The 114,876-nt window shown below is 49.7% G+C and overlaps 4 protein-coding genes across 8 annotated transcripts; 2 read left to right on the top strand and 2 right to left on the bottom strand.

Annotated features, from left to right (window-relative positions):
• Window positions 1–6,794: 6,794 nt before the first annotated feature.
• Window positions 6,795–67,415, bottom strand: ACAP3 (ArfGAP with coiled-coil, ankyrin repeat and PH domains 3). 4 transcript variants are annotated; one of them, XM_038159850.1, is made up of 24 exons: window positions 66,676–67,415; window positions 38,973–39,030; window positions 37,291–37,410; window positions 35,639–35,692; window positions 34,659–34,717; window positions 32,024–32,207; window positions 30,982–31,026; window positions 29,357–29,452; window positions 28,426–28,500; window positions 27,309–27,320; window positions 25,715–25,827; window positions 23,757–23,808; window positions 22,591–22,691; window positions 21,433–21,544; window positions 19,744–19,952; window positions 18,891–18,960; window positions 18,686–18,780; window positions 16,074–16,291; window positions 14,758–14,862; window positions 13,222–13,314; window positions 11,436–11,662; window positions 9,932–10,041; window positions 8,534–8,644; window positions 6,795–7,524 (listed from the first exon to the last, which is right to left on the bottom strand). In XM_038159850.1, exons 1-24 carry the CDS (start codon window positions 66,720–66,722, stop codon window positions 7,377–7,379), a joined length of 2,514 nt encoding a protein of 837 aa, XP_038015778.1. In that variant the 5' UTR covers window positions 66,723–67,415; the 3' UTR covers window positions 6,795–7,376. The 4 variants fall into 4 exon arrangements, with proteins under 4 accessions (XP_038015778.1, XP_038015777.1, XP_038015776.1 ...); XM_038159849.1 differs by having other exon boundaries at window positions 11,436–11,665; XM_038159848.1 differs by having other exon boundaries at window positions 13,222–13,323.
• Window positions 67,416–70,348: 2,933 nt separating this feature from the next.
• Window positions 70,349–88,601, top strand: PUSL1 (pseudouridine synthase like 1). The gene is made up of 8 exons (XM_038159852.1): window positions 70,349–70,434; window positions 72,322–72,379; window positions 79,830–80,017; window positions 83,557–83,706; window positions 85,242–85,409; window positions 86,099–86,153; window positions 87,727–87,889; window positions 88,484–88,601. The coding sequence occupies exons 1-8, from the start codon at window positions 70,376–70,378 to the stop codon at window positions 88,534–88,536; spliced, it is 894 nt and encodes a 297-aa protein (XP_038015780.1). The 5' UTR covers window positions 70,349–70,375; the 3' UTR covers window positions 88,537–88,601.
• A 418-nt stretch (window positions 88,602–89,019) lies between these two features.
• On the bottom strand, window positions 89,020–109,411 carry INTS11 (integrator complex subunit 11). Its single transcript, XM_038159994.1, has 18 exons — window positions 109,342–109,411; window positions 108,975–109,158; window positions 107,761–107,858; window positions 106,621–106,694; window positions 106,022–106,250; window positions 105,342–105,440; window positions 103,396–103,430; window positions 102,587–102,725; window positions 101,690–101,754; window positions 100,143–100,332; window positions 98,341–98,424; window positions 96,533–96,622; window positions 95,451–95,613; window positions 94,171–94,278; window positions 93,216–93,277; window positions 91,678–91,820; window positions 90,480–90,609; window positions 89,020–89,230 (listed from the first exon to the last, which is right to left on the bottom strand). The coding sequence occupies exons 2-18, from the start codon at window positions 109,000–109,002 to the stop codon at window positions 89,165–89,167; spliced, it is 1,803 nt and encodes a 600-aa protein (XP_038015922.1). The 5' UTR covers window positions 109,003–109,158; window positions 109,342–109,411; the 3' UTR covers window positions 89,020–89,164.
• A 10-nt stretch (window positions 109,412–109,421) lies between these two features.
• LOC119710650 (ceramide-1-phosphate transfer protein) lies at window positions 109,422–112,533 on the top strand. 2 transcript variants are annotated; one of them, XM_038159995.1, is made up of 3 exons: window positions 109,422–109,681; window positions 110,205–110,319; window positions 111,087–112,533. In XM_038159995.1, exons 1-3 carry the CDS (start codon window positions 109,557–109,559, stop codon window positions 111,468–111,470), a joined length of 624 nt encoding a protein of 207 aa, XP_038015923.1. In that variant the 5' UTR covers window positions 109,422–109,556; the 3' UTR covers window positions 111,471–112,533. The 2 variants fall into 2 exon arrangements, with proteins under 2 accessions (XP_038015923.1, XP_038015924.1); XM_038159996.1 differs by lacking the exon at window positions 110,205–110,319 and having other exon boundaries at window positions 110,972–112,533.
• Window positions 112,534–114,876: the final 2,343 nt, after the last annotated feature.

A 114,876-nucleotide genomic window follows, 5' to 3' on the forward strand; every position in this document is an offset into this window, starting at 1 on the left:
AGGTGGTTACAGAGAGGAAACCTGAACTGCCACAGGGGAGGGAAGGGTTAAAAAATCCAGAGAGCAGGGAGGGAGGAGAGCCGGGCTGGGAGTTTGGTTTTATTTACAGCCAGGGCAGAGCCTCGGGCTGGCCAAAAACCCCTCTGAGGTGGCCAAAACCCCTCTGAGATGGAAAAAAACCCTCTGAGATGGCCAAAAACCCTCTGAGGTGGCCAAAAACCCTCTGAGATGGCCAAAACCCCTCTGAGGTGGGAAAAAAACCCTCTGAGATGGCCAAAAACCCTCTGAGATGGCCAAAAACCCTCTGAGGGGGGCAAAAACCCTCTGAGGTGGCCAAAAACCCTCTGAGGTGGCCAAAAACCCTCTGAGGTGGCCAAAAACCCCCTCTGAGATGGCCAAAAACCCCTCTGAGGTGGCCAAAACCCCTCTGAGGTGGCCAAAAACCCTCTGAGGTGGCCAGAAACCCTCTGAGGTGGCCAAAAACGTCTCAGCTGGTCAAAATATCTCTGAGATAACCAAAAAAGGGCTTCTGGCCTGGCCAAAAAACCTCTGAGGTAGGCAGAAACCCTCTGAGGTGGCCAAAAAAATCTCTGAGCTGGCCAAAAGAGGCTTCTGGCCTGGCCAAAAAACTTCTGAGATGGCCAAGAAACCCCTGAGGTGGCCAAAAAGGATCTCCGGCCTGGCCAAAGGATCTGCCCCTGTCCCCGCGGTGGCCCCAGGCCCTGTCCCCACCCTGTCCCCGCCGCTGGCACACAGAGCCGTGGCAGCCCTGGCTGCTCCCAGCCCGGCGTCCCCAGGTGCCACCTCTGGGGACAGCAGCCTCTGCAGCCAAACTGCGCCGTGCTGGCACCCAGGCCCCCCCCGGTGTCCCCTCCCGGTGTCCCCTCCCTGCCCCCCAGCCGCATTCCCAGCGGGAATTCCGGGCACAGCCCAGCCCTGGAGGTTGGAGGAGCCCGTTCCCCTGGGAACAGGGGACATCCCGCCCGTCCCGGCACCTCCAAAATCCCGTTGTCCCCTCAGCCCCTCCGTCCCCAGCTCTGTCACCAGGGCTCGGGGTCACCTCCCGGCCCCTTCTGGCTCTGAGAGGGACACGGGGACAGGGACAGCAGCAGAACTGTTGAGGAACCCAAAATTCCAGCCAGGAACTGCTGAGGAACCCCAAAATTCCAGCCAGGAATTGCTGAGGAACTCCAAAACTCCAAACTCCAAACCAGGAACTGCTGAGGAACTCCAAAAATTCCAACCAGGAATTGCTGAGGAACCCAAAAATTCCAGCCAGGAACTGCTGAGGAACTCCAAAACCCAAACCAGGAATTGGTGAAGAACTCAAAAATTCCAGCCAGGAATTGCTGAGGAACTCCAAAACTCCAAAAATTCCAACCAGGAACTGCTGAGGAACCCAAAAATTCCAACCAGGAATTGCTGAGGAACCCAAAAATTCCAACCAGGAATTGGTGAAGAACCCAAAAATTCCAACCAGGAATTGGTGAAGAACTCCAAAACTCCAAACTCCAAACCAGGAACTGCTGAGGAACCCAAAAATTCCACCCAGGAACTGCTAAAAAAACTCCAAAACTCCACCCAGGAACTGCTAAAAAAACTCCAAAGCTCCAAAACTCCACCCAGGAATGATTAAAAAGCTCCAAGATTCCGTTTCCCAGCCAGGGCAGGAATTCTGGGCGTTCCTCGGCTTTCTCTCGCACAAATCCCAATTTTTTTTTTGCTGCTCCTGCTCCTGATTTTGATTTTTCCTGATGTTTCGGACGGTCCTGACCCTCTCGATCCCCAAATCCTCCCTCCGGTTCTCTCCTGGAAGCTGCAGGATTATTAATTGATGCTGATTAACGAGTTAATGGGATGATCTCAGAGGTGTTTTCCAATTAATAACTCCCTTGGCTGCCTGGCCCAGCTCAGCTTCTCTGGATTTTTTTGGTTAAAGGCGTCAAATCTTCCAATTAATTTTTTTTAATTTTTTTTTTCCTTTAAAATAATCCAAGAAAATCCCAGCTCTGAGGCAGCAAGGCCGAAATACCCTGAAAAAAAACCTGGAAAATCGAAAATCCCAGCGGGAATCAAACCCAGACCGGAGCCAAGTCCAGGCACTTGGGTCAAATAAAGAGAGAAAAATTCCCCAGATCCCAAAAAATTCCAAGGACGGAGGGTCCTGGTGGCTGAGGGGACTCTGCTTCGGAATTCCTCCTGTGGAATGGGGTTGAATCCAAGAGGAGGCACTCGCACCCCGTGGAAAAATAAATGGGAGAATGGAAAAAAGGAAAAAAAAATAATTTAGGGCGTCAGATCTTCCCACCAGGATTGAACAACACAAATCCAGCCGCGCTCCAGGCAGGAAAAAAAGGAAATTTTCTTTTTTCATCTCCCTCGGAGCCTGGAAATGCTAAAATTTCAATTTGAAATTGAATTTTCTGCGTTCCAGGCAGGAAAAAACCCAAAATGTTCCTTTTTTTCATCTCCCTAAAATTGAAATTGAAAATTGAAATTGAATTTTCTGCGTTCCAGGCATGAAAAACAACAAAATTTTCTTTATTTCACCTCCCTTGGAGCCTGGAAATGCTCCAATTTCAATTTGAAATTTGAATTTTCTGTATTTCAGGCAGGAAAAACAACAAAATGTTCTTTTTTTCACCTCCCTCAGGGCCTGGACATGCTCCGATTTCAATTTGAAAACTGAAATTGAATTTTCTGCATTTCAGGCAGGAAAAACAACACATTTTTCTTATTTTCATCTCCCTCAGAGCCTGGACATGCTCCAATTTCAAATTTAAATCGAATTTTCTGCATTCCAGGCAGGAAAAAACCCCAAATTTTCCTTTTTTCACCTCCCTCAGGGCCTGGACATGCTCCGATTTCCATTTGAAAACTGAAATTGAATTTTCTGCACGCCTTCCCCGCTCTCCCCTCCGAAATTTGGAGCCCAAACCCCCCCAGAATCCCCCCCAAGGAGAAATAAAAATCCAAGGAACGGGAATAGGGGGAAGCGCATCCTTCCCGTGGTTTTTCCTGGAGGAATTTTTGGTTTGGGGACTGCAGGGTGATCTCAAATCCCAGATTTGAGGCGTTGAGCGCGTGACGGAAACACAAAGGGGAAAAGGGGGGAAGGAAGGGAAATCAGGATGGGGAAAAAAAAAAAGGCAGTTTTGGAAAAATATTCCCTAAAAACGCTACGGGGAAAAAAAAATTAAAAATCCTGCCATTAAATACAGACCAACTGTATTGAATAAAAATTGCACTAGTCCTCTGGGCACATCCATAATGAGAATAAATTAAATACTTAACAATTCCACGGATTCAAAAAAAAAAAGACAGCACAAAACCCATGACAAAAGAACATCAAAACCCCCACCCCAAAACCCCCCCGAAATACTGTCAGGTAGGAAAAGTGCACCGAGTTGCTTTTTATACCTTGATTCTAAATATTCCAAGTACCAATACGTGTTCAAGAAATCCACTGTCTCATGAGATGCTGCTCTTTTTGCATCGATATTTACATTTTTTTTGTTCTTTTTTCCCAACTTCACGTACTCCAGCGGCGAGTCTGAGCTTCCAGGGTGAGGCCTGGCCGGGATTTCGTGGCCGGAATTCCCAAAAAAAAAATGAAATCAAACGACCCCCCCAAAAAAATGGAAGCTGCGGTTCTGCTCGGGTCTCCAAAGGATAGGGTTTGGGGCTCCTCCTAAAAAAAGCTGGGAAAAGCAGGGCCGGGGGTTGAAATCAGTCTGGAGTTGCTGTACAGGTTAAAAAATTCAAATTATGGCCACGCTGAAATCCGCGAGCGGAGCAGAGCGAGGAATGTGAAATGTCCGGGTGAGGATCCAAGAGTGGCGCGGAAATGGCGGAAATTCGCCGGCGCTCTCGAGAGTGAAGAAAATCTTCTCTATTCTCAAATGGGGAAAATTCTCCACTGGCAAATGGGGAAAATTCCCTGCTTTCAAATGGGAAAATTCTCAACTCTCAAATGGGGAAAATTCTTCTCCTTCGCTCTCAACTGTGAAAATTCTCAACTCTCAAATGAAGTCACTGAAATGGTGAAAGTTCTCCACTTTCAAATGTGAAAATTCTTCTCCTTTGCTCTCAACTGTGAAAATTCTTCTTCACTCTCAAATGGTGAAAATTCTCAACTCTCAAATGCGGAAAATTCTTCTCCTTCGCTCTCAAATGCGAAAATTCTTCTTTGCTGTCAAATGGGGAAAATTCTTCACTCTCAAATGGTGAAAATTCTCCACTTTCAAATGTGAAAATTCTCAACTCTCAAATGGGGAAAATTCTCCACTTTCAAACGGGAAAATTCTCAACTCTCAAATGGGGAAAATTCTTCTCCTTTGCTCTCAAATGTGAAAATTCTCAACTTTTAAATGGTGAAAATTCTCCTTCACTCTCAAATGTGAAAATTCTCCTCCGCTCTGCAGAGCTTTGAAGGACCCTGATAAGATCTGCACGGCTCGAGGGGGAACCAGCACCAGAAATCAGCCCCCAGGGCTGGGGACGGCACCAACAGAGGGAATCCAGCCGGGACGGGCCAGAGCCAGCCTGGATCCGAGCGGGATTTGGGCTCCTGGAGAGCTCCAGGGCTGGCCGGGGGCTCCGCAGGGATCTGGGGTGTCCTGCTGCAGGCAGGCTGGGGCTGAGGGTGGCTTGGGAGCAGGATCAGATCTGACCCCATCCTAACAGTGCCAGGGCTGCAGGACTGGGATTGAGGGTGGATTTGGGAGCAGGATCAGCACCTAACCCCATCCTAACTGTGCCAGGAGCAGCAGGACTGGGATTGAGGGTGGGTTTGGGAGCAGGATCAGATCTGACCCCATCCTAACAGTGCCAGGGCTGCAGGACTGGGATTGAGGGTGGGTTTGGGAGCAGGATCAGATCTGACCCCATCCCAGCTGGGCCAGGAGCAGCAGGACTGGGACTGAGGGTGGATTTGGGAGCAGGATCAGCACCACAGCTCCCAATCCCATCCCAGCTGGGCCAGGGCAGCAGGACTGGGACTGAGGGTGGGTTTGGGAGCAGGATCAGACCTAACCCCATTCTAACTGTGCCAGGAGCAGCCAGGACTGGGATTGAGGGTGGATTTGGGAGCAGGATCAGACCTAACCCCATCCTAACTGTGCCAGGAACAGCCAGGACTGGGATTGAGGGTAGGTTTGGGAGCAGGATCAGCACCACAGCTCCCAGTCCCATCCCAGCTGGGCCAGGAGCAGCAGGACTGGGATTGAGGGTGGATTTGGGAGCAGGACAGATCTGACCCCATCCTAACTGTGCCAGGGCAGCAGGACTGGGATTGAGGGTGGGTTTGGGAGCAGGATCAGGTCTGACCCCATCCCAGCTGGGCCAGGGCAGCAGGACTGGGAGTGAGGGTGGGTTTGGGAGCAGGATCAGCATCACAGCTCCCAACCCCATCCCAGCTGGGATGGAAAGGGCTCCTACCTCCAGCCAGGATTCCAGAGGTGCCAGAGCTCCCCGAGCCCTCCCAAAACGGGATGAGCCAGCAGCCAAGTGCTCCAGGGAGAACCACAGCCCTCACTGCAGCCGAGAAGGGAAAAAAAGAGGAGAAAACCACAAAACTCTGCTGCTGCTCGGAGCTGGGGAGCTCCAGAACCGCCGAGAGGCTCCAGCTCGCGGGGGAGGCACGGAAGGGACTCCTGCAGGGGGAATTCCCTTCCATGGAGACCTGCGGGGAGCGCCGGGAAGGGAAATCCACCACCCCTGGGTGGGATCAGAAGAAGATTGGACGTGGTGCCGTGGCTTGGCTGGGGTGTTGGGGCGTGGGGTGGACTCGATGGCCTTGGGGGTGACTTCCAGCCTCGGGATGCTGGGATAATGGGATTTGGGATCGTGGGATTCTGGGATAATGGGATCTGGGATAATGGGATTTGGGATCGTGGGATTCTGGGATAATGAGATTTGGGATCATGGGATCTGTGGATCATGGGATCTGTGATCATGGGATTCTGGAATAATGGGATCTGGGATTCTGGGATCATGGGATCTGTGATTCTGGGATTACGGGATTTGGGATTCTGGGACCATGGGATTCTCTGAAATTGCACCGAGCAGCTGGAGCTGGTTCCCCTCCCTGCCCCGAGCCCATCGCCAGCGACAGGGATCAGCGCTGCTGCTTCCGGGAATTCCAGTGGGACTGGAACTCTTCCAGGAATTCCAGAGGGACTGGAACCCTTCCAGGAATTCCAGTGGGATGGGAACTCTTCCAGGAATCCTGCAGGATGGGAACTCTTCCGGGAATCCAGCAGGATGGGAATCCTTCTGGGAATTCCAGTGGGATGGGAACTCTTCCAAGAATCCAGCAGGATGGGAATCCTTTTGGGAATCCAGCAGGATGGGAACCCTTCTGGGAATTCCAGTGGGATGGGAACTCTTCCAAGAATCCAGCAGGATGGGAACCCTTCTGGGAATTCCTGCAGGATGGGAATCCTTCTGGGAATTCCAGCGGGATGGGAACCCTTCTGGGAATCCTGAAGGATGGGAACCCTTCTGGGAATTCCTGCAGGATGGGAATCCTTCTGGGAATTCCTGCAGGATGGGAATCCTTCTGGGAATTCCTGCAGGATGGGAACCCTTCTGGGAATCCTGCAGGATGGGAATCCTTCTGGGAATTCCTGCAGGATGGGAATCGTTCCAGGACTCCGGGGGGTGGAAGCAGGGCAGCGATGGCTTCGAGCAGCCCGGCAGCCAGGGCAGCAGTCCCGGGGAGCGTGGCTGTTTGGGGCTGTTTAGTCCTGAGAGCAGCGACAGGCGAGGAGCCGGAGATCCCGATCCCGATCCCGATCCCGATCCCGATCCTGCTGGGCCTGCAGAGCATCCCTGCCCCAAAACCAGCCTGGAGGGCACCTTGGAATCCTCCCAGCAGGCTCCAGGCCACAGTCCCTGCCAGAATTCCAAGCCAGCTCTTCAGGGACAGCTTTGTCATCTCCTGCTGTTGGTGGCTCTCTCCTGGTCACAGAAGGTTTTTCCTTTTCTTCTCTTTTTGAATTTTTTTCCTTTTTTTCCCTTTTTTTTTTTTTTGTTTTGTGTGTGTGTGTGTGTGTGTTGTTTTTTTAACCTCTGAGCTCTTCTCCCACACTTCCCACACACTCCACCCCACGGGCCACAATCCGTGGTCACACCCGGGGAGGCTCCTACTCAAAAAAAAAAAGAAAAAAAAAGAGAAAAAACCTCCCCCCCAAAAAAAAAAAAATTACAAACCAACCATCCAGTAGTCAAGCATGAGAACTCAAACCCCACAAGGAAAAACCCCCTGAGGGCAGCTCAGCCCTGGGGGTGCAGGCATCACAACCGGACCAACCAGCAGGGAAAACACCGAACATCCGCGGCCGGGGCTGCGCAGGGAGCAGTCGGGGCTGTCCCTAACACTCGTCGATGTTGAGGCTGATGAACTCCTGGATGCATTTCCTGTACTGCAGCTCCGTGGGGCTGTTGCTGGGGTACTGCCCGGGCTGCCCCAGCGGCCCCTCTGCCTCCCGCATCTCCTCGTTCATCCGCGCCAGGCGCAGCCTAAGGGCCAGGGCTGGGTCACTCCTGCCCCTGCTGGGGGTGCTTCCCGCTGTCCCCCTGTCCCCCGGCAGCGTTTCCCGGTGTTCCCAGTATTTCCCAGCCTTTCCCAGTATTTCCCAGTGTTTCCCAGTCCCCATGCAGTGTTTCCCAGTGTTTCCCAGTCTTCCCCAGTGTTTCCCCGTATTTCCCCGTGTTTCCCAGCGTTTCCCAGCGTTTCCCAGAATTCCCCAGAATTTCCCAGTCTTTCCCAGTATTTCCCAGTCTTTCCCAGTATTCCCCAGTGTTTCCCAGTCCCCATGCAGTTTCCCAGTGTTTCCCAGTGTTTCCCAGTCTTCCCCAGAGTTTCCCAGTGTTTCCCAGTATTCCCCAGCGTTTCCCAGTCCCCAGGCGGTGTTTCCCAGTCTCCCCCAGTGTTTCCCAGCCTCCCCCGGTGTTTCCCAGTCTCTCCCGGTGTTTCCCAGTCCCCAGGCAGTGTTCCCCAGTCTCTCCCGGTGTTCCCCAGTCTCTCCCGGTGTTCCCCAGTCTCTCCCGGTGTTCCCCAGTCTCCCCCAGTGTTCCCCAGTCTCTCCCGGTGTTTCCCAGTCTCTCCCAGTGTTTCCCAGCCTCCCCCGGTGTTTCCCAGTCTCTCCCGGTGTTTCCCAGTCCCCAGGCAGTGTTCCCCAGTCTCTCCCGGTGTTCCCCAGTCTCTCCCGGTGTTCCCCAGTCTCCCCCGGTGTTCCCCAGTCTCCCCCGGTGTTCCCCAGTCTCTCCCGGTGTTTCCCAGCCTCTCCCGGTGTTCCCCAGTCTCTCCCGGTGTTCCCCAGTCTCTCCCGGTGTTCCCCAGTCTCCCCCGGTGTTCCCCAGTCTCTCCCGGTGTTTCCCAGTCCCCAGGCGGTGTTCCCCAGTCTCTCCCGGTGTTCCCCAGTCTCTCCCGGTGTTCCCCAGTCTCTCCCGGTGTTTCCCAGCCTCTCCCGGTGTTCCCCAGTCTCTCCCGGTGTTTCCCAGCCCTGCCAGCCCCGGTGGCACTCACAGGGTGACGATGTCGGCGTTGGCCGCGCTCACCGCGATGCTCAGCGGGTCCTGCCCGTCCCCGTCCGGGGTGTGCTGGGTGGCCCCACGCTTCAGGAACAGGCACACCTGCCTGGGGAGGGAATCACACCACTCCTGAATTCCCAAAAATCCCCAAATCCCAGCCCCACGCTTCAGGAACAGGCACACCTGCCTGGGGAGGGAATCACACCGCTCCTGAATTCCCAAAAATCCCCAAATCCCAGCCCCACGCTTCAGGAACAGGCACACCTGCCTGGGGAGGGAATCACACCGTTCCTGAATTCCCAAAAATCCCCAAATCCCAGCCCCACGCTCCAGGAACAGGCACACCTGCCTGGGGAGGGAATCACACCGCTCCTGAATTCCCAAAAATCCCCAAATCCCAGCCCCACGCTTCAGGAACAGGCACACCTGCCTGGGGAGGGAATCACACCGCTCCTGAATTCCCAAAAATCCCCAAATCCCAGCCCCACGCTTCAGGAACAGGCACACCTGCCTGGGGAGGGAATCACACCGCTCCTGAATTCCCAAAAATCCCCAAATCCCAGCCCCACGCTCCAGGAACAGGCACACCTGCCTGGGGAGGGAATCACACCGCTCCTGAATTCCCAAAAATCCCCAAATCCCAGCCCCACGCTTCAGGAACAGGCACACCTGCCTGGGGAGGGAATCACACCATTCCTGAATTCCCAAATCCCCAAATTCCCTGGGAATTCCATCCCAGCCCCTCCCCAGCCCCAAATTCTTGGGAATTCCATCCCAGCCCCTCCCCAGCCCCAAATTCTTGGGAATTCCATCCTAGCCACCAATTGCCTGGGAATTCTGTCCCAGCCCCTCCCCGGGCACCCAGGGACAGATCCCACCCCAATGTCCCACCTCACACCGCCCCAAAATCCGCATTTTCCAGACGGATTGCCCCAAATCCTGAGTGTTTGTGGTGTCCGGCCGGGAATGCCGGCGCAGGGAGCAGGGGTGGCACTCACCCGGTGTGCCCCAGGTAGGGGACAGGGAGGGTGGCACTCACTCACCCGGTGTGCCCCAGGTAGGTGACAGGGGACAGGGAGGGTGGCACTCACCCGGTGTGCCCCAGGTAGGGGACACAGGACAGGGAGCAGGGGTGGCACTCACCCGGTGTGGCCCAGGTAGGTGGCAGGGAGCAGGGGACAGGGGACAGGGAGGGTGGCACTCACTCACCCAGTGTGGCCCAGGTAGGTGGCAGGGGACAGGGGACAGGGGGGGTGGCACTCACTCACCCGGTGTGGCCCAGGTAGGTGGCAGGGCACAGGGGACAGGGGACAGGGAGGGTGGCACTCACTCACCCGGTGTGGCCCAGGTAGGTGGCAGGGGACAGGGGACAGGGAGGGTGGCACTCACTCACCCGGTGTGGCCCAGGTAGGTGGCGTGGTGCAGCGGCGCCCGGCCCCGCGCGTCCCGCTGGTTGACATCGGCGCCGTTCTGCAGCAGGAACTCACAGGCGATCAGGGAGCCCTGGAAACGGCGGGGGAAATGGGAAAAAAATGGGAATTTCCACTCAGTTCAGCCAGACTGGTCAATTCCCAAAGGGAATTCCCACTCCATTTCACCCAGACCCAACTCCCAAAGGGAATTTCCACACCAGACCCAATTCCCAAAGGGTATTCCCACACCAGACCCAATTCCCAAAGGGAATGCCCACACTAGACCCATTTCCCAAAGGGAATTCCCACACCAGACCCAATTCCCAAAGGGTATTCCCACACCAGACCCAATTCCCAAAGGGAATTCCCCTTCCATTTCACCCAGACCCAATTCCCAAAGGGTATTCCCACACCAGACCCAATTCCCAAAGGGTATTCCCACACCAGACCCAACTCCCAAAGGGAATTCCCCTTCCATTTCACCCAGACCAAATTCCCAAAGGGAATTCCGACACTAGACCCAATTCCCAAAGGGAATTCCGACACTAGACCCATTTCCCAATGGGAATTCCCACACCAGACCCATTTCCCAAAGGGAATTCCCACTCCATTTCACCCAGACCCAATTCCCAAAGGGAATTCCCACTCCAGACCCAATTCCCAAAGGGAACTCCCACACCAGACCAGACAATTCCCAAAGGGCATCCCCCCTCCATTTCACCCAGACCCAACTCCCCAAGGGAATTCCCCCTCCATTTCACCCAGACCCAATTCCCAAAGGGAATTCCCCCTCCATTTCACCCAGACCCAACTCCCAAAGGGAATTCCCACTCCATTTCACCCAGACCCACTTCCCAAAGGGAATGCCCACTCCAGACCCATTTCCCCAAGGGAATTCCCCCTCCATTTCACCCAGACCCATTTCCCAAAGGGAATTCCCACTCCATTTCACCCAGACCCATTTCCCAAAGGGAATTCCCACTCCAGACCCAACTCCCACAGGGAATGCCCACTCCAGACCCAATTCCCAAAGGGAACTCCCACACCAGACCAGACAATTCCCAAAGGGCATCCCCCCTCCATTTCACCCAGACCCAACTCCCCAAGGGAATTCCCCCTCCATTTCACCCAGACCCAACTCCCAAAGGGAATTCCCACTCCATTTCACCCAGACCCATTTCCCAAAGGGAATGCCCACTCCATTTCACCCAGACCCATTTCCCGAAGGGAATGCCCACACTAGACCCATTTCCCAAAGGGAATTCCCACTCCAGACCCATTTCCCAAAGGGAATGCCCACTCCAGACCCATTTCCCAAAGGGAATTCCCACTCCATTTCACCCAGACCCATTTCCCAAAGGGAATTCCCACTCCATTTCACCCAGACCCATTTCCCAAAGGGAATGCCCCCTCCAGCCCCATTTCCCGAAGGGAATCCCCCCTCGTTCCCCTCCCCGGTGCCCCGGCCCGCCCGCGGCCGCTCACCCCGCTGACCGCCTGCATCAGCGCCGTTTTGCCCTCGTCCTCCTCGCTGGCCCAGTTGACGTCGGCGCCGTGGGCCAGCGCCGCGGCCAGCAGCGGCACGTTCCGGCTCCGCGCCGCCCGCGACAGCAGCAGCGCCGGCGGCAGCTCCCGCGGCTCCTCCTGGTCCTGGTCCGACACCTCCTGCTCCAGCTCCGCCTCCCCGCTGGACGCGTCCGACACCTCGCACTCTGCTGGGATGGGCAGGGGAAAAGGGGGGAAAAGAGGGGAAAGGGGGAAAGGAGAAAAAAGGGGGAATGGGGGGAAATAAAAGGGGGAATGGGGGGAAATAAAAGGGGGAATGGGGGGAAATAAAAGGGGGAATGGGGGGGAAAGGGGGGGAAATGGGGGAAGAAACGAAGGGGAAATGGGGGTAAAGAAAGGGGGAAATGGAGGGGAAAGAAAGGGGAAATAGGGGAAAATAAAAGGGGGAATGGGGGGGGAAAAGGGGGGAAATGGGGGAAAAACAAAGGAGAAATGGGGGAAAAGAAAGGGGGAATGGGGGGGGAATAAAGGGGGAAATGGAGGGGAAATAGGGGGAAATAAAAGGGGGAATGGGGGGGGAAAAGGTGGGGAAATGGGGGAGAAACAAAGGGGAAATGGGGGAAAAACAAAGGGGAAATGGGGGGGAAAGAAAGGAGAAATAGGGGGGAAAAAGAAAGGGGAAATGGTGGGAAAAAGAAAGGGGAAATGGTGGGAAAAGAAAGGGGGAAATGGAGGGGAAAGAAAGGGGAAAATAGGGGAAAATAAAGGGGGAAATGGAGGGGAAAGAAAGGGGAAAATAGGGGAAAATAAAGGGGGAAATGGAGGGGAAAGAAAGGAGAAATAGGGGAAAAACAATGGGGAAATGGGGGAAAATAAAAGGGGGAATGAGGGAAAAAAGGGGGAAAATGGGGGAAAAATAAAGGGGAAATAGGGGAAAAAAGAAAGGGGAAATGGAAAAGAAAGGGGGAAAAGGGGGGAAAGGGGGAAAAGGGGGGAAAGGGGGAATGGGGGGGAAAAGGGGGGGAATAGGGGAAGAAACAAAGGGGAAACGGGGGAAAAACAATGGGGAAATGGGGGAAAAACAAAAGGGAAATGGGGGGAAAAGGGGAAATAGGGGAAAAAAGAAAGGGGAAATGGGGGAAAAGAGGGGGAAAAGAGGGAAAAAAGGGGGGAAATGGGGAAATAGGGGAAAAAAGGGGGGAAAAGGGGGGAAAAGGGGGGACGAGAAGAGAGGAAAGGGGAAAGGAGAGGAAAGGGGAAAAGGGAGAGGAAAAAGTAAAAAATCAGCCCAAAGCGTCTCACTGCATTTTGGATGGTCCCCATGCCATCCTGGTCACGCCTGCTGCCTAAAGGAAGCTGGGCCTGGCATTGTTTGTGGAGTTCTGCCTTTATTTGGGGGAAATTCCAGGAGGAAACTGAGAATCCTGCACTGGGTTGGCTTGGAAGGGTTCCCAAAACTCCTCGTATTATCCCAGGGGGCTGCAACCTGCCCTTGGGCACCTCCAGGGATGGGGCAGCTTCTCTGGGAAACCCACCCCACCCCTTCCCTCACTTCCCAAAATCCCGAATTCTTTCCCAAAATCCCGAACTCCTTCCCAAACTCCCATCTAACCCTGCCCTCCGGCAGGACTCAGGCTCTTGATTTGATCGCAAAGTTCTGTTTTCCCAAATGAACTCCTCAAAACCCCTCAGCCCCGACTCTGTGGAGATCTCCAGCCAAGAAGGTCCCGGACAAATCCCTGAGCCCTTCCCAAGTGTCACCCACCTTCCTCGGTGACGCTGTCCACCACGGAGCCGAACACCAGCACGTCGCTGCTGCCGTCGGTGCTCCCGCCCAGGCCGCTGTCGCTGCTCAGACCTGCGGGGCCAACAGGACACAGACCACGGCCACCTGAACACCCAGCCCAAAGCCAGGCCTGCCCCGGCTGCTTCTGCTCCGGGAGCAAGAGTCACAGAACCCACGGGAATCGCAGAGTTATCCACAGGAGCACAAAATTCACAGAATATACAGAAATCGCAGAATTATCCACAGGAGCACAGAACTCACAGAACCCACGGGAATCGCAGAATTATCCACAGAATCACAGAATTATCCACAGGAGCACAGAACTCACAGAATGTACAGAATCTCAGAATTATCCACAGAAGCACAGAATCCACATAGCTCACAGAATCCACAGAGCTCACAGAATTATCCACAGAATCACAGAATTATCCACAGAATCACAGAATTATCCACAGGATCCACAGAATACACGGAATTATCCACAGAATCACAGAACTCACAGAATATACAGACTCTCAGAATTATCCACAGAAGCACAGAATTACCCACAGAATCACAGAATCCACAGAGCTCACAGAATTATCCACAGAATCACAGAATCACAGAATTATCCACAGAATCACAGAATTATCCACAGAATCACAGAATTATCCACAGGATCCACAGAATCCACGGAATTATCCACAGAATCCACAGAATTATCCACAGAATCCACAGAATTATCCACAGAACTCGCAGAGCTCACAGAACCCACAGAATCCCCAGGGTGGGAGAGACCTTCAAGACCATGGAGTCCAACCCAGCCCCAACCCCTCAGCTCAACCCTGGCACCCAGTGTCACACCCAGGGATGGTGACTCCAGCACCTCCCCGGTTCCTGGGAATTCCCAAAATCCCGCCAGATTCACAGAATTCCCCCAAGTTCTCAGAACCACCAGGTTGGAAGAGACCTTCAAGACCAAGGAGTCCAACCCAGCCCCAACCCCTCAGCTCAACCCTGGCACCCAGTGCCACATCCAGGCTTTGTTAAACACACCCAGGGATGGGGACTCCAGCACCTCCCCGGTTCCTGGGAATTCCCAAAATCCCGCCAGATTCACAGAATTCCCCCAAGTTCTCAGAACCACCAGGTTGGAAGAGACCTTCAAGACCAAGGAGTCCAACCCAGCCCCAACCCCTCAGCTCAACCCTGGCACCCAGTGCCACATCCAGGCTTTGTTAAACACACCCAGGGATGGGGACTCCAGCACCTCCCAGGCAGCCATTCCAGAACTTTATCACCCTTTCCGTGAAAAATTTTATCACCTTTCCTAAGAACCCAAAAATGTCATAAAATTCTGACCAATGTCCTCCCAGAGCGGCCAGAACCTTCCCAAGAACCCCAAATCTCACAGCTTTTTAACCAAAGCCACCTCTGAGCAGCCAGAGCCCTTCCTAGGCACAGCCTCTCTTGCAGAGGTAAAACCAAAATCTATTAAAAATAAAAATTGATTTAAATTTATTTTAAAGCACTTACTGCGAGGGCCGGAGCCGGCGCCGGTGTCGAAGTAGGAGAAGAGGGAGTCCAGCTCGTCGGGGCAGAACAGAGAATCCCGGCGGAATTTCCTCTCCAGGGTGGCTGCTGCTTCCCACGGGAAATTCAGAATTAGTGGCCAGCAAAGGAGAGGATTGCCCAGCTGGGGCTGCACACCCGGAGCCATGGCTGCGGTCACACGGCCCCAAATGGAACAAATCTGTGGCCAGAGTCATCCCAGAGCAGGCAGAACCTTCCCAAGAACCCAAAATGGCACAAATTTCTGACCAAAGTAATCCCAGAGCAGCCAGAACTTTCCTAAGATCCCAAAATGGCACAAATTTCTGACCAAAGTCATCCCAGAGCAGCAGAACCCTCCCAAGATCCCAAAATGGCACAAATTTCTGATCAAAGTCATCCCAAAGCACTGGAAACAGCCAGAACAACCAAAATATCAGAAATTTCTGACCAAAGTCATCCCAGAGCAGCCAGAACCTTCCTAAGAACCCAAAATGGAACAAATTTCTGACCAAAGTCATCCCAGAACAGCCAGAACCTTTCAAAGAAACCAAAATATCAGAAATTTCTGACCAAAGTCATCCCAGAGTGGCCAGAACCCTCCCAAGAACACAAAATGGCACAAATTTCTGACCAAAGTCATCCCAGGACAGCCAGAACCTTCCCAAGAACCCAAAATGGCACAAATTTCTGACCAAAGTCATCCCAGAGCAGGCAAAACCCTCCCAAGAACCCAAAATGGCACAAATTTCTGTGAATATATATTTTTTCAAATATGAATATATATGTATACATATGTATGTGTATGTATGTGTATATATATGTGTATAAACATATATGTATATACATATATGTATGTATATATAGATATATATATGTATATACATATACACGTGTATATATATGTGTATATGTGTATATATATGTGTATATATTTTTTTGTGTGTATATGTATGTATATACATATATATGTATCTATATATACATATTTTTAATATATATGTATGTATATATAAATATTAGAGATTATAGATATATCTAGAAATTAGATAAATTATATCTAATCTAATTAGATTATATCTAATCTAATTATATATAAATTATATATATCTATATATATATATATCTATATATCTACCCCTATATATCTATATCTAATCTAATTATATATAAATTATATCTATAAATTATATCTCTAAAAATTAGAGATATCCAGGCCTCACTTCCCCTCATTTCCCCTCAGCCCTCCATTCCCCCTATCCCCCATGGCCGGTCTGCAGTTCCCCGCATGGCGCACCCACCTGAGGCCAGCATGGCGGGGCAGGCGCCGCCCGCCACGTCCTGCCGGTATTTCCTGCGCGCCGCGGGCGCCCGCGAGCCGCTGTTGTGCCTCTGGCACTTCTTGACGCACCAGCGGCGCGGCTTGCGCTCGCCCTCGGCCAGCGCCTCCCCGCCCGGCAGCTTCTTCAGGAACTTCTTCTCCACGTACTTCACCTTGATCCAGGCCTCCTTGTCCTGCCTGAGGGAGGGCAGCGCACAAAGAGCAATTCAGCGCCTTTGGCCAAAGCTCTTTTGTCCACCCGAGGCCTAAAATTTCTAGTTCTCAAACTTAAAATGAGGCATTTTGGGGTCTCTGGACCTGCCTTTCCAGAAGGAACTGGGTTGGCCCAAAGCAGCCATGAGGGGATGGAGCTGCTCCTCTGGGGGGTTTGTCCACCTGAGGCCTAAAATTCCCGTTTCTCAGACTTAAAATGAGGGATTTGAAGCCCTCTGTGGGAACTGAGTTTGCCCAAAGCAGCCGTGAGGGGATGGAGCTGTTCCTCTGGGGCGTTTTGTCCACCTGAGGCCTAAAATTCCTGTTTCTCAGACTTAAAATGAGGCATTTTGAGGTCTCTGGACCTGCCTTTCCAGAAGGAACTGGCTTTGCCAAAAGCCGCCACGAGAAAATGGAGCTGCTGCTCTGGGGCTGTTTGTCCACCTGAAGCCTAAAACTTATACTTCTCACCCTCTAAAATGAGGCATTTGTAACCCTCTGTGGGAACTGGGTTTGCCCAAAGCAGCCGTGAGGGGATGGAGCTGCTGCTCTGGGGGGTTTGTCCACCTGAGGCCTAAAATTCCCGTTTCTCAAACTCAAAAATGAGTTTGGCGTTTGAAGCTCAGCAGCTTCTTCAGGAACTTCTTCTCCACGTACTTCACCTTGATCCAGGCCTCCTTGTCCTGCCTGAGGGAGGGCAGCGCACAAAGAGCAATTCAGCGCCTTTGGCCAAAGCTCTTTTGTCCACCCGAGGCCTAAAATTTCTAGTTCTCAAACTTAAAATGAGGCATTTTGGGGTCTCTGGACCTGCCTTTCCAGAAGGAACTGGGTTGGCCCAAAGCAGCCATGAGGGGATGGAGCTGCTGCTCTGGGGGGTTTGTCCACCTGAGGCCTAAAATTCCTGTTTCTCAGACTTAAAATGAGGGATTTGAAGCCCTCTGTGGGAACTGGGTTTGCCCAAAGCAGCCATGAGGTGATGGAGCTGTTCCTCTGGGGCGTTTTGTCCACCTGAGGCCTAAAACTTATACTTCTCACCCTCTAAAATGAGGCATTTGTAACCCTCTGTGGGAACTGGGTTTGCCCAAAGCAGCCGTGAGGGGATGGAGCTGCTGCTCTGGGGCATTTTGTCCACCTGAGGCCTAAAATTCCCGTTTCTCAAACTCAAAAATGAGTTTGGCGTTTGAAGCTCAGCAGCTTCTTCAGGAACTTCTTCTCCACGTACTTCACCTTGATCCAGGCCTCCTTGTCCTGCCTGAGGGAGGGCAGTGCACAAATGGCAATTCAGGGCCTTTGGCCAAAGCTGTTTTGTCCACCTGAGGCCTAAAATTTATATTTCTCAGATTTAAAATGAGGCATTTGAAGCCCTCTGTGGGAACTGGGTTTGCCCAAAGCAGCCATGAGGCGATGGAGCTGTTCCTCTGGGGCGTTTTGTCCACCTGAGGCCTAAAATTCCTGTTTCTCAGACTTAAAATGAGGGATTTTGAGGTCTCTGGACCTGCCTTTCCAGAAGGAACTGGCTTTGCCAAAAGCCGCCACGAGAAAATGGAGCTGCTGCTCTGGGGGGTTTGTCCACCTGAGGCCTAAAATTCCTAATTCTCACCCTCTAAAATGAGGCATTTGTAACCCTCTGTGGGAACTGGGTTTGCCCAAAGCCGCCATGAGAAAATGGAGCTGTTCCTCTGGGGCATTTTGTCCACCTGAGGCCTAAAATTCCTGTTTCTCAAACTTAAAATGAGGCATTTTGGGGTCTCTGGACCTGCCTTTCCAGAAGGAACTGGGTTTGCCCAAAGCAGCCATGAGAAAATGGAGCTGCTGCTCTGGGGCTGTTTGTCCACCTGAAGCCTAAAATTTGTATTTCTCACCCTCTAAAATGAGGCATTTGAAGCCCTCTGTGGGAACTGGGTTTGCCCAAAGCAGCCATGAGGGGATGGAGCTGCTGCTCTGGGGTGTTTTATCCACGTGAGGCCTAAAATTCCTGTTTCTCCAACTTAAAAATTCTCCTGTTTCAAAGCACAACCAAAAGGTGCAGGGGGGGCTGAGAGTGGAATGAGCCCCAGGCGCTTCAGGTTTTTGGGAGGTCTCGAATTGGGGGTAAATCCTGCAATTCCTGGTAAATCCTGCAATTCCAGGTTCCCAGCCCCATTCCAAGGCCCCACTGACCCCCACGGGAGACCAGCTCAGGTGGGTGGGATGGGATGGGATGGGATGGGATGGGATGGGATGGGATGGGATGGGATGGGATGGGATGGGATGGGATGGGATGGGATGGGATGGGATGGGATGACCAGGGGAATTTGGAGCCCCCTGAACCGGTTCTCCATGGATTTGGGGTTGCTGTGGGGGTCCCTGAACCTGCTTTCCCACGGATTTTGGGCTCACCTGGAGCTCCCTGCTGTTGGTTTCTTCAGCCCCAGCTCCTCACACTGCGCCTCGTAAATCTGGTTCATGGTGCTGTTGCCCAGCTCACACATCAGCTGGAAGTGAAATTCAGGGAGGGAATTAAAGGCTCAGGGGAGGAATTCCCCCTTTCCCAGGGAATCCCTGGATTCCCAGCATTTCTCCCTCAGGAAAATCCAGCACTCACTTTCAGCAGCTCTGGCTCCCAGGAATCCAGCGTGAGGGATCGGACCTTGGAGCAGTGAACACCCAGGCTCCTGTTCAGCCAAGAGGGAGAAAATCCAGAAATTATTGCAATTCCACAAGCCCACAATTTCCCTAACGAGGTTACGCCAGCTCTTCATTATCTCTCTGTGCAGATGGAGCTGAACCAGGGGGTGTTGTGCAAATAAAACACACGGGGACAATTCCTGCTGGATCTGCTGGATCAAACACTGCAGTTCCAGTTCCACCACTTCTCCTGGGATCCTGCGCTCCATTCCTGGCTGTTTTCCCTGGGAATCTTTTAATCCATCCCTAACCATTTTCCCCAGGATTTTTCCCTGGGATCCTGCCCTCCCTCCCTGCCCATTTCCCAGGATTTTCCCCTGGCATCCTGCCCTCCATCCCTGCCCATTTTCCCCTGGGATCCTGCCCTCCATCCCTGCCCATTTTCCTCTGGGATCCTGCCCTCCCTCCCTGCCCATTTCCCAGGATTTTGCCCTGGGATCCTGCCCTCCACCTCTGCCCATTTTCCCCTGGCATCCTGCCCTCCACCTCTGCCCATTTCCCAGGATTTTCCCCTGGGATCCTGCCTTCCATCCCTGCCCATTTTCCCAGGATTTCCCCCTGGCATCCTGCCCTCCCATCCCTGGATTTCCCCCTGGCATCCTGCCCTCCATCCTTGCCCATTTCCCCTGGGATCCTGCCCTCCACCCCAGCCATTTCCCAGGATTTCCCCCTGGGATCCTGCCCTCCATCCCTGCCCGTTTCCCCTGGCATCCTGCCCTCCACCCCAGCCATTTCCCAGGATTTCCCCGCACGCCTGAGCCCAGCAGCACCTGTGGATCCCGGAGCACTCGATGCACAGCAGGATGCCCAGGTTGATGCTGGCCCAGCGCGGGTCTGGCTGCCCACAGTCGCAGCACTGCTCGTTCCCAGGGATGCTCTGCACCCTCTGCAGGATCGTTTCCCCCTTCCCGCCGCGCTCCCGCGAATCCGTGGCCGAGTCGATGCTGCTGGTGGAGGGGGAGGCTGTTCTGTCCAGCCTCTGCAGGGAACAGCAATAAATCAGGAGAAGGACACTTCCAAAAATCAGGAGATGAACACCTCCAAAAATCAGGAGATGAACACCTCCAAAAACTCAGGAGATGAGCACCTCCAAAAACTCAGGAGATGAACACCTCCAGCACACCGAGAGGAGGGCAAACTCGGCTGGGTTTGATGCCTTGGAGCGGCTCTAAAGTGGCTCTGAGCTTCATACGAGGGGATGCTGAGCTCTCTGCACAGAGCAGGGACACAAAACAATTCCTGCTCCAGCTGGGCACCAAGGACAAATGATCCAAAGCTCAGCCCAGGAGCACAAACACCGTGGGCTGCACAGAGACAAACAAGCAGGGTGGGACTGCACGGGCTGGAGCTGGACTGGGACAATTCACTCCAAGATGCAAACGGAGCAGAACTTCTAATTTTGTGACCAATCATCCATTTTTTGGGGCCGTTTTGGTTCCTCTTGGGTGCAGCCCTGGCTGGGCTCTTGTGCTGCCCAAGGTGGATCCATGGAGGAGGAACTTTTCATAAACCATTTCATTAAATGATATCAAATTTCTAACCATATAAATAAATCCTATTAAAATTATATCTAAATGATATAAAAATGACCTCTTTGTCAGTATATTGTTTTCTATTCGATCCTTTTCACAAATCCCTGCTTCATTCTTTAGCTCCTTCCAGGGCAGCCTTGCCAAGGCACCCGGAGCAGGGTTGGGCTTTTCCATGGCTCCCAAGGAACCAGGAGCAGGGGTTGGGCTTTTCCATGGCTCCCAAGGCACCCAGAGCAGGGTTGGGCTTTTCCATGGCTCCCAAGGAACCAGGAACAGGGGTTGGGCTTTTCCATGGCTCCCAAGGCACCAGGAGCAGGGTTGGGCTTTTCCATGGCTCCCAGGGCACCAGGAGCAGGGTTGGGCTTTTCCATGGCTCCCAAGGAACCCGGAGCAGGGGTTGGGCTTTTCCATGGCTCCCAAGGAACCCGGAGCAGGGTTGGGCTTTTCCATGGCTCCCAAGGCACCAGGAGCAGGGTTGGGCTTTTCCATGGCTCCCAAGGAACCCAGAGCAGGGTTGGGCTTTTCCATGGCTCCCAAGGAACCCGGAGCAGGGGTTGGGCTTTTCCATGGCTCCCAAGGAACCCGGAGCAGGGTTGGGCTTTTCCATGGCTCCCAAGGCACCCGGAGCAGGGTTGGGCTTTTCCATGGCTCCCAAGGCACCCGGAGCAGGGTTGGGCTTTTCCATGGCTCCCAAGGCACCCGGAGCAGGGTTGGGCTTTTCCATGGCTCCCAAGGCACCAGGAGCAGGGTTGGGCTTTTCCATGGCTCCCAAGGCACCAGGAGCATGGTTGGGCTTTTCCATGGCTCCCAAGGAACCTGGAGCAGGGTTGGGCTTTTCCATGGCTCCCAAGGAACCCGGAGCAGGGTTGGGCTTTTCCATGGCTCCCAAGGCACCCGGAGCAGGGTTGGGCTTTTCCAGGGCCTCACCTCGATGTAGTAGCAGTCGGGGCTCTCGCGGTAGGCGGAGGCGATGCTGGCTTGCACAGCCTGGATCCAGGCCTGCCGCAGCTTCTCCGAGTCAGCCTGCAGCATGCAGCTCCTGCAGCGGCAGGGAACGGGGTGGCAACGGGGTGGGGAGAGCCGAAAACACCCCCAGGGTTTGGGAGGAGGCTGTTCCTCTTCACCCTCAGCATGGGAATTGCAACGGGGCAAAAATTTACCCCATAACCTTGGGAGGGGTTCCCACTCCGAAGCTTCCAGGTCAAAATTTACACCACAAGTTTGGGGTGCTCCCACTCTAAAGCTTCTGGGTAAAACTTAACCCTATGAGCTTGGGGGGGTTCCCACTCCGAAGCTTCCACGTAAAAATGAACCCCACAAGGTTGGACTGTTCCCTCTCCAAAGCTTCTGGGTAAAACTTAACACCACAAGTTGGGGTGTTTCCACCCCAAAGCTTCCAGGCAAAAATTCACCCCACAAGGTTGGGGTGTTCCCACTCCGAAGCTTCCAGGCAAAAATGTACCCCATAAGGTTAGGGTGTTCCCTCTCCAAACCTTCCAGGTAAAAAGGAATCCTATAAGATTGGGGTGTTCCCACTCCAAAACTTCCAGGTAAAATTCACCCCAGAAGGTTGGGGTTGTTCCCACTCCAAACTTAACAGGTAAAAATTCACCCCACAAGGTTGAGCCCACTCCAAACCTTCCAGGTAAAAATTCACCCCACATGGCTGGGCAGCCAAAGATGTTCCTACTCCAAACTTTCCAGACAAAATTAACCCCACAAGGTTGGGGTGCTTCCACCCCAAAGCTTCCAGATAAAAATTAACTCCACAAGGTTGGGGTTGTTCCCGCTCCAAATCTTGCAGGTAAAAATGAACCCCACAAGGTTGGGGTGTTCCCATTCTCCAAACTTTCCAGGTAAAAATTTACCCCACAAGGTTGGGGTGTTCCCTCTCCAAAGCTTCCAGGTAAAAATTTACCCCACAAGGTTGGGGTGTTCCCTCTCCAAAGCTTCCAGGTAAAAATGAACCCCACAAGTTGGGGTGTTCCCACTCCAAAGCTTCCAGCCAAAATTCACCCCACAAGGTTGGACAGCCAGAGGGGCTCCCAGCCCAACCCAGGGAGCCCTGGGGAGCCCCAAACTCACTTGGTGGGGGAGACGACCTCGAAGCAGAACCTCCTCTCGATGTCCTCGCAGGGCTTGACCGTGCAGAGCCTCAGGTCCTCCACCACCACGGTCAGCACGTCCTGGGGGACACAGCGGGGCCTGGAGGGGCTTGGGGGGGCTTGGGGGGCTCCCTGGGGCTGGGGCACAACCGGGAAACTCCTGCCCAGACCCTCCAAAATCTTTCCCAAATCCTTCAAAGCCCTGCTGCCTCAAACCCGGCAAATTCCTGCCCAGACCCTCCAAAATCTTTCCCAAATTCTCCAAAGCGCCTCCAGCCTCAAACCCGGCAAATTCCTACCCAAAATCTCCAAAGCCCCCGCTGCCTCAAACCCTGCAGAATTCTTCCCAAACCCTTCAAACTCCCTCCTGCCCCAAATCCTCCAAAGTCCCTCCAACCCAAAACCTCCAAAATTCTTCCCAAACCCTCCCAGCTCCTCCCCAAACCCCATCCCAAACCCCTCAAACTCCTCCCCAAGCCCCCCAAATGCCTCCCCAGACCCCCCAAAACTCCTCCCCAAGTTCCCCAAATCCCCCAAACTCCATCCTAAACCCCCAAAACTCCTCCCCAAACCCCAAAACTCCTCCCCAATCCCCTAAACTCCATCCCAATCCCCCAAACTCCTCCCCAAACCCCCAAAACCTCTCCCCAATCCCCCAAACTCCATCCCAAACCCCCAAACTCCTCCCCAAACCCTCCTATAAAGAAATAATTAAAAATATTATTTAATATCGAATTAATAAATAACTACTCAATAAATAATTATTGAATAAATATGTAACAAGTAATCACTTAATAAGTAATTATTTAATAAATAAATAATAAATAAGTATTTAATAAAGAATTTCGTAAAGAATTTCGTAAAGAATTTCATAAAGAATTACTTAATAAATAATTATTTAATAGGTAAATATGTAACGAACAATCAGTTAATAAATTATTGTTTAATAATTAATTAATAATAAATAAGTATTTAATAAAGAAATATTTAATAAATAATTACTTAATAAATAATTATTTACTCAATCTTTGCTGCCTTTTTCCCAGCCCTGGAGCACACTCCTGGCCTTGCTGCCCCTCTGATCCAAATCCCCCCCCAGCCAAGCAGTTCGTTAATGAGCTAATGAATTAATTAACCCTCACTGACCTTCAGCTTCTTCTGGTAGACCAGCTGGCTGTTCTGGATGGAGAACCACCTCCTGAGGGGGACAGACACACGGACAGACATCAGCACTGCCCCGTTAAAAACCCCAATCTCCATCAGGCTTGGAAATAAATTAATTCAATAAAACTAATAAATTAAATACATTACTAATTAAGCGATTCAGTTGCGTGTTTATGCACAGAAATTGCCTTTATTTGCATGGAAAAAAGAATAAAATAAAAAGAAAAAAGAATAAAAATAAATAAAAAATCAATGAAGATTAATAAAGAATAAATTAATAAAAAGTCAATGGAGATTAATAAAGAATAAATTAATAAAAATCAATGGAGATTAATAAAGAATAAATTAATAAAAAATCAATGAAGGTTAATAAAGAATAAATTAATAAAAATCAATGAAGATTAATAAAGAATAAATTAATAAAAAATCAATGGAGATTAATAAAGAATAAATTAATAAAAAATCAATGGAGATTAATAAAGAATAAATTAATAAAATCAATGAAGATTAATAAAGAACAAATTAATAAAAAATCAATGAAGATTAATAAAGAATAAATTAATAGAAATCAATGGAAATTAATAAAGAATAAATTAATAAAAATCAATGAAGATTAATAAAGAATAAATTAATAAAAAAAACACCCAGAAGGTTGGGGTGTTTCCTTCTCAAAAAGGTTTGGAGTCAGAGGTTTTCTGAAGGTTTTGGGGGAGAATTGCTGCTCTTTGGAGCTTTTCCAGGTGCTGAGGGGGCAGGGAAGGGAGTTCAGGGGATTTGGTGCCGTGCCTTGTCCCTCAGGCTCCCGGGATCCAGCTGGAAGCGGACGGCCAGGAGGGGGGAAAAGCTGGGCAGAAATGGGGAAAAAAGGGGAAAAAATGGGGAAAAAATGAGGAAAAAGGAGGGGAAAAAAGGAGGAAAAAAGCTGGGCAGAAATGGGAAAAAATGAGGAAAAATGAGAAAAAGGAGGGAGAATGAGGAAGAAAAAGGAGGAAAAAGCTGGGCAGAAATGGGGAAAAAAGGGAAAAAATGGGGAAAAAATGAGGAAAAAATGAGGAAAAAAGGAGGAAAAAGGAGGAAAAAAAGGAGGAAAAAAGGTGGGCAGAAATGGAAAAAATGGGAAAAAAGGAGGAAAAAAGGAGGGAAAAAAGCTGGGCAGAAATGGGAAAAAAAGGAGGAAAAAAGGAGGAAAAAAGAGGAAAAAAAGGAGGGAAAAAGCTGGGCAGAAATGGGGAAAAAAGGAGGGGGAAAAAGAGGGAAAATGGAAGAAAAAAGGAGGAAAAAAACTGGGCAGAAATGGGAAAAAAGGAGGAAAAAGGAGGGGGAAAGGAGGAAAAAAGGAGGGGAAAAGCTGGGCAGAAATGGGAGAAAAAAGGGGAAAATGGGAAAAAAGGGAGGGAAAAAAAGAGGAAATAAAGGAGGAAAAAAAGGAGGAAAAAAGCTGGGCAGAAATGGGAAAAAAGGAGGGAAAAAAGGAGAAAAAATGGGGGAAAAGGGGAGAAAACAGGGGAAAAAAAGAGGAAAAAAGGGGAGAAAATGGGAAAAATTGAGGAAAAAAAGGGAAAAAAAGGGAAAAATGGGAATGAAGACAGGGATGGAGCTGCCCACCTGGGACTGGGCTGGGGAATATTTTGGGAAAAAACCTGGGATTTGAGGGCAGGGAAAAATTGGAGCTGTTGAGGCCGATGTCATTCCGAGGCCAGGAAAAGCAGGAAGAGGCTGATGCTCCCTCCATTGTGAAAAGCACTAAACCTCCAAAAAACTCACCAACCAACCCGATTTTAATGATTTTAAAGATTTTAAAAATGATTTTAATGGGTCATTTTTAACTCCCCAGCCCCAAATCCTCGCGGTGATGCTGGCAGGGAAGCGTGCAGAGCCTCGGCCCCAAGGCCTGGAATGATTTCCAAGAATTGGGATCATTCTCTGGAATTCTTCCTCACCTGTTCCACGTCTTGAAGGCGTTGCTGGCCCTCTTGAACAGGTAACCCTCCATCACCACCCCGTTGGGGGCATCCACGTTGAATTCCACCTTGGAGTCGTCGTAGGAGAAGTCCTGGGGGGAGGAAAGAGGCTCAGAACGTCAGGATCCATGGGATCGGGGTTAATAATGCATCCAAAAGGGAGAAATCTGCCAAAATCCCAAAGTCTGGGACAGGATCCATGGGATCGGGATAAATAATGCATCAAAAAGAGAGAAATCTGCCAAAATCCCAAAGTTTGGGACAGGATCCATGGGATCGGGGTTAATAATGCATCCAAAAGGGAGAAATCTGCCAAAATCCCAAAGTTTGGGACAGGATCCATGGGATCGGGATAAATAATGCATCAAAAAGGGGCAAATCTGCCAAAATCCCAAAGTTTGGGACAGGATCCATGGGATCAGGGTGGAGATACTTTAATAAAACATCAAAAAGAGAGAAATCTGCCAAAATCCCAAAGTTTGGGGCAGGATTCTGACAGGATCCATGGGATCGGGGTTAGTAATGCATCCAAAAGGGAGAAATCTGCCAAAATCCCAAAGTTTGGGACAGGATCCATGGGATCGGGATAAATAATGCATCAAAAAGGGGCAAATCTGCCAAAATCCCAAAGTTTGGGACAGGATCCATGGGATCAGGGTGGAGATACTTTAATAAAACATCAAAAAGAGAGAAATCTGCCAAAATCCCAAAGTTTGGGGCAGGATTCTGACAGGATCCATGGGATCGGGGTTAGTAATGCATCCAAAAGGGAGAAATCTGCCAAAATCCCAAAGTTTGGGACAGGATCCATGGGATCGGGGTTAATAATGCATCAAAAAGGGGCAAATCTGCCAAAATCCCAAAGTTTGGGACAGGATCCATGGGATCGGGATAAATAATGCATCAAAAAGAGAGAAATCTGCCAAAATCCCAAAGTTTGGGACAGGATTCTGACAAGATCCATGGGATCGGGGTTAATAATGCATCCAAAAGGGGCAAATCTGCCCAAATCCCAAAGTTTGGGACAGGATCCATGGGATCGGGGTTAATAATGCATCAAAAAGAGAGAAATCTGCCAAAATCCCAAAGTTTGGGACAGGATCCATGGGATCGGGATAAATAATGCATCAAAAAGAGAGAAATCTGCCAAAATCCCAAAGTTTGGGACAGGATCCATGGGATCAGGGTGGAGATGGATTAATAAAACACAAAAAAGGGACAAATCTGCCAAAATCCCAAAGTTTGGGGCAGGATTCTGACAGGATTAATGGGATCGGGATTAATAATGCATCCAAAAGGGAGAAATCTGCCAAAATCCCAAAGTTTGGGACAGGATTTCTGGGATCAGGGTGGAGAGGGATTAATAATGCATCCAAAAGGAAGAAATCTGCCAAAATCCCAAATTTTGGGACAGGACTCTGACAGGATTTCTGGGATCAGGGTGGAGATACTTTAATAAAACACAAAAAAGGGACAAATCTGCCAAAATCCCAAAGTTTGGGGCAGGATTTCTGACTCTGACAGGATTTCTGGGATTTCTGGGATCAGGGTGGAGATCCAGGTGGGAACTCACCTGCAGGAGGGTCTGCAGGGCCAGGCAGCAGCACAGGGAGGAGGGAAAGAAAAAGAAATGAATTATTTTATTATTAATATTAATAATAATTATTTATTGTCAACGTTCAGGTTGGGAATCCTTGCCAAGGGTGGGAAATCTGAGATGCCTCGGATTCTGTCGTGAGGGCAAAAAGAAATTGATCCCCTTGGAATTCTGATCCCCTTGGAATTCTGCTTAAAAAAATAATTTTATTTTGACTTAAAAATTAAACGGAGGATTGAAATTGAAATTGAAAAAAATTAAAAGTCAGAAAAAATCAGGAAAATCCTGGATTTGAGGCATCTGGAGCTGCCCAACAGCCACCAGGGACATCCAGAAAAGTCAGGAAAATCCTGGATTTCCAGGAAAATCAGGAAAATCCTGAATTTGAGGCAGCCACGAGGCTCTCGGGGACACCCAGAAAAATCTGGAAAATCCTGGATTTGAGCACCTGGAGCTGGCCAGGAGCCACCAGGGTCTTGGAGACATCCAGAAAAGTCAGGAAAATCGGGAAAATACTGGATTTGGGGCATCTGGAGCCATGAGGGACATCCAGAAAAGTCAGGAAAATCAGGAATTTCCAGAAAAATCAGGATTTGGGACATCAGGAGCTGCCCAGGAGCCACCAGGGTCTTCGAGACATCCAGAAAAATCAGGAAAATCAGGGAAATCCTGAATTTGAAGCATCTGGAGCCATGAGGGACATCCAGAAAAGTCAGGAAAATCAGGAATTTCCAGAAAATCAGGATTTGGGGCCCCTGGAGCTGCTCAACAGCCACCAGGGACTCAGGAATATCCAGGAAAGTCAGGGAAATCAGGAAAATCCTGGATTTGAACATCTGGAGCTGCACAACAGCCACCAGGGACATCCAGAAAAGTCAGGAAAATCCGGAATTTCCAGGAAAATCAGGATTTGGGGCACCTGGAGCTGCCCAACAGCCACCAGGGACTCGGGCACATCCAGAATTTCCATGAAAAGTCAGGAAAATCAGGATTTGGGGCATCTGGAGCTGCCCAACAGCCACCAGGGACATCCAGGAAAGTCAGGAAAATCGGAATTTCCAGGGAAATGTGGAATTTTGGCATCCTGGCTCACCCTCTGCTGGATGAGGGCGTGCTTGTGCTCCATCTCCCTCTTCTCCACGGCCGAGTCGATCACCAGCTGGTCCAGCTGAGGAAAAGGGGAAAGTCAGGATGGGGATGGAGAGGACGGGGAGGAGGGCACGGAGACATCCGGAACCCCAAAGAACCAGAAAGGGAAAAGGGGGAAAAGGGGAAAAGGGGGAAAAACAGGGAAAAAGGAGGAAAAAAGGAGGGGGGAAAGGAGGAAAAAAGGGGGGAAATGAGGGAAAAGGAGGGGAAAAGGGGAAAAAGGGGGGGGAAGGAGGGGAAAATGAGGAAAAAAGGGGGAAAAGGAGGGATAAATGAGGAAAAAAGGGGGAAAATGAGGGAAAAGGAGGGGAAAAGGAGGAAAAAGGGGGGGGGAAGGAGGGGAAAGGAGGGGGAAAAGGGGAAAAGGGAGGGGAAAAGGAGGAAAAAAGGGAAAATGAGGGAAAAGGAGGGGAAAAGGTGGGAAAAGGGGGAAAATGAGGGGAAAGGAGGGGAAAAGGGGAAAATTAGGGGAAAAGGAGGAAAAAGGGGGAAAAGGAGGGGAAAGGGGGAAAAAGGAGGGGAAAAGGAGGGGGAAAAGGGGAAAAAGGATGAGAAAAGGTGGGGAAAAGGAGGAAAAAAGGGGAAAAAGGAGGGGGGAAGCATAGAAAATGGAGGGGAAAAGGAGGCAAGAAAAAGGCAAAAAAAAGGAGTCAGAAAGGAGGGGGAAAGGAGGGAAAAAGGGGCAAAAAGAAGGGGAAAAAGGAGGGAAGAAAAAGGCAAAAAGGAACAAAAAGGGGCAAAAGGAGGCAAAATGCCAGCTCTGGGCGGGCACCCCCTCCTGCAGCACCCCCAGGAGCAGCTCGGGGCGTTCCCAGAAGAGGGAAAAGCCCAAATCCTGCCGGGGTTCAGGGCCAGGAGCGGCCGGGGCCCCTCACCTCGGTGGCCAGCTTCTTCATGTAGGGGTCGAGCTCGTGCAGGAGGCTGTAGCCCTGCTGGAAGAAGGTGAACTGGGCGTGCATGAAGGACAACATCTGGGGAGAGAAACAACAGCTGGAGCAGGGAAATCTTGGAATTTTGGGGTTGGAAGTCGGAGTTTGGAATGAAATTCAAGATTTTGAGACCTTCTGAACAACATCTGGGGAGAGAAACAACAGCTGGAGCGGGGAAATCTTGGAATTTTGGGGTTGGAAGTCGGAGTTTGGAATGAAATTCAAGATTTTGAGACCTTCTGAACAACATCTGGGGAGAGAAACAACAGCTGGAGCAGGGAAATCTTGGAATTTGGCATTGGAAGTCAAAGTTTGGAATGGAATTCAAGATTTGGTTTGAGATTTTTTGACAATATCTGGGGAGAGAAACAACAGCTGGAGCAGGGGATTGGGCAGTCCTGGGGTTGGAAATTGGAGTTTGGAAGGAAATTAAAGATTTTGAGACCTTCTTAACAACATCTGGGGAGAGAAACAACAGCTGGAGCAGGGGATCTGGGAATTTTGGGGTTGGAAGTTGGAGTTTGGAATGAAATGGAAGATTTTGAGACTTTTTCAACAATATGTGGGGAGAGAAACAACAGCTGGAGCGGGGGATCTGGGAATTTTGGGGTTGGAAGTCAAAGTTTGGAATGAAATTAAAGATTTTGAGACTTTTTCAACAACATCTGGGGAGAGAAACAACAGCTGGAGCTGGAAATGCAGGGAGGTTTCTGAATTTTGGGGTTGTAATTTGGAGTTTGGAATGAAATGGAAGATTTTATTTGAGATTTTTTGACAACATCTGGGGAGAGAAACAACAGCTGGAGAAGGGGAATCTTGGAATTTGGGGGTTGGAAGTCAAAGTTTGGAATGAAATTGAAGATTTTGAGACTTTTTTGGGGCAATATCTGGGGAGAGAAACAACGGCTGCAGCTGGGATTGGGGATTTTAGAATTTTGGGGGTGTAAGTTGGGGTTTGGAATTAAATGGAAGATTTTATTTGAGATTTTTTGACAACATCTGGGGAGAGAAACAACAGCTGGATCAGGGCCAGGGTGAAAAACCCTCATCCTTTTTTCCCCCCACAAAAAAATTAGGTTTAACTCTTTATTTTTTCCTTTCCCAGAGCAATTCATCCACTGTGGGCACACAGCAGCATTTCCTGGAGGAGAATAAAAACCCTAAACCTTTTTCTCCCCCCAAAAAATGGGTTTAAACTTCTATTTTTTACTTTTCCACTTCACTGTGGGCACACAGCAGCATTTCCTGGGGCAGACAAAAAACCCTAAACCCTTTTTCTCCCCCAAAAAAATAGGTTTAACTCTTTATTTTTTACATTCCCAAAGCAATTTGTCCCTTTTCCCCTTCCACTTCCCTGTGGGCACACAGAGCAAAAAACCCTAAACCCTTTTTCTCCCCCCACCCAAAATAATTTATTTTGCCTTTCTTCGATTTTTCTTTCTTAATTCTTTATTTTTGACTTTCCCCAAGTTATTTCTCCCCTTTCTCCTTCCTTCCACTTCGCTGTGGGTGCAGAGAGGGGAAAGCAGCACCCCGAAAATCCCCCCCAAAAATTGGATTTTCCTCCTTACCGCGTCCAGGATCTCGAATTTCTTCTTGGCCTGCAGCACGTTGATCTGGGAGGGGGAAAAAAATCAAAATATTCCTCTCAGCAGCAGCAGCAAAGCCAGCCTGGGAATCCCCAAACCCGCCGGGATCAAATAAATTAAATTTAAAATAAATTAAGAAAAAAAACAAACCTTAATCCAACATCCCCACTCCGAGGAGAGTTTAGTGTAGGGTTTAAATCGAAATTTTAAACAAGAAAAAAAATCAGGAAAATTCTGAATTGGAGCAGTTGGAGCTGCCCAGGAGCCAGCAGGAACATGGGGACACCCAGGAAAATCAGGAAAATCCTGGATTTGAGGCAGCTGGAGCTGCCCAACAACCAGCAGGACTCAGGGACATCCAGAAGAACCAGGAAAATCAGGAAAATCCTGAATTTTAAGCAGCCACAAGGCTCTCAGAGACATCCAGGAAAATCAGGAAAATCCTGGATTTGTGGCATCTGGGGCAGCCCAACAGCCACCAGGGACTTAGGGACACCCAGAAAAATCAGGAAAATCAGAATTTGAGCAGTTGGAGCTGCCCAGGAGCCACCAGGGACATCCAGAAAAGTCAGGAAAATCAGGAAAATCCTGAATTTGAGGCATCTGGAGCTGCCCAACAGCCATGAGAGACATCCAGCAAAGTCAGGAAAATCCTGGATTTCCAGGAAAATCTGGAAGATCTGAAATTGAGGCATCTGGAGCTGCCCAACAGCCTCAAGGGACATGGGAACATCCAGAAAAACCAGGAAAATCAGGAAAATCCTGAATTTGAGGCATCTGGAGCTGCCCAACAGCCTCAAGGGACATGGGAACATCCAGGAAAACCAGGAAAATCAGGAAAATCCTGAATTTGAGGCATCTGGAGCTGCCCAACAGCCACCGGGGACACGGGAACATCCAGGAAAACCAGGAAAATCCTGAATTGGAGCAGGACAATTCCCCCTGTATGAACCCCACACCCGCACACTGAACGCGAAGAACAGGAAAGCGGAAACCCGAGGGTCTGGAGAGCCCGAGGCCCCACCTGCAGCACGTAGTCCAGGGCCAGGTGCCTGAAGCACTTCCTGGTGATGCTCAGGGTGCCCGTGGCCTCCTCCACCTCGTGCGGCTTGTGCCGCGGCGCCTGCGCGTTCTTCACCAGCGAGATCTCCATGTCCTCCCGCACCTTGTCGAACTGCTTCTTGGTCTCCTTGAACTTCCTCACGTCGCTGGGGGCCAGCAGCGGGGGGAAACGGGGAGAAACGGGAAGAAATTGGGAGAAATCAGGGTTAGAAGGTGAGAATGAACTGGGGAGAGTAGCAGTGGCCACTCCAAGATCCTGCTCCAGGTGCCAGCAGGATCCCAGCTCAGCCCAGCGCGTCCATTCCTGCTTCAGACAAGCCTCTAGAGAGCTGGGAAAGATTTTCTTTTTAATTTAGATTTTTATGATTATTTTTGGGTTTATTTTATGGTTGGTTTTGGTTCTATTTTATTGTTTTGGCGCGTTCTTCACCAGCGAGATCTCCGTGTCCTCCCACACCTTGTCCAACTGCTTCTTGGTCTCCTTGAACTTCCTCATGTCGCTGGGGGCCAGCAGCGGGGAGAAACGGGGAGAAACGGGGGGAAACGGGGGGAAATCAGGGTTAGAAGGTGAGAATGAACTGGGGAGAGGAGCAGTGGCCACACCAAGGAGGAGCAGTGGCCACACCAAGATCCTGCTCCAGGTGCCAGCAGGATCCCAGCTCAGCCCAGCGCGTCCATTCCAGCTTCAGCCAAGCCTTTAGAGAGCTGGGAAAGATTTTCTTTTTAATTTAGATTTTTACGGTTATTTTTGGGTTTATTTGATGATTATTTTATGGCTGGTTTTGGTTCTATTTTATTGTTTTGGCGCGTTCTTCACCAGCGAGATCTCCGTGTCCTCCCGCACCTTGTCCAACTGCTTCTTGGTCTCCTTGAACTTCCTCACACCGCTGGGCATGAGAAATGGGGAGAAATGGGGAGAAATTGGGCGAAATCAGGGTCAGAAGGTGAGAATAAACTGTGGGTGCCAGCAGGATCCCAGCTCAGCCCAGCGTGTCCTTTCCAGCTTCAGTCAAGTCATTCTTTAGAGAGGTGGGAAAGATATTTTTTATTTTATTATTGTTTTTTGATTTAATTTTATTATTTTTGATTTTGTTTTATGATTATTATTATTGGGAGCTGAACTTGAAGATGTTTGTCCTGCAGGATCTGAATTTCAGGATGTCCATCCTCAGGACCAACCCTGCAGATGGATTTTGGGATGGGTTTGGCCTGCAGAGATGTGAACTTTGGGATGGGTTTGTCATGGAGGATCAGCCCTGCAGATGGATTTTGGGATGTCCATCCTGGAGGACCAGCCCTGCAGATGGATTTTGGGATGCTCATCCTGCCAGCCCTGCAGATGGATTTTGGGATGTCCATCCTGGAGGACCAGCCCTGCAGATGGATTTTGGGATGGGTTTATCCTCAGGACCAGCCCTGCAGATGGATTTTGGGATGCTCATCCTGGAGGATCAACCCTGCAGATGGATTTTGGGATGCTCATCCTGGAGGATCAACCCTGCAGATGGATTTTGGGATGTCCATCCTCAGGACCAGCCCTGCAGATGGATTTTGGGATGGGTTTATCCTCAGGATCAACCCTGCAGATGGATTTTGGCATGTCCATCCTGGAGGACCAGCCCTGCAGATGGATTTTGGGATGCTCATCCTGCAGGACCAGCCCTGCAGATGGATTTTGGGATGGGTTTATCCTCAGGACCAGCCCTGCAGATGGATTTTGGGATGCTCATCCTGGAGGACCAGCCCTGCAGATGGATTTTGGCATGTCCATCCTGGAGGACCAGCCCTGCAGATGGATTTTGGGATGCTCATCCTGCAGGACCAGCCCTGCAGATGGATTTTGGGATGCTCATCCTGCCAGCCCTGCAGATGGATTTTGGGATGCTCATCCTGGAGAACCAGCCCTGCAGATGGATTTTGGGATGTCCATCCTCAGGATCAGCCCTGCAGATGGATTTTGGGATGGGTTTGGCCTGCAGAGATGTGAACTTTGGGATGGGTTTGTCATGGAGGATCAGCCCTGCAGATGGATTTTGGGATGTCCATCCTGGAGGACCAGCCCTGCAGATGGATTTTGGGATGCTCATCCTGGAGGACCAGCCCTGCAGATGGATTTTGGGATGTCCATCCTCAGGATCAGCCCTGCAGATGGATTTTGGGATGGGTTTGGCCTGCAGAGATGTGAACTTTGGGATGGGTTTGTCATGGAGGATCAGCCCTGCAGATGGATTTTGGCATGTCCATCCTGGAGGACCAGCCCTGCAGATGGATTTTGGGATGCTCATCCTGCCAGCCCTGCAGATGGATTTTGGGATGCTCATCCTGCCAGCCCTGCAGATGGATTTTGGGATGTCCATCCTCAGGACCAGCCCTGCAGATGGATTTTGGGATGGGTTTATCCTCAGGACCAGCCCTGCAGATGGATTTTGGGATGCTCATCCTGCCAGCCCTGCAGATGGATTTTGGGATGCTCATCCTGCCAGCCCTGCAGATGGATTTTGGGGGGTTCTGGTTCTGCTCCCAGCACAGCCAGCACAGGGGGAATGCGAGGCTCTGGAAGCTGCAAATCGAGGGAAGGACGAACACCCAACACTCACTCTTTGACAAAATTGTGCAGCTGCTGCCGGACCGACCTCTGGGCCTGGTCAAACAGGATCTGGAAGAGAAAAGAGGGGAAAAATCAATTCTTTTGAAAAAGGAAAATAATAACAATTGTTTTGAAGAAGGGGGGAAAAAATCCCAAATTCCCGGGTTTTCCGGGCCCATCCCATCCCAAATTCCCGGTTTTCCAGTGCCCAACCCATCCCGAATTCCCAGGATCCATCCCATCCCGAATTCCCAGTTTTTCTGGGATCCATCCCATCCCCAATTCCGGGTTTTCCAGGTCCATCCCATCCTGAATTCCCGGGGTCCATCCCATCCCTAATTCCTGGTTTTTCTGTGTCCATCCTATCCCAAATTCTCGGTTTCCCGGGTCCCTCCCGTCCCGAATCCCCGGGGTCCATCCCATCCTGAATTCCCGGTTTCCCGGGTCCCTCCCATCCCGAATTCCCGGGTCCATCCCATCCCGAATTCCCGGTTTTCCGGATCCATCCCATCCCGAATTCCCGGGGTCCCTCCCATCCCGAATTCCCGGTTTCCCGGGTCCCTCCCATCCCGAATTCCCGGTTTTCCGGATCCATCCCATCCCGAATTCCCGGTTTCCCGGGGTCCCTCCCATCCCGAATTCCCGGTTTTCCGGGTCCCTCCCATCCCGAATTCCCAGGTTTTTCTGGGATCCATCCCATCCCGAATCCTTGGGGTCCCTCCCATCCCGAATTCCCGGTTTCCCGGGTCCCTCCCATCCCGAATTCCCGGTGCCGCCGGAGGAGGGCACCGGCTCCTCAGCGCTGCATCCAGGGAAGTGGGGAAGAGCCCGAAGCCGGCCGGGAATTCCCAAATCATTCCCGAATTCCCAAATCATTGCTGCCGCAGCCTCTCCCCCCTGCCTGAGCCCCGAGCGCGGCTCCGGAGCGCCCAGGGGGAGCCGCTGCCTGGTTTTGGGGAGGTTTTGGGGAGGTTTGGGGAGGATCCTCACCATGTGGTAATTGATCATTTCCTGCAGGCTGTCCCCAAATTTATCCAGGCACTCCTGAAAAAGAAAAAAAAAAAATTAAATAGGATACAACACGATAAAAATGAAATAAAATACAATTTAAAAAAAATAAAAGGTGAAGGGAACTGGCAGCCTGCTCTGCTCAGAGAGGGACCCCTCCTCCAGGGGGTCTCAGCCTGACCTCCTCCAGATCTCGTTTAAATGGATCTCACTCTGATTTCCCAGCAAATCTCACTTTGAGCGTATCTCACTCTGATCTCCTCCAGATCTCATTTTAAATGGATCTCACCCTGATCTCCTCCAGATCTCATTTTAAATGGATCTCAGCCTGATCTCCTCCAAATTTCATTTAAATGGATCTCACTCTGATCTCCTCCAAATCTCATTTAAATGGATCTCACTGACCTGCCTCCAACTCTCATTTTGAGTGAATCTCACTCTGATTTCCCTCCAAATCTCATTTAAATGGATCTCAGCCTGACCTCCCTCCAGATCTCGTTTAAATGGATCTCAGCCTGACCTCCCTCCAGATCTCATTTTGAGTGTATCTCACCCTGATCTTCTCCAAATCTCATTTAAATGGATCTCTCTGACCTCCCTCCAGATCTCATTTTAAGTGAATCTCATCCTGATTTCCCTCCAGATCTCATTTAAATGGATCTCACCCTGATCTTCTCCAAATCTCATTTAATTGGATCTCTCTGACCTCCCTCCAACTCTCACTTTAAGTGAATCTCACCCTGATCTCTTCCAAATCCCATTTAAATGGATCTCACTGACCTCCCTCCAACTCTCATTTAAATGGATCTCAGCCTGGCCTCCCAGCAAATCTCATTTTAAAAGGATCTCTGACCTCCCGGCCTGGAGTTACCAGACTCTCTGCATCCCTCCAAACACAAATCTCATTTCCAGTGGATCTCACTCTGACTTCCCACCAAATCTCATTTTCAGTGGCAGCTTAAGCAGCGTGAGGGGCTTGGATTTGTGATCCATTCCCAGCAGCAGGGATCTGAGCATCCCCAGCCCCCCTGAGCATCCCCAGCACCCTGAGCATCCCCCAGCCCTTCCTGTGCCACCAGCAGGGACCTGAGCAGAACCCAGCCCACACTGAGCCAGGAACAGGAACCTGAGCAACCCCCAGCCCCCCGAGCAGGATCCTGGGCAGCCCCAGCCCCCCGAGCAGGATCCTGGGCAGCCCCAGCCCCCCGAGCAGGATCCTGAGCATCCTCAGCCCCCCGAGCAGGATCCTGAGCATCCCCAGCCCCCCGAGCAGGATCCTGAGCATCCCCAGCCCCCTGAGCAGGATCCTGAGCATCCTCAGCCCCCCGAGCAGGATCCTGAGCATCCCCAGCCCCCTGAGCAGGATCCTGAGCATCCTCAGCCCCCTGAGCATCCCCAGCCCCCCGAGCAGGATCCTGAGCATCCCCAGCCCCCCGAGCAGGATCCTGAGCATCCCCAGCCCCCCGAGCAGGATCCTGAGCATCCCCAGCCCCCCGAGCAGGATCCTGAGCATCCCCAGCCCCCTGAGCAGGATCCTGAGCATCCCCAGCCCCCCGAGCAGGATCCTGAGCATCCTCAGCCCCCTGAGCATCCCCAGCCCCCCGAGCAGGATCCTGGGCAGCCCCCGGGCTCACCGAGATCATCTGGTCCTTCCTGCACTGCTGGGACAGGTCCCGCACGCCGCTGACGAAGTGTTTGTTGGTGGTGATGTACGCCTTGCCCGCCTCCAGCATGCCGCTGCACAGCTTCACCAGCTGGGGACAGCGACACCGGGACAGCGACAGCGACAGGGACACGGGGACACACATGGGGACAGCGACAGCGACAGGGACAGGGACATGGAGACACACATGGGGACAGCAACAGCGACACGGGGACACACACGGGGACAGTGACAGGGACAGGGACAGGGACAGGGGGACAGGGACATGGGGACACACATGGGGATGGTGACAGGGACAGGGGGACACACACGGGGACAGCGACAGTGACAGCGACATGGGGACAGGGACAGGGACATGGAGACACACACGGGGACAGCGACAGGGACAGGGACACGGGGACAGGGACACGGGGACACACACGGGGACAGTGACGGCGACACGGGGACACACATGGGGACAGTGACAGCGACAGGGACAGGGACAGGGGGACAGGGACATGGGGACACACATGGGGATGGTGACAGGGACAGGGGGACACACACGGGGACAGCGACAGTGACAGCGACATGGGGACAGGGACAGGGACATGGAGACACACACGGGGACAGCGACAGGGACAGGGACACGGGGACAGGGACACGGGGACACACACGGGGACAGCGACAGGGACAGGGGGACAGGGACATGGGGACACACATGGGGATGGGGACAGGGACAGGATACACACACAGGGACACGGGGACAGGGACATGAGCTCAGCACCAGGCTTGGAGCAGCCTGGCTTTGTCCCACACCTGGCCCAGAGCTTTGGGACAGGGACCCTTCCTGTCCCTGCTGAGCTGGGAACTGTCACGGGTGGGACAGGGGGGAAATCCCATCCCGGGACAGGGACAGGGACAAAATCCCACCCAGGACAGGGGGAAAATCCCACCCTAGAACAGGACAGGGACAAAATCCCACCATGGACAGGGAAAGGGACAAAATCCCACTCAGGACAGGGGGAAAATCCCACCCTGGGACAGGACAGGGACAAAATCCCACCATGGACAGGGAAAGGGACAAAATCCCACCCAGGACAGGGGGAAAATCCCACCATGGACAGGGAAAGGGACAAAATCCCACTCAGGACAGGGGGAAAATCCCACCCTGGGACAGGACAGGGATAAAATCCCAGCCCAGGAAAGGACAGGGACAAAATCCCACCCAGGACAGGACAGGGACAAAATCCCACCCTGGGATAAGGATGGGTAAAATCCCACCCTGGGACAGGACAGGGATGAAATCCCAGCCCAGGAAGGAACAGCCTGCCTGGAGCTCCTGTCCCAGCTCAGAGGAGCCCTGGGGACAAGCCGGGGGTGCTAAACATGAACTTAACACCTGGGCTCAGATTTTAGGGGACACTTGGAGGGACCCCATTCCTGAGCAGGGACCAGAAACAGGGCCCAGTGCCCCTCAGGCCCCCATCTGCCCTCACCTTGTCGAGCTTTGCTTCAATCTCTGCCCCACCTGTCTGGGGACAAGCCTGGGGTGCTAAACATCAATTTAACACCTGGAAACGGGCTCAGATTTTAGGGGACACTTGGAGGGACCCCATTCCTGAGCAGGGACCAGAAACAGGGCCCAGTGCCCCTCAGGCCCCCATCTGCCCTCACCTTGTCGAGCTTGGCCTCGATCTCCACCACGTCCGTTTCCACCTCATCGATGGTTGCCCTGCAACGGAGCAGCGAGGAGGAATCGTTAATTAGCAGCAAGGAATCGTTAATTGGTGGCTTGCGATGACTGGCTGGGAGGCCAGGAAGGGGTGAGCGAGGATCAGAGGGGCTGAGGGACTCGTTAATCCCACTGGGGTGTCAAAACCTCGGGGCTGAATCCCTCGGGAATGATTTCCAGGGCTGGGAAAAGAGATGGAGATGATCCAGGAGGTGATTCCAGGGCTGGGAGGACACCCCCAGCAAATTCATTTAGCGGCATTGTTCTGTTAATTAACAGCAGTGCTAATTGCCACAGGGATAACCATTGCTCCATCCAGCCCCACCAGGCACAAATCCTCGTCCCAGCACCACCAGCCCCCATTTCCAGGCTGCCTGAAGTGCTGAATTCTGACCTTAAAACCTCGGGAACCACCCCTGAAACCCACCCGGAGCAGCCCTTGGGCCTCTGAACACCAAAAAGCTCCTCCACACACGTGGGGCCCCGCCTGGATAGGGACAAATCCAGCCCAGGCTTTTGGGATCCGCTTCCTTTCCACGGCAGCGGGCAGATGTGACAGCCAGGAGCTGCCCCAGCCCCGCTGCAGAGGTCACCAGGCCTCCCTCTCCAGGCAAACACGACATCAGCCACTTGCAGGAGGCATTCCCAGACTCTGGAATGTGCTCCTGGAATGATTTTGGGGAGGGCAGAGAGCAGCAAACCCTGCAGACCTGAGGGTGTTCCCTGGCAGAGCCCTCAGAGGTTGATTTCTTTGCCCACACACCTGGGAATGTGGTCAAACCTCCCACCACCAAGGGTTTGGAATCCTAATTTTAGTCAGGGAGCTTCTCAGGTTTGTGGGGTCAGGATTTAAAAGGTTGGTTCATGAAATATTCCAGGCAAGGTTTGAAAATCCCAGCCCTGAGCTGCAGGATGGGGTTTGGAGGGACAGGAACTGGTCCTGCTCTCAGGAAAAGGACAGGACAATCCAAAGGCAGCAGCAAAATTCCTGCAGGAATCATCAGGCACCAAGGGTTTGAAACCCTAAATTTGTTCAGGGAGCTTCTCAGGTTTGTGGGATCAGGATTTAAAGGTTGGTTCATGAAATATTCCAGCCAAGGTTTGAAAATCCCAGCCCTGAGCTGCAGGGAGGGACATGAACCCATCAGGCACCAAGGATTTGAAACCCTAAATTTGTTCAGGGAGCTTCTCAGGTTTGTGGGATCGGGATTTAAAAGGTTGGTTCATGAAATATTCCAGGCAAAGTTGGAAAAATCCCAGCCCTGAGCTGCAGGATGGGGTTTGGAGGGACAGGAACTGGTCCTGCTCTCAGGAAAAGGACAGGACACCCTCAATCCCAAGGGAACAGCAAAATTCCTGCAGGAATCATCAGGCACCAAGGGTTTGGAATCCTAATTTTAGTCAGGGAGCTTCTCAGGTTTGTGGGATCAGGATTTAAAGGTTTGTTCATGAAATATTCCAGGCAAGGTTCAAAAATCCCAGCCCTGAGCTGCAGGGATGGGGTTTGGAGGGACAGGATCCATCAGGCACCAAGGGTTTGAAACCCTAAGTTTGTTCAGGGAGCTTCTCAGGCTTTGTGGGAGCAGGATTTAAAAGGTTGGTTCATGAAATATTCCAGCCAAAGCTGGAAAAATCCCAGCCCTGAGCTGCAGGGATAGGATTTTAAGGGACATGAACTGGTCCTGCTCTCAGGAAAAGGACAGGACACCCTCAATCCTCAAAATTCCTGCAGGAACCATCAGGATTGGTGCCCGAGGCTCCGGGTGTCTTCATCCCAGGAATAATCTCCTGAAAAAAGCACTGGCTTGTCCCTTTTTTTTCCCCTCCAGCATCCCAGCAGAGCCCCAGAGTCCCTCCAACCCCCTGGAAAATGAAATCCAGGCTGGAGCTCAGTGCCCGAGGCTCTGGCCACCATCGATCTGCCACCACCAGCCCTTGGCAAACATGGAAAACACAGCCAAAAAAACAACAAAAAAACAACAAAAAAGGAGATTTTCCGTGGAATAACAACATAAAGAAATATAAAATAAAGAGACGGCAGCTCTCCCCCTCTGCTCTGCCTCCCCCGCACAAACAGCAGCGTGGCTGTGCCCGGGGGCAAAGCTTTTGGAAGGAGAAGGAATCATTGAAAAGGTTCTTTTCAGGGTTTTTTTCTTTTTCCTCCCCCTCTCCCAGCTATTTTTGGTGCCCGGGTTTGGGGCTGTGTGCCTTCATGCAGCTGCTGCCAGGTTCAATCCTTCCGCTCGGTTTCCCGGCGCTGCTGATAGCCGGGCACCAAGAGCAGCTGGGGAAGAGGGAAGAGCTGGATTTCCTGGGAATCCTTTTCTTTCCAGGGAAGCTGGAGCAGCCGTTGTGGAATCTGCAATCAAGGCAGCAGATTTGCCGTCTGTGATTCAATATAATCATCATTTCTATTCATCTTTATTCATCTCTTCAATCATTTATTCATCTATCATTTTCTGCCCGTTTTTATCCCAGCCCATGGATAAATTTGGGCTCCGTGGAGGAGGGAGATGTTTTTGGGGCTGGGGAACACGAGGGGCAAAAAAATTGGAGCTTTTTATTTGGGGTATGGGCTGGAGGGAAAAGGTTCCAAAGGGTTTGAGTGCAAGGGCAGAGATCCCAGGGGTTGCTTTGGCTGTAGAGGAGATCCAGGGAGCAAAGAAAATGACATTTATCCATCGTTTTCAGGTACTTTTATATCTCAAGGAAGCTCCTGGGGAGAGGAACTTGGAGATAAGCTGGAAGTGGAAAGCAAAAAGATCCCAAAGTTCAAATTCCCAAATCCTCCCGACAAACCTGCTCCTGCTGCTCAGGGATTTTTCTTTCTGCATCTCAGGGCCTGACCAACACCTGATTTCCCACCCTTCAAGGGCACACCACGCCCAAGTCCATCCCTGGGTTTTGGGGGGTTAAAATTGGATTTTTCCTGCTCACTGGTGCAATTCCAGAGCATTGGATTTTGGGGTTTGAAATGTCCTTTTCCTGCTCACTGGTGCAATTCCAGAGCCCACTGCTCCTGCTTCCCTCGAGGGATCCCAGTTTCTCTGCTGACGGGCTGAGGCTGTGCCAGCTCCACTCCCAAATTTCAATCCTCCCACTGCTCCCCGGCGTGTCAGGGATGAGAGGCAGAGTTACACAAGCAGCCTGGGGACCTGGAATGACTCCTCGGGGACGAGGAAATGCCACCTCAGCACCACCCCAGAGGAATCTGGGAACAGGAATCCACGTCTGCTCCTCACCATTCCCATCCCCATCCCATTTGTGCCTCCTGAGCAGATCCCAGGGATCTCAGCCTCTCCCAGCTGCAGGAACCCAGCTCAGCCAAGAGCTGAATCTTTTCACCCCAAAAAATGAGATAAAGTGATGTCTCAGTGCTGCTGCATCCCTGAGGAAATCTGGGAATGGGAATCCACGTCTGCTCCCCACCATTCCCATTTCCACCCCATGGATCCCATCCCATCCCATTTGTGCCTCCTGAGCAGATCCCAGGGATCTCAGCCTCTCCCAGCTGCAGGAACCCAAATCAGCCAAGAACTGAATCTTTTCACCCCAAAATAATTGAAATAAGGTGAGATCCCAATGCTGCTCCACCCTGGAGGAATCTGGGAATGGGAATCCACGTCTGCTCCTCACCATTCCCATTCCCATTCCCATCCTATTTCCATCCCATTTGTGCCTCCTGAGCAGATCCCAGGGATCTCAGCCTCTCCCAGCTGCAGGAACCCAGCTCAGCCAAGAACTGAATCTTTCCACCCCAAAATCATTGAAATAAAGCTCTGTCCCCAGCTCAGCCAGGAACTGACTCTTTTCACCCCAAAATGATCTGAATGAAGCTCTATCCCCAGCTCAGCCAAGAACGGACTCTTTTCACCCCAAAATGATCTGAATCCAGCTCCATCCCCAGGGCTGGCCAGGAAGGGACTCTTTTCACCCCAAAATCATTGAAATGAAGCTCTGTCCCCAGCTCAGCCAGGAAGGGACTCTTTTCACCCCAAAATCATTGAAATGAAGCTCTGTCCGGGCCGGGCAGCTGCAGCCGCGTCCTGGCTCCGTGCCCCGCGCGTTTCCTGCCGCTCTCCCTTCCTGCCGGAGCCCTGCCAGACTTTCTTCCCCTTTTTCTTTCCGCAAAACAATCCCTGGCCTCACCCCAAGCCCTTCCCGCTGCGGGACGAGGCCGAGCTCCCTCGGAGATCCCCACGGCCCCGCTCGGTGCGGCTCAGAAACGGCAAAAAAATCCCCCCAAAGTGGCCAAAAACCCCAGCAGGAATGGTTTTATATCCCCGTAGATAACGAGCTGAAAGTTCATTACGGCTCCACTTCCAGCCAGGATCCCAACCAGCTGCATCCTAAAGGGATCCAGGGGAAATGATGCCCAAAAAATGTAAAATTGGGCCCAAAAATGATGCAGGAAATGATGACGGAAATTAGGCAGAAAATGATGCCAAAAATTAGAAAATTGGGCAAAAATTAATTCAGGAAATTATGAAGAAAATTAGGCAGTAAACTAAAAAGAAAATATAGAAAATTAGGCCCAAAAATGATGCAGGAAATGATATCCAAAAACAGAAAATGAGGCAAAAAAGCAATGCAGGAAATGGTGTCGAAAATTAGGCAGAAAATGATGAGGAAAAATAGGATTTTAGGCAAAAAAAGTTAGGCAGGAAAATAGAAAATGATATAGAGAATCAGGGCAAAAAGTGATGCAGGAGATTGTGCTGAAAATTAGGCAGAAAATGCTGCTGAAAAATAGAAAATTAGGCAAAAAATTAGGCAGAAAAATAGAAAAATTTAATAGAAAATTAGGCCAAAAATTATGCAGGAAATGATGACAGAAATTAGGCAGAAAATGATGCCGAAAAATAGAAAATTGGGCAAAAATTAATTCAGGAAATTATGAAGAAAATTAGGCAGTAAACTAAAACAAATATATAGAAAATTAGGCCCAAAAAATTATGCAGAAAATTATGAAGAAAATGGTAAAGAAAATTAGGCCCAAAGATGATGCAGAAAATGATGCTGAAAAAAAAAGGAGTGTTAGGCAAAAAGTTCTGCAGAAAAATAGAAAATCACATAGAAAATTAGGCCAAAAAATAGAAAATTAGACCAGAAATGAGCCATAAAACCTCTCCTGGTCACCATCTAAAAATCCTCCCGAAGGTTTCTCCTCCCCAGGCTCCCCCCGAGCAGCTCCAGCTCGCAGTGAGCTCATCCCAGCGGGATCCCAGCCAGCTCCCAGGGCAGCAATCCCTGCAGCAGCAGCAGGAATGCTTCCGGAAGCTTCCCTCCCTCTTCCTGCGCCTCTGGCAGCTCCAGCCCCGGCTGATTTCTGCCTCTCCCACCCTAAAAGCTCCAGAAGGGCCTCTCCCAGCTGGAAAGGAGGGGTTTGGGGCTCCCCCGAGCTGTCCCAGCTGTTCCCAGCTGTTCCCAGCTGTTCCCAGCTGTTCCCACTGCCCAACCTCTCCCCTTTGGGGCGGATCACAAATCAGGAGTGTCACGCTCCCAGCAGAGATTTGGGACCTTGTGCTGGCAACGCCTGGGCCAGGGGTTCCTAAAAGATATCCTAAAAAACCTTCCGGGAGGAATAAACCCCACTGGGTGAGGAATTCCTAAAAAACCCCTTCCAGCAGGAATTCAGGGGGAATAAACCCCACTGGGTGAGGAATTCCTAAAAAAAAAAAAAAAAAACAACCTTCCAGGTGGAATTCTGAGGGAATAAACCCCACTGGGTGAGGAATTCCTAAAAATATCCTAGAAAACCCCTTCCAGCAGGAATTCAGAGGGAATAAACCCCACTGGGTGAGTAAGGAATTTCTAAAAAACCCCTTCCAGCAGGAATTCTGAGGGAATAAACTCTTCTGGGTGAGGAATTCCTAAAAATCCCTTCCAGCAGGAATTCTGAGGGGAATAAACCCCGCTGAGTCAGGAATTCCTAAAAATATCCCAAAAAACCTTCCAGGATGAATTATGGGGGAATAAACCCCACTGAGTCAGGAATTCCTAAAAAATCCCTTCCAGAATAAACTCAGAGGGGAATAAACACCGCTGGATGAGTGAGGAATTCCTAAAAAATCCCTTCCAGGAGGAATTCAGAGGGAATAAAAACCACTGGGTGAGGAATTCCTAAAAAATCCCTTCCAGGATGAATTCAGGGGGAATAAACTCCACTGGGTGAGCGAGGAATTCCTACAAAACCCGTTCCAGCAGGAATTCCGGGGGGAATCCCTCTCTTTCCTTTCCTCTTCCCTGTCCTTTTCCCTTTCCTGCCATCCACGGCAGGGTCACCATGACAACAGCTCCATGGTGACAGTATCCATGGCAGCCCCATCCTCTCAGCCCGGTGCATTCCAGGGATTTTTTCCCTGCCGGGAGAGCTCAGGGCACAGCCACAGGTGTGCGAGGGTGAGGAGGGGGAATTCGGGATAAATTCGGGAGATCAAAGAGAAAAGAAAGTGGGAATTGGGATGCTGGTGTGGAAATCTGGGCTTCCCACCCTGCTGCTCCCTCCCTCCTCTCGCCACGCTCCTGAGCAGGATCAGATTCCTGGGAAAGGGATCCCTTGTCCTCGTGTCATTTGTCCCCCTTTCCCCCTGTCCCCATGTCATTCATCCCTTTTACCTCATCCCTATCCCATTTATCCCTTTTACTCCATCCTCATCCCATTTATCCCCTTTTCCTCCTGTCCTCATGTCATTTGTCCCATTTTACTCCTGTCCCCATGTCATTTATCCCCCTTTTACCCCGTCCCCCTGCCATTTATCCCCTTTCCCCCCTGTCCCCATGTCATTTATCCCCTTTCCCCCCTGTCCCCACGCCATTTATCCCCTTGTCCTCCTGTCCCCATGCCATTTATCCCCTTGTCCTCCTGTCCCCATGCCATTTATCCCCTTTTCCCCCTGTCCCCCTGCCATTTATCCACTTTTTACCCCTGGGGGATGGAATTCCCGCACTGCCCCAAAGTAAAACCCGACATTTATCACTCCTTTGGGATGGAGATGCTGCCGAGCCCGGGACAAACCCCTGGGCACAAGGCTGGGGCTGTCTGGTGGCCCGGGGCTGTGTCCCCACCGAGGAGCCTCCATCCCATGGATCCCATCCCATCCCATGGATCCCATCCCATCCCATCCCATGGATCCCATCCCATGGATCCCATCCCATCCCATCCCATGGATCCCATCCCATCCCATCCCATCCCATCCCATCCCATGGATCCCATCCCATGGATCCCATCCCATCCCATCCCATGGATCCCATCCCATGGATCCCATCCCATCCCATCCCATCCCATGGATCCCATCCCATCCCATCCCATGGATCCCATCCCATGGATCCCATCCCATCCCATCCCATGGATCCCATCCCATCCCATCCCATCCCATCCCATGGATCCCATCCCATGGATCCCATCCCATCCCATCCCATGGATCCCATCCCATGGATCCCATGGATCCCATCCCATGGATCCCATCCCATCCCATGGATCCCATCCCATCCCATCCCATCCCACGGATCCCATCCCATGGATCCCATCCCATCCCATGGATCCCATCCCATCCCACGGATCCCCTCCCATGGATCCCATCCCCTCGGTGCCCTGCTGTCTGTGCCATGCCCTCGGTGCCACCCGTGCCATCCTGGCGGCAGGAGGGCAGCACCCTGGGCAGGGATGGATCCAGCCCGGCCCTGCCGAGCTGACGAGGCAGCTCCAGACTCAGCCTGACCCAGATTCCAGAGGCTCTGCTGGAAGCGCCGCGTGTGCCCCGGCAGCGGCTGCAGCCGCCTCTCCCTGTGCTCCTCTCTGCCTCTTTTCTTCTCTTTTCTGTTCTTTTTCCTCTTTTCTTTTCCTCTTTCCCTGCTGCCTCTCCCTGTGCTCCTCTTCCTCTTTTCTCTTCTTTTTCCTCTTCTTTTCCTCTTTTCTGTTCTTTTTCCTCTTTTCTTTTCCTCTTTCCCTGCTGCCTCTCCCTGTGCTCCTCTTCCTCTTTTCTTTTTCCCCTTTTCTCTTTTCTCCTCTTTTCCCTCTGCCTCTTGGTTTTCTGTTCTTTTCCCTCTTTTCTCTTCTTTTTTTTTTCTCTTTCCCTGCTGCCTCTCCCTGTGCTCTTGTTTCCCTGTTTTCTCTTCTTTTCCTATTTTCTCTTCTTTTTTCCTCTTTTCCCACTGCCTCTCCCTTTGGGGCCATGGCAGTGTCCCTCTGGGGCTGTGCTGGGTGTCCCTCTGGGGCTGTGGCACTGTCCCTCTGGGGCTGTGGCAGTGCTGGGTGTCCCTTTGGGGCCATGGCAGTGTCCCTCTGGGGCTGTGGCAGTGCTGGGTGTCCCTTTGGGGCCATGGCAGTGTCCCTCTGGGGCTGTGGCAATGTCCCTCTGGGGCTGTGGCAGTGTCCCTTTGGGGCTGTGGCAGTGCTGGGTGTCCCTCTGGGGCAGTGGCACTGTCCCTCTGGGGCTGTGGCACTGCTGGGTGTCCCTCTGGGGCTGTGGCACTGCTGGGTGTCCCTCTGGGGCTGTGGCACTGTCCCTCTGGGGCTGTGGCACTGCTGGGTGTCCCTCTGGGGCTGTGGCACTGTCCCTCTGGGGCTGTGGCACTGCTGGGTGTCCCTTTGGGGCCGTGGCAGTGCCGGATGTCCCCTGGCTCTGGGCACACACACTGACACTCCGCTCTTATTCCCAGAACTTGGGGACAGGGAATCCTCTCTGTCCTGCTTGGGGACAGGGAATCCTCTCTGTCCTGCTTGGGGACAGGGAATCCTCTCTGTCCTGCTTGGGGACAGGGAATCCTCTCTGTCCTGCCTGGGGACAGGGAATCCTCTCTGTCCTGCTTGGGGACAGGGAATCCTCTCTGTCCTGCCTGGGGACAGGGAATCCTCTCTGTCCCGCTCGGGACTCGACAGCGAGGAGCTGCTGGGTTTGGAGGAGGCTCTGGGCAGAAGCAGCCCAGCTTTGCTCTGGCCCAGATAAATCTATTTATAGCAGATAAATCTATTTATAGCCAGCGTTCCCCTAATCCCACGGGGATCTGATCCGCCGGCTCTGCTGCAGGAATGGGATTTTCTGCTACCTGTCCTTTCAACCACCCCGAGCAGCCAGAAAATGCTAAACCCTCAATCCAGCAGCTCCGCGCCCTCCTGCTGCTCCCCTTTGCTGACATCTCCGTGCCCTGCGGATTTCCTCCCCTGGGAATGGCTGGTTCACCCCAGAATTTGGAATCAGTGGGAAAAACCATTTTAAAGCCCCAAAATTTGGAATCAGTGGGAAAAACAGCTGGGAAAAACCATTTTAAAGCCCCAAAATTTGGAATCAGTGGGAAAAGCAGCCGGGAAAAATCATTTTAAAGCCCCAAAATTTGGAATCAGTGGGAAAAACCATTTTAAAGCCCCAAAATTTGGAATCAGTGGGAAAAACCATTTTAAAGCCCCAAAATTAGGAATCAGTGGGAAAAGCAGCCAGGAAAAACCATTTTAAAGCCCCAAAATTTGGAATCAGTGGGAAAAACAGCCGGGAAAAATCATTTTAAAGCCACTCATATTCAAGCCAATAAAAAAAATTTAAAATTTAAATATTTTATCATCTCACCTGAGGTTCGTGTCAGGTTTTGTAAAGAATAATTCATTTCCTGCCCCTTTTGTGAGCTAAGGAGTGTGGAGGGGATTTAACTCATCATTAAATGTCCCTGTCCTTGGGATAAAGGGGTTTTTTTTCTCCCTCCCAGCAATTTCTTAATGGGGAATGGGAATAAAGAGCTGCCTGCAGTGGTTGGGCTCTCCTGGTTTTTCTCCAGGATAATGGAATAAGCTGGATTCCTGATCTTGACTAAAATCTCTCCACAGATGGCTGAGGGCACCACGGAGATGTGGAGGCTGTGCCAGTGGGAGCAGGAGAGATTCCTGCAGGAAAATCCAGGTGGAGCAGCAGAAATTCAGAGCGTGACACCAGAACCATCTCCCTCTCTGCCATTTTCTTCTCTTCTGGTTTGTTTTTTTCTAAAGCCTGATGAAAATTTTCTCCTTCCTTCCAGTGGCTCCTCAAAATTTGGAATTTCTCATCAAATTCTTCTCCTCTCGCACAGAGCCCAAATCCCCTCTTTAATGCCCAAATCTCATTTGCACTGTATTTCCTGGTGGTTGGAATCCTGGTTTTCCCATTTCCCACACCACTTCCAGCAGGTGCACAAGCCCTGAAGGAACTTTTCTCCGTTTCTGTGGCCGAGCCCAAATTTCTCCCAAATTTGCCCTAAACTAGGACAAAAGGTTTTTTACCCAGCCCCACAAAGCCCCCAATCCCTGCCTGGAGTTTGTTAAATATCACTTTACAGCTCCTACCCTTCCCCGACACGCTGGGGGTGGATGTTTAGACAAGGCTTTGAAGGAAGATGAGTAAGATTTCAGAGTTTGGTTCCTTGATTTTTTTTTACATTAATATTTAGCAAAAACCCTGGCATTTTCAGGAGGAAAAATGGCTTTTTTTAATGCACACAAAAACCCCGTTCCTTTTCCTTCTTTCCCCCACTTTTCTCCTCGTTTCTGCCCTGATTTTAAGGATCAGGAATTGGGATTTCATCAAGTTTTTGAGTGGTTTTTTTCTCCTCCACGCCAGCCAGCCCACGTTCCTGCAGCTACTTGGGGAAGGTCATTAGGATTAGATGACCTCCAGGGGTTTCTCCCAACCTCAATTACTCCAGGATTTAATGGCTTAGAGACGAAATCCCTCCTTAGCCCTCCTAATGCACTCCTGATGTCATGGATCTGATGACAACGGGTTTTTCCCCAGATTCCCTCTGGCAACTCCCAGCCAACCCTTCCCCGGGAAAATCCGGATTTTTCTGGGTGTAAAGCAGAGGGGGAAAGCTGCACTGAAGGCATTTTAATTCCCACCACCCCTCAGTGTAAGCCAGAGGGGAAATCCTGACAGAAATTACAGCGGATTATTTCCTGATTTCGCCCCTGGGGCTCGAGCAGCTTCCCAAAATTTGGGGGAAAAGGGAAGCAGGCAAGGCCAGAATCCGGGATTTCCAGGGCTGGTGTGTCAGGGGGTGTGGAAAGGGGAATCTCAGTAAAAAATTGGGTTTATTTTCAGGGCAGGTGGGTCTGGCTGCCTCCTCCCCGGAGCTCTGCGGCCGATCCCGAGCAGCAGGACGGAATTCCTGTGCAAACTGGAATTCTGTGGGATGAGCAGGATCCCTGTCCTGCTGCACTCCCAGGCTCACAGAAAACCCCAAACTCCTGAGGGAAGGGGGAAGCGTCCTTTTTCTGTGCTAAAACCAGCAAGAAACAGCTGAAACCCCAGAGTGGATTTAAAACTGCCAGAAACCCCAGAGTGGATTTAAAACTGCTCCATCCCAAGGGCAGAGGGATGGCCAGGCACAGCGCTGACCCCACAGCAGCAGAATCCCAAATTCTCCCGGGGAAATGCAGAACAACACCCAGACTGGCTTTTATTCTCTTATTTCCAAGGTTTTTCCTACATCCCAGACACAGCGCTGACCCCACAGCAGCACAAAATCCTAAATTCTCCTGGGGAAATGCAGGAACAACACCCAGATTGGCTTTTATTCTCAGATTTCCAAGGCTCTGTGCAGGCCTGAGCTCCATTTCAGCCCTGCCAAGCCTTTTTATTCCCTAATTTTAAAATAAAAAGGGTTTTTCCTCCATCCCAGACACAGCGCTGACCCCACACCAGCACAAATCCCAAATTCCCCCGGGGAAATGCAGAACAACACCCAGATTGGCTTTTATTCTCCTATTTCCAAGGCCCTGTGCAGGCCTGAGCTGAATTTCAGCCCTGCCAAGCCTTCTCATGTCCTAATTTTAAAATAAAAGGGTTTTTCCTCCATCCCAGGCACAGCGATGACCCCACACCAGCACAAAATCCCAAATTCTCCAGAGGAAATGCAGAACAACACCCAGAACCAGCTTTGCTTTCATCCCCAGGCTCTCTGTGAAGGCTCAAGCTCCATTTCAGCCCTGCCAAGCCTTTTTTATTCCCTAATTTTAAAATAAAAAGGGTTTTTCCTCCATCCCAGGCACAGCAATGACCCCACAGCAGCACAAACCCCAAATTCTCCTGAGGAAATGCAGGAACAACACCCAGATTTGTTTATACCCAAATTTCCAAGGTTCTGTGCAGGTCTGAGCTGAATTTCAGCCCTGCCAAGCATTCTCATGTCCCAATTTTAAAACAAAAGGGTTTTTCCTCCATCCCAGGCACAGCGCTGACCCCACAGCAGCACAAATCCCAAATTCTCCTGAGGAAATGCAGAACAACACCCAGATTTGTTTATACCCAAATTTCCAAGGCAGGCCTGAGCTGAATTTCAGCCCTGCCAAGTCCTAAAATGACAAAAATTCAGCTTTTCCCCCACCCAGAACCAAATGGGGTTTGATTATTTCAGGGGTTAATGCTCCAAAGGGGTTTTCCTCTATCCCAGACACAGCAATGACCCCACAGCAGCACAAATCCCAAATTCTCCAGAGGAAATGCAGAACAACACCCAGAACCAGCTTTGCTTTCATCCCCAGGCTCTCTGTGAAGGCTCAAGCTCCATTTCAGCCCTGCCAAGCCTTTTTTATTCCCTAATTTTAAAATAAAAAGGGTTTTTCCTCCATCCCAGGCACAGCGCTGACCCCACAGCAGCACAAATCCCAAATTCTCCTGGGGAAAATGCAGGAACAACACCTAGATTTGTTTATACCCAAATTTCCAAGGTTCTGTGCAGGCCTGAGCTGAATTTCAGCCCTGCCAAGCCTTCTCATGTCCCAGTTTTAAAACAAAAGGGTTTTTCCTCCATCCCAGGCACAGCGATGACCCCACACCAGCACAAAATCCCAAATTCTCCTGAGGAAATGCAGAACAACACCCAGATTTGTTGATCCCCAAATTTCCAAGACTCCTTGTGAAGACACAAGCTCCATTTCAGCCCTGCCAAGCCTTTCCATCCCCAAAAAGCACAAAATGCAGCTTTTGCCCCACCCAGAACCAAATGGGGTTTGATCATTTCAGGGTTAATGCTCCAAGGGGGTTTTTCCTCCATCCCAGGCACCACCCAGAGCCTGCTTTTATTGATTCCTAAATATTATGGATATAATATGGATATTTTCTTGATTCCTAAATATTATGGATATAATATGGATATTTTCTTGATTCCTAAATATTATGGATATAATAGGGATATTTCTTGATTCCTAAATATTATGGATATAATATGGATATTTTCTTGATTCCTAAATATTATGGATATAATAGGGATATTTTATTGATTCCTAAATATTATGGATATAATAGGGATATTTTATTGATTCCTAAATATTATATATATAATATAGATATTTCATTGATTCCTAAATATTATGGATATAATAGGGATGTTTTATTGATTCCTAAATATTATGGATATAATAGGGATATTTTATTGATTCCTAAATATTATGGATATAATAGGGATATTTTATTGATTCCTAAATATTATGGATATAATAGGGATATTTTATTGATTCCTAAATATTATGGATATAATAGGGATATTTTATTTTTCATACAGTTCCGTTTTGCTCACAGTCCCATTTTCACTTCTCCTGAGGGAACGGGGCTGTGGAATTGATCCCCACGTGGAAAATCAGCGTCTCAGCTTTGGGACAGGACATTCTGGGGAGGATTGTCCCCAGCCTCACGAGCTTTGTGCCTGTCCCATCCCTCTGAGGCCCCGAATCACCCCTGGGTGCAGGATGAGCATCCCTGAGAATGTCCTGGTGCATCCCAAACCCACAGGAGATTCAGGAATTCTCCTCAGGGAGCTGAGCTGAGGGGGAAGGAAGGGGGGAAGGGGAACCATGAGGAGGAAACAGGGATGAGGGGCTGCAGGGAAATGAAAGCACCCTCTGTGCTGAAGGCAGAGCAAAGCCATCCCAAAAGGATGAGAATTCATGGCTGGGGTTGCTGGGGGATGAGTCCCAGACACCACCCAGACCTGCTTTTATTGATTCCTAAAGGGAATGGATGTTTTATTTTTCATACAGTTCTGTTTTTCAAGCTCCAGCTTCCCTGACGCTTCTCCTGAGGGAACGGGGCTGTGGAATTGATCCCCACGTGGAAAATCAGCATCTCAGCTTTGGGACAGGACATTCTGGGGAGGATTGTCCCCAGCCTCACGAGCTTTGTGCCTGTCCCATCCCTCTGAGGCCCCGAATCACCCCTGGGTGCAGGATGAGCATCCCTGAGAATGTCCTGCTGCATCCCGGGCTCGCAGGAGATTCAGGAATTCTCCTCAGGGAGCTGAGCTGAGGGGGAAGGAAGGGGGGAAGGGGAACCATGAGGAGGAAACAGGGATGAGGGGCTGCAGGGAAATGAAAGTACCCTCTGTGCTGAGGGCAGAACAAAGCTGGCCTTGTAGGACAGAGGGGAGCAGAGGAGAAGAGCTCCAGCACCAGTGCAGGGCAGGATCCAGGATTCTGCCCGGATTTCCATCCTCCACGCTGAGCATCCAGCTCCAAACCTCCCCCCTGGGTTCCCTGTGTGCACCCAGCTCTCTCCCAGTTCTGTGGCAGTGGGAAAAAAATCCCAGTTTCATAACACTGGGGAAAAAAATCCCAGTTGTGTGGCAGTGGGAAAAAAATTCCCGGTTTTGTGGCAGTGGGAAAAATCCCAGTTTCATAACACTGGGGAAAAAAATCCCAGTTTTGTGGCAGTGGGAAAAAAATCCCAGTCTTGTGGCACTGGAAAAAATCCCAGTTTCATAGCACTGGGAAAAATCACGGTTTTGTGGCAGTGGGAAAAATCCCAGTTTCATAACACTGGAGAAAAAATCCCAGTTGTGTGGCAGTGGGAAAAAAATTCCCGGTTTTGTGGCAGTGGAAAAAAAATCCCAGTTTCGTGGCAGTGGCCAGGTGAAGGCTCAGGAGCTGGGGTGAAAGCCTCGAGCCGGGCTGTGACATCTCCCCATCCCCACCCCAATCCCGGAGTTTTCCAGGCTCTCAGCCCCAATCCCGGAGTTTTGCAGGCTCCCAGCCCCAATCCCGGAGCTTTGCAGGCTCTCAGCCCCAATCCCGGAGCTTTCCAGGCTCCCAGCCCCAATCCCGGAGTTTTCCAGGCTCCCAGCCCCAATCCCGGAGTTTTCCAGGCTCCCAGCCCCAATCCCGGAGTTTTCCAGGCTCTCAACCCCAATCCCGGAGCTTTCCAGGCTCCCAGCCCCAATCCCGGAGCTTTGCAGGCTCCCAGCCCCAATCCCGGAGTTTTGCAGGCTCTCAGCCCCAATCCCAGAGTTTTCCAGGCTCTCAGCCCCAGTCCCGGAGCTTTGCAGGCTCCCAGCCCCAATCCCGGAGTTTTCCAGGCTCTCAGCCCCAGTCCCGGAGCTTTGCAGGCTCTCAACCCCAATCCCGGAGTTTTGCAGGCTCTCAGCCCCAATCCCGGAGCTTTGCAGGCTCTCAACCCCAATCCTGGAGTTTTCCAGGGTCTCAAGCCCAATCCCGGAGCTTTCCAGGCTCCCAGCCCCAATCCCGGAGTTTTCCAGGCTCCCAGCCCCAATCCCGGAGTTTTCCAGGCTCCCAGCCCCAATCCCGGAGTTTTGCAGGCTCCCAGCCCCAATCCCGGAGCTTTCCAGGCTCCCAGCCCCAATCCCGGAGTTTTCCAGGCTCCCAGCCCCAATCCCGGAGTTTTCCAGGCTCTCAGCCCCAGTCCCGGAGTTTTCCGGGCTCCCAGCCCCGCTCGGAGCCGGCTCATCCCACACCCCGGGCTCCATCCCCCTCGGTGAGTCAGCGGCACCCGGAGCTCGCCTCCTCCCCAACTCCCCGGCTCCATCTGGCTCGGTTCCACTCCGGGAGGAAAACAGAGCGCGTCCCTCCATCCAAAAAATGTCACCGTGCTGCCTCTGCTGTCCCCAAACGCCGGGTGGGCAGAGCTGGAAATCTGGGAATGGGGGAAGGGTGGGGAAGGGAGGGAAATGGGAAAGGAAGGGAGAGGAAGGGAGGAAGAAGAGGGAAAAGGAGGAGGAAGGAAAGGAAAAAGGAAATTTGGGAATGGGGAAAGGGTGGGGAAAGGAGGGAAAGGGGAAAGGAAGGGAAAGGAAAGGAGGGAAAATGGGGAAAAGGGGGAAGGGAAGGGTGGGAAAGGTGGGGAAGGGGAAAGGAAGGGAGAGGAAAGGAGGGAAAGAGGGAAGATGGGGAAAAGGGGGAAGGGAAGGGTGGGGAAAGGGAAAGGAAGGGAAAAGAAGGGAAAGAAGGGGAGAGGAAAGGAGGAAGAAGAGGGAAAAGGAGGATGAAGGAAAGGAAAAGGGAAATCTGGGAATGGGGAAGGGAAATCTGGGAATGGGGAAGGGAAAGGAAAGGAAAGGAAAGGAAAGGAAAGGAAAGGAAAGGAAAGGAAAGGAAAGGAAAGGAAAGGAAAGGAAAGGAAAGGAAAGGAAAGGAAAGGAAAGGAAAGGAAAGGAAAGGAAAGGAAAGGAAAGGAAAGGAAAGGAAAGGAAAGGAAAGGAAAGGAAAGGAAAGGAAAGGAAAGGAAAGGAAAGGAAAGGAAAGGAAAGGAAAGGAAAGGAAAGGAAAGGAGGAAGAAGAGGGAAAAGGAGGAAGAAGGAAAAAGGAAATCTGGGAATGGGGGAAGGGTGGGGAAATGTGGGAAAGGGGAAAGGAAGGGAGAGGAAGGGAAAGAAGGGGAGAGGAAAGGAGGAAGAAGGAAAGGAAAAAGGAAATCTGGGAATGGGGAAGGGAAGGGGGAAGGGGAAAGGGGAAAGGGGAAAGGGGAAAGGGGAAAGGAGAGGCAGAGGGGCCTCCTGCCCGGGCAGTGCCAGCACCGTGGTGGCTGTTCCTGCCATCCTGGGGACACAGCCTGCCTTGCTGCCAAAGCCTGCGTTTATCAGAGCACAAAGGGGCACACTCTGCTCCGGGCCGGGCTCTGGGAGCCAGCAGCGTGTCCCTGAGCTGCAGCACAGCCGGAGCAAGGACAAGGCTTGAAGGGCTGCTCCTCAGGAGATCCCTGCACGCCCAGCCTGGGGACGCTTCCCGAAAGCCTGGCACAGCCCCTGGGTGCTGAGCACGGCCCTGCCCCGTGTGTGCAGGGCTCTTTATCCCCATGGAACATCCTGCGAGCTGACCCCGACCACTGCGAGCCCTGGGAGCACAGAATCACAGAATCCCAGAATTTCCAGGTTGGAAGAGACCTTTAAGATCATCGAGTCCAAGCCATGTCCAACACCTCAACCAGATCACGGCACCCAGTGCCACATCCAGGCTTTTTTAAACACATCCAGGGATGGTGACTCCAGCACCTCCCTGGGCAGATGATTCCAGTGTTTGCCCACTCTTTGTGTCAAAAACTTCCTCCTCAATTCCAGCCTGGATCTCCCTTGGCTCAGCCTGAGACTGCGTCCTCTTGTTCTGTCAGTGCTGCCTGGAGAAAGAGAGCGACCCCAGCTGAGCACAGCCCCCTTCAGGAGCTGCAGAGAGGGATGAGGGCACCTCTGAGTCTCCCCAGCTGAGCACAGCCCCCTTCAGGAGCTGCAGAGAGGGATGAGGGCACCTCTGAGTCTCCCCAGCTGAGCACAGCCCCCTTCAGGAGCTGCAGAGAGCGATGAGGGCACCTCTGAGTCTCCTTTTCTCCAGGCTGAGCACCCCCAGCTCCCTCAGTGGTTCTCCACAGGGCTCGTGTTCCCAGCCCCTCAGCAGCCTCGCTGCTCTGCTCTGGCCACGCTCGAGCCTCTCAAATTCCCTCCTGAGCTGAGGGGCCGGAGCTGGACACGGCACACAGCCGAGCTGGGCTGGGAGCAGCAGCGTGTCCCCAGCAGAATGGCAAGGGTTAAAGCCAGCAGCAGTGTCCCCAGAATGGCAAGGGTTAAAGCCAGCAGCAGTGTCCCCAGAATGGCAAGGGTTAAAGCCAGCAGCTTGTCCCCAGAATGGCAAGGGTTAAAGCCAGCAGCAGTGTCCCCAGCAGAGTGACAAGGGTTAAAGCCAGGAGCAGCAGTGTCCCCAGAATGGCAAGGGTTAAAGCCAGGAGCAGTGTCCCCAGAATGACAAGGGTTAAAGCCAGCAGCAGTGTCCCCAGAATGGCAAGGGTTAAAGCCAGCAGCTTGTCCCCAGAATGGCAAGGGTTAAAGCCAGGAGCAGCAGTGTCCCCAGAATGGCAAGGGTTAAAGCCAGCAGCTTGTCCCCAGCAGAGTGACAAGGGTTAAAGCCGGGAGCAGCCCGGGGATGCAGGCAGGGATTATCTCAGCCCTGACAGGATCTGTTCAGACAGTGCCACTCCAGGCTTGTTTAAGGACTGAGTGAGCACTTGGCTCTGGGATGTGCCACCCGTGAGCTGTGCCATCAGCCCTGTGTCAGGGATGTTTATCATAATCTATATCTATATTACTATTATTTCTATATTTATCATAATGGATATCTATTATTATTATCATTTAATTCTTAATTATTCTTATTTATTTCTTATTTAATTCTTATTTAATGCTTAATTGTCAATATTTATTAATATTTATTAATGCATCCATATTTATTAATGTTTAACTATAATACTTTGTTAATTATAATATATAATAATCTTCAAAATAAATATAATATCAGTCAAACCTATACATTATATTTCTGTTTTAAATATTATTCATACTTTATTTATGTATAATTAATATTATATTAAACAACATATTTCTATTATATCTATATTATTTATATTATTTTCATTTATATTTATTTATAATTTATATCGTATTAGTTCATATTTATTATAAACATAATTTATAATAAATAGAATATATTTTAATATGGGCTCTTTGCAAATATCAAAATAGATCCTACATGTAAACATAAGTAAAAATGTAAAGTCCCAATTCAGGTTCTGTGCTGCTTCAGTGGTGGCTCTGGGCTCACAGCAGGGGATGCTGAGCTCTCTGCACAGAGCAGGGACACAAAACAATTCCTGCTCCAGCTGGGCACCAAGGACAAATGATCCAAAGCTCAGCCCAGGAGCACAAACACCGTGGGCTGCAGAGAGACAAACAAGCAGGGTGGGACTGCACGGGCTGGAGCTGGACTGGGACAATTCACTCCAAGATGCAAACGGAGCAGAACTTCTCATTTTGTGACCAATCATCCATTTTTTGGGGCCGTTTTGGCTCATCTTGGGTGCAGCCCTGGCTGGGCTCTTGTGCTGCCCAAGGTGGATCCACGGAGGAGATCCTTTAATAAATCCTTTCACTAAATAATATCAAATTTACAAATCTACAAATAAATCACATTAAAACTATATTTAAATTCTATAAAAATTTGATATGTTTAAATATACTGTTTGCTATGAGATCCTTTTCATAAATCCCTGCTTCATTCTTTAATAATTCAGCTTTTCCCCCACCCAGAACTGAGGAGAACCAGAAACCAGGGAACTGAGGAGAACCAGGAGCTGGGAACTGAGGAGAACCAGGAGCTGGGAACTGAGGAGAACCAGAAACCAGGGAACTGAGGAGAACCAGGAGCTGGGAACTGAGGAGAACCAGGAGCTGGGAACTGAGAGAACCAGGAGCTGGGAACTGAGAGAACCAGAAACCAGGGAGCTGAGGAGAACCAGGAGCTGGGAACTGAGGAGAACCTGGAGCTGGGAACTGAGGAGAACCTGGAGCTGGGAACTGAGGAGAACCTGGAGCTGGGAACTGAGAGAACCAGGAGCTGGGAATTGAGGAGAACCAGAAACCAGGGAGCTGAGGAGAGCCAGGAGCTGGGAACTGAGGAGAACCAGGAGCTGGGAACTGAGGAGAGCCAGGAGCTGGGAATAGAGAGAACCAGGAGCTGGGAACTGAGGAGAACCAGAAACCAGGGAACTGAGGAGAACCAGGAGCTGGGAATTGAGGAGAGCCTGGAGCTGGGAATTGAGAGAACCAGGAGCTGGGAACTGAGGAGAACCTGGAGCTGGGAACTGAGGGGAACCAGGAGCTGGGAACTGAGGAGAGCCAGGAGCTGGGAACTGAGAGAACCAGAAACCAGGGAACTGAGGAGAACCAGGAGCTGGGAATTGAGGAGAAGCAGAACCTTTGCTGCAGGCAGGACCAGGGACGCTGAGCTCCCTCGGAGCAGCAGGATGTTCTCCCTCCCCTCCACGGAAGCCAACTCTTCCTGCAGAGGAGGAGAAGCAAGGCAGGGATCGGAGCTGTGGGAGCCTCTGTGAAGGTCCCACGCTGAATTTGTTTGGTTAACCTCAAATTCCCAGCTCCAGAACACACCTACGGCCTCTCCAGGCTTGGCTTTCTTTTTTTTTTAATTCCTCTTTCCTCCCTGTAAACCAAAGTTTCTGAGCTGAATTCTGTCCTTTATAAAAATAGCAGCCGGAGGAGACAGCAGCGTGCAGAAATAAACAGAAATAAATCAATCACCAATACAACTCCCCTTGCTCCACCGCCCTCCAGGCAGGGAATTCTGCCCCTCAAATTCTTTCCCATCCCAAGATTTTAACTCAGCCTTGCCCCAGAGAAAGGAAAGCAGCTGCAAGGTGAAAAAAATCTCATTTTTCCACGTTCCCTCCTCCCTCCAAGCCCGGAATTGCTGTCAAAAATTGAACACGTTCTCTTTTCTTTTCAAATTCACCCCAAATCAATCCCCAAATTCACCCCAAATTCACCTCCAATTCACCCCAAATTCACCTCCAATTACTCTCCAAATTCACTCCAAATTCACCTCCAATCCACCCCAAACTCACCCCCAATCAATCCCCAAATCCATTCCAATTTCACCCCAAATTCACCCCCAATTAATCCCCAAATTCATCCCAATTCACCCTCAATTCACCCCCACAGCCTGGGATTAAGAAATCCCAATTAATTCCCTAATTAATCACCAACACAACTCCCCTTGCTCCACCGCCCTGCAGGCAGGGAATTCTGCCCCTCAAATTCTTTCCCATCCCAAGATTTTAACTCAGCCTTGCCCCAGAGAAAGGAAAGCAGCTGCAAGGTGAAAAAAATCTCATTTTCCCACATTCCCTACTCCCTCCAAGCCCGGAATTGCTGTCAAAAATTGAACAAATTCTCCTTTTTTCCCCCCACAGGAACTCTAAATTCTGCTTTTCTTTTATCACCTCCTCTCCTCCACCCTCGTTTCTGGAGCAAAGCTTTACCTCAGATAAAGCTCAGCCAGCCCTGAGCGGAACAAACACCCAGCAAACGCCTGGAATCCCAATCCAGCCCCGAGACAGAGGAGCAAACAAGAAAAAAAAAAGGAAAAAAAAACAACTCCTCAAGCTCACAGAAACATTTTGTCCTCAAAATCCAGCCAGACTCGGACTCCAGGTCCCTTTCAAGGGCTCTTTGCTTTATTCCACATAACCAAGCTTGCCCAAGCCAGCAGAAGCTTGGTGGAATTTTAAATAAAATTTTAAAAAAATTTGATTTTTAAAAATAAAAGAATTCATCCCATTCATCGTTCTGAAAGCAGGGTTCAAAGGGGCCACGGCTGAGGAGCAGCCTGGGAGCCCAAAACTGGAGTTTCAGTCCTTCCTCTGCCTCAGCCCCTCGCACTTTCGGGGTGCTTTGGGGCTCAGGAATCGAATTGGGGTTAAAAATGTTGTCATTTTTGACCAGGTGTTTGTAATTCAAAAATTATCAATGATAATATTGGGGCAAAACCCCAAATATCCCTGCGGGAAAATCCCAAATACCTCTTTATGAACACCCCAAAACTCTCTTTATAAAGACCCCAAAAATCTCTTTATAAAGACCCCAAAACTCTCTTTATAAAGACCCCAAAAATCTCTTTATGAACACCCCAAAACTCTCTTTATAAAGACCCCAAAAATCTCTTTATGAACACCCCAAAACTCTCTTTATAAAGACCCCAAAAATCTCTTTATAAAGACCCCAAATATTTTTAATAAATACCCCAAATATCCCTGTGGAAAAACCCCAAAAATCTCTTTATAAAGACCCCAAAAATCTCTTTATGAACACCCCAAATATCTCTTTATAAAGACCCCAAAAATCTCTTTATGAACACCCCAAAACTCTCTTTATAAAGACCCCAAATATCACTTTATGAACACCCCAAAACTCTCTTTATAAAGACCCCAAATATCCCTGTGGGAAAATCCCAAATACCTAAATATATATAAAAATAAACATAAATATATAAATATAAATATATAAATATAAATATATATATGTAAATAACAATCCATAAAATATAAAGAAATAAAAGTAAATATATATTATAGAAGTAAATATATAAAAGGAATAAATATATAAATAAATATTCTGATGATAGGGGGGAAAAAAGTGGATAAATCCTAATATTAGGTGAAAAAAAAAAGGGAATAAATGTGGATAAAATCTAATGACAGGTGGGAAAAAAAGGTGGATAAATCCTAATATTAGGTAGAAAAAAAGGGGGAAAAAGGTGGATAAATCCCAATGGGAGGTGAAAAAAAGAAGGGAAATAAAGGTGGATAAAATTTAATGACAGGTCAAGAAAAAGGGGGAAAAAAGGTGGATAAATCCTAATGACAGACCAAAAAAAGGGGGGGGGAAAGGTGGATAAATTCTAATATTAGATAGAAAAAAGGGAAATAAAGGTGGATAAATCCTAATGACAGGTGGAAAAAAAAAGGGAAATAAAGGTGGATAAATCCTAATGACAGACCAAAAAAAAGGGGGGAAAAAAAGGTGGATAAATTCTAATATTAGATAGAAAAAAGGGAAATAAAGGTGGATAAATCCTAATGACAGACCAAAAAAAAAGGGAAATAAAAGGTGGATAAATCCTAATGACAGGTAGAAAAAAAGGGGGGAAAAAAAGGTGGATAAATTCTAATATTAGGTAGAAAAAAGGGAAATAAAGGTGGATAAATCCTAATGACAGGTGGAAAAAAAGGGGGGAAAAAAGGTAGATAAATCCTAATATTAGGTAGAAAAAAGGGAAATAAAGGTGGATAAATCCCCGTGGGTGCCAAGTGAGCCCAGCTTTGATTAAATTGGATTTCTCAGTGGATTTAAGAATTCTCCGCAAATCCATTCCCACAACAAAGCGTTCCTAGGCTTCCCAAAGTCCTGGTGGGAGATAAAACCACGAGATGAGCAAGGACAGGTCCTGGCAGGTCAGGAAATCGTTTATTGCGACTGCAGACACGCCCCTGCAAGGGCCTGGCAGGGTGAGACCCATCCCAACCATGGCATGTAAAACATGAAAAATGGAAATTTTCCTCGGAGGAGCTGGAATTTCTCAGGTGGGAAGCCATGAGGAATTGGAGGTGGTTGGTAATTATTAAATATTTAATTATCAGGTCATTTTTCTACAAGACCCCTGGCAAAAATCAGCTTTACCTGCCAAGCTGCAGGTGAGACCCATCCAAACCATGGCATTTCAAACATGAAAAATGTTAATTTTCCTCGGAGGAGCTGGAATTTCTCAGGTGGGAAGCCATGAGGTGGATCTGACATCAATATTCGAGGTGTGAATTCTGAAGATTTCAGTTCTTCTATTTCCTTCTCACCTCAATATTCGAGGTGTGAACTCTGAATATTTCAACTCGACTCTTCTCTTCCCCTCTCACACCAGGATTTCTCAATATCTGAGGTGTCAGGTCTGAAGATTTCAGTTCCTCTTTTGCCCTCTAACATCAAGATTTCTCAATATTCGAGGTGTGAATTCTGACTATTTCAACTTTTTCTTCAATATTCTTCTTTTTCCTCTTTCTCAATATCTGAGGTGTCTTTTTCCTCCTAATGTCAGGACTTCCCAATATTCCAGGTGTAAATTCTCAATAACTCAACTTGGTTCCTTTTTTCCCTCCTAACATCAGGATTTCTCTGCTGACAATCTGAGTTGACAACTCTGAAGATTTCAGTTCTTCTGTTTCCTTCTAACCTCAATACTCAAGGTGTGAACTCTGAATATTTCAACTCGACTCTTCCCCTCCAACACCAGGATTTCTCAATATTCAAGGTGTGAATTCTGAATATTTCAACTTGGTTCTTCTTTTTCCTCCTGACATCAGGGTTTCTCAATATCCAAGGTGTGAATTCTAAATATTTCAACTTGGTTCTTCTTTTTCCTCCTAGCATCAGTCTTTCTCAATATCTGAGGTGTCAAGTCTGAAGATTTCAGTTCTTTTCCCCTTTAACATCAGGATCTCTCAATATTTGAGGTGTCAAGTCTGAATATTTCAGCTTGGTTCCTTTTTTCCCTCCTAACATCAGGATTTCTCAATATTCAAGGTATAAATTCTCAATAATTGAACTTGATTCCTTTTTCCCCTCCTAACATCAGGATTTCTCAATATCTGAGGTGTCAAGTCTGAAGATTTCAGTTCTTTTCCCTCCTAACACCAGGATTTATCAATATTTGAGATGTAAGCTCTGAATAATTGAACTTGATTCCTTTTTCCCCCCATCATCGGGATTTCTCAATATCTGAGGTGCAAATCCTCAATAATTGAACTTGATTCCTTTTTCCCCCCCTAACATCAGGATCTCTCAATATTCAAGGTATAAATCCTCAATAATTGAACTTGATTCCTTTTTTCCCCCCTAACATCAGGATTTCTCAATATCTGAGGTGCAAATCCTCAATAATTGAACTTGATCCCTTTTTTTTCCCCCTATCATCAGGACTTCTCAATATCTGAGCTGTTCATGATTTAAACACCCCCCTGCTGCACACACTCCTGAAAAGCCCAGGCTCATTTTTATCAGCCTGCCCTCTTGTCCTCCCTCTGACAGGCAGGCTGTGTCTGGCCACGGGGGAAACAGTTCATAATTCCAGCCTGGAAGAGGAGTTTTTGATGAAGCTCCAAGGGATTGCTCTGAGAGCTGGTTTGTTTTCATGGCCAGAGCAGAACGATGCTAAAAAACTTGGCCCGGAGCCCCCTCACACACACACACAGAGGCATTAAAGGGGGAAATAAATAAATAAACAAACAGATCAATCAGCGCTGACGGCAGCAGGAAAAGGGTCACTGCCATGCGGGACAGACATCTGGACAGTGAGGTCACAGCTCTGGCTCGGGGCCACCCAGCAGCCACCCAGCAGCCACCCAGCAGCCAGCCAGCAGCCCGCGTGCTCTGCAGCACAATGGGTGGGATGGCAGGCTGGAAAAAGGGATGGAGGGGTGAATCCCAGTGATGGGGGGGTGGAAAGGTGGGGAAATCCTAATGGCAGGCTAAAAAAAAAGGGATGGAGTGGGTGAATCCCAGTGATGGGGGGGGAAAAGGTGGGTGAATCCTAATGACAGGCCAAAAAAAAGGGGATAAAGTGGGCGAATCCTAATGGCAGGCTGAAAAAAGGGATGGAGGGGTGAATCCCAGTGATGGGGGGAAAAGGTGGGGAATCCTAATGGCAGGCTAAAAAAAAAGGGATGGAGGGGTGAATCCTAATGGCAGGGGGGAAAAGGTGGGGAAATCCTAATGGCAGGCTAAAAAAAAAGGGATGGAGGGGTGAATCCTAATGGCAGGGGGGAAAAGGTGGGGAATCCTAATGGCAGGGGGGAAAAGGTGGATAAATCCTAATGGCAGGGGGGAAAAGGTGGATAAATCCTAATGGCAGGGGGGAAAAAGGTGGGTGAATCCTAATGGCAGGCTGAAAAAAGGGATGAAGTGGGTGAATCCTAATGGCAGGGGGGAAAAGGTGGGGAATCCTAATGGCAGGGGGGAAAAGGTGGATAAATCCTAATGGCAGGGGGGAAAAGGTGGATAAATCCTAATGGCAGGGGGGAAAAAGGTGGGTGAATCCTAATGGCAGGCTGAAAAAAGGGATGAAGTGGGTGAATCCCAATGATGGAGGGGGAAAAGGTGGGTGAATCCTAATGGCAGGCCGAAAAAAGGGGGAGAAAGGTGGATAAATCCTAATGACAGGCTGAAAAAAGGGATGGAGTGGGTGAATCCCAGTGATGGGGGGTGAAAAGGTGGGTGAATCCTAATGGCAGGCCAAAAAAAGGGAGAGAAAGGTGGATAAATCCTAGTGACAGGCTGAAAAAAGGGATGGAGTGGGTAAATCCTAATGACAGGGGGGAAAAGGTGGGTGAATCCTAATGACAGGGGGGAAAAGGGGATGGAGTGGGTGAATCCCAGTGATGAGGAGGAAAAAGGTGGGTGAATCCTAATGGCAGGTGAAAAAAAAAGGGGATAAAGTGGGTGAATCCTAATGGCAGGCTAAAAAAAGGGATGGAGTGGGTGAATCCCAATGATGGGGGGAAAAGGTGGGTGAATCCTAATGGCAGGCCGAAAAAGGGATAAAGTGGGTAAATCCCAATGACAGGGGGAAAAGGTGGATAAATCCTAATGACAGGCCAAAGAAAAGGGGGAGAAAGGTGGATAAATCCTAATGACAGGTGAAAAAATGGGAAAAAAGGGGGATAAATTGTAATGACAGGTGAAAAAAGGGGGAGAAAAAGGTGGATAAATCCTATTGATAGAGGTAAAAAAGGTGAATAAATCGTGATGACAGGTGAAAAAAACAAAGGGGGGAAAAGTTGTATAAATCCCAATGGTTGCTAAGTGAGCAGAGGGTTGATGAGAGCATTTCCTGCCGAACTCGGTGACAATCCCACGATCCCGTGACTCCCGGGCTGTCATCTCACCTGGCCCTGCCCAGCACCTGGCCGAGCCGGATCCATCTCCCCGCAGAACCCTTCCCACAGCCCCGGGTGTCACCTCCACAGCCCCACAGTGCCACTAAACGCCAATCCCGGCCCCAGCCACAGCCCACTGCTGCACGGAGCACCCCAAGCCCTTCCAGACACGGCTCAGAAAACCACGGCACGGTTTAGAAACCATTTCCAAAGGCGAAACGCAAGCTGGGATTTTTTTTTTAGGCTATTATTTTTTCCCCCCCCAACAAACAAAAAGATTCCGAGAAGGAACAACACGAAACATCTGCAGGAAGCAGAGACCCCCCCCATAACTCCTTGCCCTGCACAGCCCGGCAGCTCCCGCAGGCTTTTGTCTGCGTTTCGCTGATGCAGACGGCGCTGGGGCGGCGGGGATCGCTGCAGGCGGGAGCTGGGCTCTGCCCCGAGCGGCAGCAGCGCATCCCAGCCCCTGCGGACACGCAGCCGGGATGCTCCGGGCACAATGGAGCGGCGGCTGCCGGCTGCTTCCCCGCCAGCCCCGGGCGCTCCGCAGCGGCCTGATGTGGATGCGAGCACAGCCAAGCCGGAGCCTTTGTTGTCACAGCCCAGATTCCTCCAAGACCGCAAAAAAAAAAAAAAAAAAAAAAAAAAAAAAAAATTAAAAAAAAAAAATCCACCCTCCGAGAGACGGGAATGTGAGCGCATGGAAAATGAGCGTGTTCCCCAGCCGCGGCTCCGCGGGCGGCTCCGCGCCGGCGGGGGATGCGCGTTCGCAGCGGGAGGCACGGATCGATCCAAGCCCGGACTGTTCGTGCGCCAAGCCCGGGGACAGCGGCGGGTGCGGGCACGGGGGGATGCGGGCACGGGGGGTGCGGGCACGGGGGGATGCGGGGCACAGCGAAGGGAGGGTGCGGGGAACGGGAAGCCGGGCTGCGGGCACGGCAGGGCAGCGCCTGCGGCCCGAGGCATCGCCGGCTGCCGGCTGAGAGCGCCGGGCCCCGGCTCCGGCCCTTCCCGGCCCGGCTCCGGCCCTTCCCGGCCCGGCTGCCGGTTCCTCTGCCGGGCGCGGCCCTGCCCGTCCTCCCGTCCCGCCCTCCCCGAGCCGTTCTCCGGGCGGCCCCGGTGCCTCTGAGCTTACCGGAACCGGGGCGAGTCCTTGATGCACTCCTCGAACTCCACCGTCATCCTGCCGGCTCGGGCTCGGCCGCGCTGCGCTCAGCGGAGGAAGCGCATCGCCCGCCGGCCCCGAGAACGCGGGCAGCGCCCGCCCCCCGCACCGGCCCGCCTCCCGCGGCACCGCCACGGAACCGGGAACAGCACCGGGAATAGCACCGGGCACAGCCCAGCCGCCCGCGGCACCGCCACGGAACCGGGAACAGCACCGGGAATACCACCGGGAATAGCACCGGGCACAGCCCAACCTCCCGCGGCACAGCCACGGAACCGGGAACAGCACCGGGAATAGCACCGGGCACAGCCCAGCCTCCCACGGAACCGGCTACGGCACCGGCTACGTCACCGGCTACGGCACCGGGCACAGCCCAGCCCCGGCACGGACCGGCCCGCCTCCCGGTACCGCCAGGGCACTGACACAGAGCGGGCCCGCCTCCCGCAGCACCGGGTACAGCCCCGGTCCAGCCCTGCCACGGCTCCGATCCCCTCTCCCGCAGCACCGAGAGAGAACCGGGAGCAGCACAGAGCCGCCTCCTGCAGAGCCACGGACAGAACCGGGCCCGGTCTGCACACCGGACACAGCGCTGACCTCCCTCCGCACACCGGACACAGCCATGATCCCCTTCCGCACACCGGACACGGCACGGACACAGCCCTGACCCCCCCCTCCGGCACACCGGACACAGCACGGACACGGCACCGACACAGCCACGACCCTCCTCCTGCAAACTGGACACAGCTCTGACCCCCCTCCGTACACCGGACACGGCACGGACACGGCACGGACACAGCCATGACTCCCCCTCCGGCACACCGGACACGGCACGGACACAGCCCGGACCCCTCCGGCCATCCCCGGCGCCCCCGGCCGTGCTGGGCGGTGACACGGGCTCTGTGTCCCTGTCCCAGCCCCGCGGATCGTGCCCGGCTGGGATGAGCAGCTCGGAGATCCAGGAATGCTCAGCCTTGGAGGCAGCTTAAAGCTCAGCACCCAGAGGCACCCCTGGGCTCCGCCAGGGTTTGGGATCTCCAGAGCCTGAGCACCCCAAGTTTTCAATATCTGATGGGAATGTCCCCTGCCTCAGCCTCCTCTCCTCCTCACTGCGGGCACGGCAGAAGGAGACCCCGCCTGAACGGCCCCTTGTGAAGCGCTGAGGCTCCCCTGAGCCTTCTCTTCTCGAGCCTGACCGAACCCAGCTCCCTCAGCTGGTCCTCAAAAGCCATTTTCAGCCCTTTGAGAGCCTCCCCTGGGCACCTCAATGTCCTTTTCAAAGCGAAACCATCGACTCCAACCTGGGAGCCAGCTCCACCTTGGCACCCAGACCTGGCACTGAGCGCCACACCCTTCAAACCCTGCAGGGACGGGGACTCAGCACCTCACTCCAATATCCAACCACCCTCTCCATGAAGAAAACGTTTCCTCTTCCTGGTGTTTGGGCGAGGGTGAGGCTCAGAAGACACTCAGGACGGGCTGAGCTGGCTGTGACACCAGCACAGGTGACAACCTCAGGGGCAGCCGGTCACGTCAGGGAGGGATTTTTTTGCCATGAGGGTGTTAGAACAATGTCAAAGGTTGTTGGATTATGCTTTTTTTCTGACCCAGAGATGGGTAACTGAGGGGTGTTTTAAAAACTTTTATTCTGTTTTCAGTCTCACGGGAAGGGTGAGACAATACAGGCGTCGGAATTCTCTGCAAATCCATTTCCCGCTTTAGATTGCCCAGAGAGGTTTGGCTGGAAATATTCCTCTCCCAGGAAACATTCCAGGTCAGGGTGAGCAAACTGGCCTGGTGGAAGGTGACCCTGCTGTGGCAGAGGGTTGGAATAGCGGAATTCCAGCTTTCCAATCCAAAGCATTCCATGATTTCCTGAATAGGTGAATTTCAACTTTCCAATCCAAACCACTCCATCATTTCCAGGCAGGATTTCCAGAATTTCAGCTTTCCAATCCAAAGCATTCCATGATTTCCTGAATAGGTGAATTCCAGCTTTCCAATCCAAACCATTCCATCATTTCCAGAATAGCTGAATTTCAATTTTCCAATCCAAATCATTCCATGACTTCCAGGCAGGATTTCCTGAATTTCAGCTTCCCAATCCAAACCATTCCATGATTTCCAGGCAGGATTTCCAGAATTTCAACTTTCCAATCCAAACCATTCCATGACTTCCAGAATAGCTGAATTTCAGCTTTCCAATCCAAACCATTCCTTGATTTCCTGAAGAGGTGAATTTCAATTTCCTAATCCAAACCATTTCTTGATTTCCAGGCAGGATTTCCAGAATTTCAGCTTTCCAATCCAAACCATTCCTTGATTTCCAGGCAGGCTTTCCAGGCAGGGAGAACAAACCCAATCCATCAGTAAAATTCCGTAACCAGCAGCAGGATTGGCATCAATCCTGCCCCTCCTTAATCCATTTTTCATTTCCCACGGGCAGTGGATTTGCTGCTGCCAGCAGCCAGGGGATAAATCCGCAGGAATCACCGGGGCGAGGAGCACATCTGGGGTTTTGTGGGTCCAGCTGAACCGAATTCCATCGCCACAGGACGGGCAACGAAATGCGGTGTGGGTTAATTAACTGAGGTTAATTAATCGTGATCTTCCACCCACCCAGCACCACAGACACGGCAGCAGCAACCACAGCGCTCACGGGTGGTTTCAAATGAACCTGCTGTGGACTGAGACCAGGGCCTGACATGGAAATGCCACGTTTGAAGAAAATTCTGCATCTAAACAGGCCCAGGGGTGGCTGAGTCCATGGCAGATGTCACGAGGAGACATCACCCAGCCATGGGCAGGAACAGTGAGGAAATGAAGTGAAATTTGATGTTTAATGCTGGTTTTGTAAACAAATTACAACCAAAATTCACATCTACACCAGGCTCTCGTTTCCAGCTGAACTGAGAGAAAAGCCTTAAGTGGAAATCCCATGTTTGAAGAAAATCCTACATAATATAGACCTAAACTAAAGCCAAGAGTGAAACAAGAGGCACAGGGGTGTCTGAATCCATGGCAGATGTCACGAGGAGACATCACCCAGCCATGGACAGGAACAGTGAGGAAATCTGATGTTTAATGCCATTTTTGTACACAAATTCCAGCCAAAATTCACCTCCACACCAGGCTCTCCTATCCATCTGAAGCGAAATGAGGGGAAATTTGATGTTTAATGCCGTTTTTGTAAAAAAATTCCAGCCAAAATTCACCTCCAGATCAGGGTCTCATTTCCATCTGAGTTCCCAGAAGTGAAATGAGGGGAAATTTGATGTTTAATGCCGTTTTTGTACACCAAATTTCCCCTCATTTCGCTTCGGGGCACTCAGATGGATAGGAGAGCCGGGTGTAGCGGTGGATTTTGGCTGGAATTTGTGTACAAAAATGGCATTAAACACCAAATTTCCCCTCATTTCGCTTCAGATGGATAGGAGAGCCGGGTGTGGCGGTGGATTTTGGCTGGAATTCGTTTCCCTGCGGCCCATCCCGGTGCCAGCATCCCGCTCCGTTCCGCTCGCTCCGCTCGGCGCGGCGGAAGCGGCGCTGCCGCCGGGGGAAGGGGCGGCGCTGCCGGGCGCTGCCGCCGCTCCGCTCCGCTCCGGGGCCGCTCCCGGGGCTGTGCCCGCTCCTGTGCCCGCTCCCGGGCCTGTGCCCGCCCCCAGGCCCGGCCATGGGCAGTGCCCCTGCCCGGTACCTGGTGTTCTTTCAGTACTTTGGCACCAGGTACAGGTACGTGCCCCGCTGGGCCGCAGCCACGTGCGGGAGCGGAGCGGGGCCGGGGAGGGACGGAGAGAGCGGGGTGGGACAGCAGGGCTTGGGGACACAGCCTGGGGACACAGCCTGGGGACAGGGCTTGGGGACACAGCCTGGGGACACAGCCTGGGGACAGAGTTTAGAGAGAGCAGGGCTTGGGATTGGGCTTGGGATGGGGCTTGGGGACAGAGTTTAGAGAGAGCAGGGCTTGGGATTGGGCTTGGGATGGGGCTTGGGGACAGAGTTTAGAGAGAGCAGGGCTTGGGGACAGAGCCTGGGGACAGAGTTTAGAGAGAGCGGGGTGGGAGAGCAGGGCTTGGGATGGGGACACAGCCTGGGGACAGAGCCTGGGGACAGAGTTTAGAAAGAGCCGGGTGGGAGAGCAGGGCTTGGGATGGGGCTTGGGGACAGAGCCTGGGGACAAGGCTTGGGGACAGAGTTTAGAGAGAGCAGGGTGGGAGAGCAGGGCTTGGGGACAGAGCCTGGGGACAGAGTTTAGAGAGAGCAGGGTGGGAGAGCAGGGCTTGGGATGGGGCTTGGGGACAGAGCCTGGGGACAGGGCTTGGGGACAGAGTTTAGAGAGAGCAGGGCTTGGGATTGGGCTTGGGATGGGTCTTGGGGACAGAGTTTAGGGACAGAGTTTAGAGAGAGCCGGGTGGGAGATCAGGGCTTGGGGATGGGGCTTGGGGACAGAGTTTAGGGACAGAGTTTAGAGAGAGCCGGGTGGGAGAGCAGGGCTTGGGGACAGGGCTTGGGGACAGAGCCTGGGGACAGAGCCTGGGGACAGAGTTTAGAGAGAGCAGGGTTTAGGGATGGAGCTTGGGGACAGTGTTTGGAGGCAACAGGGTTTGGAGAGAGCAGGGTTTGGGGATAGACCTTGGGGACAGTTTGGAGGGAGCAGGGCTTGGGGACAGAGCGTGGAGAGGGAAGAGTTTGGGGATTCGAGCTTCAGGATAGAGCTGGGAGAGGGCAGAGCTTGGAATGGCAGGATTTGGAGAGAGCAGGGTTTGGGAGAGCAGAGTTTGAAAGGATGAGAAAAATTTGGGAGAGCAGAGTTTGGGCAGGCCAGAATTTGGGGAAGAAGGAATGAGAGCAGAGTTTGGGGAGAGCAGAGTTTGGAATGGCAGGATTTGGAGAGAGCAGGGTTTGGGGGAGTGGAGTTTAGGGAGAGCAGAATTTGGGATGGCAGAGTTTGAGGATAGAGTTTGGGAAGGATTGGATGAGAGCAGAGTTTGGGAAGGCAGAGTTTGAGGAGGGGTGGATCAGAACAGTGTCCAGGTGAGAGGTTAACCCCTCGCTGAGCAGGTGGGAGCTGCACTTTGCTGTGCACAGAAGAAGGAATGGTTCAGGCAGGAAATGCATAAAACCAGCAAGGCAAAAAGGAAAGGGCAGAGAAGAAGGGAGGTTTCTCTCAGGCTGGGGCAGGAGGACAGAGCAGGAAGCTCATCACAGACTGTCTCTGTGGCCTTTTAGTCAGTTTGTGACATTCACGAGTCCTGGCCTCCAACTGGCAACCAACTGCTGGCCCTGAAATAGTTTTATCTCAAACTAATTTAATTTATCTGCCTTATTCTCCTGTCAGCCTCTGTCTCAAGGGCCAGTCCAGAGAGGAATGTTTGAAGGATTATTTTATTTCCAACGTCCCTTCTTGAAAATAATCATTTTAATTTAAATAATTTTAATTTTAATAAGTTTAATAACCACTAAGGCACTTTCCCTGCCCATCCCTCAGTGTTTAGTCCCTGCAAGTCCTGTGGGAAGATGCAGGAAGTCCCCCAGGAAGTCCTGAATTTTTTTGGTGGGCTCTGTCAAGTCCCTAAATGTTGCCACACATCAATAAATCATACTTGTTTTGCTCTGCAGTGGGGTTATGGAGACCAAGAGTGATCAGGCCCTGGTTGGAGTCCAGAATTATTTGGAGGTAGGTCCTGTTGTCATACGAATGAAGCTTTCAGGGTCACTCAGGTGTAAATATTATTTTGAGGTGGGCACTCAGTAAAACTGGCAGAGTGCTAAACACTGCAAAGTTCAAAACCAAATGCCTAAAATGATGTCACGATACAGATTCTGACCTTAAAAAGATGTGAGCCCTTCAAAGAGACTGAACTGAGCCCAGAAGTGACTCTGAGAGCCCCTGCTCCGGTGCCTGAGCTCCGTTAGGACTTGTGGCTCGTCCTTAAAGCTGCCTCAGTCCTCTTCATGTCCAGCTCCCTCATGGGTTCAGCAGCTGGATGCTGTCTCCTCCCAGGAGAGGATGTCCCTGACAGAGGTTTGCAGAACAAAGCACAGCAGGATGTCCATTGTTCTGTGCTGCTTCCATTTTTTTTTTGGAGTTCTGTTGTGCCAGGGGGAAAAAAAAATACTGTCCTGTTATCCCTGCACTGCTCCTTGGAGCTGGGAATGGTTGGAGGACCCCAGGTGCTGTTAAGCTTGCAGAGAATGTGAACAGGAATGAAAAAAAAACCCCATTTTTACACCCAGGAGTAGAAAATGGGTCACCCGAGTGTCGTCATGCAGTTGTGAATTTAAATTGTAAATTAATTACAAGCTGCTGTTGAGCTGCTGAGTCAGGAATCAAAAGGAAGGTGAATTATTTCTCTTGTCTTGGAAGCATCACGGAGTTCAAAATGAAAGTTGTGCCTGCTTGGAAGGTAAGAGGTTGTTGATTCCTGCAGGTCAGAGCACATTTTGTCACTCAGCTCCCGTTTGTGGTCAGTCTGTCTGACCCAAATCCCAAACTGCAGCGCTTTGGGACGCTCTGCTCTGCAGCCCTGCTGGTCTGGAGGACAGAGCTGGCCAGGAGCAGCCTTGGGGACACCCCAAGTGACAAGGGCAGGACATCCCCACGCTCTGTGGGGCTGGGAATTCCTGCTGCTCTCACTGGGCTGCCTTGGGAAGGCTGGCCTGGAGCAGAGGCTGGACAGAGCTCCAGAACAAAGCAGGGATTTATTAAAGGATCTCCTCCGTGGATCCACCTTGGGCAGCACAAGAGCCCAGCCAGGGCTGCTCCCAAGAGGAACCAAAACGGCCCCAAAAAATGGATGATTGGTCACAAAATGAGAAGTTCTGCTCCGTTTGCATCTTGGAGTGAATTGTCCAGCTCCAGCTCCAGCCCGTGCAGTCCCACCCTGCTTGTTTGTCTCTCTGCAGCCCACGGTGTTTGTGCTCCTGGGCTGAGCTTTGGATCATTTGTCCTTGGTGCCCAGCTGGAGCAGGAATTGTTTTGTGTCCCTGCTCTGTGCAGAGAGCTCAGCATCCCCTGCTGTGAGCCCAGAGCCACCCACTGAAGCAGCACAGAATGGGGAAAACAAAAGAGTTAAAACCTGAGGGATCAGCCCAGAATGTGGAAAACAGAAAAGCCAAACCTGAGGCATGAACTCCGAAGGAAAGTGTGATGAATTATGGTGGAATCACGGTTCTCAGGGTGTATTCATGTGGCTTCTTGCCCGAGACTGTGGCAGAGAAAGTGGTGCAATATTGTGCAGAGCCCAGAAAGGATTTTCTCTCCCGTTTTTCTCATCCTCTGAGCCGTGCAGGGCCCCAGGCTCTGGCCCCGGGGCGAGCCCAGCAGTTGCTCTGCGTTATCCCAGGCAGATGGGAAGGGTGGGCGATTAGAGGAGAAAAGAAGAGGAGGAAAAGGCAAGCGTGAGCTTATTTGGTGTTGCCTTTTCCCCAGTCTCAGCACTCTGCAGGCCAGCTCGGTGCTTTCATGTGGTGGGATTGATGCTGGGCACTGCTGTGTCTATTGGAACCACATGGGAAGCCTTAAAGCAGCTTTAATAGAAAACTTCTGGGGCTTGCAGGAATTTCTCTTCCTTCCTCCTTTTCTCTGCAGCCTTGAACTTCCCTGCTTTCCCCAGAGCCAGGAAGGCAGGCGAAGGGAAGGGCGAAATTAAAGCTCTAATGAGATCCTCATTGTGTTCCGAGGATGTTCAGCCATTTGTTTGCAAGCAAATAACCTGGGAGGTGCAGACTTGGTGTTCCAGCAGCTGGTTTGTGGAAATTGGGGTGGGCTGGTTGGTTTTGTGTCAGTTTGGGCTGGGGCTGAACAGATCTGTGTCACTGCAAAGCTTTTTCAGTCCTTGGTGCTGCTCTGTGACAGAGCCCTGCAACTGCCCAGAGGAAATGGAGCCTGGGTTTAGTCCAGAGCTACTTGCAGGAGCTTTTCATCTCTCTTTGAGGGGGGTGAGCTTTGCTGACAACATTTTTATTTTTTGGAGACAAGTCTTGGAGCACTTGGAATCCTAATTTGGGCCCAAAGCAAACTCCAGGCCTTGTTTCCCCACGTCCCGAGGTTGCAGCTCTGTCATTTGGCTCCCTCCAGTTATTCACAGAAATTTTCACATCCAGCACCTCATGCTCTGTCTCTTGTAGGAGCTTTTCATCTCTTTTTTTAAGGGGTGAGCTTTGCTGGTGACATTTTATTTCTTGGAGACAAGTCTTGGAGCACTTGGAATCCCAATTTGGGCCCAAAGCAAATTCCAGGCCTTGCTTCCCCTCATGGGGAGCTTGGAGCTCTGTCACTTGGCTCCCTCCAGTTATTCTTGGAACTTTTAACATCCAGGACTTCATGCTCTGTCTCTTGTAGGAGCTTTTCATCTCTTTTTGAAGGGGTGAACTTTGCTGACAACATTTTATTTCTTGGAGACAAGTCTTGAAAGCCCAAAGCAAACTCCAGGCCTTGTTTCCCCTCATGAGGGGGTTGGAGCTCTGTGATTTGGCTCCCTCCAGTTCTTCATGGAAGATTTCACATCCAGGACTTCAGGCTCTGTCTCTTGTAGGAGGTGAGCTTTTTATTTCACCTCCTCTTTTGAGGATGTGAGCTTTTATTTCTTGGAGACAAGTCTTGGAGCATTCAGAAACCCACCTTGGGCTTGTTGGGCCCAAAGCAAACTCCAGGCCTTGTTTCCCCACATTCAGAGGTTTGAGTTTTCTGATTTGGCTCCCTCCGGTTCTTCATGGAAAATTTCACATTCAGGACTTCAGGCTCTGTCTCTTGTAGGAGGTGAGCTTTTATTTCACCTCCTCAAAGAGGAGGTGAGCTTTTATTTCTTGGAGACAAGTCTTGGAGCATTCAGGAGCCCACCTTGGCCTTGTTGGGCCCAACGCAAATTGCAGGCCTTGTTTCTCCACATTCAGAGGTTTGAGCTTTGTGATTTGGCTCCCTCCAGTTCTTCATGGAAGATTTCACATCCAGGACCTCAGGCTCTGTCTCAATTCTTAGAAAGTCTCTGCTGTAAAGGAAGATCTCACCTTTTGCTGTCGCTCAGGATCTGCAGAGTTCCCTTCCCTCAGGCCTGAACCATCTCCCATTTCCCATTTTGCTGGGAATTGCTGCCCAAACTCATCTTCCCCTCCCAAAAGCCTGTTCTGGCCAGCAGCCTTGTGCCGAGGGCAGAAATTGTTCCTCATGAAAGGAAAAGGGAGGAGGAGACGAGAGGAAGGAGAAGCACCAGCTCCTTACTATGCAAGGCAGCTCTGGTCCAACCTCCTTCCCCACGTCCTTTAAAAAAAGAGCAAGAATTTCAAACGGGCAAAGAGATCTGTCATCCTCAGCCTCTGTTTTGATAATAATCCCAGTGACGTCGCGATTGCTTTGGAAACCTTCTAACAAAATCCACATTCTCAGCGTGTCCTTCCTGGCATTCCCTTCCATTTCACCCGCCCGACTGCAAATGAGCTGGGGTTTTAATTAGTTTCAGCTCACCCAGTGAGTCAGGGAGGCCGGGACGACTTTCGTGTTATTAATTATTAGAACACTGTAATTAATGAATTCTGCAGCTCCCTGGCAGGGCTCCGCAGCCTCTGAGGCCATTCCAGAGGATAAAACCACGACCGGTCTAGGGGAAGAGAAATTTATTTTCCCAAAACATTCCCAACGCCTGTGAAGGTCGATGGAAAACCCGCAGGATTTTTTTTTTTATTTCAAATTCAGACTTCAGGAAGGGAAGTGGATGAACTTTTGCTCCCCTGCCACGGGTGGTGTTCATAATTTTGCCTGTTCTTCCCTGCAGCACGAGAGGAAAAGTGAGCTGGGAGCAATAAAAGGAGCTGGAATGTGGATCCATATCATTCTGGCAGCCAGCAGTGGAAATTCCAGCGTAATTCAAGCTGTGGAGGGCTCAGTGAGTGAAGCCTGTTAGCAGCTAAATGCAGTTTGTGCTTCCCCCTGCATCCCTGGCGTGTCTGAGGGATGAACTTCCACCCTGGCTGCTCCAGGAATGCGGCTGGGTGGAAAAATTCAGGAGAAATTCAGATGGGTGAGATGTGAGAGGCTTCCAGCAGGTGCCAAAGGCAAGGTTTCAGTGTTTATAGCACCTGCTAAATAAAAAAATAATAATTAAAAAAAAAATAAATTGATGTTTGCTGTGGCTCAAGGGAGGGAGCAGAGAGCTGTGAACTGAGGACAGCCCAGCTGCTTTATTCCTTTATCTTGTTCATTTCTTTTTAGCTGGGTGAAATCTTCACTCCTGCTCCAGTCCCACCCTGGGAAGCCACAGAGGATCCCAGACAGGATGGGGATCTGGATGAACGGCACCAAAACCTCAGATGAAAGCCAGCAAGGGCAGGAAAAACTGGTCCTTATCCAAGCAAGTCCTGCATGTAAATAATGCACTTTTTTTTTTTGAAATTCAGGGTGGGGATATGAAGAGATGAAAGGAGAGGAGGAAACCTTCGGTGCTCAAAGGATTTTGGATATTCAGATGGGAGATATTTGCAAAGGTGAAGGGGTCGTTTCTTAGCTGCCTGCAAAGAGAAGCTGAGCAGTTCAGAAATTCTCTCTTCCAGGAGGTTCTATCCCATCCAAAAGAAATGAAATATTAAAATTGAAGCTGGAGGCAGCAGTTGGTGGAATATTATCAGTGTGTTTTGTTGTGCTGGAGGAAAAATCCACAAAGCTTTGAGCTCCACGGACTGGGATTTATTTGGTGGCTTGATGGTGACATTCCTCCTTGGGGTGCTCAGAAAGGTGGGAAAAACCTGATGGAGGAGAAAAATCTCATTTGTGGAAGGAAAACCCCCAGTCCTGCACCTTTGTGGGTTTGCTGGGCTGGGCTGAGCAGGGGAAATAATCAGATTTACTTGAGGCTTTGCTCCTCCTTTCCTCTCCAGTCTGGTTTCCAGTGCAGAAGTTCAGTGCTGTGCTGATCCAGCCTGGTTCCTGCTCATCCAGATGGAGCTGGGATGCTCCCAAGAAGGAAAAAAGGATATTTTCCATGTTCTCTCCTGTTGTCTCTCTCAACTCTCGTTTCCACTGGCTGGTTTTTGTCTGCTGAGGAAGGAGGGGGAGAAGAGGGTGGAGAGAGGCAGGGAGGAGCCTGCAAAACCCAAACATCTCTGGAGAAACTTTGCTCTTAAAAATCAGCTCTCAGACAAATTGCTGAGGCGCAGGCCAAGGTCTGCTGCAGGAAACGATTTCGTTTCTGTCTGCTCCTCTCTGCTTGGGGGTGATAAATGCAGATTTTTTATTTTTTTTTTCACTGTTAATTGTAACCACATGTGAGCTGCAAACGGAAGGCAAAAATCAGTCGGGTTCTCTTTCCCAGGCCTCCCCCTGCAGCTTGGTTACGTTTTTTTTCTTCCTCCCTGGGCATTTTCACAGAACATTTCTGAGAGCTCACAACCCTGACTGCTCCTGCAGGAGTCTGGGAGGTATTTGTGAGTCAGCAATTCGAATTTCATCGACTCTTGTACCAAATTAAAACCCAATAAAAACCGCTGGGTTCAGCGCTCGGGAGCGGGGATGGGAAGGAGAAGGAAATTTTGAGTCATGCCTCTGGTTTCCTGCCTTCTTTTGTGGTTTTTCACTCTTTTGGATGTTTCACTCGTTCCCTGCAGTAATTTTCTCTGGATTTTCTGTCTGGGCTTTGGGTTGAAATGGGCTGAAACGGGTGATGCTTTCCCCCCTCACCCAACCACAGAAAGCAGATACAGAGATGAATATTTTTCAGTTTGTTTTGTGCGCTGAAGGAAGCTCACATGACACAAAGCGGAGGACAGATAGAAGTTAATTTTTAGAAGCTAATTTTTAGAAGTTAATTTTTAGAAGTTAATTTTTAGTAGTTCATCTTTACTAGTTCACTTTGGCTTGATTTTATCCCCCTGAGGAAGCTCTCATGGCATTTTGGGTGCTCTGTTTGAGGTGATTTCAGGGCAGAAGCTGAGCAACCACTGATTTTAGGAGAAATTCCCCCAAACCCTCGATTCCTTTTGACCCACAGTAACTCCAGACTCCTCTGGGAGCAGCACAGGGGGTGCTTAGCCAGGAGTGAGGCCTCAGGTTTGGCTTTTCTGTTTCCCACATTCTGTGCTGCTTCAGTGGGTGGCTCTGGGCTCACAGCAGGGGATGCTGAGCTCTCTGCACAGAGCAGGGACACAAAACAATTCCTGCTCCAGCTGGGCACCAAGGACAAATGATCCAAAGCTCAGCCCAGGAGCACAAACACCGTGGGCTGCACAGAGACAAACAAGCAGGGTGGGACTGCACGGGCTGGAGCTGGACTGGGACAATTCACTCCAAGATGCAAACGGAGCAGAACTTCTCATTTTGTGACCAATCATCCATTTTTGGGGCTATTTTGGTTCCTCTTGGGTGCAGCCCTGGCTGGGCTCTTGTGCTGCCCAAGGTGGATCCATGGAGGAGATCCTTTAATAAATCCCTGCTTTATTCTTTAGCTCTGTCCAGCCTCTGCTCCAGGCCAGCCTTCCCAAGGCATCAGGAGGAGGACAATTCTGCTGGATTATTGCTGAATTATTGCTGAATTTTTGCTGAATTTTTGCTGAATAATTACTGAATTATGGCTGAATAATTACTGGATTATGGCTGAATGATTACTGAACTATGGCTGAATTTTTGCTGAATTATTGCTGAATAATTACTGAATTATGGCTGAATGATTACTGGATTATTGCTGAATGATTACTGAACTACGGCTGAATTTTTGCTGAATTTTTGCTGAATAATTGCAGAATAATTGCTGAATTATTGCTGAATAATTACTGAATTATGGCTGAATGATTACTGAACTACAGCGGAATTTTTACTGAATTATTCCTGAATAATTACTGAATTATGGCTGAATAATTACTGGATTATGGCTGAATTTTTGCTGAATTATGGCTGAATAATTACTGATTATTGCTGAATGATTACTGGATTTTTGCTGAATTTTTGCTGAATTTTTGCTGAATTTTTGCTAAATAATTACTGAATAATTACTGAATTATGACTGAATGATTACTGGATTTTTGCTGAATTTTTGCTGAATTATTGTTGAATTTTTGCTGAATTCTGCCTGGTTCCCCCTGCATTTCCCCATCTCCTCTGCATTTTCCCGTTCCTCCTGACCCGTGTTCCCGTTCGCTCGCAGCGGGCAGCGGCGCGGCTGCAGCCCAGCGCTCCGGTCAGGTTCCACATCTCCAGCCGGACGGACAGCGGCGTCCACGCCCTGGCCAACGCCGCGCACCTGGACGTGCAGCGGGCGCCGGGCCGCGCGGCCTTCAGCGGGGAGCAGCTGGTGCGGGGCCTCAACCGCCACCTGGGGCCCGAGCCCATCCGGTGAGACCCTGCAGGGGGAAAAGATCCTTTATTGTGCCTTGGTTGTACTGCAGGAGCGGGGAAACGTCCCTAGCGAGCGATTCCTGCATCATGCTAATAATAATAATAATAATAATAATAATAATAATAATAATAATAATAATAATAATAATAATCAGGAAAAACGTCCCTAGCCAAGCGATTCCTGCATGTAAATAATAGTAGTAGTAGTAGTAATAATAATAATAATAATAATAATAATAATAATCAGGAAAAACGTCCCTAGCCAAGCGATTCCTGCATGTAAATAATAGTAGTAATAATAATGATAATAATGATAATAATGATAATAATAATAATAATAATAATAATAATAATAATAATAATCAGGAAAAACGTCCCTAGTCAAGCGATTCCTGCATGTAAATAATAGTAGTAGTAGTAGTAATAATAATAATAATAATAATAATAATAATAATAATAATAATAATAATAATAACCGGGAAAACATCCCTAGCCGAGCGATTCCTGCATGTAAATAATAGTAATAATAATAATAATAATAATAATAATAATAATAATAATAATAATAATAATAGGGAAAAACGTCCCTAGCCAAGCGATTCCTGCATGTAAATAATAGTAATAATAATAATAATCATGATAATAATAATAATAAGTGGGACAAACGTCCCTAGCCAAGCAATTCCTGCATAATAATAATAATAAACAATAATAATAATAAACAATAATAATGATAATGATAATAATAAAAATAATAAAATAATAATGATAATAATAAACAATGATAATAAGAATAATGATAATGATAATAATTAAAATAATAATGATGATAATAATAATGATAATAATAAAAATAAAATAATGATAATAATAATAAACAATGATAATGATAATAATGATAATAATAATAATAATAATAATAAAATTATAATAATAATTATAATAATAATAAACAATGATAATAATAATGGCTTTGGGTAGAAATGGATGATGTAGTTAAATGTCTTCGGGCTCTTTTTTTTCTCCTGTGATCTCAAAATTCAGGCCCTGTTGGAAACGGTAAAAAAGGTAAAAGAAATGCCACAGTTCTTTATTTACCATCATTTTTAAAAGGCCTGAAATGCAGCTGCTGGAGAAAATTCTGGAACAGCATTCCTGGCTGAAAGGAAGGATTGCAGCAGGAGGAGCTGCGTGCACGGAGGAATTGTGTGAGCAGAAAGGAGCTCCTCTGAAGGAATCCTTCTGGAAGGATGGTTGTTTAATCAAAACCTCGCCAGTGCTCGCTCAAGGCAGACCGTGCCTGCGGAGGCACGCAGGCGGAGGGGAATAAACGTCAACGTTTCATTCTTGTGTTTAGAGGAGGCTGGAGGTCCTGCCTTCCAACCCCACTGCAGGCCTGGAGGATGGAGTTTGCATTTCTCCAGGTGGTTTATGGCTCTGGAGCGGTTCCTGGGCTGGAGGATGGAGTTTGCATTTCTCCGGGTGGTTTATGGCTCTGGAGCGGTTCCTGGGCTGGAGGATGGAGTTTGCATTTCTCCGGGTGGTTTATGGCTCTGGAGCGGTTCCTGGGCTTGTTTTTGCAGATCTTTGTGGCTCAGCTTTCCTTTCTCCCTCTGCGGTCTGAGCCAGGGGAGGGAGGGCTGTGAGCCAGAGGCTCTTGAGCTCCAAAACTCCCCAGAGCACCAACCTTCCTGCAAGTAAATAAAGACATTTGTGGTCCCAAATCCAGCCTGGCTTTTTTGGCCGCCCTGGCTCCTTTCTCCTCACTAAATTCCAGAGGCAGGGAGGCAAAACAGGAGGAGAAAAACTCCCTTCTGAGGCAAACAGCAGGAGAAGAGCTCCCTTCTGAGGAGAAGCAGGAGAGGAACTCCCTTCTGAGGAGAAGCAGGAGAAGAACTCCCTTTGAGGAGAAGCAGGAGAAGAGCTCCCTTCTGAGGAGAAGCAAGAGAGGAACTGCCTTCTGAGGAGAAGCAGGAGAAGAGCTCCCTTTGAGGAGAAGCAGGAGAAGAGCTCCCTTCTGAGGAGAAGCAGGAGAAGAGCTCCCTTTGAGGAGAAGCAGGAGAAGAGCTCCCTTCTGAGGAGAAGCAGGAGAGGAACTCCCTTCTGAGGAGAAGCAGGAGAGGAACTCCCTTTGAGGAGAAGCAGGAGAGGAACTCCCTTCTGAGGAGAAGCAGGAGAAGAACTCCCTTCTGAGGAGAAGCAGCACCTGCAGGGTTGTGGCTCTGTGCAGGGACTCCCTGCTGGCTTTTTCCTGCAGGGTGGATTTGGGACAAGGGACAGTCACACCAGTCCATGAGGACACTTCGGGAGAGGTGCAGGAGCTCAGGGAGGCTCCGTTCCCTCCCTTGCAGGGAGAATCTGGTGGCTGTGCCCTCCTTGCTGGCTCCCGGGCTGCGTGGGGAGGGGATTTGGGGTTTGGAGAAGCAGGGAATTTCCCCCTGAGGGAAGCTCAGCTGCCTGGGGGTCTTTGGGGTCGGTAGGAGGTGAGCGAGCACTCAGGGAATGGCTTTTGGGGCCGAGAGTGTTCTGCTGGGTTCAGTCCCACCCCACCCCACTGATGCTGGGATTTTCCTGGATTTTCCTGGATTTTCCTGGATTTTCCTGGCTGCACGAAGCCCTGCAGGTCCTGAGGGCAGAGACCTCCTTGGAGGCGTCTGCACCTGCTGTGGGAGCTGCTTTGGGGGCAGCAGAGGGGAGTTCTTCCCTCTCACTTTGGAATGTCTGTGTCCCTGTCCCTGTGTCCCACAGCATCCTCAGTGCCCAGCACCTTCCAGGGGAAAACCTTTGGAATTTCGGTGTCCCTGTCACCTGTCCCTTCTGTCCCACAGCATCCTCAGTGCCCAGCACCTTCCTGAGGAAAATCATTGGAATTTTGGTGTCCCTGTCACCTGTCCCTTCTGTCCCACAGCATCCTCAGTGCCCAGCACCTTCCTGAGGAAAATCTTTGGAATTTTGGTGTCCCTGTCACCTGTCCCCTGTGTCCGACAGCATCCTCAATGCCCAGCACCTTCCAGGGGAAAATCTTTGGAATTTCAGTGTCCTTGTTGGTGGAAAAGCTTTGGAATTCCTGTGTCCCTGTCCATGGAAAAGCTTTGGAATTTCTGTGTCTTTGTCAATAGAAAACCTTTGGAATTTGTCTCCCTGTCCCCTGTGTTCCACAGCATCCTCAGTGCCCAGCAACTTCCTGAGGAAAAGCTTTGGAATTTCAGTGTCCCTGTCCATGGAAAAGCTTTGGAATTTTGGTGTCCCTGTCCATGGAAAAGCTTTGGAATTCCCGTGTCCCTGTCCATGGAAAAGCTTTGGAATTCCCGTGTCCCTGTCAATGGAAAAGCTTTGGAATTCCTGTGTCCCTGTCCATGGAAAAGCTTTGGAATTTTGGTGTCCTTGTTGATGGAAAATCTTTGGAATTTTGGTGTCCCTGTCCATGGAAAAGCTTTGGAATTCCCGTGTCCCTGTCAATGAGTTTGGAATTTTGGTGTCGATGGAAAATCTTTGGAATTTCGGTGTCCCTGTCACGTGTCCCCTCTGTCCCACAGCATCCTCAGTGCCCAGCGGGTTCCCAGCACCTTCCACGCCCGTTTCTGTGCCCTCTCCAGGACCTACATCTACCGCCTGCTGCTGGGCTGTGCCCACGGCTCCCAAATCCCCGTCTTCGAGCGGGATCTGTGCTGGGCTCCTCCAGGAGGGTGAGTCCAGCTCCCGGGGACGCTCCTCGGCCACGAAAATCAGGGAATCGGGGCTGGGGGAGGGAAAGAAAGGGGTTGTTTTGGCTCTGAACAGGAGGGGACAGCCCCAGGTTGGGCTCTGGGACAGGGTAAGAGGGACTGGCCTCAGGCTGGGGTTTAAGTTGGGCATCGGGAGGGTTTAAGGGTCCCAGGAGAGGTTTAGGAGGAATTTCCCCTTTTAAAGAGTTGTTAAATGTGGGAATTGCTGCCCAGGGAGGCTGGGAGTGCCCGTCCGTGGAGGCGGCCAGAAAAAAACCAGCTTGAAGTAGAATTTGTGCGGGGTTTGGGTTGTTCATTTTGCTCAGACTGAAAACCAGTCAGGACCTGGAAGCACAAACCCTTTTCTGGAGGTTGGAGCAGTCACAGAGGACACGGAGATGGGTCAGAGCTCTGCTTTCCTTCCCTAAAAGGAGTTTGGGGTTTGAGCCTGGTGGAATTCCTTGGGATTTGAGGCTGGATTAATTCCTTGGGGTTTGAGCCTGGTGGAATTCCTTGGGGTTTGAGGCTGGATTAATTCCTTGGGGTTTGAGCCTGGTGCAATTCTATGGGATTTGAGCCTGGTGTAACTCACCGGAGTTTAAACCTGGTGGAATTCTGTGGGGTTTGAGCCTGGTGTAATTCCCTGGGGTTTGAGCCTGGCATAACTCTATGGGGTTTGAGCCTGGCATAACTCTATGGGGTTTGAGCCAGGCATAACTCTATGGGGTTTGAGCCTGGCATAACTCTATGGGGGTTGAGCCTGGCATAACTCTGTGGGGTTTGAGGCTGGCATAACTCTGTGGGGTTTGAGCCTGGCATAACTCTATGGGGTTTGAGCCTGGCATAACTCTGTGGGGTTTGAGGCTGGCATAACTCTATGGGGGTTGAGGCTGGCATAACTCTGTGGGGTTTGAGCCTGGCTCTATGGGGTTTGAGCCTGGCATAACTCTGTGGGGTTTGAGGCTGGCATAACTCTGTGGGGTTTGAGCCTGGCATAATTCTATGGGGTTTGAGCCTGGCATAACTCTGTGGGGTTTGAGCCAGGCATAACTCTGTGGGGTTTGAGCCTGGCATAACTCTGTGGGGTTTGAGCCTGGCATAACTCTATGGGGTTTGAGCCTGGCATAACTCTATGGGGGTTGAGGCTGGCATAACTCTGTGGGGTTTGAGCCTGGCATAATTCTATGGGGTTTGAGGCTGGCATAACTCTGTGGGGTTTGAGCCTGGCACAACTCTGTGGGGTTTGAGCCTGGCATAACTATATGGGGTTTGAGCCTGGCATAACTCTATGGGGGTTGAGGCTGGCATAACTCTATGGGGGTTGAGGCTGGCATAACTCTGTGGGGTTTGAGCCTGGCATAACTCTATGGGGTTTGAGGCTGGCATAACTCTGTGGGGTTTGAGCCTGGCCTAACTCTGGGGTTTGAGGCACTGTACCTCCTCGGTGTTTGAGCCTGGCTCAGTGCCCTGGGCTCCGAGCCCTGCCCAGCGCCTGAGCCGGGCTGTGTGTGCTGCAGCCCCCTGGACATCGCGGCCATGCGGGAAGCAGCGCGGCTCCTGCTGGGCACCCACGACTTCAGCACCTTCCGCTCGCTGCACGCCGAGGAGCAGAGCCCCGTCAGGACCCTGCTGCAGCTGCAGCTCCAGCCCGGGCCCGGCCTCCTGAGCCACCACGGCCTGCACAGGTGACAGCCCGGCCGGGGGGACAGCGGGGGACAGGCTGCAGCGGGGCATCGGCAGGGAGCAGCTCCTGGGAGGGGCTTTGTGTTATTTTCTCTCATTTTGATGACTGAAATCCACCTCTGCCAAGGAATGGGTTTGGTTTTTCCCTGCCTGCACAGGTGACAGCCCGGCCGGGGGGACAGCGGGGGGACAGGCTGGAGTGTGGGATCACCAGGGAGCAGCTCCTGGGAGGGGTTTTGTGTTATTTTCTCTCATTTTGGTGGCTGAAATCCACCTCTGCCAAGGAATTGGGGTTTTATTTCCCTTCCTGCACAGGTGAGAACCCAGCCCGAGGCGGGAGGGACAGGCTGGAGTGTGGGATCGGCAGGGAGCAGCTCCTGGGAGGGGCTTTGTGTTATTTTATCTCATTTTGGTGGCTGAAAATCACCTCTGGCAAGGAATTGGGTTTGGTTGTTCTCTGCCTGCACAAGTGAGAGCCCAAAAACTCAGATTTGTAGGGAGAAGCCAGATGGGACAGGCTGGAGTGTGGGATCATCAGGGAGCAGCTCCTGGGAGGTTAAAAACCACCTGAAATTTGATTTAAATCCTTTTTTCCCTCGTTTTTCAGGGAACTGGAGCTCTGGGAGGTAAAAAACCATTTGAAATTTGATTTAAATCTTTTTTCTTTTGCTTTTTTCCCCTCATTTTTCAGCGGACTGGAGTTCTGGGAGGTGACAGTGAAGAGCAAATCCTTCCTGTACCGACAGGTACTGCCTGCAGCTGCTGCAAACCCAAATTATCAATTAACGAAAACTTTGGGATTAGGATTGGGGAGGGGAATTTGGGATGGAAAATTGGGGAGGGGGAATTGGGGAGGGGGAATTGGGGAGGGGGAATTGGGGATGGAAAATTGGGGAGGGGAAATTGGGGAGGGGGAATTGGGGAGGGGGAATTTGGGGCAGAGAATTTGAGATGAGGATTGGGGAGGGGAAATTTGGGATGGAAAATTGGGGAGGGAAAATTTGGGATGGAAAAATGGGGAGGGAAATTGGGGAGGGGGAATCTGGGATGAGAATTGGGGAGGGAAAATTTGGGATGGAAAAATGGGGAGGGGGAGTCTGGGAGGGGAAATTTGGGGCAGAGAATTTGGGATGGAGAATTGAAATTGAGAATTGCAGGTGAATAACCGGGGAAGGGGAATTGGGGATGGAGAATTTGGGGCAGAGAATTGGGGATGGAAAATCGGAAATGAATTGGGAATGGGGAATTGGGGATGGAGAATTTGGGATGGGGAATTAGGGGCGGGAATTGAAATGGAGATTTGAGGGTGGAGAATTGGGATGGGGGAATTGGGGAGGGGGAATCTGGGGCAGAGAATTTGGGATGAGGATTGGAGAGGGGGAATCTGGGGCAGAGAATTTGGGATGGGGGAATGGAAACGGGGAATTGGGGATGGAGAATTTGGTATTGGGGAATTCAGGAGGGGGAATTTGGGGGTGAAGAGTTCGGGATGAGGATTGGGGATGGAGAATTGGGGGTGAATGAGACGCTGGCACTGGGACCTAGGCCAGGCTCGTTCCTGGCTGGTTAAAACCAGAGTTTGGTGTCCCCACATGTGACAGGTCAGGACGGTGGGGCCCTGCTGGCTGTCACCAGCTGGTGTCCCCATGCTGTCACAGGTCAGGACGGTGGGGCCCTGCTGGCTGTCACCAGCTGGTGTCCCCATGCTGTCACAGGTCAGGACGGTGGGGCCCTGCTGGCTGTCACCAGCTGGTGTCCCCATGCTGTCACAGGTCAGGATGGTGGGGCCCTGCTGGCTGTCACCAGCTGGTGTCCCCATGCTGTCACAGGTCAGGAGGATGGTGGGGGCCCTGGTGGCTGTCACCAGCTGGGTGTCCCCATGCTGTCACAGGTCAGGATGGTGGGGCCTGGTGGCTGTCACCAGCTGGGTGTCCCCTCTGTCACAGGTCAGGAGGATGGATGGTGGGGCCCTGGTGGCTGTCACCAGCTGGGTGTCCCCATGCTGTCACAGTTCAGGACGGTGGGGCCCTGGTGGCTGTCACCAGCTGGGTGTCCCCATGCTGTCACAGTTCAGGATGGTGGGGCCCTGGTGTGACAGTTCAGGACGGTGGGGCCCTGGTGGCTGTCACCAGCTGGTGTCCCCTCTGTCACAGGTCAGGATGGTGGGGCCCTGGTGGCTGTCACCAGCGGTGTCCCCACGCTGTCACAGGTCAGGATGGTGGGGCCCTGGTGGCTGTCACCAGCGGTGTCCCCACGCTGTCACAGGTCAGGATGGTGGGGCCCTGGTGGCTGTCACCAGCGGTGTCCCCTCTGTCACAGGTCAGGAGGATGGTGGGGGCCCTGGTGGCCGTGGGCCAGGGCAGGCTGTCCCCTCAGCAGGTGCAGCAGCTGCTGGAGCTGAAGGACCCCCGCGCGCTGCCCCCTCACGCCATGGCCCCGGCCTCGGGGCTCTTCCTCAAGAGCGTGGAGTACAGCCAGGCAGGTGGGCAGCGATAATTGATCCCTTAATTGCCAATTATGAATTTCAAAATGATTTTTTAAATCAGTGTTTCCTTTTCCTCTAAATCAGTATTTCCCTTTCCCTAAATCAGTATTTTTCCCCTAATCAATATTTTCCCCCAATCAATATTACACCCTAAATCCCTGTTTTTCCCCTAATCCCTGTTTCCCCCTAAATCCCTGTTTTTTCCCCTAATCAATATTTTTCCTCTAAATCCTGTTTTTCCCCCTAATCCCTGTTTTTCCCCCTAATCCCTGTTTTTCCCCTAAATCCCTGTTTTTTCCCTTAATCAATATTTTTCCCCTAAATCCTGTTTTTCCCCCTAATCCCTGTTTTTCCCCCTAATCCCTGTTTTTCCCCCTAATCCCTGTTTTTCCCCTAAATCCCTGTTTTTTCCCTTAATCAATATTTTTCCCCTAAATCCTGTTTTTCCCCTGATCCCCGTTTTTCCCCTGATCCCTGTTTTTCCCCTAATCCCCATTTTTCCCCTGATCCCTGTTTTTCCCCTAATCCCTGTTTTTTCCCCTAAACCCCTGTTTTTCCCCTGATCCCTGTTTTTCTCTGCTCTCCCCTCAGATCTGGCCCTTCCGGGTGCCCCAGCAGAAGAGGAGCTCTGTGGGCTGAGCTGAAAGGAAGTTAAATCATTATTTATCAAATCAATTCCTAATAAATAAATTCATTATAAAAATCACAACATCTGCACTGTCTCACCTCACGTAACCCTGGAGGATTTTAATCCCCTCTCACCCCATTCCTGAATTACAAAAATTCCCATTTTCCCCCTTTGCTGCACTGGGGAGGGAAGGGGAAGGGAGCAGATCCAGCTGCTGCTGGGGACTTTTTTCTAATTATTTTTTCTTTTTTTTTTTTTTCCAGATTTCTTCTGTTTTTTTCTGGGTTTTTTCCTAATTTTTCCTGATTTTTTTTTCTGATTTTTTTATTTCTTTCTGATTATTCTTTCTGATTTTTTCCAGATTTCTTCTGATTTTTTCTGGGTTTTTTCCTAATTTTTCCTGATTTTTTCTGAATTTTTTTATTTCTTTCTGATTATTCTTTCTGATTTTTTCCAGATTTCTTCTGATTTTCTTCTGCTTTTTCAGATTTTCTTCAGATTTTTTTTTCAGCTTTTTTCAGATTTTATTAATTTTAAAAACTCCAAACTTGCTCCTCAGATCTGTGTCAAAGCAGGTTTTTCCAGCAGAAGAAGCCATGCCAGAATAAATCCAATCCAATCCCTCTGCCTGGGGAGGGCCGGGCTCAGGGGGGGCTCTGGGGCAGCCCCTTCTTCAGCAGGGACGTGAGGAAACTGCCGAGCTCTTCATCCTGGGGGCACAAACACACACGGGGTGAGGGCAAACCCAAAGGGGGTGAGAGCAAACCCTGTGAGCTCTGCATCCTGGGGGCACAAACACACACACGGGGTGAGGGCAAATCCTGTGAGCTCGAGGGACACAAACACACGGGGTGAGGGCAAATCCTGTGAGCTCGAGGGGCACAAACACAGGGGGTGAGGGCAAATCTAAATGGGGTGAGAGCAAATCTCGGGTGAGAGCAAATCCTGTGAGCTCTGCATCCTGGGGGCACAAACAAACACACGGGGTGAGAGCAAATCTGGGGTGAGAGCAAATCTGGGGTGAGGGCAAATCCTGTGAGCTCTGCATCCTGGGGGACACAAACACATGGGGTGAGAGCAAATCCTGGGAGCTCTGCATCCTGGGGACACAAACACACACACGGGGTGAGAGCAAACCCTGTGAGCTCGAGGGACACAAACACACGGGGTGAGAGCAAATCCTGTCAGCTCTGCATCCTGGGGGACAGAAACACACGGGGTGAGGGCAAATCCTGTGAGCTCTTCATCCTGGGGACACAAACACACGGGGTGAGAGCAAATCCTGTGAGCTCGAGGGACACAAACACACGGGGTGAGAGCAAATCCTGTGAGCTCGAGGGACACAAACACACGGGGTGAGAGCAAATCCAAAGGGGGTGAGAGCAAATCTGGAGTGAGAGCAAATCCTGTGAGCTCTTCATCCTGGGGACACAAACAAACACACGGGGTGAGGGCAAATCTCAATGGGGTGAGAGCAAATCTGGGGTGAGAGCAAATCCTGTGAGCTCTTCATCCTGGGGACACAAACACACGGGGCGAGAGCAAATCCAAATGGGGTGAGAGCAAACCCTGTGAGCTCTTCATCCTGAGGGACAGAAATGGGGTGAGAGCAAATCCTCCAAGCTCGAGGGACAGAAACAAATGGGGTGAGAGCAAATCCAAATGGGGTGAGAGCAAATCCTCTGAGCTCTTCATCCAGAGCAAACCCTCCCAGCTCTGCATCCTGAGGGACACAAACAAACGGGGTGAGAGCAAACCCTGCGAGCTCCAGGGACAGAAACAAACCGGGTGAGAGCAAACCCTCCAAGCTCAAGGGACAGAAATAAACAGGGTGAGAACAAACCCTCTGAGCTCAAGGGACAGAAACAAATGGGGTGAGAGCAAACCCTGCGAGCTCTTCATCCTGAGGGACAGAAATAAATGGGGTGAGAGCTGGGGTCAGAAATGAGCGATTCCCACCTGGTACGTCCAGGAGACCAGCAGGACCTTGGTGCCCTGGTCCTCGGAGTGAGCCGTGGCCTGGATCAGGATGGACTCCACCGTGATGGAGCCGTCAGGGAGGTGCTGCACGGAGTAATCCTTCAGGACCCTGCAGGGGGAACGGGGATTTACTGGGGAAATAAATGCTGGGGGTTCGTCCCCAATTTGGGAAATAAATGCTGGGGGTTCATCCCAAATTTGGGAAATAAATGCTGGGTGTTTGTCCCAAATTTGGGAAATAAATGCTGGGTGTTCATCCCAAATGTGGGATTTATTTGGGAAAATAAATGCTGGGTGTTCATCCCAAATCTGGGAAAATAAATGCTGGGTGTTTGTCCCAAATGTGGGGAAATAAATGGTGGGTGTTTGTCCCAAATGTGGGGAAATAAATGCTGGGTGTTCATCCCAAATCTGGGAAAATAAATGCTGGGTGTTTGTCCCAAATGTGGGGAAATAAATGCTGGGTGTTCACCCCAAATTTGGGATAAAAACCATGGGGATAAAAACCATGGGGATGGATAGAAAACCATGGGCTTGAACAACCCTGGGGATAAGAGAATCATGGAACCCCTGAGGGCCAGAGAAGCCCCGGCAGGCTCCGGGCTCAGTGCTGGCTGGGGCTCTGTACAATCACCAACAGGACGGGACTGTCAGGAAGGTGCCTGGAGCTGGTGTATTCTCCAGCATCAGCCTCATTCCATGGCCCTGACAATGGGAAGATGCCAGCAGCTCACATCCCAGGCAGCACACAAAGAATTCAATGTTTCAGCTCCCTTTAAAGGGTTTTTGCCCAATCGCACAAAGCAAAAGCCCGCTGCCAGCAGCTCCACCCAACCCCCAGAAGCACATCACCTTTGCTTAAAGCAGGGCTTGCTTATTTCCAGTACAACAGCTGCCTGTGAGCCTTCAAACACACCCCACAGAGCTGCACTGTTCAGCTTAAAACTTCCTGACATCTCTCTGGGTTCACTTTTCTGCAGCTCAGGGAGTTGCTCCAGCCACGCGTTAACACCCACACCATCGTTCTCTTCGTCAGGGCTTTTCTGCTTCTGACATAACTTTGCTGCTGACCAATCTCCTGGCTCCTGCTCAGCTCCAGCACGGCTCTGCTGTCTCTGAGGCCTTTCCAAGCTTCCCCAAAACCCTCAGATTTTAAGGATTCCCCCCGAGGGCTCACCCCTTGAGGTGGTTGTAGACCCTGAGCACGGTCTCGTGCTCCTTGCGCGGGTCCTGGATGTGCACGCGGCAGGTGAAGCGCAGCTGATGCTCGGCCAGCCCCAGCTCCTTCAGGGCCTGCTCGGGGGAAACCAGCCTGAAACTCTGAGGGGAAAAAAGAGATTAAAGAGATAAAATGAACCCTCAGAGCTTGGGAGTGCTGCCCTGAGGGCGGGGGAAGGAGGGAAGGGTGGTGCTTTTCCGGGCGGGAATATCGCGGGGCGTTTGTCGCTGCTGAGGGTGGGACAAAACATCCACCTCAAAATGATAAATTGATATTTAACACCCTCGAGTTGGTCTCTGGAAGGTGGTTTAAGCTCTAGCAGGGCAGCAGTGTTTGGAAAGAAAGAGGAGGGTGAAGATGAGGAGGCTCCGGTGTGAGGAAGCGAGAGCGCCCGCGGGGATTCGGGGTCTCTGCGTGCCTGAAACGGGACGGCGCCTTCAGAGGGCACAAAAACCATCTGAGAGGGCAAAAAACAGCCTCAGAGGGCAAAAAACAGCCTCAGAGGGGAAAAAAAACACATCAGAGGGCAAAAAACAGCCTCAGAGGGGAAAAAAACAGCCTCAGAGGGCAAAAAACAGCCTCAGAGGGGAAAAAAACACATCAGAGGGCAAAAAACAGCCTCAGAGGGGAAAAAAACACATCAGAGGGGAAAAAACAGCCTCAGAGGGCACAAAAAACCCCCTCAGAGGGCACAAAAAACACATCAGAGGGTACAAAAACGCCTCAGAGGGCTCAAAACACCCTCAGAGAACAGAAAAAAACACTCTGAGAGGACACAAAACACAGAGGACATGGAGAAACCCTGAGAGGACACGAAAAACACTCTGAGAGGGTAGAAAAAACACCCCGAGAGAACAGAAAAAACACCCTGAGAGGGCACAAAAACACCCTGAGAGGGCACGAAAAACACCCTGAGAGGACATGAAAAACACCCTGAGAGGACATGAAAAACACCCTGAGAGGGCACAAAACAGAGAGCACAAACAACACCCTCAGAGAACAGAAAAACCACCCTGAGAGGGCACAAAAACACCCTGAGAGAGCACAAAAAACACCCTGAGAGGACACGAAAAACACCCTCAGAGGACATGAAAAACACCCTGAGGGCACAAAAACCACCCTGAGAGGGCACAAAACAGAGGACAGAAAAAAACACCCTCAGAGGACAGAAAAACCACCCTGAGAGGGCACAAAAAACACCCCTGAGAGGGTGTAAAAAACACCCTCAGAGGACACAAAAAAAACCCTGAGAGGGCACAAAAAACACCCTGAGAGGGCATAAAACAGAGGACACAAAAAACACCCTCAGAGGGCACAAACAACACCCTGAGAGGGTTCAAACCACCCCGAGAGAACAGAAACCACAGAGAACACGAAAAGCACCCAGAGAGGACACAAAAGCACCCAGAGAGGACACAAAAGCACCCAGAGAGGACACAAAAGCACCCAGAGAGGACACAAAAGCACCCAGAGAGGCCCCGAGCCCCTGCACTCACGTTGTCCTTCATGAGCAGCGTGCCGTGCATCAGCCGGGGCTTCTTGGCATCAGGGGCAGCGCCTGCAGCAGGGGAAAATGAGACTGTTTTCTTCTAAAATTCAGTTTATAACAGGAATTGCAGCTCTCTTAGCAGGGCCAGGGCACAGCAGCAGGGAAAAATGAGGTTATTTTTCCTAAAATTCAGTTTATGAAAGCAATTGCAGCTCTCTTAGCAGGGCCAGAAGCACAGAAGCAGGGAAAAATGAGGTTATTTTTCCTAAAATTCAGTTTATAACAGGAATTGCAGCTCTCTTAGCAGGGCCAGGGCACAGCAGCAGGTAAAAACGAGATCATTTTCCCTAAAATTCAGTTTATGAAAGCAATTGCAGCTCTCTTAGCAGGGCCAGAAGCACAGAAGCAGGGAAAAATGAGGTTATTTTTCCTAAAATTCAGTTTATAACAGGAATTGCAGCTCTCTTAGCAGGGCCAGGGCACAGCAGCAGGTAAAAGTGAGATTATTTTCCCTAAAATTCAGTTTATAACAGGAATTGCAGCTCTCTTAGCAGGGCCAGGGCACAGCAGCAGGTAAAAACGAGATCATTTTCCCTAGAATTCAGCTGATGAAAGCAATTCCAGGGGCAGCAGAGCAGGCGGGGCGTGCAGATGGGATTGAAAGCTGTAAATTCCATCTGAAACAGGAACTTGGAGCTGTCTGGAGGCGGGGAATTTGAACTAGGGGAATTTGGAGCTTTCTGAAGGCAGGGAATTTGAACTAGGGGAATTTGGAGCTTTCTGAAGCGGGGAATTTGAAATAGGGGAATTTGGAGCTTTCTGAAGCGGGGAATTTGAACTAGGGGAATTTGGAGCTTTCTGAAGGCAGGGAATTTGAAATAGGGGAATTTGGAGCTTTCTGAAGGCGGGGAATTTGAACTAGGGGAATTTGGAGCTGTCCGGAGCGGGGCGGGCAGCGTCACCTGTGGCTGCCTCCCTCTTGAGCAGCCCCAGGGAGATGTCCACGGGGATGCAGGGGTTGGTCACGATGGTGCTGGTCTCTCCGTTGGCCGGCATGAAGCAGCTGACATCTGCAAAGGGGACAGCAGGGACACAGCTTCAGCTCCCGGGGGGTCACCGCGATTAATTCACGCTAATTAAGGGGTTACGGGGATGACTTCCTGCAGGGGAGGTGAAAATGCCACCCTGAGGGCCAAAATGTGTAAAATTTTTAATTCAATTCCCTCCTCTCCCATGGAAACCAATCCTAATTCATGTCCAAGGGGGTCAGTGCAATTAACTGGGCTTAATTAGTGATAATTAAGATGTTACAGGGATGACTTCCTCGAGGGGAGGTGAAAATCCCACCCTGAGGGCCAAAATGGAGCCAAAATGTGGAATATTTGTAATCAATTCCCTCCTCTCCCATGGAAAACAATCCCAATTCATGTCCAAGGGGGTCACTGTAATTAACTGGGCTTAATTACGGTTAATTAAGGTGTTACAGGCATTAGTTCCTTGAGGGGAGGTGAAAATCCCACCCCGAGGGCCAAAATGGAGCCAAAATGTGTAAAGTTTTAATTCCATTCTCTAGTATCCCATGGAAACCAATCCTAATTCATGTCCAAGGGGTCACTGCAATTAACTGGGCTTAATTAATGTTAATTAAGGGGTTACGGGGATGACTTCCTGCAGGGGAGTTGTAAATGCCACTCTGAGGGCCCAAATGGATCCGAAATGTGGAATATTTTAATTCCACTGTCTACTCTCCCATGGAAACCAATCCTAATTCATGTCCAAGGGGGTCACTGCAATTAACTGGGCTTAATTAGTGGTAATTAAGATGTTAGAGGCATCAGTTCCTTGAGGGAAGGTACAAATGCCACCCCACCTAAGTGTGCTGAGGGATCCAAAATGGATCCAAAATGTGTAAAATTCTAATCCCAATCCCTCCTCTCCCATGGCAAACAATCCTAATTCATGTCCAAGGGGTCACCGTCATTAACTGGGCTTAATGAAGCTAATTAAAGTGAGGCATCATTTTCTGAGGGGAGCTGTAAATGCCACCCCACCTACCCGTGCTGAGGGTGAAAACGAGTACAGTTTTAACTCAAAACCCTTTTCCAACACGGCAAACAATCCCAACTCTCATCGCCGCAATTAACTGATGTTAATTAAGGCGCTGGAGGCACCGGCTCTAAGTGCCACCCTCCCCAGCTGTGCTGAGGGACCCCGGGTGTGGCTCCCTTCCCCGGATACCCACGGAACTCCTGCTCGATCTTCTGCCGCAGGAATTCCATTTTCTTGGCCTCGCCGTGCACCAGCAGCACGTTGCGGGGCTCGGCCTGCCGGATCAGCTGCATGATGCCCTTGGCGTCGGCGTGGGCGCTGAAGGACATGTACTCCACCTGCATCTTCACCTCCAGCTGGGGACACAGACAGCGCTGGCACCTGGGACTCACCCGGGAACTCACTCTGGGGCTCACCCAGCAACACCCAGACCCCTCTGCATTCACTTCAAAAGAGGAAGGACAAAACCTCATTTTTTTAAGATAAATGTGTCGTAATTTCAAAGCTCCCACTGCTCCATGTCAGACAATGTCTGTCACAAAAGCAGATACTGAAGGCCATGTGCTCCACCTGCATCTTCACCTCCAGCTGGGGACAGAGACAGCACTGGCACCTGGGGATCCTCTGGGATACACCCAGATCCCTCTGCATTCACTCCAAGGATGAAGGAAAAAACCTAAATTGCTTGAACACAAATTTGTCGTAATTTCAAAGCTCCAACTGGGTCATTTCAGACAATGTCTGTCACAAAAGCAGATACTGAAGGCCATGTGCTCCACCTGCAGCTTCACCTCCAGCTGGGGACAGAGCACTGGGAACTGGGGATTCCTCTGGGATACACCCAGACCCCTCTGGATCTACTTCAAAAGAGGAAGGACAAAACCTAATATATTTTAAGACAAATTTGTCGTAATTTCAAAGCTCCAACTGGGTCATGTCAGACAATGTCTGTCACAAAAGCAGATACTGAAGGCCATGTGCTCCACCTGCAGCTTCACCTCCAGCTGGGGACAGAGCACAGCACTGGGAATTCCTCTGGGACTCACCCAGGAACACCCAGACCCCTCTGCATTTAACTCAAAAGAGGAAGGAGAAAACCTAATATATTTTAACACAAATTGGTTGTAATTTCAAAGCTCCAAATGCTCCCTTTTAGACAATATCTGTCACAAAAGCAGATGTTGAAGGCCATGTGCTCCACCCCCAGCTGGGGACAGTGACACCACTGGGAACTGGGGATTCCTGTTTCAGTGCTGAAATTGCAATTTCACTCACAATCTGTCTTCCTTCCATCTCCAGCTTCCTCTGCCCGCTGAGGATCTTGTGGCCCACGGTGCCCTGGACACAGTAGCCAGGCATGATCACCTGGGGACAAGCAGGAGCAGCAGCAGGTCGGGGTTTGCCAGGGGCAAACGTCCAGGCAGGAACACGTTCAGAGTTACTCAAAGAGGATTCCTGTTCTTAACCCCAGCTCCTCAAGAAAAGCTCTGCTGCAATCTCAGTATTGTGATTGATGTTAAAATGAGATATAAAACCCATAAAAATAGATAAAAACCCATAAAACCCCATGAAAACCCATGAACACCCTTAAAAATATATAAAAACCCATAAAAACCCAATAAAAACCCATAAAATAAATAAAAACTCAATAAAATCCCAATAAAACCCCATAAAATAAATAAAAACTCAATAAAAATCCAATAAAACCCCATAAAATCCCAATAAATCCCAATAAAAACCCATAAAACCCAATAAAAACCCATAAAACCCAATAAAAATCCATAAAACCCAATAAAAACCCATAAAACCCAATAAAAACCAAAAAAAAACCAATAAAAATCCATGAAAACCCAATAAAACCTCATAAAAACCCAATAAAATCCATAAAAACCCTATAAAAACTCAGTAGAAACCCAATAAAACCCAATTAAACCAAATAAAAACAAAAAAACCCCAATAAAACCCAATTAAAACCCAACAAAAATCCATGAAAACCCAATAAAAACCCATAAAACCCAATAAAAACCAAAAAAACCCAATAAAAATCCATGAAAACCCAATAAAAACCCCATAAAACCCAATAAAAACCAAAAAAACCCCAATAAAAATCCATGAAAACCCAATAAAACCTCATAAAAACCCAATAGAAATCCATAAAAACCCTATAAAAACTCAATAGAAACCCAATAAAACCCAATTAAAACCCAATAAAAACAAAAAAACCCAATAAAACCCAATTAAAACCCAACAAAAATCCATGAAAACCCAATAAAAACCAAAAAAACCCAATAAAAACCAAAAAAACCCAATAAAAATCCATGAAAACCCAATAAAAACCAAAAAAAACCAATAAAAACCAAAAAAAACCAATAAAAATCCATGAAAACCCAATAAAACCTCATAAAAACCCAATAGAAATCCATAAAAACCCTATAAAAACTCAATAGAAACCCAATAAAACCCAATTAAAACCCAATAAAAACAAAAAAACCCCAATAAAACCCAATTAAAACCCAACAAAAATCCATGAAAACCCTATAAAAACCCATAAAAACAAAAAAACCCAAAAAAACCCAATAAAAATCCATGAAAACCCAATAAAAACCCATAAAACCCAATAAAAACAAAAAAAACCCAATAAAAATCCATGAAAACCCAATAAAACCTCATAAAAACCCAATAAAAATCCATAAAAACCCTATAAAAACTCAATAGAAACCCAATAAAACCCAATTAAAACCCAATAAAAACAAAAAAAAACAATAAAACCCAATTAAAACCCAACAAAAATCCATGAAAACCCAATAAAAACCAAAAAAACCCAATAAAAATCCATGAAAACCCAATAAAAATCCATGAAAACCCAATAAAAACCAAAAAAACCCAATAAAAATCCATGAAAACCCAATAAAAACCCATAAAAACTCAATAAAACCCAATAAAACCCCCATAAAACCCAATAAAAACCCAAAACCCCCCCAATAAAACCCCATAAAACCCCAATAAAAATCCATGAAGACCCAATAAAAACCCATAAAATCCCATAAAAACCCAATAAAAACCCCAAAAGCCCAATTCCTCACCATGTTCTTCTCATTCCCTGCCCATTTCCTGAAGATCTGCAGGGACTGCCCCGCGTGGAGCATCCCCGGGGTCGCAAACACCACCTGGAAGCCACAATGGGCCAGAAAAAACCACTTGAATATCTTAGAAATGACAGAATTTACCCAAAGAAATGGTATTATTTGTAAGAAAAGAAAGATCTTCTTCATAAATTCTCGATTTATAAAAATATCCCAAATCTGTGCAGAGCATCCACCAATATTCATCCCCCAACACTGAAAAATTGGGATTTTTCCTCTTGGATTTTCTTCCCACCCTGTCCAAAATTCCCACGAGCTGAGCTGCTCTGCTTGAAGAAATAAAAGCAATATTTATTTAAGAAATAAAAGCAATGTTTCAAGAAATAAACTCAATATTTTAAGAAATAAACTCAATATTTTAAGAAATAAAAGCAATATTTCAAGAAATAAATCCAATATTTCTAGAAATAAAAGCAATATTTTAGGAAATAAATCAAATATTTAAAGAAATAAACTCAATATTTCAAGAAATAAACTCAGTATTTCAAGAAATAAAAGCAATATTTCAAGAAATAAATCAAATATTTTAAGAAATAAACTCATTATTTCAAGAAATCAAAGCACTATTTCGAGAAATCAAAGCAATATTTCATGAAATAAAAGCAATATTTTAAGAAATCCAAGCAATATTTTAAGAAATCAAAGCATTATTTTAAGAAATCCAAGCAATATTTTGTTTTTTAGGAATATTTGGGAGCATCCCCCGTGTCTGGAAGGAAAACTCTGAGGGGATTTTTAATGGTAAAAAAACAAAGCAGCAATAAAAGATTGCGTGGAAAAGCAAATCCTGCTTTAAATCAGGACGTGGATATGGCATAAACATCAATATTTTCATTTTTTCCTGGGAGTTTCACCCTTAATGAAAGAAAAATTCAGAGAAATTCAGAGAAATTCCAGAGAAATTCAGAGAATCTCCAGAGATGGCCTGGCCATGAGAGGTTTTGAGGTGGGACTGATAAATAAACAGGGAAAATTTTCATTTTTTTCTGTGAGTTTCACCTTGAATGAAATAAAAACTCAGAGAATTTCAAAAAGAAATTTGATATTTCCAGAGATGGCCTGGCCACAAGAGATTTTGAGGTGGGATTGATGCATAAACAGGGAAAATTTTCATTTTTTCTGGGAGTTTCACCCTTAATGAAATAAAAATTCAGAGAAATTCAGAGATGGCCTGGCCACGAGAGGTTTTGAGGTGGGATTTATGGCAAAATTTTCATTTTTTCTGGGAGTTTCACCCTTAATGAAAGAAAAACTCAGAGAAATTAAGAGATGAGCTGCCCACGAGAGGTTTTGAGGTGGGATTGATGCATAAACAGGGAAAATTTTCATTTTTTCTGGGAGTTTCACCCTTAATAAAATAAAAATTCAGAGAAATTCAGAGATGGCCTGGCCACGAGAGGTTCTGAGGTGGAATTGATGGCAGAAACATCAATAATTTTCTTTTTTTCTGGGAGTTTCACCCTTAATGAAAGAAAAAATCAGAGAAATTCAAAAAGAAATTTAACATTTACAGAAATGAGCTGGCCACGAGAGGTTTTGAGGTAGGATTGATGCATAAACATCAATAATTTTCATTTTTTCTGGGAGTTTCACCCTTAATAAAATAAAAACTCAGAGAAATTCAGCGATGAGCTGCCCACGGGAGGTCCTGAGGTGGGACTGATGGGGTGGAGATGCTCAGGGTGACCCCCCAGGTCCTTTTTGGTCAGTTTGGGGTGTTCTGGACGCCCCAGCTCACCCACCATGGGCCCGGGGTTGTCGGCGAAGGCTCTGTCGAAGGCTTTGATGTGCTTGAACTCGAACATGTTCCTCTGCACGAAGGTTTTCCGGATCTTCTGGTTGGTCCAGGTGATGAACAGTTTGTAGTAGTGGTTCGCCTTCTCCGTCAGCCCCGTGGAGAAATAAATGGGAGCCTTCAGGTTCATCCTCTCCCTGAAAGGAACAAGGGGAAAATGAATCCTGGGAAAGAAATAGGGGAAAATAAATCATGGAAAGGAAAAAGGGGAAATAAGTCCTGGAAAGAAAAAAGGGGAAATGGATCCTGGGAAAGAAAAAGGGGAAATAGATCCTGGAAAGGAAAAAGGGGAAATAAATCGTGGGAAGGAAAAAGGGGAAAATAAATTGTGGGAAAGGAAAAAGGGAAATAAATCGTGGGAAAGAAAAAGGGGAAATAAATAGTGGAAAAGCAAAAGGGGAAAATAAATTCTGGGAAAGGAAAAATGGGAAAAAAGTACTGGAAAGGAAAAAGGGGAAATGGATCCTGGGAAGGAAAAAGGGGAAATAAATCATGGGAAGGAAAAAGGGGAAATAAATCCTGGGAAGGAAAAAGGGGAAATAAATCATGGGAAGGAAAAAGGGGAAATAAATCCTGGGAAGGAAAAAGGGGAAATAAATCCTGGGAAGGAAAAAGGGGAAATAGATCCTGGGAAGGAAAAAGGGGAAATAGATCCTGGAAAGGAAAAAGGGGAAATAAATCATGGAAAGGAAAAATGGGAAATGGATCCTGGGAAAGAAAAAGGGGAAATAGATCCTGGAAAGGAAAAAGGGGAACTAAATCGTGGGAAGGAAAAAGGGGAAATAAATCATGGAAAGGAAAAAGGGGGAAATAAATCATGGAAAGGAAAAAGGGGAAATAAATCCTGGGAAGGAAAAAGGGGAAATAGATCCTGGGAAGGAAAAAGGGGAAATAAATCATGGAAAGGAAAAAGGGGTAAATATATATTTTTTCTGTATTATTCTATATATTATTTATTGATTTATGTAATATTCCATCTTGTCAGTGCCATGAAGCCCAGGCAGGTTCAGCCCCTCTCCCCACAGTCCCTGCCCTCCCAGCCCTGCTCACCAGAAGGTCTCCAGCAGGATGCAGAGCTCCTGCTCCCAGCCCCCCATGGACACAAAGGGCCCTGTCCCAGCTCACCAGAAGGTCTCCAGCAGGATGCAGAGCTCCTGCTCCCTGCACCCCGGGGACACAAAGGGCCCTGTCCCAGCTCACCAGAAGGTCTCCAGCAGGATGCAGAGCTCCTGCTCCCTGCACCCCGGGGACACAAAGGGCCCTGTCCCAGCTCACCAGGTCTCCAGCAGGATGCAGAGCTCCTGTTCCCTGCACCCCGGGGACACAAAGGGCCCTGTCCCAGCTCACCAGGTCTCCAGCAGGATGCAGAGCTCCTGTTCCCTGCACCCTGGGGACACAAAGGGCCCTGTCCCAGCTCAGCAGAAGGTCTCCAGCAGGATGCAGAGCTCCTGCTCCCTGCACCCCGGGGACACAAAGGGCCCTGTCCCAGCTCACCAGAAGGTCTCCAGCAGGATGCAGAGCTCCTGTGCCCGGCCCAGGGCGAACACCGGGATCAGCACCTGCAAGGCAGGGGCCGGGTGAGGCAGCGCCACGCGCAGCGCGGCCGTGCGCAGTGGCAGCACCAATTAGCCTTGATTAGTACTCACTCACTACTAATTCTTATTAATATTCATCTACTTTTCATTATTTCTATTATTATTATATATTATTATATATAATATATTACATATATTATGTATCATATAATAAATGTAATAAATATAATATAATAAATGTAAGATAATGAATATAATATAATACAATATAATATAATTAATAAAATAAAATAAAATACATGTAATGTAATATAATATATTATGCTATGCTATGTTATAATTAATATATTGTACTATGTTATAATTAATACATTAATGAATATATTATATTATGTTATAATTAATATGTTATGTTATAATTAATATAATATATTATGGTATGGTATATTATATTATGTTATAATTAATACATTAATTAATATACTATATTGTGTTATAATTAATATATTATATCATGTTATAATTGAAATATATTATATGTTATGTTATAATTAATATACTGTTATAATTAATATATTATAATATGTTATAATTAATATATTATATGTTATAATTTATACATTAGTTAGTATATTATATTGTGTTATAATTAATATCTTATGTTATAATTAATATCTTATGTTATAATTAATATATTATGTTATATTATATTACGCTATAATTAATAATTTATGCTATAATTAATATACTAATTAATATATCATATTGCATCACAACCAATATTCTGTGTTTCCGCGTTACTCTCACACATTATCGCTCCCTGCTGCGGCTCCGGTGCCTCCCGCCCGTGCCGTACCTTGCCTCCCCTCTCCACGGTCTCGTGCACCTTCTTCAGGAAGTCTCTCTCGCGGCAGCGCTTGGAGTCGCGGATGGTGGTGGCGTACGTGGACTCGCTGATCAGCAGGTCGGGCCGGCACTTGTCCAGCCAGGCTGCCCTGCGCGGGGGAACCACCCCAAAATCACGGCGGGGAAAGGTCCCGGGTGTGTGAGAGCTCCAAGCTGGAGGGGGGATGGCACGGGAGATGGGTGCTCGGGGGCTTGGGGGCTCCACGGTGCTGAATTTGAATTAATCCAGCTCCAAACTGAGATTACAGAGCTCCAAAAGCAGAATTTATCCAGTCTATTGCCAGTTTAAAATGCACTAAAATTCCACCCAAAATCACAGCGGGAAGAGGTCCCGGGTGTTTGAGAGCTCCAAGCTGGAGGGGGGATGGCACAGGGGATGGGAGGGAAGGGGACTTTGGGGGCTCTACAGTAGCTAATTTGAATTAATCCAGCTGAAAATTCAAATGACAAAGCTCCAAAAGCAGAATTTATCCAGCTTATTGCCAGTTTTAAAGGCACTAAAATTCCACCCAAAATCACGGCAGGGAAGGGCTCTGGGGGTGAAAGCTGAACATCTCCAAGGTGGGTTCCAGAATGGCACGGGAGATGGCAATTAAAATTCCACCCAAAATCACGGCAGGAATAGGTCCCTGGTGTTTGAAATCTCCAGGCTGGACTGGGGGATGGCACAGGAGATGGGAGGGAAGGGGGCTTGGGGGCTCTAGAGAAGTTTAATTTGAATTATTCCAGCTCCGAAGTGAAATTCAGCTCCTTACTCACCCCAGGTGTCTGTCTGGAGTCATGTTATAATCACCCTGAGGGGAGGAGAGAAACCCAGAGGGATTTTTGAGCAAATGGAGGCTAAAATACATAACAGAATGTAATAAAAATAATATAAATATATAATAATATACAAATATAAATACTATATAATATATAATATATAATATATAATATATAATATATAATATATAATATATAATATATAATATATAATACAAATAAATAATATAAATATAAAAATAATATAAATATATAAGTATTAAATCTATATAATTTCTAGACAAATATATAAATATAAATATAATTTTTCTCTATAAATATATAAATATAGATAAATATAAAATATTAATCGCTGGGAATGTTTAGAGATAAAAAGGGGGGCTGTACTCACAGTGTGGCCGTACTCACAGTGTACACCACATACTCACAGTGTGTCCATACTCTCAGTGTACACCACGGACTCACAGCGTGTCCATACTCACAGTGTGTCCATACTCACAGTGTACACCATGGACTCACAGTGTGTCCATACTCACAGCGTGTCCATACTCACAGTGTACACCATGGACTCACAGTGTGTCCATACTCACAGTGTACACCATGGACTCACAGCGTGTCCATACTCACAGTGTGTCCATACTCACAGTGTGTCCATACTCACAGCGTGTCCATACTCACAGTGTGTCCATACTCACAGTGTGTCCATACTCACAGCGTGTCCATACTCACAGTGTACACCACGGACTCACAGTGTGTCCATACTCACAGTGTGTCCATACTCACAGCGTGTCCATACTCACAGTGTACACCACGGACTCACAGTGTGTCCATACTCACAGTGTGTCCATACTCACAGCGTGTCCATACTCACAGTGTACACCATGGACTCACAGTGTGTCCATACTCACAGTGTACACCATGGACTCACAGCGTGTCCATACTCACAGTGTGTCCATACTCACAGTGTGTCCATACTCACAGTGTGTCCATACTCACAGTGTACACCACGGACTCACAGTGTGGCCATACTCACAGTGTACACCATGGACTCACAATGTGTCCATACTCACAGTGTACACCACGGACTCGCAGTGTGGCCATACTCACAGTGTGTCCATACTCACAGTGTGTCCATACTCACAGTGTACACCACGGACTCACAGTGTGGCCATACTCACAGTGTACACCATGGACTCACAATGTGTCCATACTCACAGTGTACACCACGGACTCGCAGTGTGGCCATACTCACAGTGTATACCACAGACTCACAGTGTACACCATGGACTCACAGTGTGTCCATACTCACAGTGTATACCACAGACTCACAGTGTACACCATGGACTCACAGTGTGTCCATACTCACAGTGTACACCATGGACTCACAATGTGTCCATACTCACAGTGTACACCACGGACTCGCAGTGTGGCCATACTCACAGTGTACACCATGGACTCACAGTGTGGCCATACTCACAGTGTACACCATGGACTCACAATGTGTCCATACTCACAGTGTACACCACGGACTCGCAGTGTGTCCATACTCACAGTGTATACCACAGACTCACAGTGTACACCATGGACTCACAGTGTGTCCATACTCACAGTGTGTCCATACTCACAGTGTGGCCATACTCACAGTGTGGCCATACTCACAGTGTGTCCATACTCACAGTGTGGCCATACTCACAGTGTGTCCATACTCACAATGTGTCCATACTCACAGCGTGTCCATACTCACAGTGTACACCATGGACTCACAATGTGTCCATACTCTCAGTGTACACCACGGACTCACAGCGTGTCCATACTCACAGTGTGTCCATACTCACAGTGTACACCATGTACTCACAGTGTGGCCGTACTCACAATGTGTCCATACTCACAGTGTACACCATGGACTCACAGTGTGGCCGTACTCACAATGTGTCCATACTCACAGTGTACACCACGGACTCGCAGCCCACCCTGATTTGGAACATGGCAGCTCCCAGCACGTGGCCAGCGTAGTAAGCCTTGATCTCCAGCTCCTCATCCACCTGCCCAAGGAAAACCAAAGCACTGCCAGAATTCCAGCTGCAGCTGAGAACGGCTGCAAGAGCTGCACATCCACAGCCCTGCAGACTGCAAACTGCAGCTGAGAGCATCTGTAAGAGCTGCACATCCACAGCCCTGCAAACTGCAGCTGCATTTTTAATTTACCTCTTCATTCATTAGCTAAATTTCTAAATTAACCCCTTGATTCATTAGCTACAATTCCAACTTAACCCCTTGATTAATTAGCTGTATTTTTAATTTAACCCCTTGATTCATTAGCCACATTTCCAACTTAACCCCTTGATTAATTAGCTACATTTCCAACTTAACCCCTTGATTCATTAGCTACATTTCTAACTTAACCGCTTGATTAATCAGCTGTATTTTTAATTTAACCCCTTGATTCCTTAGCTACATTTCCAACTTAACCCCTTGATTCATTAGCTACATTTCTAAATTAATACCTTGATTAATTAGCTATGTTTTAACTTAACCCCTTGATTCATTAGCTGTATTTTTAATTTAACCCCTTGATTCCTTAGCCACATTCCCAATGTACCTCCTGATCCCAAAGGCCCCTCACCTGCACTGTCTGGTGGAGGTGCACGGCCACCACCTTCTTCATGCAGTCCTTGATCATCTGCGAGGTGAAGAAGTTGGTTTCCCCTTTCTTGTCCACGGTGATCTTCCTGTAGTCCTCCAGCAGGATGGGGCAGATGGCCTTGGTGGGGTGGGTCATGTAGATGGGGCCATCGTAGCCAACCATCTCACTGAAATAGGGCAGGGCCCCACAGTGGTCCAGGTGGAAGTGGCTGCAAGGAAAAACCCAAAAAAATCCAGAATTCAGCACAGAATTCAGCTTGGGTGGCTCCCAGATCTTCTGCAGCTGGGCAGGATGGGGAAAATGCAGATAAAATGTGAGGGATGGGCTTGGGATGGCACAAAAAGAGCTGGGACATGGAGATGGGGACATGGGGCAGAGCCCCACAGTGGTCCAGGTGGAAGTGGCCGCAAGAAAAAAAAAAACCAAAGAAACCCAAAAAACCCACAATGGTTCCACAGAATTCAGCTTGGGTGGCTCCCAGACCTTCTGCAACTGGGCAGGATGGAGGAAAAGCAGCTCAAATGTGAGGGATGGGCTTGGGATGGCACAAAAAGAGCTGGGACATGGAGGAACCTCACCTGATGATGACACAGTCCAGGAAATCAGTCAGCCTTCCATTCTGGGTGATGTAGGAGAAGTCAGGGAAGCGCCTCTGCAGCCATGGGGAAACAGGAGAGCCATCAGGAATGCACCAGTGAGCCAACAAACAGGGAGGGGATGGGACACTGGGACACTGGGAATGTGATGGGGCCTCTCCAACAACATCAGCACCAGTGATCCAACAAAAACACGGAGAGAATGGGACAATGGGAATGTGCTGAGACCTCTCCAGGCAGCACCAGCATCACTGATCCAAAAAAAACATGGAGGAAAGGGGACATTGGGACACTGGGAATGTGCTGAGCCCCCTTCAGGCAGCACCAGCATCACTGATCCAAAAAACCATGGAGAGAATGGGATATTGGGAATGTGCTGAGCCCCCTTCAGGAAGCTCCATCACCAGTGATCCAAAAAAACACGGAGAGAATGGGATACTGGGAATGTGCTGAGACCTCTCCAGCAACACAAACATCAGTGGTCCAACAAAACATGGAGGAAATGGGACATTGGGACACTGGGAATGTGCTGAGCCCCCTTCAGGCAGCACCAGCATCACTGATCCTACAAGAAATGGAGGGAATGGGACACAGGGAATGTGCTGAGCCCTCTCCAGGCAGGTTTTGTGGGCAGGGAGAGGCAGAAATGAGGGCACAAACAGAAAGTGACCCTTTCACAAATAAATTATTTTCTCTCCCGAGTAAAACGGGTGCTGAACACAGCCTGGCTCTGAGGCACCAAGCCCCAGAAGCTTTCCTGTCCCGGCACATTTGCTGTGAACTAAATCCCACAGAACACCTGTGCCATTATTCCTTTGCTGCTGTTCAGGGAAGCCAAAACCAGGAGCTTCCTTCTCTCCTGTGGTGTGAGACACGGAACGAGCTGCCCCAAAGCTTAGACAGGATTCCTGCTCACAGGAAACCCAATCCCAGCTGGAACAGAGCATTAATGAACGCTTTCCCCGAGCCCACGAGGCAGGGGAAGCAGGGCTGCCACGACGTGGAATGCTTGAGGGGAAGGGAGATTTTGGAAGGGGAAGGAGCAGCTCTGCCACAGCCCAGCCCCAGCAGGGGCTGATGGAGGAGCCCAGGGGGGCAGGAGGTGGCCCAGGGGACACTCACGTCGTCGTTGTAGCCCATGTGCATGCCACAGTCCAGCATCACGTTCTTGCCTGCGATGGACACCAGGATGCAGCTCCTGCCCACGTCCTGCCCAGCACCTGGACACCAGGAAACAGCAGTAAACGGCAGGGAAACATCACAAACCACCAGGAAAATACCAGTAAACACCAGGAAACAGCAGTAAACAGCAGGGAAACAGCACAAACCACCAGGAAAATACCAGTAAACACCAGGAAAACGTCACAAAACACCAGGAAAATACCAGTAAACACCAGGAAACAGCAGTAAACAGCAGGGAAACATCACAAACCACCAGGGAAACATCACAAACTACCAGGAAAATACCAGTAAACAGCAGGGAAACAGCACAAAACACCAGGAAAATACCAGTAAACACCAGGAAACAGCAGGGAAATACCAGTAAACATCAGGGAAACATCACAAACCACCAGGGAAACATCACAAACTACCAGCAAAATACCAGTAAACAGCAGGGAAACAGCACAAAACACCAGGAAAATACCAGCAAAGCATCACAAAACACCAGCAAAATACCAATAAAAGATCACCAGCAAAATACCAATAAACACCAGGAAAACATCACAAACTACCAGGAAAATACCAGTAAAATATCAGCAAAACACCAGGAAAATGCCACAAAACAGCAGTGAAACACCGGCAGCAAAATACCAGCAAAACACCAGGAAAATATCAGCAAAACAGCAGGAAAACGTCACAGAATGCCAGCAAAATTCCAGTAAAACAGTTTCAAGGAAGAGAGAAGAGCTCTTCATCTGGCAAGAATCAGAATTCCTTTTCCAGCTGCTCTGCCCTCGTTAAGCCTCCTCAAGTTAAACCCACACCAAGGCTGAAAATTATCCACGAGGATAAAGCAGATCTGCTCAGCACATCCTCTGCCCTCTCACTCCAAAACCCATTAAAAAAAAAGATGAAACGGGGAAAAACGAGAAAGATTTTCTTCCTGTGGTTCTTCAGCACTGCAGTGGATTGATGCTCCACCACAATGCCACAGTACCTTTATAAGAATAATTTCATTAATCCTGATTAATCAATCCAAACAGGTATAATTGTCACTGGAAAAGCCAAGGGAGGGCAGAGAGGAGTCACATCAGGGGTTCCAAATATGACCCTGAATTCCGAACCCCCCAGGGTTTCAGTGCTCGCATTTCAGGGCGATTTTAGGCCGGACTTACCCAAGGGGGTGACTTTGATCTCAGGCATTTTCACCCCGCTCCAGGTCCCAAACCCGCACAGAAAGTTACTCCAGGCGCAGATCCGCGGGGGGCACAACAAGAGAGGATTTCGCTGGTTTTACGGGCGCCATTTCAGTGTTTTCCAGGATCCGGCCGAACACTCGAGCAGAGCCCGAACTTCTTCCTGAGGCGAGACACAAAACAGGGGTGAGGCGATAACAACCTGCGGGAAAGCGGCCCCGTTTGGCTGCGATATCCACCACCACTGCTGAGAGCCGGGAAAACACGTGCAGAAACACAAAAAAAAACCGGACAAAAAAAGCACAAAACCCCGAAAAAAAACCCAAAAAACCCCAAAAAAACGCACCCAAAACGCCGCAAATTCGCCCAGGCCGCGCCGCAGCCCCGGCGCCTCCTGCGCGCCTGCGCCGCCCGCGCGGATTGGCCGAGCCGCAATGACGCACTGGAAGCGGATTGGCCCGCGGGGCGCGGCGGGTGACGGACGCGGCGCTGATTGGCCGAGCGGGCGGTGCGGGATGCGGAAGGAGGGGGAAGGGGAAGGGGAGGCGGCGCCGCGGAGCGATGGCGGCGGGGGCCGCGGGCCCGTTCAGCCTCCGCGAGGTTCTGGACGCCTTCCGGAGGTGCGTGACGGAGCAGCGGGAGGTGCTGCTGGAGCCCTACCTCAGCGGCTGGCGGGGGCTCATCCGGTGAGTGCCCGGCAGCGAGGGGGAGATGTGGGCAGAAGGATGCAGTGACCGGGCAGGGGGCGACGGCTTCACACTGAACTGGTTTTGGGGATTTCTTTTGCCCTCTCAGATGCTTTTTGTCTTCTTTTCACCCCTTACAGAGCTCTTGTCTTCTCTTTTCATCCCTTAGAGGCTTTTTGCCTTCTCTTTTCCCCCCTCCAGGTGGATTTTGTTGGTTCTCTTTTCCCCCCTCAAGCAGTTTTTTTTGGGTTCTCTTTTCCCCCCTCAGATGCTTTTTGCCTGCTCTTTTCCCCCCTCAGGCGCTTTTTGGCGGGAGTTCCGCAGGGCTCTCTTTTCCTCCCTCAGGCGTTTTTTTGCCATCTCTTTTCCCCCCTCAGGCGTTTTTTTTGCCTTCTCTTTTCTCCTCTCAGATGCTTTCTGCCTTCTCTTTTCCCCCATGAGCTGGTTTTAGGTTCATTTTTTCGCCCTGCACGTGTTTTTTCCGCTTCTCATCCCACACCTAACCCAGCCCTCTCTCCCTCAGCTTCCTGCAGAGCCTGGGCGCCGTGTTCTCCTTCATCTCCAAGGACGCCGTGGCCAAGGTGGCTCTGCTGGAAGGCCACCAGCAGCAGCACGGCTTCGTGTCGCTGCAGTCGCTGGTGCAGCACGATCCGGCTGCTTTTTTGGTGGGGGTTCGGCAGGGTTCTCTTTTCACCCCGCCTCAAGCATTTCTTTGGGTTCTCTTTTCACCCCTCAGGTGGTTTTTGGGCTCTTTTTTCCCCCCCCAAGCGGTTTTTTGGGTTCTCTTTTCCCTCCTCAGAGAGTCTTTCCCTTCTCTTTTCCCCCCTCAGCCGCTTTTTTGGCCAGAGTTCCGCAGGGCTCTCTTTTCCCCCCTCAGGCGTTTTTTTGGGCTCTCTTTTCCCGTCCTCAGGTATTTTGGGGCTCTCTTTTCCCCCCTCAGATGCTTTTTGCTTGCTCTTTTCACCCCTCAGGTGTTTTTTTGGGTTCTCTTTTCCCCCCTCAGGTGCTTTTTGTCTTCTCTTTTCCCCCTCAGGCGCTTTTTGGCGGGAGTTCCTCAGGGCTCTCTTTTCCCCCCTCAGGCGTTTTTCTGGGTTCTCTTTTCCCCCCTCAGATGCCTTTTGCCTTCACTTTTCCCCCCTCAGATGCTTTTTGCCTTCACTTTTCCCCCCTCAGATGCTTTTTGCCATCTCTTTTCCACCTCTTGAGCTGGTTTTAGGTTCATTTTTTCGCCCTGCACGCGTTTTATCCGCTTCTCCCCTCACCCGCCTAACCCAGCCCTCTCTCCCTCAGCTTCCTGCAGAGCCTGGGCGCCGTGTTCTCCTTCATCTCCAAGGACGCCGTGGCCAAGGTGGCTCTGCTGGAAGGCCACCAGCAGCAGCACGGCTTCGTGTCGCTGCAGTCGCTGGTGCAGCACGAGCTGGCGGCGGGGCCGGCGGCGCTGCGGGCGCGGCCCGACTCCGGCTGCCGCACGGTGCTGCGGCTGCACCGCGCCCTGCGCTGGCTGCAGCTCTTCCTCGAGGGGCTGCGCTCCGGCGAGCCGCGCACCTCCGTGCTCTGCACCGACGCCTACAACGCCTCGCTGGCCCAGCACCACCCCTGGGTGGTCCGCAAGGCCGCCACCGTGGCCTTCTGCACGCTGCCGTCCCGAGATGCGTTCCTGGAGATCATGAACGTGGGCTCGGCCGAGGAGGCGGTGGCCATGCTGGGAGAGGCCATCCCCTACATCGGAGATGTCTACGGCATCACTCAGGAGCTCTTCGCTCAGCACAAGCTGTTAGACCTGCCCTGACGGGTGAAAATGACACTTTTGCACAAGCCTTCGCCTCTCTGGCCCTGGTTATTTCCGCTTTTTGTTTCCAGCGTGGAGATGGAAAGTTGGTCAAACGATTCCACTTTATAAACGTGGAGCGGTTCTTTTTTTACATCTCTCAGTTCTTTTCTTACATCTTTAAAGTTAGAAAAAAAATTCCACGTTATGTTGAGCTGCTAAGGGAATTATTTTTTTTATTCTTACCTTACAGCATCACCCAGGAGCTCTTCGCTCAGCACAAGCTGCTCGACCTGCTCCGACAGCGGTGCTGGGGTGAAAATGACATTTTTGCACAAGCCTCTGGTTCTCTGTCTGTGGTTATTTCCCCTTTTTCTTTCCAGCCTGGAGCTGAGAAATTGGCAGAACGATTCCATATTACAAATGTGGACCAGTTCTTTTTTTACATCTCTGTAGTTAGAAAAAAAAAAAATCCACATTAGGATGAGCTGCTAAGGGATTGATTTGTTTTAGTCCCACCTTAGAGCATCACCCAGGAGCTCTCTGGCTGCTCCACCTGCCCTGATGAGTGAAAATGACATTTTTGCACAAGCCTCTGGTTCTCTGTGCTCATTTCCACTCTTTCTTTCCAGCCTGGAGCTGATAGCCAAGTTATTCCACTTTATAAACATGGAATATTTTTTTACACCTTTTTTTTATTACCTCTGTCAGTTAATTTTTTTTACGTAGAAAAATAATCCCACATTAGGATGAGCTGCTAAGGGATTGATTTTTTTATTCCCAGCAAAGCTGGGAAAGGTTTTTCTCCTCGAGCCCAACTGCAGCAGCCTCAGTGCATTTGCAGCAATATTTGTGGCCTTGTGTGGCAGCACAAGCTGGAGCTGTGCTGTGTGAGCTCATTTCCACCCTTGGTTTGGACAGGAATCCCCCGAGGATGGAATGCTGAGGAATGCCCTGGGGGAGCTGCAGGAGGTGGGGCTGGATGGAGGAGAGGACGTTCCTGGAGCAGGATCCAGGCAGCAGCATTTCCCTGTGCCCCTTCCCTGTTCAGCACATGGCTCCGCACTGGGATGTGCAGCAAATCTGGATTCCTGTTCCACCCATGGCTCTGCACTGGGCTGTGCAGCAAATCTGAATTCCTGTTCAACCCATGGCTCTGCACTGGGATGTGCAGCAAATCTGAATTCCTGTTCAACCCATGGCTCTGCACTGGGCTGTGCAGCAAATCTGAATTTCTGTTCACTCCATGCTTTTGCACTCGGGATGTGCTGCAGCAAATCTGGATTCCTGTTCAACCCATGGCTCTGCACTGGGCTGTGCAGAAAATCTGGATTTCTGTTCAGTCCATGGTTTTCCACTTGGGCTGTGCAGCACATTTTAAATCCATTATTTTTGCACTGGGGCTGTGCAGCAAATCTGAATTTCTGTTCAACCCATGGCTCTGCACTGGGATGTGCAGCAAATCTGAATTTCTGTTCAACCCATGGCTCTGCACTGGGCTGTGCAGCAAATCTGAATTCCTGTTCCACCCATGGCTCTGCACTGGGCTGTGCAGCAAATCTGAATTTCTGTTCAACCCATGGCTTTACACTGGGGCTGTGCAGCACATTTTAAATCCATGGTTTTGCACTTGGGATGTTGTGCAGCAAATTTAAATTTCTGTTCAGTCCATGCTTTTGCACTTGGGATGTGCAGAAAATCTGGATTTCTGTTCAACCCATGGCTCTGCACTGGGGCTGTGCAGCACATTTTAAATCCACACTTTTGCACTCGGGATGTGCAGCAAATCTGAATTTCTGTTCACTCCATGCTTTTGCACTCAGGATGTGCTGCAGCTAATCTGGATTTCTGTTCAACCCATGGCTCTGCACTGGGGCTGTGCAGCAAATCTGGATTTCTGTTCAACCCATGGCTCTGCACTGGGGCTGTGCAGCAAATCTGGATTTCTGTTCAACCCATGGCTCTGCACTGGGGCTGTGCAGCAAATCTGGATTTCTGTTCAACCCATGGTTCTGCATTTGGGATATGCAGAAAATCTGGATTTCTGTTCAACCCATGGTTCTGCATTTGGGATATGCAGAAAATCTGGATTTCTGTTCAACCCATGGTTCTGCATTTGGGATATGCAGAAAATCTGGATTTCTGTTCAACCCATGGCTCTGCACTGGGGCTGTGCAGAAAATCTGGATTTCTGTTCAGCCCCTGGTTTTGCATTTGGGATATGCAGAAAATCTGGATTTCTGTTCAACCCATGGACTCGCTGGCCATTAAATGCTGTGAAAATGTGGTTTTTGAGGAGTGTCCTTCGTGGGGTCACCCTCTGGGGCTGTGCTGGTGGCAGGAACGCCGTCGACAGAAAACCTCCTCAGGTTTTATTTCCCTGGAAAAGGGAGGGGTTCAGGGCGAGGGGATGAAAAATTAGATTAGAAAAAAAATATCCTTAAAAAATATCAGTAGAGCTGAGTGACAGCTCAGCAAGGTGTGAGCCAGGAATGGCCTCTCCAGGCAAATCCCTGCCCTCGGGAAGGTTGGGTGATTTCCATGATGAGCCGCTTTGAAAATTTAAATATTTAAATGAACATTTAAATTATTAAAATGGAATTTGATAAATAAATAAGCAGAAATGATTGTTGTGTAAATCTCTTACCAGAATCAGAGCAGGGCGCCTGAGTTTTTGTCACCTCTGCAGGAGGAACCCAAATTTCCACTGCTGTGCCAATGGATTTGTAAATCACTCTGAGGAAATTTACTCACTGAGTAAAGGAGAGCAGGATTGACACCCCAGTGCCCTCACAGGGGATTTGATTATTGCCCAGTGAGGAAATTTACTCACTGAGTAAAGGAGAGCAGGATTGACACCCCAGTGCCCTCACAGGGGATTTGATTATTGCCCAGTGAGTAAATTTACTCACTGAGTAAAGGAGAGCAGATTGACACCCCAGTGCCCTCACAGAGTATTTGATTATTGCCCTCTAAAATTAATTTCATGCATTTTGCCAAACAAATCCCTCCCAGATCTATTTGAAGAGCCGTCCCGGGCAGGGCTGAGTTTCTTTCTCCCAGATTTCCCCCAGGATGCAGCTGCCAGGGCTGGAGCTGTGCTGCCTCCCTATTTGGTTATTTCCATGATGAGGTGACCTTGAATTTTAAAAATAAAAATGATTCTTGAGTAAATAATTTACCAGAGTTAGGCACCTGAGTTTTGTCACCTCTGCCGGAGGAACCCCGATTTCCACAGCTGTGCCCATGGATTTGTGAATCACTGAGCAAGGGACAGCAGGATGAGGGCAGTGGTTTTTACTTCAGCATTTTGCCAAACAAATTCCTCCCCATTATTCCATCCCTCCCAGCTCTATTTGAAGAGCCTTCCCAGGCAGGGCTGAGTTTCCTCCTCCCAGATTTCCCCCAAGATGTGGCTGTGCCAGGG

This window comes from Motacilla alba, chromosome 21, assembly GCF_015832195.1.
Source record: "Motacilla alba alba isolate MOTALB_02 chromosome 21, Motacilla_alba_V1.0_pri, whole genome shotgun sequence".
In the NCBI taxonomy this organism is placed as follows: Eukaryota; Metazoa; Chordata; class Aves; order Passeriformes; family Motacillidae; genus Motacilla; species Motacilla alba.

Coding starts and splice junctions, on each gene's coding strand:
- INTS11 (XM_038159994.1), bottom strand. CDS start 109,002: ATGCCTGAGATCAAAGTCACCCCCTTGG. Junction 107,859..108,974: donor GATCAAAGTCACCCCCTTGG/GTAAGTCCGGCC, acceptor CCTGGTGTCCAG/GTGCTGGGCAGGACGTGGGC. Junction 93,278..94,170: donor CAAGAGGGAGGCAGCCACAG/GTGACGCTGCCC, acceptor CCCCTGCTGCAG/GCGCTGCCCCTGATGCCAAG.
- LOC119710650 (XM_038159995.1), top strand. CDS start 109,557: ATGGCGGCGGGGGCCGCGGGCCCGTTCAGCCTCCGCGAGGTTCTGGAC. Junction 109,682..110,204: donor GGCTGGCGGGGGCTCATCCG/GTGAGTGCCCGG, acceptor TCTCTCCCTCAG/CTTCCTGCAGAGCCTGGGCG. Junction 110,320..111,086: donor TCGTGTCGCTGCAGTCGCTG/GTGCAGCACGAT, acceptor CTGCAGTCGCTG/GTGCAGCACGAGCTGGCGGC.
- ACAP3 (XM_038159847.1), bottom strand. CDS start 66,722: ATGACGGTGGAGTTCGAGGAGTGCATCAAGGACTCGCCCCGGTTCCG. Junction 34,718..35,638: donor AAATGATCAATTACCACATG/GTGAGGATCCTC, acceptor TTTCTCTTCCAG/ATCCTGTTTGACCAGGCCCA. Junction 21,545..22,590: donor GAGGTCGTCTCCCCCACCAA/GTGAGTTTGGGG, acceptor CTGCCGCTGCAG/GAGCTGCATGCTGCAGGCTG.
- PUSL1 (XM_038159852.1), top strand. CDS start 70,376: ATGGGCAGTGCCCCTGCCCGGTACCTGGTGTTCTTTCAGTACTTTGGC. Junction 70,435..72,321: donor TACTTTGGCACCAGGTACAG/GTACGTGCCCCG, acceptor TTTGCTCTGCAG/TGGGGTTATGGAGACCAAGA. Junction 86,154..87,726: donor AATCCTTCCTGTACCGACAG/GTACTGCCTGCA, acceptor CCTCTGTCACAG/GTCAGGAGGATGGTGGGGGC.